This window comes from Scardinius erythrophthalmus, assembly GCF_964197995.2.
Source record: "Scardinius erythrophthalmus genome assembly, chromosome: 23".
Lineage (NCBI taxonomy): Eukaryota > Metazoa > Chordata > Actinopteri > Cypriniformes > Leuciscidae > Scardinius > Scardinius erythrophthalmus.
The window spans coordinates 11,829,350-11,973,528 of record NC_138243.1 but is presented as its reverse complement, the minus strand read 5'-3'; the positions used below and the strand labels follow the sequence as shown (position 1 = coordinate 11,973,528).

Genomic DNA, 144,179 nt, shown 5'->3' with positions numbered 1-144,179 from the left:
CATGTGGTATATTTATTTCAATTGAATAAATTGTAAGTGGGACTTTATAATGAATTCACCGTCACTTGTTTCGTTCAAATGACTCAACTTTGTCGAATGAATCGGTTGAATAATGATGCAATCGCTCTAAAGCCATTAGGTGTGTTTGACTTGAAGCGGCACTGCGCAGACCGATCGGTATATGACATCACAGTACAGCGAGAGCAATTCGAAAGCATATAGAACCGTTTGCTCTCTACTCGCTCTCGTAGTACTTTGATGTCATACTGTACACCAATCGTTCTGCGCAGTGCCACTTCAAGTCTAACACACTTAGTCACTTATTTAGTTCCCTGAATTAATTCACATTTTTCAACTAATCGGTTAAATGAACGATTCAATGAGTCACCAAAGGCAGTCAATTGTTTCATTCCTGGATGAGTTTGTGTTTTTAACGATTCTGTTGAAAGAATGGTTTAATGAGTAGCTCATAAAGCCAGTGACTTGTTTCGTTCCTGAATGAATCATCATTACAAATCGGTTGAATGAATGATTCACTCATAAAGACTGTCACTTGTCGCCACCTAATGGTGCAGAAAGACAAGTAGATAGATGCAAACAGTGAAAAGCTGGTGGATATCCATTGGAAAACTGCTCTAGCAGTCAGATTCAAGGAATTCAGAATCAGATATATAATGAACTTCATAATATAGTAACTGGGATTTAGCTAGTGAACTCTCATAATAGTGATATTGAGGTTTGCATTCAAATGTGTCTAGGTCATATTTGAGAGGCCATATTTTTATGGCCCTATGCTATAGACACATTCTTCTGATTTCTGATAATAGCAGACATCCTAAAATATAAATAAGTGTGCAATTTATATATCTCATTTATCTAATTTCTCTTTGACTAGACAGTTTAATTAGAAAGTGGCACAGCTTACCCCATTCCCCCTATTGTTTGTTTAGCATTTTGCCAATCACAGCACATTTCCATTGAATTCCAACGAGAAAAGACACTAGAATGTGTCTTGCTGTAAGAACATTGCTCAGAGTGTTTACACTTTAGGGAAATCACAGTCTTTGCATCTACTGCCTCAGCAAGCAGCGGGAAATGTTTATTAATGTTGTCCGCATGATTTAAGGACGCAGAGCATTTAACGTGAGTAATAACTTTGGGTTCCTAAATGTCTTGGCCACAGCTGTATTCATTAGAGTGAACCCAGATTGATTACTTTTAATGAATGAGCAAACACTGTACACATCAGGTAAAGCTTTTGGATGGGATATTGATATCAAAGGAAATGTTTGTTTCATGTTTCCATTTCTTACTTGCAACAGACTTTGCTCATGCATACGGCTATAACTAATAATCTGTGTTGGGTTATCATAAACAATAGAGCGAAACGGATTCGCAACAAACTGAATATAAATCTGCATAGTAAGATGTTGTTTTTCTGGAAGGCTGAGAATTCAAATAACTTAAAATCTTCTCATACAACAACAAAACCCAGATTGATTTTTGGTTAGTGTCATGTGTAAGAGAGGGCAACATTTTCATATCAAGATAAAACCTAAAGAGACAAAGGGAAAATTTAAATCAATGGCTCACCACAAAATGTAATAATTTGCTCACCTTCATGTTCTTAATCCTTACAATGAAAGTGAATGGGGTCCAAAACAACACTAAACCCCAGTGGCTTGTATTTATACAAAAATAAATAAAGGTTTGAAATGATGTAAGGGCGGATAGAACATGACAGAACTTATTATTATTATTATTATTATTATTTATGTATTTATTGAGTGAACTGTCCCTTTAGTTGTCCAAACTATTAAATTGGCCTTGGGGTTTCTGGAACCCTAAACATGAGGGTGTGAGGGTGTGGGTGTCGGATTTTTGCATTGCAATAAGTACAGGGTTTTGTATTTTTAATGGTAAAATGGTTTTCATTCTTCTCATGACATGAGTTGCCCACCTCACATATCCCAGTGCCCACCCCAAGATGGCATCCACCCAAAGGTGTGGATCCATTATCCAAGCTCCTTTACAAATCTGACTACACCTACATAAGCAATACAGCCTCCCTTGGCTACATATAATTGATAAGGCTCTTGAGAAAGAAACCGAGGGACAAGATGAAGATCGGGCTGAAGGAAATTGATTGAGCACATAAATCCTGTCCAGAGCAGCACCATATTTTATTAGTGCTACGCTAGAGAAGTGCGCTCCTGCTGCGATTTAAAAAACGGCCATCCGGTCTATGTGTGTGCGTGCGCATGTGTGTCACCTCTGCTTTTGTTTGTGTGCATCTCTAGGGATGCATTTCACACAGATACTAGACATTTGCCTAATTGCATTCACTGATCTTTAATGCAAAAATGCATGATACATATGCATCGTTATCACAAGCAACAAAAGAAACACTTAAAATACAACGGCATGGTTTTATAATCATATTGCCCTCAATCATACTTCAACCAACTTTTGTCTTGCAATCTCACATTTCCCCCCTAACATTATGTTCAAAGATACCTTTTTTTAATCCTGGCATCATCTGTCTGTCTGTAATCTAGCACTTGACTACACACTCCAAGAGATCAGCGTTGTGCGCCAAACAACAACAATAAAAAAAAAACTGAGCAGATGTGGGGTTTTTTGCTGGAGGGATATGCGGCATATAAACAATAGTAACATCGTGAAATAAATAGTCTGTGTTAAAAGCTGTGAGATTTCTGCAAGGATCACCTGAGCCCAAAAATGTGGTTTCCCAATTGAATTAATGACCCATCCCTGGAGCCGAACTCCTGCTCCGAACCCTTTTAGTAGCACTCATGAAATGGATGAGTCTGGTAGGTTTTAATATTTAGGTAACCTCACGGCTCACTGCATTCAATCTTATAAGCATAATGAGATTGCCCAAGCTTGCAGGACACTTAAGTATACACATATTTACCCTGATGGAGAAATATGGAAAGACATGTGTGCACATAGTATTTCAGAATTATTATATATTCTACATTATAATCTACATTATAAGACAAATTCAAATTGCACAGTATATTGCACAGCAGGTTTGATATTGGATTTTTTGCTGTTTATTACAATTTACTGTTATGAAAACATGACTTAAGGATATATTTTCTAGTTGGTTGCAGGTGATATTAGAGGGATTGACATTCACATTCTAGAGAGCATTTGATTGGTCAGAAATCTTTGGTGCAGGGTGATTCATTAATTTTGTTGGTCCATTTTCCTAGAAAAGAAAGCTTAATGTTTTTCTTATGGGTTTTATTATTATTTCATATTTCATATTTACTTTTACCTGTATCATTAACCATCCATAACTTCTCTTGAGACGTGCCTTGTCTTTGTGTGCATGGACTCAACCTAATTTAGATCAGATTAGTGTTGGTTATTGAATTGTTGAGTACAACAATGTACTTTCCCACTAAATCCTTCACCTAAATCTCTCCAGTTGAATGCATAGAGTGGCACAGTGGATATGTGATTTTGCGGTGATGAGAGATGATGCCGTTTCAGGCGCATCCAAGTGTAACAATATTTTGATTCCTAGTGGAATATTTAGATCTTATTAGAGTCATGTAAAGGATTAGATGATGATCCATTTTTATAGCTGAGAAATGTGTAGATACTGCTAGAAACTTGTTTGTGTGTTACGAAATTACTCGACTAAATGAGAGTGTTTCCTCCAAGTCTCGCTTGTCCCTTTTGATCAGACCTGAAATGTCATGCATGAATTTGTACCTCAGTTAATAAGAGTTGGATTTTGCAAAAATTACTTCTTGGTAGGCCAGGCAAGCAGCTTCTGAGTGTCAGCTAATGAGTGTCATCAACATGACACATGAGAGCGAAGCACCCATGATGTTCTACAGATCTCATGATTGAAAGACATCAAGACATCACGGTCATGAGTGATGTCGATCTCCAAGATAAAGCACATCAAACTTGGCAAGAAGTGATGTTGATCTCCAAGAAGAAGAACATTAAACTTGGCAAAAAGCCAGGATTTAAATATGAAAAAGCATGTAATGAGCCTCAGAGGAGCTGCTCTCAAGTTCTAAAGAGAGAATGGCAGAAGAACGAGGCAAATACAAAGCAAGTAAAATAATATCCAGGCGGAAAAGGGATCAAGGTCTCCACAGCATCTTCCCTGAGGCTGTACCTCCACTGAGAACGTGTCATGAAGAGCGAGGGTGAGTCACTGGGAAGCAGGGCGGTCTGATGGGCAGAAGGATAAAGGCTGAGCGACTTCATCTACACATGGGATAATCTCACACTCTATGTGTTGAGCCCTAGACACAAGATATTATATCTCCCAAAATACTGGCAGTGAGCTGTTACTGTTCATCTAGATTAGACCTAAACAAGGATCTTGTGTTGAAATACTCACTGTATCAAATACATGTGAATGTGAATAGACAAATCAAGTGCTCTTATAAAAAACTCATCCCTTTAGTGCTTTCAGCTGTCTTAGTTTTGATTTGTTGGCTTATGTCCCAATGTCTCGACTGCTTAATGAATAATACATTATGTTTGATATATTTTAAGGTTATGCTTTAACAATTCAATAACTTGGAGATTAAAAGTATAGATTTGTATCTTCACATCTTTGATCGTTAAATTGCAGTTTTCTTAAGGGATTGTTTTCTCAAATTAAAATCCTATCACTATTTACTTCTTATTTTGGTCCATGAATATTTAAGCAGCAATTTTTCAAATAGATAAAAAAAAAAAAAAGTCTCCAAAAAACACCAGAAGGGGGTAATAAAAGTGGTCAAGTCTTCTGAAGGCATTCAATAGAGTGGTGCAGGAATTACGTATTTTTGTAGGCCAATTCGGAAGTTCGTATCACCCTGGTTCCCTCAACAAACCCATACGTCATCCCTAAAATCAGAGGGAAATGATAGGTGAATAACATGTGATGTAGAAGCACCTAAACCTGGTTTTAAGCCTAAACTTGACATCAATTTTAAACTTGTCCCTCAAATCTGATTGACTGATTGAAATGTTATTCCAGAATCATCAAAGATGTTGATCCAGGAACATGTTGCATTTGGTGAAATCAGGTTCTGCACCGTTTACAAGACAAGTAAAAGCTTTTTTTTTTTTTTTTTTTTTTAATCAAGAGGCATTACTTATGTATTTTATATTGTAGAATAAAATGTGAAAATATCTTGAGCTTATGTTCGCCACAGACTTTATTTAAAAAACAAACAAACAAAAAAAAAACATTGACTTCAGGACACTGAAACCGAAAGTGCTAAAATTTCCGGGTTTTGCAGTTGAAATTTAGACAACTGCAATGATAAATTGAGGGGGAAATTAGCTTCGCTGGGATCTCCTTCTTGCATATGTCACCAAACCTTTGCCTTCCCAGGTTTCTTACCTTTCAACCTCTTTGTTGAAAGGTAAGAAACTCTGTTGCTGGCCTTATTCCTTTCTGCCCGACATGCACACAGACACACATACATCCACGCATGCAACAATGCTATCAGCCATTCCAGGCACGCAGGCCTCAGCACAATGTAAATTATTCAGCTGGGCTTGCTGGAGGCTGCAAGCGAATCATAAATCGAGACAATCTGGGGCCATTTCGAGGGGTGACTATGGTTAAACGAAGCTAAACATCAATACAGAAAACCCTCACAACCCTAATGCTATTAAAAAGGATCAAATCAAGCCATTCACACCAGCTCAAATCTCACAAAAAATGTTTGGCCATCAGTACATTTGGACAAGTGGTGCACCTATCTTTTGTAGATTGCAGGTCTTGGCAGGGCTTCAAAGGTTAACCAACATTTTATGGATGCAATCCAACCCCAAGCCTTGCTAAATTACTTAAATTATGTATGGCTACTGGGCCAGAGGTGCCCACAGTCTACCTAGAGCAGTACCTCATTGTTCAATGTTTTAAAGAGAAATCCCAGTAAAGCTCTTCTTGCACTGTGTAAAATGAATTAGGAACGAGGAAATAAACGCCTCAAAGAGATGGTTGCTCGACACCAAGTTGCCAAAGGTGCTAGAGTATTATGACAATTGTATTAATAAAAACAGAAACCACGGGTCATATTCTGGACATAAATTATACATAAAATGCTGCATTTTTAAGTCGCAGAGCAGGAATCTATTAATGAATTTTTGATCCAGTGTGCTACAGAATAGAAGATTTTTCGAGATATTTTATTTTTTAACAACCAAATAAAAGCCTAAGTGGCATTAGTATTCTGGGCAGCAGTCTCTGTGTGGTCAATATGTAACTATTTCCATTAAATTTTAATATTAAACATTACATTTGCCCCTATCAAACCCTTTGAAGATTATAAATAATTCACTTACGCAAAGTACCACGTACCTCCAAGTTCTTAGCATATATTACTGAACATAAAATATAGACTGTGAACATGTGTGCTAGAGCATACTACACTGGCAGTTTTACCGATCCTGACAGAACTCCGAATCGGACAGAATAATAATCGAGCCAAAGAGAGAGAGAGAGAGAGAGTGTTGCTCGCTTGTTTGTCCAGCTGGTAATAAACTCATAGACGTGCCTGTGTTTTGTTTTTTTCGTGGTGTGTGTATGTGTGTGTGGGATTGTGCTCTGCAGGGCAGCCGCCATGTTTAGTGAGGCAGTTTGCTGCCTAATTATGCACTGCAGGAGTGACCTTCCATAGACCTCCTCCTCACCAGGCTCGCGTACGGGCAAAACAACCCTATCAGGCAATATTTCTTCTTAACAACTACATTCACACTGCAATGATTTTTGATAATGGCAGCTTTGGTTTACCATTAATATATGAAAATAAAGTTGGGTTTAGGAGATGCACTGATGTCCCCTACCATGATTTACTGTTTTTAATGAATTTGAGAGCTTTACCTCTGATTTGATCCCTGCTAAACGACACCAGCATGAATTTCAATGCAGGTCCCAGCTGGTTAATGCTGGTGGACCTGTATTTGCTATATGCCATTGACAAGTACAACTTAAGTTGACCAGCATGGTCTTACTGATGTCAGTGGTACCAAAGAATGGATTGTATGAAAGCCGACTGCCTACGTATTTCTGCTAAAATCTCAGTGCTATGCGAGAATTGTATTCTCCCATAACAAACTTCTTTCTGTAATTTTTCATAAAACATTATGTTTTAGTAATGAGTTCCAAAAAGTTTAAAATACCTTTGGCGTGAAGGAGGATCAGTATTGTTTGGTCCTGTCAGTCACCTCAGTTTGGACTTTGTTTTCATTTGCACCATTTTTCCTTGTCTTGTTTGTTGTCATGGTCATCATTCAGTTCAGATGTGTGTTTCTAATCATCCTTGTTCACACGTGTATTTAAGCTCCCTTGTTTCTGTTCATTGTTGTCGGGTCTTGTTGCTGTTTGGATGTGTGTTACGTTACTCTCTCTCTCTGTGGATTTATTAAAGACTGCATCATACAAAACTGCACGTTCCAAGGCAATTCAATGGGCCTTTAAGTACAGTGTGAGAGCAGGTCAGCGGGGTAGTGGGGAGGGGGTACAATCGTGCCAGGGCACGGTACAAGGCAACCGTGCCTAGTGAGTACACCCTTCTTGAACGTGCTTATTATGATAATAGGGTAATCTGCAATGGACTTTCTGGTGTGTTTTTCAATAAGTTGGTCAACAAGAATTTAGCAAGACTGCCCCTTTTTTTGGAACAGCCTTGTCATCTGGAGCATGTCTTATAATGCTGTGTGTTGGCATAATAATGTTGGCAGCTCACTAGATTTCATAACAGAGCAAGGGAGTGATAAGCAAACTCAATGAGTGTGAAAAGAGCTTAAAGAAACTGCCAAAATGTTTGTTTGGCTCTTAAACCGAACATTCCCCTATCTAGTAACAATTCATCGGTATATAAAAGACCAAAATGAAATGACTCAGCTCTAGATCAGTGTTTACAAGCCAACCACACACAATGATATAAATGAAAGTGGAAACACAAATCGCCTCCTTTACAAAGAACAGATAATGTTGGGCTTGAATTCCCATTTTGTCTGAGTGGAATATGAAACAGTATAATTTAATGACCTTTCATAATTGCTATGACACTGATGGGACAGGGTATTGATTTGAAGGCCTCTTTTACTTTAGCTGTTCCCTCTGATGGTCTCTTCATGTTTTGTTTGCATATCTGGGCATTACGATGAGTGGCGCTTGTTTAACACTGATGGTTTTGACAGGCAGGACTGTATCAGCAGAAACACAGGCCATAAATTGCCCTGGTTTCAGATTTCGCCCCAGGTTCTGTGGGGCTGTAAAGAATCTGCTCAGCCAAGATTAAAACACTGCACACATTGCTAAGAAAATCAAAGAATATGTATCAGTACATCAGTGTTTAAAAACATTATTCTTCTTAGTTTAATTCTTAGTTTGAACAACTATGGTTGTATAAAATCAAATGAACAGAATTAAAACATAGCTGTAAATAAGACTCAAGATGGCACAATGAACACTCTGCTAATATGCGTTAAATATTTTTTTTTCATATTATTTCTCATTCCAAAAGGTTTATCTACTTTGAATGTTTTCTAAAGATGGGTTGCGGTTTTCTTTTGTCTCTAAGACCATGGTGGTTAATGTGTGACTCTGATCCATGCTTTTTGTTCTGCAGTAATTTACAAAAAGATCCATATGTCCTGTTCCTGTAAATCCAATCCCAGCATCCTATGATTCTCTGTTTAGATAACAGCTCTCCAGATTGGGACACAGCATGTGGCAAAGGTTGGTAAGGTCCCAATACAAACTGTATATTCTCTCGCCACTAACCCTACCCATCATAGAACACTTTATGCATTTTTATATTTTTGATAAATGATTGTTTATAATGTTTTTTAAACATATTAATTACGAGGACTCAGGAAATGTCCTCATAAACCACGTTTAAGTTGTAATCCCAGTGTAATATCCATGTCATTATGCAAATTTGTGTCCTTATAAATCATATAAACAACCACACACACATTCTTGTACATCTATTTTTATTTTATTTTTTTACATTTATTGATACAATGCAATCTCTAGCTCCTTACCCATCACAATTAAGTGCCTAATCTGAACCCCTACCCTAAACATACCCTTAACCTAATTATAACCTTATTCATAAAACCAAGTCTTGACCCTTTTACAGGCCTTTAAAGGGGTCCCAGAAAGTGAGGACAGGCCAAAAGGTCTTCTCTCTTTGTCCTTACTCCGATGGTCTAAAACTCACACTGGTCCTCACAAAGATAGTTGTACACACACACACACACACACACACACACACACACACACACACACACACACACACACACACACACACACACACACACACACACACACACACACAAAATGATGCAAACGCTCCAGAACTGAACTGCCACACTTCACAAGTCTTGCCAACAAACCAGCAAAACATCTGTCATTTTATTTGCCTCAGTTTGGCGAGTTTAATGTTTCGACTTTAACTTTATTTCACAGTTTAGTGAAAGTGTAACAATCACCACCTGGTGATTACTCAACCTTTTAAATTTGGAACAGGGATTTGTTAAGAAGACAAATATAAGAAAACCAGCGCTGCATGTCTCCATAGCCTTTCATCAGTACTGAGGCAAGCACAAAAGTACACTTATTTTCTAGGGGGGTCCGGAGGTCCTGGACCCCGTTGAGAAAAAACTGCACCAAAGCAGTTTGGTTCCTTTTGAGAGCAACATTTTTATATTTTCTTGAGAGCTTCTGTGAGAGCTTTCTATTTACAGCATATTTAAAGGTAGGGTAGGCAAAAAAAAATGTCTAAACACTTTTGAAACTCTCTTCACATCCTCATAGCAATCAATAATAGAAGTGGTCTAAATATTAAAACGTAGGCTACATATATCATCAGTGGAAGTCTCAGGACCAAAAAATTTACATGCCTGTCAACATATGTATTTCCATACCTCCGCACCACTAGCGGCACCAGGATTTTGATTGTAGGTGGGCCTCCAGAAAACTGGATGGGACAGTTAAAATAAGCAAAAAAAAAAAAAAAAAAAAACGGGTTCCCCTTCATCTCCGTTTCAGCGCTTTTTTGCAGCACTGAGAACAGCGACTCAGTAGCCTACCTGAATTTAATGCGTAATTATCATAGGTAAAAAATTAAAAAAAAAAAATTAAACAGGATTTTTTTTGTTGCTTTTTTTAATACAATTACAATTTCATTTTATTGTTTAATAAAATTATAGGCCTATTATTTTTAGTTTATTAAGAGCAACAACAGCTGTAAAGATGATCGCAATCTCCGTAGTGAACGCGCCTATAGAGAGAAATGCACATCATGGATTACATAATCAGAGAGTAGCCTATTTCTTTTTGTTTTAAATTGTTAAAAAGACATTTCAAGCTTTCTTAAGATATATTTCATGTCTGTAAGGCATACGCTGAGTTTCGCTAAGTTAGGATGAGATGCGCTCCAGTTCACAAGCAATGCAAGTGACCGCGCTGGCGCCTCCATGATTATATCGTCTGTTATATTTGCTTCTTTATTTATTAAATCCAGGCAATTGGTTGATAAAAAAAAAACATTAAAATTAAGATACAATTTATACAAAACGAAATTCACTTAAAAAGGTTTTCTACAAAACAAAACTTAATTAAGTGGTCAAAATCATGTCTGACACACGCCATGTCTCTCTATATATTGCGCATCCTATCTTACTCGTGCTGTTCACTTTACATAATCAACATAGATGAAAAAATAACATTATAATATTTTATCAAATATGAAACTAAATGAGCTTATTTAATGACTACAACACGGATAGGCCTACAGACTCTCTATTTGTACAAATTGCTGTACATTCATTTACTTCTGAATTTTGCACACATAAGTTGAAAGGCATTTGTTTGTGCATAGTAAAACATATCTGCAACATTTATCAAGTTCACTGATATGCGTCCATTTATTAATTATTATCTTAATGAATGTAACAAGGACGACGCATGTAAACTGCGTTGTTTTAGAATGGAATGGATCTCAAATAGATCTGAATAAAGAAAAGTACAAAACTATAGTAGAAAATGGGTGGGCCCGGACCTAAAACGGGCCCAATGGTAGCGCCGCGGCTGCTCCGCACAGACATCACACATCATCAGCGCGTTCCGAATGCATAGTTGTAGGCTTTAGTGCAACCAGTTCTGTTGAGTTTAAATTGCATATTGAAACATTCACTGTACACAATGCTGCATTCAGTTCCTCCAAAACAGCTGAGAAAATAATGTTGTTGAGATATATCAGTTTGGAAAGGGTTCGAAAACTATTTCAAAGGTTCATGGACTCAATTGAACCACAGTGCGAGTCATTAACTGCAAATAGAACATGCACAGAAAAATCGCCAACCTGCCAAAGTTTCTCCAAGGTCATAACAGCACCTCCTCTGGGAAGTTTAAAAAAAAATTCAAAGAACTGCAGATATCTCTAGCATCAGCTATAAGGTCAGTGTTCATGACTTGAAGAAAGAGAACAAAAAGAAGAGTAGCAAGGTGAAAACAAGTGCTTGCCAAGAAGAACACCAAAGCTCATCTCATGTTTGCACCTGAATGATCCCTGGATGAATTCTAGGAAAATATAGTACATTGAGCACATGTACATTGAGCACATCATTTTACTGCAAGAACTTCATACAGTATCTAGTAAAACATAATAGTGACAGTTTGATTCTATATGGATGTTTTGCTGTTATCACTGTGGGAAACATACGTTTTTCTATACCAGGCAATTCTTAAGGAGAATATCCATCCATCTGTGTGTAAGCTGAAGCTTAAGTGTAACTGGGTGATGCAACCAGACAACAAACCAAAATCCAGAAGCTGTTGCACGTCTGAAAGGAAACAAACATGCAAGTTTTGGAGTGGCCTCGTCAATGTTCTGATCTGAATCCTTTGAGATGATGCGGCAGGGACTAAAAGGAGCAGCTCATATATTAGAAGATCTACCAGTCTATCGAACATAATGCATTTCTGCAGAGAAGAGTTGTTCTTCTTTTTAATTTTTAAATATTAAATATTTAAATTTTATTATTTATTTAAATGGATAGTTCACCCAAAAATTTCAATTCTGTCATTTACTCACCCTCAAATTGTTCCAAACCGAATTTCAAAGAAGAAAGCAAGTTCTTTTCTGTGGTTTATTGCAATTTGTACATTTGCGCTATTTATGTAAACACTAACACTTAAAATAATTAATTGGTTTGAGTAGAGCAACTTAAATTAAACAAATTAGTTCAAACAAATAAACTTTTATGAGTATTTAGAACCTTCTTTATTTTGAGTTAATTTTAAGTAATCTGAATTGTTTCATTGTTTTGAGTTTTATGAGCTTGATTCTTTTAATTTAGACTAACTTTAATTTAACTGAAACTGGGCTGGGATTTCTATTTCCAAGCATGCTTTGCCACGACACTCAAAGGGAGAGTAAATGCTAAAATTAAATGTTATATAATGTTCTGCTTATAAACTTTGAATTTCTTAACTTAAAATAATTGATGGAACTGATTGCCTCAATTTTTTTGAGTTTAAAAAAAATTAAAAATGTAAAAATTCAGGTTTACAGTGTACTTGTTATTGTAGTATGGTTTTCTTGGCTATTAAGTCAATATTTTGAAATGGCAATGCACTCGATTATCGTAAAATCCCCAGATTTAGCTTGATGTTTCCACTCATCCCCGTGATGTAAACCCGGACAGATATCTAAATAATGTCAGCATGTGAAGCAGCAAAAAGAAGGATAGCGCTGTCACCAGAGTGGAAGCTCTACATGGGACAAGGGCAGCTGCCAGCATCATAACTTCACAGGGCATTAATTGTTTCACTGCTGTCAGCAGGACTGTCTCTGCTCGTTGAACCCTGGCCAAGGAGCGGCCCATCAGCCAAATTGAGGTCCAGTAGGTATATAAGTAAGAGTTCCAGGGAATGATGTTTTCGCATTACAGACCGAGGTGTCAAGCTCAATTTCATGAAAAAGTGCTGAGGCCAGGTAGAACTCTCGAAATGTGCACCTGACAATTATACCTACTTACAGAATGACAGCTTGCTCAACAAATGATCAGAGAAAGTTTTTAGTGTTCATAAAAAAAAGTATGCAAATGGATAAAGATTTAGTTTTTGCTTGCTGTGCAAAAAAAAAAAAAAACACTGGCAAAAATACTTCCATTGATTTACATTGAGAGAGCCATAATGTAAATAGACTTGGAGATGGGCTCTTTTGACTTGGGCCTGTAAGCAAACACATAGCAACCATCCAGGGGTGGCTTCCCAAAGCCAACTATGGTCGCAAGTTCTGTCGTTACCAATAGAGTTCAATGGAAATTGCAATCATATTGGCCAACGATGCTTTTGGGAAACACACCCCAGAATGCCCTAACAGTGATGCGAACCACCAAAACCCACAAAAAATATTTGTGGTCCTGAGGTGGATAAACCAACGTAGTCAGGAACAAAGACTTTTCTCCAGCCATGACCTCTTTCTGAACTGTTGTTAAAGACTGCTGCTGTCTGGCCTCGATTTCTAGACAGTTGTACAATTGCTGAGACTCAGTGCACAGGGATAAACTGTTCTCTTTAAAGACAGGGAGGAAATGTTGGAAACACAAGCCTCTTTCATTCTTGGCAACTATACCTTTATCTCATTCAGGCATTCACATAATGTAATGTATATTCTGTAAAATACATATATGGTCAGCTTCTCAGTAATTGTCTTTGCTCAATCAGTTCACTTAGCCTCGAGAGGTTAAATGCTTCTGTTAACTGGCTTGTTAGTTTGAAGGGGACACTTGATGGACAGAAATTGCAGGGTTGTGCTAATGATGAAGCAGGAAATAGCAGTGCCACTCAAACGTTTCCTTTGTAATGAGGACAATCACAGACAATCAGATTCAAGTCCATGTGAAAACCCATAATAATTTATTAGACTGTCATTGTGGAATTCATGACAGCAATGTCAATCAAACCCAGGGCCTTGAGGTCAGTCTATGTCAAATTGAAACCTATCTGAAATAATTATTGACAAATTTATTTAGATAAAACATATATAAGGAAAACAAGGGATATCTTATAAGCAGGACTAAATCATTGTGGTGTTTGTAGTCCTTATTTAGTTACTTAAAGATACACTATGTAACTTGGCACTCTATAGGTTAATATACAAAACTGCATGTGTCCTGTGGAAGAACATTGTAGCCAGAGCTACTTCTCTCTGTAAATGACAAATCACACAGGTGAGCTACTTTGCAGCAGTTGGCATCCCGCTCTGTCTAAAATAGTCAGAATAGCTGCACTGTAGTGATTCAGGATAGGACAAAAACCCGGTTTGGAAGATTGATTCATGTTGTACTCGCTCATTATATAAATTTGGTTTTATAAAAAAAATAGTTTTACTTTAACAATTGATAAACACATATAAATGTAGATTTTCAAATATTGTATATTTATGGTACATGCATTAATGTCTATTTATTGAATATAGCAGTGTTTTATTATAAATTATTTATTTGTGCACATCATTATTTTTATTTTTTAATTCATGAGCCCGCCTAATTTTCAATCAAAAAAACTTCTCCTTCCACTTGCAATGACATCTCTTCTCTTCTCCAATGACGTGTTTACCGGCACGAGGGCGGGGCAACCTAAAACTCACATGAGATGATCCAATCAATTCCTGAAGGACAAAATCAAGTCCTGTCCTAATTTCTTTCAAAAAGAAAATTCTCAAGCCGTTTCACTTAGAGAACAAAAGACTTTCGCAACATCCATTTCACGTCAACTTTAAGTATGTCAATTGTCAATTTTAAATAATTAGTTCACCCAAAAATAAAAAATTCTGTCATCATTTACTTCCCTTCATGTTGTTCCAAACCCGTACAACTTTCGTTCGTCTTCTTTTGAATAAAATCTGAGAGATTTCTGGCCCTAGTTACGCAACCACGTTTCAAAATGTTTATGATAAAGTGATCATAAAATCCATACAAATTGAGCGGTTTAGTCCTAATTTTCTAAAAAGACTCGATCACTTTATATGATGAACAGATGTAATTTAGGCTTTTATTCACATAAACATTGATAAGGGAACATAAACAGAAGCTCAACCGACCTGCTTGACGCATGAGAACAAACCTGGTGAGTTCAAGTCATCTCGTATAGATCGTAATTACGAGTTGAACGCACTTGAACACCACCACAATGTCGTAAATACCAGTGGGGAGCTCGGGATTTTCCCGCCCCGATCTGTACGAGTTGGGGGCGTGTCAGTGAGAAACATGGCGGAATCAATGGATGCAACGTCAATAGGTTGGTTTCACGTGACGTCACGCTGCTGCATCGCGAGAGCGCGAAATTCAGATGGAGGGCAGGAAGTGAAATAGCTGAGGATCTGCAGTCTGAAAAAATGGCAATGTTTTGTATAGTTTATGACTGCTCCAATCGTTCTAATCGAGAAAAGGGAAAGGGTTTATAGAGTACCGAAGATTGTCACTCATGAAGGTGAGAAATGTAAAAAGCTCACAGAACACCACCGTAAAAAGTGGATTTTTAACGTAAGTTACGTCTGCGGTCGGGAGGAGCAGAGTCTGTTAATAGGCTTGTTTGAGATGAGCAAAATCTGCGCAGAATCGATCACCGGTGATCAGCGCGAGATGCATGCCGGTTAGAAATGTGTCCGAGTGCGGCCCGCCTTGCTCTGATGTCATGCTGACGTATGTCAAAAATCTCTCGCGAGCGCAAGGCACACCTGTCGGATTCTGCAGTCGAGCGCAGTTGCTCTCCACCGACTGCGCTGATCAAAAGCATGATGGGAAACGACTTGCTGACGACACAGCTTAATGTTCATTGGTTTAAACAACCGTGATGATCGTTCTCTTTTAAAATGTTTGATTTTAAAACTCTGATATCATGTTTTATGAGTATACGTTATGTGTGAATATTCCCAAACTATCTGACAGTGCGATCTCTTTGGGTTATGCAATGTAATTTAAAAATAAAAAATAAAATAAAAAAGATTGATAAACATGTATTTGGAATGGAATTAAATAAGTAGGCTACTTTGGGTGACTTGTTTATCATATTTATTTTCATATAAAAGCAACAGAACTTAAATTCCATCCAGTTTATTATCAACACTGTGCACGAGCGTGAATCCCGTGAATCCCGCGATATCCGTCTTTGATCTCACAGGTGTCAGATCCACTACGAGAATAGAGAACTGTCCGGCTTGCCTGCGCTTTTTTCACTCCTCCTCTCACTGCAGCCGCCTACTCTCGACTACATTTCAGGCGAGGCAAGGCGCATCTCAAACAAGCCTATTGTCTGTGTCTGCAACGACCACTTCGTCGGAGATATGTTAGCTAGCAGTAGATGTTTTTTTGTGTCTGTGTTTATATAGCATTAGGTTGTCATTAAATGCTCATTTACTTAGGTCTCGTTTACACTGTCAGTGAAATGTCACCCAATTCCGTTTTTTTACTCATGTGACACAGATCCAATGTGTTCTATGACAGTGTAAACAGGAAAAAAACGCATGCATTCGGATATTTCGAGATCGGTTTCAGGCCTCATTCATATGTGGAAATAAATCGGATATGTGCCAATGCGACTGTCATGTAAACAGGCAGATCGGATTTTCTGATGGATTACGTTAGGTAACGTCTCCGCGGTTAAAGCCAATATTTAAACACAATATGCTCCCTCCAGTCCCGATATCTCTCTCACACACAATAACTAAAGCATATGTGCAATGATGGCACTTTTCCTCCTCTCCGCCTCATAATCATGGTGATGTTTGACGAACTTCGCATACATTGTAGAGCTAGGATCAAGCATATTTCGCGTCCGCCCATCTGTGTACTAGAATTTAACCCTTTAAGCATGCGCGATGTTTCAGAAGGTATGGCAAGTGTAAACAGTAACACATGAATCGGATATGGGTCAGAGTTGAAAGAAAGTGTAAACGGACGGTAAAAAAATCGGATAAATGTACAACACGGACACTCCGCAACGGTTTCCTCCATAGACGTATTCTCCGTGTTTACCTCCTGCCCTCCATCTGAAATCGCCCCGCCTTCGCGCGTCATCATAATCACGTGACTGAAACCCAGCTATTGACGGTAAATTTTAATTGAGAGAAAAGTGATAGTAAAATATATATCACTTGCAGGTATTTAGCAGTGACATTGTAAGGCTTTTTCATTTATAACAAAGTAAGCTTTCTGCACAAAATATGATATCATTGTAATATAACAATTATATAATAAATAGCCTATATAATGATACATTTTACATTGGCTTTATAAGTTAATTAAAAACATAAAAAAAGACAAACACACCTGATGGGCATTCTTTGTTCTTCATTTTCTATAAGCAGGAGTTAACAAACCTTGCTGTATTTTCGTGTAATCCATTAAAGGAAGGTAGGCTACACTGCCATCTTGCTCCGACGAAACCGACTTGAACGCACCTCACGTCGAACACGACTTCCCACCTTGTACGAACTTCCCAGGAGGACTTGAACGCACCATTATTGTGGAAGCTCAAACTTGCACAAACTCAGTGTTGCCAGATTGGAAATATCCAAGTATCGTACCAGAAGCTCAAAATTATCGTATTTGAAAGAAAATTATCGTACAAGTCAAACCTGTACAGAATACAGTATGAAAATGACAGACAGTCATGAAATCTCCAAGGGGGGTGGGGGTGGGGTGGGGGTGTTGGGGGGGGGGGCAGGGGCGTAGCAGCCATTCTAAAAGTGGGGGGGACAAAAGCTGTATGTGACTATAGGATGTGACCCAAAGGTGATGTTCAACAGAAAATTTTGTACATTTTAAAGATAAATTCATTAATCCGGTGCACTTTGAGTCACCCGAATCCACTGTTACAAATAAATAATCCACCTGTCATCCGCCCAAAATATGATATTCTTTGATTTAGTTATCTGCATCTGATCATCACATTACAATTATTCAAATTCTCAGTGTTAAGCATGATAATATGGTAACATATCACACTGAAGAAGGCTGATTTAAAATGAACATTTATTTAAAATAAAAGTTCTTTTTTTGGCAAAATTACATTTCCTTAATTAGTAGCATAAACAGAGGCTTTACTCCATTCAAACTTAAATTGTCAATGTTTCATTACATCACTGTTTGAAAACACTCATTTTTTGTACCTTTATGAAGGGCATTTTCCCCCTAGTTTTATACAACATACATTTTATTAAATATATCAATAAAACCTAAATCAATGTATTTACAAAGTTTTAACATTATTTTGGTCACCCGACGTCGCAACCGAAATTTAACCAAATATCAACGTCTTATGACGTTGCGTACCTGATGGGAATAATCGGTTACGTCTCATTTATAAAATTTAGGCATTAGGCAGCAGATGCTTTTTATCCAAAGCGACAAGTAGGAGAGCATTTAACACACACTCGGCACAATCCGGCGCGACGTGACGAGGTCCACGGGTTCTATGTTGTCGTAAACGTCTTACTTATACGCTGATTTCACGCAGCCGCCATTTTGAAATCGAAAGTGAGGCTCCGGTGGGAAAAACCCCGGAAGTAAAGATAAACAACAATGCCTTTGGACTACCAACCTGAAGCTGCTGCCGCGATTTACACTATTGGATGTTAATATCCAATATAGGATATGTATATAGTTCATTCCTGCTTCTTTTTTTACTTTCTGAATTATATAAAAAAAATATTTTATTTATAAATGAATTTCACTGTATATAGTCTAAAGTATAAAATAAATGTATGTACAGTTTTAGAATTGACACAACATCATTAAACACAACAATACGCCATCACATTCACGACTCTCCTGTGATTAAAGGCGACACTTCCGGTTTTCTTCCCACCGGAGCCTCGCTTTCGATTTCAAAATAACGGCTGCGTGAAATCAGCGTACTGAGGCCTCGAATCAGTAAGTTGCTGGCTGCAGTTCACTTTACGGCCACCGGTGTCGCTAATAACAAGGGTTTCTTTCTGTTGGGCTTGTCAGATGGTGACAAGTCAATACACTGAAGAAGAACGATTCAGTGGAATTGGTGTCCGGTGTACGGTCTCATAGACGGTCTTACTGCGTTACAGTTGGTTAAATCAACAAGGAAACTTTACGCGTGATTCATGTCATCGCGACATACATACTTACAGTGCGTGTTTGAAAAAAGGATGTAATGTCCTCTGCTTTTTTCTGGGTTTCATTTTACCCCAGACGGCCAAACAGCAAAGTGACAAAACAGCGAACGAAAATTCGCAAGAGAGGAACAAGAGATTTGAAGCTCATGGCAGACACGCCCAAGAGATGATTCGCGCTGTGATTGGCTGAATGTTAGTTCACTCAAGTCTAAATAACAAATCAGAGAACACGGTCGGAAATATTGGCGCTGGGTCAAAAAAAATGCGGGGGACAGAATCACCTGTTTCTAAAAGTGAGGGGGACGTGTCCCCCCCGTCCCCCCCGGTTGCTACGCCCCTGGGGGGGGGGTTGGGTTGTTCGGTTCGTGAGGCACAAGCACACACGCAAGGTCTCTCGCTCCCTCTCTCTACACGTTCTTCCCCCGGTAGACCTAGAATCCACAGCTAGATCAATGAGAAGCCCTATGATTACAACGACCATCATTTGAAGTGTCACACAGTTCTGAAATTATCGTACATTACAGGATTTTTTCCGTTATTGATCGTACATCGTACAGAGGTCAAAATTATCGTACAAATACGATAATTATCGTACATCTGGCAACACTGCACAAACTTAACACATGAGAATGAACCTCATTGGTTCTTGCAGAAGCTCAAACGTGCTGTGTTACACACGAGCATGAATCTCATTGGTTCTTGCAGAAGCTGTACTTCGTAACAGGAGAATGAACCTCATTGGTTCTCGCACATCTAGGGAACACGCTTGAGCTTCCATTTACCACAAGTGATGTGTGTGTTGATGAATGTTTACTGTATGTGAATGAAAGCCTAATTTAAATATGTTCAGTGTATAAAGCGATCCTGTCTCCTCATATTTTATTAAAATATTCATTTGTGCTCCGAAAATAAACGGAAGTCTGGGTTTGGAATGACATGAGGCTGAGTAAATGATGACAGAATTTTCAGTTTTGGGTGAATATCCCTTTAAGTAGCCTATGTGCAAATACATGTTGAAATAAATAAACGTTTTAAAAAACTACATTTCACACCATCATCTATGGTAGCAGGAGAATGCTAAAATAAATAGCATGATACATAATTAATCATCTAATATGAATAATTTCCTTTTAAAAGTTTGAAGCTGAAAGAAAGAAAGAAACATAAGAAACTATATCGAGTCAATTTTAGGCTATTTCAAATAAAATCGTAGTGACATTAGTTATTTTCAACGCAGCAATCCACACAAAGTCGAAATTCAGTTTTCATTTATTTTCGGATAAAGAATCTAAAACTTCAAAAGGAACATATTTTGATATTTGTGATGATTTCTTGTTGGCTCAAGAAATAGACGTCCCTCTTCAGCTGGATCGTGTGTTCTTCTTTTATGGTAGTCGATTTAATAGACTTGTAGTGTCACCCACTCGTTTTCCTCTGGAAATATCGAGTGAGAGTGAAATGAGAGGAGAAGAGATTGCTGCTGGAGATGACAGTTCGCCAGAAGAGGGCATTCGGATTCTGTCTGACAAAGTTATGGTGCGACAGGCGGTTGTGGTGGTTAACCACTCACAATCCTGCTGCATCTCTGTACTGTCGGGAACTGTACAGGAGAGGAGAAACATTCCCGATGGAGTGGAGTACACTTCTAAACAATATTCTCTGAGTGCAATAATTTTGGACTGGATTGAAATCTCTTAAACATCATAATTCTTATTTGTAACAAAATATCCACGGATTAATCTACGGTACGCATCATCATCTCGCGAAAGACAGTGTTTGCGCATTATGCTGCGATGGAATACACTGAGGTGGAAGGGGATTGCTGGGATTTCCATAAGTTTGACTTGTGGTAGATAACTTGGATTTGGAATCGCGCGTCTCGCGCGTTCTGTTTGTGACTTGATGTAAAAATGTTAGGATTTAAAATGGATTCTTTCTGTTCGAGTGGATGTTTATTATGAACATTTTGTTTTGAGGGGAATTAAAAGATATGGTCAGTGGTCAGTCAGGAGAGACTGAAGATTTCCCGCGTCTGCTCTGCGGTGGAGGACTACAGGCGGGAACGTGCGCGTGTGGAAGAACCGAACCATCTGAAGAGAGCGCGTGCCATGCCGTTTCGGGTCTCGAGCGGTAGAAAGCAGTAAAACCTGTGGCGAGGAGTTGACTGAGACGCGGTGATGGGTAAGTTTGACTATCACTCGGACATAAGTGGACATGGAAACCACGGTAGATGTTTATGGTGATAAATTAGGGGGACATTTCCTGCAGTTGAATTATTTTTTCATTGAGATGTGAATTGTCTTCAAACGGTGTCTATGCATTAAAACAAAAGAGACCGTATGTAGACTCTGAGTCTGATCAGCATAAAAGGTTTATAATGCGTGCATTCATATGGTGTTGTCTTTAAGACAATTTGTATGCATATTTATTTTGCATATGAAAAGCATGCATGTTTCTTGATCAAATCTGACCCTGCATTCACTTCAGTTCACAGTGGTATGATTCTGGTGAGGTACGTACAGCCAAGTGTATCCGTCCATTCATTTATTCGATGTTAATCGATGTTCATTAAGTTTATTCCGATTTTTCGTTTATATTTGTGAAAACCAGAGCTGATCTTTGACTTTTCTTTGTCACAATAATATAAATGATCATTTAGGCTACTAGCCTACAACAAAAACACATTATGTATTATGATGAATATTTTATTTAGTTATGCTGCTACTTGTAATATATCGTCAACATTTTAAATATTTTTAGAAAATGTATGTATTGCTGTTATTTATGGCATTATATTTATGCAAAGCTGTTTGGTGATCTGGCAGCAAATTGATTTCAATCTTTGGTGTGGACTTTAGTGATAAGGTCTAAATGTTAAGCTAGATATTTTTCACTAGAGAATCAATGGTTATATGCAAAGTTTGAGTGAAACATTAAATTGAATAACTAATTGTACCTGTAAACTATGTTGTGCTTTTCAGTTGGGATCCAAACTGTGCCATCCAACCATAGACCAGACAACCAATTAAGTTGGAAAGTGTGAATATCGGTAAAAAAATAAAATAAAATAAATGGTCAACTGATTATCAGCCTATCACTATTTTCTTTTCCATCTCTCACTGATTTAAATAGCAGACTGATGCCAGCTCATTTTTTAACACTGGAATGTTAATTGAACCTCATTTTTGGCAAAAAGGCAATTTCTCAGAGTGTGCCCGTGCATTATTGATAGTGTGGAGATCGTACAGCGATAGTTAATATTCTTTCTTAGATTTATATTGGAAAAGGTGCACATTATGTGCATGCATTGTCATGTGTACACTTGTTTTTGCATACAATGCTTGGAAGGCTTGTAGTTTTGCATTAGGCCTAATTACTTGTTTGAGCAGCTGGAGTTATTTCTTCATCAAAGAAAGGTGAAGCCACATAGATTTTATTTATTGACTGAAAAGCAGATTGACAGTATGCATTGCATCAGTGTTAACACTGATTTTCGACGTTAATTTGCATTTAATTTTGCATTTATTAACAGATGCATTTCGCTTGCTTACAACATGTATAAATATTTACCAGTTATATTTCTTACATGCTTTTCATGATTATTGAAACTAAACTCATCATTATTTAACTAAGCATTGCAATTAACTGTAAGTCACAGACCTTCTCATGGCCACATTAGAGTACTTGATTATGGATGTGCTTTCAATCATTTTACAGGAGCTATTTGACAGATATGTGACCTGCTCTGATTGTTATTCGTTAGCGGCATGCGGCGAGATGGCCTTCCACAGCTCGTAAAATGATGAGCTATGCTTGCTGCTTTGCGGCACTGTAGTGGGAGATCTTGACAGCAAACATAAAATAACCAACCTGGTAAAATTTTGGAGCATCACTGTGAAGGGTATTTTGGCTATACAGAGGCAAAATCAGTTTTACCAAGAGTGTAGATGCATCTAAAATAAGAAAAGTGGCAGAGCAAGTTTGTTACAAATTAATTTTCATTAGACTTCACTTGGATCATTAACTTTATCAGCATCATTTCATTAGCAAATGTCATTAAGCGGATACAGTCTGATTGTCTGGTTAGTGTGAATGGAAGCCAGTGACGTAATTACTTTATTGTACTGCAGCCTGCTTGTGCATCCGTTGTTGGCAAGTGTACGCTCATGGACATCAGCGCATCTGTGCTTTGTTGTTGTGATTGTTATTAATCCCAAAAATTGTTTTTCATTGCGTTTAATAAGAAGATATCAAACAAAGTGACATTTTTAGGTTCGACATGATAACAATCGATATGGTTTTCAAAAATGAAGACAGTTATTCAGACATTTTCTGGTTGTTAACTAGGTTTAACTGACTTAATACAAACACTAATAATCACATCAAGATCAGCAATATTTTTGAGGCCATGGTATATTATAATCAGGAACAGAAGGTGCATTAATAATGTTCTTTACCATTTAAATGTTTGGTCCTGATAAGTCGTTAAATGCAGTGAAGTACCTTATGAATATTTTCTCCTTTTCAACCTTAGAGAACATCTGGTAGAATTACTTTAACATTGTATAGATTCAGATAAACCATTTGGTTCCATGCACGTTGCTAATGGTTTATTTAATTTGGATGGTTTTGCAATAAATTTGCCTTTAAGCTAAATGTTTATTTTGATATTTCATATAACCACTTTCATGATTTCTTGTTATGACAATATTAATGTATCATCACCACATTATTTGTCTCAGACAGACAGATGTTGCCTCAGGAACTTCATTTCAGAATGCTATTTCTAGCCAGCTTTGTAAAAGTTGCATCAGGAATGGAATTGAAACCCTTTTACAGCAACACAATGTGGGTATGAAGGCCGGAAAGACACAGCACAAATGATAAAATCCCATTACTGTAAAATGTCCAGACTTTAGCCAAGACCTTCACATAAAGAACATGTGTATTTTACCCAAAACTCTAACCTCTTGATCCAATTTTTAGTTGTGAATTCACTGCTGATATAAGGCCTCACTTCAACCTCCCATTTGTTTTGACAAGTACAACACCTAGGCTTTCCTTTGTGTAATAAGGAAAGATGGACAAAGGCTGCTAGCAGAGTCACTGAACATCCAGGCAAATATAAATGATTTGGTTGACTGACAATCATTTAGATTATAATTAGCGGCTGATACGATGGCCGAGGCATATCTCTCAGGACATTTCCTTTCATACTGTAGTGGGCTCATGTCCAAGCTTATTGGAAGACAGGCATGTTTGCCATTGCCAGAGAGAAGAATTAAACAACATAGCATGACTGGATTGATTTACACAATCACCACTGTTAATTGGGTCCTGTGTGGTATAATTTTGCTCTATAAATGTAATATTTCAAGGGTTTCTAATCACAGAACAATTACAATATTTCTTCTCTCATTAATCGTATTAATCTCTGCTTTGAAACTGCTCAACAATTAGGGCTGGGTATTGTCAATTACCTCATAATATGATGCACACCACAATACACATTTCATGATTCAACATGTCGCAATATATCACAGCGTCTTAATAGGATCACGATTGAATCTGCGCCAAACAAGTGTGAGAGATACTTTGTCAGGGAAAGTGAATCTGCTGTATCTGTTTTAAACTCTTTTGCACTGTTTGCTTTAGAGGTCAACCGATACCGATTTTACCGATACCGATATTTAGGTTTGACCGTATCAATTCGATAACCGATTATTCAACCGATATTTTTTTTAATGGATACTGGATTAAAAACAAACATAACACTCCAAGGAAAACATTGCTGAACTGGAATGTGCTAAGTTAAACAAATAAATATGAATATATTAAAATGAGAAGTTCTACAGAATGAACTCTACAGAAAATAATTTAAACATTAAAATATTACAGGTCAAATGTATGGTTTCTTTAGCTAGGCTATAACCTAGAAACATAGATTTCATAGGTAATACTTTGCTAGTCCCATTTAGGATGTATTACTGTAGCTAGCTTTCATGAACTATATGCATTATGCAATATACGTTTTTACTCCATGCATTATTATTTGAGCAATACAACTGGACCTTGATCATTCATGTTAGTTCATAGTACATTAACTAAGATAATAACAGATAAAATAAAAATTAAAACTCAATTTATAATGTATTTGTTAACGTTGAAATTAACAAACTAACAATGAATAATACTTCTACAACATTTATTAACCTTAGTCAATGCAAAAATGTAATCTTATTGTAAAGTGTTTACCATTTCATATAAATCAAAAGAGTCGTACTTAAAGAAGGCCAGAGCATTAAAATTTCATAAATGTATTTTGTAGAGTCTATCACTTTATTTGCTTCTACATTAGAACAAGTATCTAATCAAAATAACAATATGTATTGCAGTGATAAAAAATAATAGAATCGAATGCGTTTCTGATTTGTTTATGTTTCTGTCGGCTACATGAACATATCAATGTTGAGTAAAGCAATCACATCACTAGCTTTAAATATGCAACTTCGCCGGGTAATAAATGCATAAAATTGACCAGCTGGATATAAACTAATGCTAACAATTGCGACATTAAACATTTGGGTCAGGTTTGCGTGTGTTTTTCTCACATTGTTTTAACCGCTTGAGGTACTAATGTTAGAGTCCTCACAGCATCGACGGCAAACATACTTCTGTTCTTTCTCTGCTAATGCAGCATCTAATCAACAAATTAATTATGATATGGCAATATGTACTTTAGTGTTCTGTATTCATACCGTTTTGCTGTCAGTGTTTTAAATGCACATCTGAAGTGTCATGCACTCTCCGTGAAGCGTGTTCTCTCTGTGCAGCATGCAGCCTCACGTGTTACAATAAACAACAAGAGGTGCCAGTGATAGTTATTATTCCGCCTCTAGAGGCCGCTCTCGCTCTGTATAACGTAGCAGACTCTTCTCAGCGCTCTTGTACTGTGTAATGACAGCGCACCCTTCTCAGCTGCTCCAGCAGGGGACGCAACCTGGAAAAATTATCGGTGTGGATTTTTGCCGATAACGATAGTTCCACCAATTAACTATCGGGACCGATATATCGGCAAAACCGATGAATCGGTCAACATCTAGTTTGCTTCACTTTTGCCCAGTATTGTGTCTAGTATTGTATGTACACATTAAATATAAGTTGAACTGAATAATCCCGTTTGTAATGGCATGATTTATGTGTTATCAAATTATGTAGTTTTTTGACTGTTTTTTTTTCTTTTCTTTTTGCATTTCAGGCTTTGCCATGAGGCACCGCTGGTTTATGGTGCCACTGCTAATGCAGGCATGGCTCTCCGCCACTCCTTGCTTTGGTGATCGTCCTTGCCCTCGGAGCTGCCGATGTGATGGCAAGATTGTATACTGTGAGTCTAGTGCATTCCGTGATGTTCCCAAGAACCTCTCTGGTGGCTGTCAAGGCCTGTCCCTGCGGTATAACAGCTTGGCAAGCCTAAAGGCTGGACAATTTGTTGGCCTCAACCAACTCATTTGGCTGTACCTGGACCACAACTACATTGCCAATGTGGATGCACGTGCTTTTCAAGGGATACGGAGGCTCAAAGAGCTAATACTGAGCTCCAACAAGATCACAATTCTGCATAACACCACATTTCACCTGGTACCAAACTTGAGAAACCTTGACCTTTCTTACAACAAGCTACAAGCTCTGCAACCAGGGCAGTTCCAGGGTCTACGCAAGCTACTTAGTTTGCACATGCGCTCCAATTCCCTTAAGAATCTTCCCTCTCGCCTTTTTCAGGACTGTCGTAATCTTGAGTTCCTTGACCTTGGCTACAACCGTCTGCGCAGCATTACTCGCAATTCAATGTCTGGCCTGCTGAAGCTAACTGAGCTGCATATTGAGCATAACCAGTTCTCCAAAATCAACTTTTTCAATTTCCCACGCTTCTATAACTTGCGTGCTCTTTACCTACAGTGGAACCGCATTAGGACCATGAGTGAAGGCCTTACGTGGACCTGGACATCATTGCAGAAGCTGGACCTTTCAGGAAATGACCTGCAGGAGATAGATGCAGAAGTGTACCGGGCCATGCCGAATCTGCAGACACTTAACCTGGATTCAAACAAGCTTGTCAATGTGTCTCAAGAAGCTGTGGATGCCTGGATCTCTCTGACTGCAATTAGTCTGGCAGGAAATATGTGGGACTGTGGACCAGTTGTGTGTCCGCTAGTGGCCTGGCTGAGAACCTTCCGTGGAAACAAAGAAATTAATATGATTTGTGCATCACCCAAAGAAGTTCAAGGGGAGAAGGTTATGGATGCAGTTGACGCCAATAGAGTTTGCATGATTGCTCCTGCCATGCCATCAACCGTAATTGCTGCCTCTACCCCTTTTGTCGCCTTTGCACAGACCCCAGCCAGCTCTTTTGTCCCGACTCTTAAATCTGGAGACAGCAGAGGGGGCCTGGGGACATCCTTGGAAGGTACCACCTCTTCAGCGCCTTCTCAGCCAGCTGTCCCACCACCTGAGCAAGACTTCGAACCAGTATCATTCCACAAGATAGTGGCAGGAAGTGTTGCCCTTTTCCTGTCAGTTGCTATGATCCTCCTTGTAATTTATGTCTCGTGGAAGCGCTATCCAAGCAGTGTAAAGCAGCTGCAGGAAAACTCGGCTGCAGCTCGCAAACGTCGGAAAAAGTCACGGGAGACAGAGCGCACACTCAGCACACCATTGCAGGAGTACTATGTGGACTACAAGCCTAATAACACAGAGGGCACAGATGTGCTAGTCAATGGTACAGGACCATGTACCTACACCATCTCTGGCTCCAGAGAATGTGAGGTAAGACTCCATGCCTCGACTTACAATCCATTGGGTTTGGTGGGAAAAGAGGTCAATTCTTTAACTGCTCAAAAAAAAGTCCTTCTGTTGTTGTGCTGTGTTTGATGCCATTTTTAGAAGATTGTTGCGCGGGAGGGATATGTTTTTGGCAGGGATATATTTTAGGAGGGACACATTTTTTAAATGTTTTTGGCACAGTATGCGATTTGTTTAACCTTGGATGAGGTGTTAATTTACAATTACATATTGATTTGTTAGTGCATATTTAAGGAGTGCTGTTAATTCATTTGGTTTTTTTCTTTTAGGAGCAGTTTTATTCTAGGCTGTAACATAATGCATTTATACAAGTGTACCTGAAATACTTTCTTCTACCTGGTAGACATCTACTTGAAGATGATAGGGTGGTTTTAATTATGCTCTCTCAGGCAGGCTCTTGCTTCTTCTTTTATCCCATAAAGATGTGTGATTCTTTGAAAAATTCAGCTATAGTAATCACAGGATAACAAACTCCCTAAAAAAACTGCTGTTTCACAATTATTTATTTGTCCTCATTAAAATGTGTGTGTGTACTTAACTGCTCCCAAGACCAAAATGGAATGGATTTGTCTATGGGGAACTTCAAACACATCCTGTTAGTGAAAAACCTCCTAACCATCCTTCTAATCCTGACTCCTTCATTGGTTCTTTCAACACTGTTTGATCCATGCTCAATGAAACGGCTATTTCTATATTTTCTCTCTTCTTTTTTTCCCATGATCTTCCCGGGGCTATGAGAATGTCTTTAATGACACCCCCACTTTGTCTTCCAAGGGCTCTTTTTGACTTCTTCCATGTGTATCACTTCATACCTATTTTTTAGCCTCTTATCTTTGCTTTACACTCGTCTTTCTCTCTTGAATCATCTCTCCCTCATTTTAGATCACCCCCTTTTATACTTCAGCACAACCTGCAGTTCCAATTTACAAAATACTCATTTTCTCAGTGTGTCATTCAGAACTTCGCTGACATATGTGTTGGCAACTGGTGTCAATTGATGCATTTTAAGGAGCTGGTTTTGTGTGGTGTTTGTATGCTTCACTATATTTACATATGTTCATGCTTTTCCCAAGGCAACTGTTACTCCATTACTCCTTCGGGCTAAGAAACCTGCCAGTATGGTGTCATTAAACCTGCCAGTAAGGTGTCATGACACAGTAAGGTGTCATTAAAGGCAGACCTGCCTCTGGCAGAGCCATGATAGGGCATATGTGCTGTGGCTAGCAAGACAGGCCTGAGTGAAACAAGAAAGGCAGGTAGACATGCTAGCAGGCCGATTGGCATGATGGTAAACAAGCGATGCCAAATCAAGTCGCAGGAAGAGAAGACTATAAAGGTTGGTGAGAGCACAAAGGCACACAGGATGGCATTCTGACAGTGACGTTGACCTCTCCACATGGGCCCGTGTCCGTTCTGTGATCTGTCGCCTCAAAGCGTTTTTGAAGTGATCAGAGGTGCACTTTAGAGTCCAGCAGATTGGCATATTTTTCTCTTGTGATTTCCCCAAGCCAAGGAACAAACTTTTTTATTTATTACGTGCAAATCCCTAAGTCTCTTATAGCATCTTTGCCCTTATGGTGATATTTCTTGGTAACACAAGAAAGAACAACTGAAAGAAGAAAACAGTTTGTCTATAGTACACTACCGTACATGCTTTCCATTATAAAGTAATTATATCAATTTGTTTACTTTTATGCATTCGTTAGCCAACGAAGTTGCACATTTAAAGCTAGTGACATGAGATAGCAAATTGAAATGATCATGCAGCTGACAGAAACAATAAACAAATCAGAATTGCATTTGATTTCAGTTCTTTTTTTTATCATCACTTTAATACATATTTTGTTATGTATTATTATACATTTGTTATACAATAAAAGCAAATAATGTGTGAGAGTCTAATTTTAATGCTATGGCCTTTATTTAGATATTTAAAGATGACCATCTTCAAGCATGACTGTTTGTATTTATATGAAATGGTATCTTTATACAATAAAATTCCATTTCTAACATTAACTAAGGTTAATAAATTCTCTAGAACTTCCTTGTTAGATTGTTAATTTTAACATTTACTAATACATTTTAAAAATGTTTAAGTTCTATTAATTTTAGTTAATGTTCTATGAACTAACATGAAAGTAAAGTTATAATTAATATATTTATAATTAATATTTATATATTTTATATATTTAAATTGTAAAATATTTCAAGTACAGTACATTTTCATGGTTCAGTACAGTTTTTTCTTTCTTTTTTGTAATAAAGTTCAGCCCTATTTACTTAAATTGTTATGTTGGAACCAGTATCGGAACCAGTTATCGGTCAGTGTGGTCCAACCTACCTTATCGTTATCGGTAAAATATCGATATCCAACATTATCGTTATCGGTAAAATCCACTATCGGTCGAACTCTACTCACTTTGAGATGAATGGAACTGGTAATGGTGCTTTCTACAGGTACTAAAGACCTCCTTGCTTAGACCTGGCTAACTATTGCTTAAACTTAGTGTGACCCGTCCATAATCATCCAAAGGCTTCATGTTGAGGTCACTTAGTTGACCTGTTTCCATAATGTTTTCCATTAATAGTCTATAATTCTGAATTGTTTGCCTCCTTTTTTTCCTTCTGCCGTCCTCCATACCACAGCATTGCTACATCAACACTAATGTGGTTTGGCTTCCCTCCCGTGCAGCAAAGCGCACGTCACCCATGATTGATGAGTTCTATTCTCTCTCCTGCGATTTGGTATTCCACACGCACACCTGATTTACGGGCTTTTCACATCAAGCCAAAAGACTAGATTCAAACACACAGTTCAGATTGCTCCTGTCTTGAAAACCAGTGTTCTTCTCATGCCTTACATCACTTCTGTTGCGAATCACAAATGGCATAAAGGTGTGGAAGAGACTGCTAAGAGGGATTGTCCTCTGACCTCACTTTGAGAGAGGTTCTCCGTTAAACTGTCATGCAATTTGGACACCTTTCATCGTAAAATATAAAGCCAAGATCTAATGTCTTCTTTGATCGATTTAGATCAACTGATGGTCTTTATCTTCAGAACTCATAAAGGCTCAACTGTGGATGAAGTACCCATTCTATCCATTTATTTAGGTGATGAACTTTGTTTTACTGAACAGTCATCATGCTATAGCAGACTAGAACGGCACTATTATTTTTCTTGATAATGTAGTTGTGATTTATTCTTTTTGTTTAATACAATTACCATTAAAATACTTGTACAAAAAAACCAAAAAAAAAAAAACCATGGCATTTATAATAGGTAACACGTTCTTCCACTTCCAGTATTTATTATTGTAGTTGTTGGGAGATGTCACCAAACCAATCAGTTATCCTTACATTGCAGCTTTTACCTCATCACATGTTCTCATAAAACATAAAATACTCACATGAGTGCAGGAATAAGGGCTTCACACTGCCAGGCCCATTGGGGCTATTGTACATGTATGTACGTACGTATATCCTTAGGCGCTGAAATCGTCAAGTGTGTTTTTGAAGGCACCTCATTTAATATTAATTATTTTTAGTTGTGAGCAATTAGGCCAGTACCATCACATTTTGTCGTATTGTACATTATGTTGCTGTCGCATTTGTATTAAAAGCTTAACCTGTCAGCCCGTGATGCGTTTCGTGGTTTTAAAAGTGCTCTAATTGCATTTGTAGAAAAAAATAAATAAAAAAAAACAAGAACTTTGCTTCGGTGTAACAGTGGAAGGCCTACAACAAGGGCATTAATCATCATTAGACTCAACAAATTTTAGTTAACAAATTGGTGTTGAACAGTACCTTTGACCCCTGCAAATAATGAAAATGGACTAATCCCCCATTTCCCCCCCTCCACCAAACAGACAAAAGTGCCTGCTGGAGATTAACGTTCAGACCACAAATCTGGTTAGCAGTTCAGAATGGGCTCATGAATTAAAAACTAGGAACTATACTAAACTAGGGAGAGAAAGGTGAAGTAGAAAAAAAATTCACACACACTTAAGTCCATTGTGATCACTGATCAAAAAAGGAAAACTATTTATATTTTTATAAGTCAAATGAGTGAAAGAGTGGTAGGTGTGTGACTCCCTTAATCAAGCAAATTATGCATGTTTTTGGAATGTGATCTAGTATTTAAAAATGGTATATGCATGCATCTCCCTCTGTTAATAAGAAAATTGACTAATTTCTTTGCATGTTAAAATAAACTGCCTACACATTTTCTAAATTAATCTCATGTATATCAAAGCATATGTTTAAAATTCATTATTTTCTTAAAAAAAAAATTTTTTCTCTTAATCTCCATGTTTTTATTTGAAATGGAAATTCGACTTGTACCCCTTGACATGATGCTTTTTATTTTTTGCTAACATGGGGTAAGTTTGGACCACACACTCTCTCTCTCTCTCTCTCTCTCTCTCTCTCTCTCTCTCTCTCTCTCTCTCTTTTAAAGTCAAATTTCTCTGTTTCTATTATAGATGCGTTCTTCTAATTTCAGTTGATACCACACATCCTGAAATATAATCAGGAGTATTAATTGCACCTTTAGCACATTTCTCTTTGAGAAGAGAATGGTTTAAAAGCCGCGTTATTCAGTGTGTTGACGTAATTTCCACTGAAAACGGAAGACAGGGCGGAACATATTGAGCAGATCCTCCCCTTTTTTCAAATAGTCAATAGCATTTTATTTAAATCAGAGCTCTGCCGGAGCTTATGACAGCCACAGTCTAATAGATTCCCTATAGATGAAACTGTTACTAAAGCAAAACAGTGAACAAAATCATGCTGAGGATGTGTAGTTTGAAAAGTGTGCAAGTTATGTTGGGGCATGGCACCGGTGTTATCTCTTCTACTCGCCAGTGCTGTTTCTAATGCTGAGTCTGTCTATCCGTTTCTCCTCCTAATCTCCTTCATTCTGTGCAGAATTCAAATGGGTCCGATACGTTTTGTGGCCGACTCGCGTGCTGTCGATGATCCGCTCTGTGCTGTCGTGTCTCTGAACCAGAGCCTGTGTGCGCACAGCAGTGGTTCATGTGACACTAATACAAATCCAGACTTCATACACCCCAACATAAAGCATATTTACACAGTCTGAATCCTTACCTATCCCCTGTATAGCGCACTTTGTGCCATTAACCTTATAGAAAATAGTACATGTGTAAACAAATTACCGATTTCAGCCACAGCTTCAGCGTCTGTTTAGTGTAGGCTTCAGATTTTAGAGAGCATTTGATTGGGTTACACTTCGTTTTAGGGTGACGTAGTTACATTGTACTTACTCAAATAAGTACAACATGTACCTACTATAGAGTTACGGTTAGGGTTAGGGTTTGGTTTAGGGTTAGTTACTTGTAATTATGCATAGTTTACTGTTATTACTATAGTAAGTAGCTACATAGTAAGTAAGTACATGTAGTAACGTGTAACTACGTCACCTTAAAATAAAATGTTACCTTTGATTGGACAGAAAATCTGATATGAAGCTGAAGCGCAGATTGTTGATCCATATTGATGGAAGTTATAGAGACTGAAAGTTTTCAACGCTTATATCTTCCAAATGCAAATTTTGCTGTGGAGCACACTAGCTGATAAACTTGAGGCTGACATATTCATACTAAAAGCCAAAAACTTCAATTTGGATTTCATGGGGGCTTTAACTATAAAGTTGCACAGCTTACCCCACTTTCTCCTACTGCAAATTAATATTACTGAATGAGTCCAGCAGAAAAGAATATTATCTGATAGTAAAAGAAGTGAGAAGGGATGAGAGTGAGAGGAATCTGTTCTAGATTCTGTGAGTCACAGCCCATTTAATTTAGTACAAATCATGTTTTTTAATGTCTGCGGAGTACATTATAATTTATTGGGATTATCATAAACTTGAGCTTGCAGCCTGGCACAAGGGCATTCCAGCCTCCCCCTCCAGGATGACTTTCTGATAGTGAGCCTGGACGTCAATCATCATGAAACGGCTAACCGCACTTTCTGATTTCAGTCCCAGTATCTTCAGGTTGGCAAAGCTTTGGCACCTGATAAATATTTATGCCCATCATGCCTGTCATTTTTGGCCAAGGATTCTACATAGAGAACAGGACTGAAGGGTCCTCATCGTTTGCTCCAGCGAGCAGGGAGGAGGAACAGAACCAATGAGGGCTCTCGCTGCAAAAGTGGCCCCTCATGTCTGCTCATGAAATCAGTGCCATTGAGAAGAGAGAGTGCTCTTTTTTTTTTTTTTGTAATTGTGGGGGGGTTGGAATTGTGAGAGAGGGTTTTTTTGTGTCCCAGATGGCCTCTTGTAACTCAGTGTTATGAAAAACATAGTTGAAGTGATTTGATGCCTAATTGGATTGTACGGGGGGCTGGTCCAAGTCATCTATTTAAAGAATAGATGTTGTTTTGAGGCTTTTGTAAATGACAGTCTTCTGGAGTGCAGCCGCCCTTGGCTGCAAAGTGGCTGTAATTCAATGGTTTATTCACATCTGAACTCCCATAAATCTTTAGTACTCTTTTACTAGATTGGTGACATGAGCAAAAACCATGGATTGCACCGATACGTAATGTCAACTAAATGTTCAAGAGGACACACTGACAATAAAGTTAAATCTAAATCTAAAAAATGCAAACACAAGGCAGTGAATAATTAATTCTTCTATCATGGTTTGATTCATTTTATATTGGAGTAGAGGTTTTGTATGTTTTGTACTCGACAATGTCGATTGTCGAGTTCTCCACTGTTGCTTAGCTACCTATGATCACGCGCGTGAACTCGACAATCGACTACTATGGACTTCGACCGAAAACAGGAAATAAATACAGGTATGTGCGCTGGCCGAATTAACATTTTTATTCATATCTTTCACATCTACTGCAGTCAGATTCACCCATGATCACTCTGAAGGAATCACTCACATGGCTGGGCACTTATAATGACACATCAAGGATGTTAAGAGGCTAAAAGCAGGTTTAAAACTTGCCCCATTGAAGTCAACAGGGTGCAAATTTTAAAAAGAGGATAACACGGTGTAGGCAACACCGATTTTTGTCGTTGTTCTCTGTACTGACAGCACTCCAAATTTACAAAAAAATGAGCTCAATGTTAAAATTGACCGGAGTTCTTCTTTAATGTATGTATCAAATAAAATTGGACATTTTAATTGTATATGCTCATTATTTTTACATATAGAGTTCTTTGAGTTAAAATGCTATTTTTAGCAAATCTCAAAATGAATATCCATTTTCATTCTGTTCTGAACTTTAAATGACTGATTTTCTTTGTTACTGTCTTATTTTTTCAAAATAATGCAACATTTTCAAAATTGGTAATTTATCAGTTAAAACAATGATCAGCTTCAGCTTGTCAGTATCAGAAAGAACTTTAATATCTCTGCATTTCTATTTTAATTTTTAATTTTTTGTGGGGAAATTGTTGGATGCTTGGGCTGGAATCACTAACTACCTCACGGAGCGATAAAACTTGCTGCCTCAGGCTATAATTTTACGCTTGATGTCAGATTTTTTAATTACGTTGTGGGATAATTTTGTGGTATAAGTGGTATAGCATGTTTTACACATTTCTCCCATCACACATTATATATACCATCATACCGCCCAGCCTTACCTTGTATTTGCCCCCAAAGGTAACCAAGTTACTCTCCCACTGTACATTACAGACTTATGTACATTCCAAAGACCAGAGCCCTAAAAGTCCGTCCAACAACAATGTGGCGTGTTTTATGAGAGGATGGAGGGTGGTGCTGGCAGGAAACACAGTGGGAGAATGAGAGGCAGGCAGACTGAAAGCCTAATTAATCCGGCCTTCTTTAATTAGCCTCTGTCCCCTCCATTATGTGCTTTCCAATGTGTTCACTCCATTTCTCTCTCTCTCTCGCTCTCTATCTCAGCAGTTTTTACTGTGTCCTTTCTCTCTCGCTTTATTTGCTGCTCTTTCTCTATTCATCTTTTTCACAGCCACTATTTGTTCTGTTCTTTCGTTCCCTTTTCTTGTGTCTGTCTCTCTATCTTCCAGTCTCTCTCTTTCTCTCTTCGCCTTGCGAGGACATCGGCAATATGCTTCGGTGTGATAAACAAGCTCTCTCCGTCACAGAGGGCAGCAGAGGCAACGGCGTAGGTGTCTAAGCCTGCGTGGTGCGTCTCTGACGGATGGAGAGAGAGACAAAAGCACAGCTGTGGACTGATATCGAGGGCTTGTTTTCCTGACCGGGCATTGTTTGTAAAGCGCTCGGAGACGCCGGAATGGGAGAGCTGGTCATTGTGTTCAGTGTCTGGCCCACGGCCCTGGGCTTGAGCCCTCCCGTGTGCTCATGTCGATTAGGATCATGTCATGGCTTGAGCAGGCATTTGGCCCAGTGGGCACACATGAAGCTCTTACCTCTCAAGTACACGGCACATGGTGGGCTAGAGCATGTTTCTCGTTCAGAGGCTCAGTTTTGAGCAGAAGAATACCGCTGATTATGATTATAGTGCAGCAACGCAAGGGTAGAATTAGCAGAACCTCAAATGTCAAGACTCCACACAGCACATACGTTTGTAAAGAAAGGGTGTTGTCAGCTTCAACGGCTGTTTATTCCTTTTTCAGGAAGAGGTCCATTGTGCTTGAATGGATTGAACACACACAAATTTAAATCTTGTCATCTTCTAGTCACTTTCATGTCATTCCAAACCTGCATGACTTCTTCTGATGAACAAAGCTAGAACCTCCTTTAAAACGTTTAGGGTACGTCTACATTAATCCGGATACATTTGAAAACGGCGTTTTCGTTTAAAAACGCTCTCCGTCCACGCTAGCATTTTCAGGCAGAAAACAGAAAACACTAAATTCACTTTACTGCGCATGAAAACCTCACAAAAGCGTCCAAAATGGTACAAAATGCGTCACATGACTAAACTTGCGTCATCGTTTTTTAAATACCTCCGTTTTGACAGTCCACACTAAAACGAAAACATATTAGTGCGGACAAGGCCTTAGTCTACCATCAATGGGAAATTTGAAAAATAATTTCTAATAGATGATGATAATTAAATGAAGCAGAACCCATCTACATTCCTGCCAATGGCCCACTGCATGATATATATATATATATATATATATATATATATATATATATTCTCTCTCTTTTAAAGATGGTCTATTTGCGTATCAAGGTCATCTCACCTTCCTCACGACAATGCCAGTCGCCACATTTCTCTTTGGCTCTTTTGTCATGACTTCTTTTTCATCTTTGGAGAGGGCAGATTAAGGAAGGTTGAGGAAATGAAACGAGTACGATAGAGCCTTCATTGTGGAAGGAGAGGTGATGTGGGAAATGACCTTTTAAGTTGTGTCTCAGAAATTTATTTCCCAATGGTTAGAAATTTTTTTGACAGACAGCTTGTCAAGTGGGTATAATTGCCAGAATTCAGTTTTTACAAGAATTCCATCCTAGAATATATTGGATGTTGCCAATGCTGACAACTAAGTTAGAGAATAAAAAGCTTAATGCGCTTAATATGGGCTTTTAACTTCAAACAAAAAATATACATACAAAATACACCAGAGAATATTTTGAAATTGGTCCTCGGTGGTTAACAGATAAGCAAAACAAAATATACACACATTCAGTCTTCTATAACACATTACAATATTAACACCAAGTAAATATTGTCATATAGCAAATATGAACAACAATGCATTAACAGTAGATTCAGAATAGTAGTGCCCATTATAAATCTCTGGTAATATGGTAATATTTTAAATGTTCTAGGGACACCATCAAACTCATGGTTAAAATGAACTCCATAGTCATCAATGTTTATATCTATATTTGATGTAGTTAAAAATGTTATGTATTGATTTTGCCTATATTGTTTCACTAATATAGATATATAGGTTTTTCTTATTTACTACAAGTATATGCAATGTATGCTGTCAGAGAAATATCCTAACAGCATTTTTTACCAATATTTGATTAATACATAAGCTGCTATCACCACTAATTAATCAGCAAAAACGATAACACGTTCAACTATAGATTATACCAGGCACTCTTGACAATCTTCATTTTAATTGGCGTTTGGGGTTCATCATGTATGATTTACTTATCTTAGGAATGATACTCACAAGAGAGCAAGCTCATGTGGAACGCTTATTCTGAGCAAAACTAGGGCGGCTTCGTGTCAAGAGAAGTGCTCAGAGAGCAATCTCAATGGCAATGAGGTCGAAAAACATTGTCCCTGGACAGAGTGGGAGGATGACATGTCTAACCCATCACTGGAAGTGTTGTTTGGCGGCCATATAATCCTTCATGCATCATTTCAATGTCTGCAATGTCTTGTCTGCCGCCAAGGCCTGTTGGGAGCATGCACTTAACTGAGCCCTGGGACTACAGCCTGCCTCCTGTCAGAATGGTGAGATAACCAAGTGTGGTTTTGCAGGTAATGACTATTCCCTGTGACTGGGGCTCAGTGTCTTGAAGGTCTCACGGGTCTCATTGTGAACTATTCGAAGTATAGTGCCAAGCTGATATGCAATTTTGCTGGCACCTGTAATTCTTTGGCCCCAGATTTTCATTAGCTGCAGTTCTCTAAGCCATTATTATCTTCAGCAGGTTTAGCTTTTAACATCTATATTATATTTAGGAGGATGTCTATAAATATTGAGCTTCAGTCAGTGTATTGCTAAATAAAATTAGGTTAATTTAACTGAGGTTATTTCAGGTGTAATTCATCCAAAACATTGCACTTTTTTCCTGAACTCTTCTTATATTCAATAACTTGAGAAAGGCACCATGGCGTGTCCAGATTCAATATTTCACCTTACAACCTGTCTTCTAATATACCTAAATCTGGTCAGTTCTGATTAGTCCTGACCCTGTCTAAAACTAGTAACCTTCTTATAAAATGTTAACACTTTGATTGATCTACCTTTGCTTTCGGACATAACCAGTGCGTCACAACATAAATTAATCTATATTGCAGCACACCTGGAGCTTATAGTGGTTAAGTGCCTTGCTCAAGGGTACCACAGCAGTCATGGACCGAGGACCGATGCACTTATAATTGAGCCTTTCTGTAACCCCCTTTAGCGTTTTCGTGCAGGGTGCAATTATTTTTGCTGTATCTCTTGCTGTAATTTTTAGATTGTGTGGCGAATCTGGCGATCTGCTCTGGCTCTTTTTCTAGTGTACTGGTTGGCGCTTTACAGATGGCCTATTTTTTAAAGTGGGGCTCCTTAATACCTCCATCGAGGGGCTGCAGTGGTAAACACTCGCTTCAACACCGGCGCCTTGCGACCGTCCCAACTGGAATGATCCACTTATGATTTACTTTGCCAATGCCCCTCACATCCTCAAGAGCCCCCTACTTTCCATCTGTAATTCTAACATACTTCTCCTCTATCATAGAGGTACTGTTCCCTTGTATGCTAGCTCCCAAGATCTCTATGTTTACTCATGGGGATTACACATGCAAGATGCTCTCTGTTTGATTTTCATATTGCACTTCTTTGTACATAATCATCGTTGTTTACGCTCAGTACTGTTTTCAAACAAGACCTGTGCTGGGGTGTTTTCTTCTTGAGTAGGTAAGCTTTGTTTTAGTTTAAAGGGAAGGTACTATCAACTCCTACTGTATTGCTTGATTCAAGCTCCAAATTTTTGGATATGCCTCTTTAGCATGGCACCCTCCAGGCTATCTCTGGCTGTGTCAGATAAGTCAGATGCTACCCAAACCACCCACTAATCTGCCTTACTCTCTGAGTGAGGAGTTTTTTGAGAGGAGGAAAAAAGAGGCAACACTAGCTTGTGCTTATGTAAAATTTGTGATGCAGTTGTTTTTGTGAAGGAGTCCTATTTTGTGAGGTTTATGTCTTGTGTATGTTCACTTTTGGCGTCTGAAAAAGCGGGATGTGTAGGTCAAAGAGTAACTGCCGATTTTCAACCCGCTTTGTATTGTTACAATGTTCATAGTATATGTAAATTAAAAATGTTTACTCATTTTCTGAGTGTCCTGGGCCGAGAAATTCACATTTATTTGTCAGCTTAAAGGTGCATTGCGCAAGTCTCTGAGTTTTTGCAGAACTATGCCCCCTTCTGGCGACATGCGAAACTGCAACCAGAGTTGTGCACGCGGTTACGTGGAGTTTGCGTTGGGGTGTGGGATGAACTAGAAGCCGGTCTCTTTGAATCCATCTTCTACTTTTGCCAAAGTCGCTTGAGTTGTCTTCGCTGATGCGTATAATGGAGGCGAATACACAAACCTGCCAGACATAGCCAGGTGAGCGTGAACGCGCATGACGTCACGCCCAGTCGATTCCGTCCCGAATCCCTCTTATTTATTTTACTGTACAGGATTATAGAGGCAACCGCAGAGATCATAGAAGGGCTCATTCAGCCCATCAGGCAATTGTTTAAGCATGTATGGGTTAGAAAAACGGGTATTTTTAACATGAAAAGTTGCTTAATGCACCTTTAAGTCCTCCAGATGACAAAAAAATGCTGCAGACTTTTGACAGCTTTGATCTTGTACTTTTGGGATTTCATGAAAACACTGTGTTCATGGTCATCTAATTTGAAATGTTGACTACAAACACAGATGTTTTTCATATTTTCGGTTGCGCCATTCTCTTGGTATTTACGATTCTTTGCAGCCTTTAGCCACTGCCTACAATGCGCTGGATCCTTCACTGGACACCCTAAAGTAACATTTATTCTTTATGTTCTTGCACCCGGGGACAATACAAGTTGATACCATTATGACTAAAAGTTGTCTAAGAAGTATTTCCTACTCAAGCAAGTAGACTGTTTTTGACAAGGTAATCGTATTCTTAGCAGACTAGTGGGAGTGGCCTTGGACAGCAAGACCAAAGATGCGTACGAAATCGCATACTTCCCTACAGTATGTAACAAAATAAGTATGTCCGAATTCACAGTACTCATAAAAGAGTAGGCAAAAAGTACCCTGATGACGTATTACTTCTGGCTAGATTCTGAAGTGTGCATACGATGGACACTTTACTATCTTTGGTACAATAGAAAAGCCAAATATCTTCAAAATGTTAGAACAAACTGATTTAGAGAGTATTTAATGCCAGTTAATAAAGCATTAAAAGCTAGGAGCTGTGTAACTCTAGGTGTGTGGGATCAAGTTGTACTAAAGATAGTAGAGATTAATTAGAGCAATATAAATAGACGAGAACGCAGAAATAACTAAACGCTTCACTATGTAGGCTGAATGTTTTCAAAACAGTAGTGTTGGTTCTGCTAGCTGTGGCAACACAAACACACAACCATGGCCAATTTTGTCTAGGCAACTTTCTTTCTACAAGCCTATGCATTTTCATCAATTTGGTTTTGTGCCCTGTGTGTCTCTTGTGCATCTTTGTAATTTTATTTATTTCATTTACAGTTGAGATGCCTTATATCTGCCTGAAATCAAGTGGCGGCTATAAATGGCTTAGCAACTTATCTGACATCAAAAAGCCTGAGGGATAATCAAGTCATAATCAGCACTTCACCTCCCCATGAATGCTGAATTTGTTCATTTACAACCAAAGGCACAATCTCCCAACAATCAAAGTTGCAGATGCCCCCAAGCGTTTCATTGCCAAATGTTTTATTAGTATTTTATTTCACAAGAATATAAATCATTTTTCATCACAGTCCCTTGAGCATCTGTCTTTAATGAGCCTCAGGCTTATTTTAAATGTTTCTGCTTTTAAGCGTCTCTGTTGTGCAGTGAAAGACACAACACAAGTTAAAGATGTCTATCTGTTTATTTTTTTTTAAGGAGGGTCCTTTGCAAGAGTGTTTTCACATGGTGGGTCCATCAGGCCCCTTCTGTGCAAAATTCAGAATTTGAGAATTGGCCTCCATTCAATTCATGAATTGGAATTTGAATTGAATTTACTCCGCCCCACAGGACGTTGAATTGAATTTGAATTGGAATGACAGGAAGTGGAATTAAATTCATGGCAATTCAAAGAAATTCCACACAGTAACACAACAGAAAGAATGTGTTGAGTCTCGCATGCATTCAGTGTTAGGAAGATTACTCTGGAAATGTTATTGCTTACTGTTATTAGTTACCCATTATAAATGTGGTTTGGATTACTTTATTTGGATAACTTTATCAATGCAAAGCAATTTCGTTTTAAGTTGATTAGTAACTAATTGAATTAAACATTTTACTCCAGTAATAGAACTAAATACAATTACATTAATTTTGTAATTTAATAACAGAAATTTCATTTCACGTAACTATTTACTCCTGCTTACATTTTGTTCTAAAATAGATATTGATCAAATTCTTGAAATAAATTACCCCCTTAATGTTGTTTAATTAGTTTTGTTTTTAACATTGCTTTTAACATTCATTGCTGTGGGAAAACATATCCTTTTAATGTAATCTGTACAAGTAGTTCAAACTAATATCATTTATAATGCAATCATATCTGACATATACTGTAAAGCTTCATTGTTAAACACTTCACTTAAAATATGTATATGAATTTCTTTGAATGTTTATTGAATTGCAATTCTAAGGAGTCATTCTCAATTCAATTCTGAATTGTGCACAAGCCTGGGGTCCATGGTAATAAGCAGAAGGAAATATGAATCACAGATTGAGTTTGCTCGACTCTGTCACTCAACCTGAAGAATCTGATTGCTGGGAATTTCAGCCTGCGCCATCCTCTCCCACTTTAGATCTGAAGGTGCTCCACTTTGTCGTCTGTCTCATGCCATCTGTAAAATTAAATGGCTGGCTATGTTGGTGAGTCATGCAACACATCAATCGCCTGTGACGATAGCCACTTGTTTGCCCTATAACTCTTATTGAGAGTGACTCACTTACATATTGCAAATTATGTGGTGTACTGATATATGGGATTATATATAGGTGGATATCGTTGTGGCTCAAGGTCATAGTGGCACTGTCACACTTGCTCATCCAAAGTGTCTGCAGACCTAACCACTTTTTTCACACAGTCATTTATTTTTCATATTAGCGATGGAGAACTTTAATCCCTTTATTTATTATTAACTATAACAAATGTTCTTAATTGTTAGTTCATGATGCTTAACATTAAACCTTATTGTAAAGTGTTAAAAATAAAAAAAATATAACGTTTGAAAAATAACACTGAAATAACGTTTCACTATTGAGTGAAATTGGAGAAGGCTTTCTCTCACTAGTGAATGGAAAGAGAGTGAAAAGTGGGAAATGAAAAACCTGGAGTGAAGTGTAGTGGAGTGGAGTGATTACAGAATGCTTTAAGTGTTAAGGGGGAAATTGCTTTTGGTCCAATCCCCCTCACATAGTCTGCTGCTACGTATTTCTAAATATAAGAAACTATTAGGAAACTGTCAGAGAAGCTGTCTGTTTTTTTTTTTTCCCCTCTGGGGCCATAACTAGAAAAACGAAATCATTTGCACTTACATGAAAATTAGCAAAGAGTTCCTTGAATTCTGTTGTAAGTGGTACATTTGAAGCTTTCATTGATTTCCCCATCATTGCTGGCATTTGACTGCCGTCAAAGTCCTCCCCAGTCTCCTTCAATTAGCTCTCTGCCTAGGAGTTCTGTCAATCCCCATCTGCTCCTGTGCCTATCAATGGCTCCCCTCCACTGAGCAAGAGAGATCGAGACAAGCCCTTTATTTGGAGCCTATTTGCTGGAGAACAAATAAGACTGAGACAGTGGAAGCCCAAACTCTCTGTCTCATATACGCGAGTGTCTATAAGCGGAAACACAAGACATTTTGAGACAATTGGTATACAGCTTGGTCATTGGACCCTGAATATAATACAGTCCACTTCAAAAAATGGTTCTGAATTCTGAAAGCGGAGATTTTTTTTTTTTTTCTAGCTGTTAAGTCCCATGAGGGCTTGGCATCTCCAGCAGGCAGGACCATATGTGCAGTCAGAGAAGAGATGATGGCTCCAATTTCCATTGCCATTTAGGTTTAGGAGGGGCTTTGTAGCAGTGTCCGGCTTTTGAATAGTCTGTGGTTCCAATTCCACTGATGGCCGGATAGTTTGAGAAAGCTTATGCTTTCCCCTGAAGATAACATGGAGATACTTATGAGAGACACAATAAGTCTTGAACAGCAGATGATTTTGACTGTGTTACCCTGTTTAGCTGTTTTTGCAAGACTGTGCATTTGTATTCCAGAGTTTGGCTTAGTCTTGATGGGTGGTGTAATTACCAAGCAGTGGGTGAGCAGCGAAATTGGCGACATTGAGATGACATGCTGAGATGTGCCGAAGAAGGCAAATAAGTACATTATGTCACAGATAACTTTACTCCCATAGCCTTATCCTTGTGTGCACACTACTTCCTGTAGTTGCCACATACTGATTTCACAACTGTGTAAATCCACAAATGCGGTTAAAGTGAAAGTGGAATCTTCTGTAGTTTTATTTTATACCCACAGACTCATTTGATCGACGGGCTGCAGTGTCTAGACACATATGGAGTTGTGGGACCAGCAGGTGCTTCCCTTGTGGGTTTGCTAATGCACTGTAGGTGATTCGGAAGAGTCCTGAAATGGCACAGCAGTCTCCTTTATGATGGTCCGGACGTTCAGGGCTAGTCGTAGGAAGCTAATTCACAATGGGGATGATAAATAATGAGCCGCTGAATAGTGGGAAGGCAAAGAAATAAAGCCCCACCATCTAGCATGCAGCAAGGTCAAATCTGACAAGAGGAACCCTTTAGAGAGGTTAAGAGTTTTGGGATATTCTCCAGTGTTTCATAGCTTCATTTTGGTATCGATCTACAGAGGGAGGGGTTCTACTTCATTTTTATTTTCAAATTGTAAGTATGAAAGGAAATGTCAATATTAGAAGCAGTGCTTGCAATAATAACAACAGCAGCACACTGGAAAATAGAACCACCCAGGAATCATAAAGTCTAGCAGAATGACTCATCGAGCAGACGTAATGACCGCTGAATCCCATTACAAAGATGTGAGTCGAGTTGAAGACCCAGGGCACAAAGTTCTGTGGAGGTGTACTGTAACCTCTTTTGACAGGGCTGAAATCTGATGCTTGTCTAACGAGCCTCCCGATAAATCTCTTTCCTGTATTCCCTCACACACACACACACACACACACACACACACACTCTTCATCCTCACGCCTTCTCTGAGTTATAAATACATTTCTGCTGCATTAACATCCTTGTCAAAATAAAGCAGTCTCCAACAAATCCACTCCAGATAACCAAATCACTGTGGAAATTACTTCATTGATGGAGCAACCTCAGTAATTTCATATGGCAGTCTTTACCTAAGGAATATATTAAAGTTTCAATGAGACAAATGACATGTGACAGTCTTTACCTAAGGAGTCCATGTAAGTTAAGATGAGTCAAATGAAAAGGTTTTAAATTGAAAATCCAACTGAGTGGTTAAGAGGCTAGGTCTTTTAGTGCCTAACAATCCGAATATGATTTTGCAATGTATCGCCTGCCAAATAACACTAATACAACCAAACAGTTTTTTTTTTGTCACATGATCAGAGTTTATTTATTTTACCTATTCATGATAAGTAAAATATTTCATTTATTTATTTTAATAGTTTATTTATTTATTAAAGCTTATTTATTTGAATTATTCATGATCACATTTATTTTACTTTTTTTTTTTACCATTTGATCAGTTTACCTCAACACACATTTTCTTTTTTCACTATTTGTTTTTCTATTTTCTTTCCTCCCTTCTTCATCCTATCACCTGCTGCAGTGCCTGGAGGGGTTAGCCCCAACACCACCACTCAAGCTGAGCGATTTTTCCTCAGCTCATTCGGTTTGACTGGAGGGGGAAAAGGCTCAAAGCCTCTCTTGTTGAGTAAGGGTGCTCAGAAATATGGAGAACAGATATGAGGCTTGGGGTATTGACTCTCCTGGTACTTTACCTTTCAGCTCCTCTCACCAAGCCTGTTGAGATTCAGAGCAACATATTCTTTCTTCTAAGTTTTACTTACCCTGTTATTTTCCTGAAAATTGCCCTATGTTTGCATGTTTTTATCTAAGAAAGGTTGTCTTTTATTAATTTGTAAATCTTTTACATCCATTTTGAAGTTTGAAAACTATTGTGCCAATTTATTGTGAAAAGACTGACCAGGACTTAATTCCAGATGTATCTTTCTGTATTACAGTTAATTGCACAGGTTATGATTGTCAGTAAATGATGACTAAATTATGTTGTTGTTTTTTGTTGTCTTTTTTTGGAGGGTCAACTAATAATTTAAGAATGATTGTCCCTTGCACAGTTGAACCCTTCTAAATGAACTTCTTAAGGACTTAATTCATTGATGTACTTTTGCAGTCTTCAACTTCAACTCTCTACGTGGGAATGGACTTTTGGTGTCCTTTACGGTGCATCGAATGTGTGATGGGGCGGCTTGGCTCATGCCAGCAGGGAATTTCACATAACTCATCTCAGTGGGAGATGGACATTCGGTACAGTTGGGTGGTAACATCAGGAGTGGGAGCCCAGAAAATAAGTGAAACGAAGGAGAACTGAGTGTGACTCTGACTTATTTCATGATTTCATATCACAGAGTTGTGGAACAGCTCAGTCCAGTCTAATGCAGCTTCTCCTCTCATTTAAAACTGGTCATGCTGGCGTGGGCCCAGCAGGAGCTTTACGGGCTTTAGGGGCTCAGCCGCCAGCTCTGTGATTGACAGGCATCAGTACTGATGTATGTGACGGGCAGCCACTCGACAGCGCCTGCAGACATCTCAGTGCAGGAGGCTAATTAACTGTCCTTCAATAAATCATTGAATGCAGAGTCTAGCCTGAGGTTAGGAGGAGAGTTTCTAGCCATTGGTTTGTGTTAGCACTAAGCATATATCTTGCCTTGTGAAATCAAATGTAAATGACAATTATTGCTGTTAGGGGCTAGATCAAGCAGAAATGCCTCCATAGCCTAAAATTGACATCACACATGGGTTATTCCTGCTCTAACACTCAGGGATTAACAGTTCATACTTGTTTTTGCTTGGTTGTCACTGTTGCTAATGTGTCTGAATATATAACTGCATCATCACAACCTTGGGCTTCCAAGACTTTTGTCTGCCTTCAAAAACACTAGCACTCAAATTGGGCTAAGCTGTAGTGGTCTGTGAAATAAGACTTTTTTTTGTGGCTAAATTATTGAACAACTAGAGATGTATACCTGCAGGGAGACTGCTACTTTGAGTCGTCTTGTTTGAAGAAGGGCTAGCAATGCACTAAAATGATCTTCTTTTATTTGCCCCATTGAAACTTATCTCCTCTCATCTGCATTATTGAATGTCAAAATTTGGACACTCTTTTCTCAAGTTCAAGTTTAAGCACACAACCAAAGTTGTCAAGGAAGGATAAACACACTAGGTTTTGGAACAGAGCCATAGTGAATGTACTGAACACAAAGCACTGGTAAAATTTAATGTATTCTGCTCAATATGTTGACACACATGAGCAATTAAGAGTCTGATAAGCTGCAACCATAGTGACTGCTATACTCTTACACCCTATTGGTCAGTATAGTGCAAGGTTTGTTGCTATCTCTTATTCAAGAGGAAGCCTGGGGGATCTAGCCCACATCGCAAGCCAAGAAGAAGAGGTGAAAGGTTAATACATAAATAAGTGTGTATATAAATAAATAAATAAATAAAGGGTCTTGAGATTTAGAGACGGCCACTGATATTGCAACCTAATGAAGGGTATGCAGCGTTTCTCTGGAGCCAGGGCCCTGGCCTCGCAATTGACAAGCTGTCCACATCCGAGTGTAATTTAAGACCTTCCCCAGGAGAGCCAGACTGAGTTAGGACATGCCTCTCCCTTTCGTTCTTCCTCATTCCCCATTTCTTCATGCCAGACCTTGACCAACTTCTTTCAACTTATTTCTTAGAGAGTCTTACTGCCAACATAGACAGTTTCCTTCAAGGGCAGCATCATAACTAAAACAGAACCTCAGAAGTTACTGGGTTTGGGATGCTCTGCAACTCAACACATCATACAAATAAATAGTATTCCACATGAAAAGAATGACAGGTGTTCAACTTTCTATAGATTTCAGTATTGTATTAGTTACATTTAGAACCAGTTTGAAACACTCTTCACAACTCGAGTATGCTTATGATGCCTTAATATGCAGCCTGCGGAGGCAGCTCACTAGGTTTTGGAACAGAGTACATCTCTCTCCTATGTGTACACACCAACTAATCCCTCTTTAAATTCACCTGTAAGCATTCTGCCAGCCATTAATTTTCCCTGAACTGACGTCTTTTCATTCTCTTCTGCTTGCCATCCATTTATCCTCCTACTCCTCTATCTTTCTCTCTATCCCTGGCTCTCCTTCCTATTTACTTTTAGTCTCTTCTACCTGTCTCTGCCAGCCCCTGTAGTTCCCCATTACTGCAGTCCTCTATCCATCTCGTTTTCCTCCTTACATAGTCTTTTGTCACTGCTCACTTCTTGGCACCCTCCCTCTGGATCATTGTGATGGGGGCCAACCCATCCGCGGCACAGCTCAAGCAACAGAAGCATTGTGCCCATTCAAACTGAGATATTTGAACAGATTTTTTGCATCTTTAAGGTTTAAGCACATCAGATTAAATATATAACATGTAACAACTTTTTAAAACATTTCATAAGACCCCTGCATTCTGTTTGAGTCCATTGCAGTCCATATTGCTGTTTTTGCCAGAATACATCTTGTGTAAATTGTCCCTAAGAAATACGTCCAATCTGGGTCAGGTGAACTCAAAATCAGTCACACTATACAGGGCTTCCTTAAGACGTACTTTTTGCTGACTAGTCATCTAGGCAACCAACCAAATACTATTTTGCAAATGTTATTTCTGCACTTTTTTTTTCATTCTTATGTTTCCTAGCATCCCAAGTCAGCAAGTACAGCACCTTCTACCCCCTCAAACAAAACAAGTGCGTTATACTCCTGCATGGCACCAATGCAAGAGGATTCCAGTCCATCCAGTGAGAAAAGAGAACTTTCTATTCTCACCACCACGGTTCCCTACAGTAATAGTAAAGAGCAGCTGTGCATCTAAACACTTGTTCTTTATTGAATTGAACATGGGGGTCAGATTGAATTACGTGTTGTTGCGGTCCCATTTTGAGTAAATGGCATTATGACAGTTGAGATTTAAAGTGGTGATTTGTTGAATGCCAAAGGAAATAAATGGCCCTGTAGAGTCCAAAGTTCGGGCCAACGTTAAGCACCCTCACCACACACACACACATGAGAGATCGAGAGAGAGGTTTGAGCTCTCTTCCAACGGCACCATTTATCCACTGAGTTTAACCACCCTGTTTGGCTCATGCTGAGAGCCACAAAAGCCTTCATTACCTTTGTTTTTAATCACTTAATTTCCCCCTTTTAATAAATAAAGAAATCTACAAATGCACAAACGGTGAGGCTGCTCTGTAATAGCTCGTAAATCTTTCAAAACTGGTAATTAGCTACTTTTACTGTCTCTTACCAGGCTTGGCTCCACTTGTACACAAACACGCCAAACATTCCCTTCACTTCTACTCAAATAAGCCGCCATTTAAAGAGCTTTGTTGTTGTTGGTGGGGGTTCATTTGTTTATTTGTTTGCGTAGGAGAGTTGAGTTAATCTATTTACCCATTATGTTTTCCTTACCTCTCATAAATGATTCACTCATTTTGTCTGAAGTTCATTATGGAGCTCTGCATTTTGTAGTGGAGCCTATTTTCCCAACGCATGGGGAATTGTAATAAGACTGAAGTGTTGAGTGTTACCTCTAAATATAATGCCAACTACAAACATTTGTGTGTGTGTGTGTGTTGCTGTTAATTTGCCACACTGAGTTTGCCTAAGAGTCCCCTCTGTACATCTGAGCTCTACTGAATGGTCTTTAAGCTGGGTTAATAGAGTTTACTTTTAAACCGCCACAGCTTGCATGAATACAAATAACCTCAATGCTGTGGACGGTTCAGAAATTAGCTTAAGATAAACACGGTATTTTAAAGGATTGTAGTGTGTGAGGGTAGCATTTGTTGCAAAAAGCATTCTGGTATTACTCTGCTCCAATTTCACTCTGGATTTCTACCACTCTGTGTTCAGAATTCACGCGCCACTGTTCCACTATAAATTTAAGATGTATGTCTGTGCATGAAACGTATTGAGTGAAATCATATTTGCTCAATTTTTAATACAGTTGTGGGGATGATGGAATTTTGAATAGACTATACAGTCTGTGAGGAAAATGACACCTTTAGATTTTATTGACAGGAAATCTTCATGGTATATATTTTATATAATTTTTTTTTTTTTTACATTTACCCTCTCATGTGGTGGACCAGGAAAAAAGTCTCTGCTCCTTGTTATTCAACATATTCTTTCAACATATTGTAGAGTCGGACATTTTCAATGACGGATTCACAATGCTGATCTTAAAGGGGTCATATAATGGTACATGCACTTTTACAAGTTGATTGCACTGAAATGTCTGTTGGCAGTGCCTGTACACAACCATCCTATCATGATAAAAATCCATCCAGTGGTTTTGTTTTAATCTCCTTATATGTTTGACCCTCTCTGAAATCAAGCCGTTCGATATTGTGACGTCATAATATCCAACGCCCCTCCCGCGATTGTGATTGACAGCCGTGTTTCAACACAAGACCCGCCCTGAGCAAGCTGTGACAGCTGTCGTCATAGTAGTCCGCCATTGTTGATATGCTGGAGCAGAATGGCGTCTAAGCGATTGTGGTGTTCAGTTCTTAGATGTAATAAGGAACACAGCAGTCATTTTACTGTTCCGAAATCCGACCCGCTGAAGACGCAGTGGCTGAGTTTTGTTTTTGAAGGAAATATTCCCAACGATCAATCTAAATGCCATTATGTTTGCGCTAATCATTTCTCACCAGACTGCTTTTTAAACGAGTGTCAGTATAGAGCTGGGTTTGCTAAGAGGCTGCTACTGAAAAAACGAATCTGTACCAACTATTCGTGTGCCTGCTGCAATTCCAGAAGAAGTAAGAATAACGTTTTATTAACCTGTAATATTAATCTTTGCAAATCGCTTGCACTTTATGATGAATGTGGCTTAAGTTAATGTTTACACTCATTACTGCATCGTAGGGTACATTATGGCATGTTTTCTATGTAACGACATTCTCAAAACAACTCATAATCCTATACTGTATAATAATGAACAACGCGTTTCGTAATGTTATAAAAACTGTGTACACAGAGATAACGTTACGCAATACGCATCATTGAGAAGCCTAACATTTACAAAAATAGTTTTTCAGCATCAATCTGTCAACGAACTAACCTATACATAAGTAAAGCTAAACACATAACGTTTGTATCTCACTATTCTACCGTGCCAGTACATACAAAAATAGATCAAAATGACATTACGTTAAACGTCCTGTCTGAGCCGTAATGGTCGAACTTCTTCGGGGCGTCATCTTGTTCAGAGTCCGAATCAGGTTCAAATTGGTATGGTTGCAAAGACGATCCCCAGAAACTCCCGTTGCCATTATTGTTCCAAAATATAACCTCAACTGTTGTCAAGGCAACGGCAGTGGCGTACCCAGGCCCCCTCATTTACATGTCCGGCCCCCTCAGATTTCTGATTGCTTAAAATAATAAAAATAAGAAATTGTTGATGTGTTAGTCTAATTGATAGATTGACCAATCAAAATACTGCGCGGTAAAATGCGACTGTTTTCAAACTTAATTTGACGTGTTGTGCGTAACCTACGCTGTCATCTTCGCGTGAGAGTTCATGCGGTGACAATGGCAGCGTTGTGCAAAGTACAATATTACGCACGAAAAGATGAGCGAGAAGGAGAAAATAAGCCATCTACATCTGAGTTTGTTTCAGCTTACTACAAGACGACAGCGAGTGAAGCGGCTAGGAGACAGAAACGCACATATTTCATCACAGGAATAGCGGTGAGACTTCGACTCAGATCGGCACAATGCGCAATGACTTGTTTGCAATTGATGAACCGCCTTCACAACCAGAGATGACCACATTTCCTGTATAGCCTATATCTGTTGTATATGAAGAGTTTGGTTTCAAAACGCGATAAATCCATTATGATTAATTTGAGTAATAATGTGTTTTCTTTACCAAGAGAGTGGAAAGATGAAAACCACTATTTTTTGTTTCAAACTTTCACATAGCATATTTAGGTTATAATAACATAAAAAAATTTTAAAACCAGATTTTGATTTTCAAATATTTATTATAAAAAAGGATTAGTTTCCCCCCAAAATGCAAAAGGCTAAATTCATGACACTTTTTTTTCCAAAATGCAATTAATCCATTGAATCAATATAAAAGTTATTTTTCATATTTTAACTGTTGAAAATACACAACAAAGTAAGTTGATCCACATATGACAGCCTCTGAACTTGGCCAATACTAATCTTATATAACTTACAGGCACTGGACTAAAAATAGCCGACATTAAATCACCATCGCTAAGAAATACCTCCTGAACTTTTTTGACGGCGATCAGCTGTAAAATGGCTGGGTCTTGCTCGGTTTTCGTTGACTTTGAGTAAAACAATTGAAAGTTTTTCAAAAGATCCCCTGGGGTCAAAGTGTCAGCGTGACAGAAGTTTGATGCTGTCGTGTGTCGTGTATATATATATATATATATATATATATATATATATATTAGTTGCCCCCTCATTTTAAGATGGGCCCCCCAAAAATAAAATTCTGGCTACGCCCCTGGGCAACGGTCCACGTGCGTTGTTTCAGAACGCCTCACAGAACAGAGTGGCGGGGTGAGCAAAGCTCATTATCATTTAACCCTCTGGGGTCTGGGGTGTTTTTGGGGTCCTTGAGATGTTCTGACATGCCCTGACATTTGTGCTTTTTTCAGTTGCTTATAAACATATCAATGGCAAAGGTGTAAATTCACTCTATATAGCACAAACAGGACTTCCATAATATGTGAGCCACATGTATGTACATGTTTTCATTTTTGAGAGAATAATGTTTATGCATGGTTATCGAAAAAACTATTAATTAAAGTTTCTGAAATAAGGCCACAAAACATACTAAATATGTGGCAATAAGACTTTTGACTAATGGATGTTTTCGCCTAGATTTTTTTCTTCAAAATGATGTGAAAATCATCCTGCCTAATCATTCACATAAAATGATACATTGATTTTAGTTTTGTGAAACACTTTTAGTTTGGAAAGCCAATATGCGGATGGGGCGTAAACGCTCCAACAGCATCATGCATATTTAGTAGTTCACACCTGGTGAGACTACGTCCCTGCATACTTAATGAGCCATTCATTCAGGTGTGTCACCTATAGCTAACTTAAATATACAAGCTTCATAAAAATGATCATTCTAGGAGAAAATTTCAGATGGCATTCAGAGGCTTTTGCATCTGAACTCTTCATATATACACACACATATATAAATGCATGTACATACATACTTTATAATCTTTTCAAAACAAGTCAACGTCTTTCAAAACTAAAGTATACATTTTATCATACGTATTTCAAAGTAAAGGATTCATTAGTTAGTTGATGACTTTATTTTTGACAAAACATACAATATTCCTCATCTCAGTATAGCAATAGAGTTTGCTAAAAGCTGTTCATTCAATACAGCAGTATTTGAAAATCGATCATATTTTGTAAAATTACATTTATATTTGCATTTATGTCAAAACCTAGACACTTTTAAACATCAAAAGGACATTTATTAATATGTATTCATGTCAAAATGACAAATAACCAGATTTTCCTATTCAATTTTGCATGGAAACGCTTCCAAGATGCTTGCGTGTCGCGTGAAAAATAGGCGTTGGTTCTATTTCTAGAATGCACGCGTTTTCCACACGGCTCGTGCCGCGCCTGAGACGCGCGTCTCACACAGGCAGTGTGCAAGCTCTAAACTGTTAACATGGGAGCCGAAATAAAAACGGACACGCCACGCAGCTGAGACGCTTACGCCACGCATCCAGTATTTCACCGGCCTTATCCAGCGGATGTAGGCGTTTCACAGGTTTGTATGGATCGCCTCACATTTGCGTTTGAATAGCGCGGTCTCCGTAGGCGGAGTCACATTAAAACTTAATTAGCTGAGATGAGAACGACTGACATCTCTCTCTTTACATACATATTATATAAACTGAATATTTGTTTTTTATAAAAATTACTTCATTTAAAAGAAGAGAATTCAAGCTTCATGCCTGTGTGTTTGTATGCCTTTTTGACTGAGTATTCGCTGAGTTACAGTTCATTTTCGGACGCGTTTCAGAATTGACTTCACTGACGGAGAGTAGGCAGAACTCGCAATCATGTTTATTTTTCTTTATTTGGCAAAAAGCACAACACTTTGTTTTTATTATGAGCACACACAAAAAAAATACACACTAAACAGGATCGATTGATGTATAACACAAGCATATAAGATAAAAATTAATATTTTTTTTTTATTTTTTTTTTGCACTCATACGGAAAAAAACGAGCCGGCGCGATAGCCGACCCCAGGGGGTTAAAGACACATGCACTGAAACGGCGTGCTGAAAACAGAGCTGTTTTTGACCAGGTAAAATGAGTGTTTTCTTACAATACTAATGAGAATTTTTAATTAAAGTATATTACAAACTTTTAATGTAGACCCTAAAGGAACATATTAGCTTGTACAAAAATGGCATTATATGACCCCTTTAACACTTAAGTCAAACCCATTTTCTATTTTTAGTCTGAATCAGTTCAAGTAGTTCTTGAGTCATTTGGTGTGAATCGGTTATGGGGTGGAAAATATGTTTAAGTAGAATGTAAACTAAATCAGCATACTGGAAATATGCCTTGATTGTATGACAAATATGCAAAACATATTTAATTTTAAATCAATATAATTTTATTACAAACATCCAATGACTTTTTCATCCCAGAGATGAGTAAATGGTATTTGGAGTATTGCTAATTTCAAAAGAAAATTATGTTTATTTTCTCTATGTATCCATCCCATTTCTAAGGTTGCAGGGATGCTGGAGCCTATCCCAGCATTACTGTATGTTCAGGTTCTGAATAACTTTACTTGTTATTCAGGTATGTTTATGACCTGAATCATAGCTGAACTCGGGAACATGAAATTAGACTAAACACCCTAATTAATAACAAAAGCCTATAACAAACAGCAGTATACCTACATGTGGTTTTAGTGCAATGATTTCAAACAGGTAATATGTCAAACTGGGATGTAAGGGACCAAATCATGAACCTCTGAACCGGTTCCTGGAAACTGTATGAAAGAACTGATTCAGAGAAATGACTCCATCACTACCCACTCTCATTCCTTTCCACAGTGCTCACATACTGTGATGGACGGGGGTGTGCTTTTCTGCCACACTCTTCATGCAAATAGCGTGACACCTCTCTCTTTGCAGGAAAATTTAGCCATACTTGTACATGGCCAATGAGCCATGAGAGCTGGATGGAGTCAGTCACCAGGCAACAGCATAACCACATAGTGCTCCCTCTATTGTTTCTCTCTCTCTCTCTCTCTCTCTCTCTCTCTCTCTCTCTCTCTCTCTCTCTCTCTCTCTCTCTCTCTCTCTCTCTCTCTCTCTCTCTCTCTCTCTCTCTCTCTCTCTCTCTCTCTCTCTTTTATTGAAAAAAGTTCAGATCTCCATAAAGTTCTGCAAAGTAAAATGACCCGATGTTTGTTTGGTTAGGTGATGCTTGGTGAAGATTTACTAAAAAGATGTGCCACTTTAGTGAATGTGGGCAGCGTGTGCCAGTAAATAATGCTATTAGTGACTGAATTTTTTTTTTTTTGAATTCCCCTCTTTGTGTTTCTCCTTGAAGAGTTGTCAGTTGTCTGTCAGTGAGGCGAGTGGCTTCAAGTAATGACGGGGCGTCTGCGCTGGGCCTCTCATGTGACCAACATGTATGATGGGGAGATATATGATGGCAGAGTTCAGCGTCATCTTGTCACCTCCTTTAAGTGCTATAAATCACCAGAAGGAGAAGGGTTGGCAGTGAGCCTGTGTAAGTGCAGGTATGTGTGTTCTTATGACATAACGCCCAGGGCATTATATAAGCTTTGGAGAGTATAGCTTTAGCTAATTTGCATATGCAATAGAACACTCATAAATAATTTACATGTGCCTGGAAGTAATTAATGACTTGAAAACATCTGAGGGTCTCTTTAAAGCTGCAGGGAAAATGCTAAATATTTTCTGTGGTTATATGTACTGTATATGATCTGAGTTTGCCTAATTAAAGATGCAATTTGTTTTATTAAATTTTAATGGAGCACATATTATGGTTTACATTCATTGAGGTCAGTTCATAAATCATGATACTTTTTTTGATGATCCAACAGAACACTTTTCAATATCTTTTGTTACAATTGTTGACAAATGCAAACAAAACAAAAAGAGTCACCACATGGTTTTATATACAGTATACATATATATATATATATCAAAAGTGCCATCTAAAATTTTCTTCTAGAATGATCATTATTATCAAGCTTGTATATTTAAGTTCAGTAATTTCACTTAATAGGTAATCTTCATTGACATTTAAGTGAACTTACTGAACTTAAATATACAAGCTTGATAAAAATGATCATTCTAGAAGAAAATGTCAGATGACACTTAGAGGCTTTTGCATCTGAACTCTTCATACATATATATATATGTGTGTGTGTGTGTGTCTTATCATTTATTCATTAAGTACACACAATGCTACAGGCTTAATTAAGAGTTAATTGTATTATGTATTGTTTTTTAATGAGTTTTTTTTTCTATAGTCAAGGATTTCAAGTAAGCCTTCTATGTGCATGCATTTGTATATAAACATCATGCTAATACAGATATATCATGTATATCTGCCAGAGGAGACCGAGGGCCAGATTTACTAAACAGGGCAAATTAGCGCGAGAACACAATTCCACAAAAGCGCAGATGGGAGTGGAAAGTTCTGCACGTGATCTACTGACGACACGCAAATTAAAGAACACAGATGCAGCCAGATCATTTCCATAATGACCAATGCAATCTACCAAGAGCAGCGCAAATTAGCGTCTGGTTTATGCTTTTTTTTGGGCTGTTAAATAATGCTGCAAATACCAGTAAATTGACTAGCGCAAACCTTAGTAAATCACCTTGTATGATTTATTTAAATACTCTCCTCCCATAATTTTTGCCTCTGAAAGGGAAACTCCTACAAATGCATATGCAATAAGGTCAGCCACACCTTTCACGCCTTCTCAGCTGTAATTTTTCACCGCGTGTCTTTAGTAAATCCCGACAGTATTTTTTTAACGCCAAAAGAGGGTTTCCGCTGGCGCAAGCTATTAGTAAATCTGGCCCCAAGTGTTTTAACATTTAAAATTTTTACACTTCTACCATCATCCCGAGAGACTGGTGGTCATATATGATGGTTTTACTCCACCTTAGCTCTAGTTGGTTAAACTGACAGTGTTACAACTCACCCCATGTTACAACTCTCCCCATTCTCACTTATGCAGCTGAGCTGGGTTAGCATGTTGGGTTAGCATCATTGTCTCTACAACTGTGAACCTGACAGATCTCAAGCTGAGCTCTTGCTGCGCAACCAAAGAGACTTTCCCGAAGATTGACATATAGGTGCAGTCCATTTCCTGTTGATTGGCAGGGAAGAGCCAGAGGCTGGACAGACTCAGGGCAGCACACGGCAGCCCGGCTTCTAATTAAGTGTTTAGCAGAGAGAGCATCTCTTTGCGAGCGTGCCTTTCGACACAACAATGCAAAGCAGTCAGAGCGCTGCAATTTACCTACTTCACTAAGGACTGTCTAAACAAATTGGTTCGCAAAGGTTGCGACTGCAAACACCTCTCGTTTACCACCTTCACTCGCAGGGATATTGAAGGGATTTCTTTTCTAAGTTCAACGGATACTCGCCACTGATGTGTTTATCATTTCTCTATAAAGCATGTTCTCTGTAAATCTTGTTTCATTTCATCCTTTTCAAATAATCAATACACATGGATAAAAATTGGGCTCTGGGGAGAATTACGTCTGACAGAGTGTTTGCTCAAGCACCTTGATTTTTGGTATGGACTGTTTAACATAATACTTCCCACTGCAGAATTTTCCTCCCTGGAAAGCTATCCATCCTGGGCATTCATACCTCTCATTTACTATCATAGCCGGGGAGCTAATTGCTTTTCAGCCCCTCTTGGAACGTGTGCAGGAAATCAAGCAGCAAGAGAGGGCCCCCTTTTCAATTTTCTCTCTAATAAATTTCCTCCCCTTTTTTTTCCCCGAGCTCTTTCGAAAGTACAGGCAAATTAGAATTCATTGAATTCCGACATGTTCATTAAGCTCTGAAGTTCAGACACGCTTTTCTTCGAGTGGCGCGGACAGATGAAGTCGGCGGATGAGATGAGGGGAGACAGTGAGGCTCTGATCTCACTGCACATCGACAAAGGGATTGAAAGTGCGAGAGCACTGCTTAAATCACTTATTCAGATGTAGTCTTAGATCTGCTGGAGATCTTTGGTCTTCCAGGCTTAAGCCACCCGACTTGTAAATTTGTCATGAAGCTCTTGAAAAGCAGCCATTTTGTTGTGACTGATAGGTTAGGACAGGACATTTTCGTGCTCTTCCAATGGATTTTTTTTTATACATTTTGTGACAGCTATGTGGTTTTACCTTCGCTTTCTGGCGGCAAACATTTCCGTCTGTTGTCTGTTTAGCAGGAGTTGAAATTCGGGGGCTTTTGTCTGCAAGATTGAGGCAAGAGGCAGAGTGAAATTCTCAAAGGTTGTATTTTTTTTTAAAAATCTAGACATTAGCACCAAGGGAAGAGGGTTTAGTGAAGGTGTATACAATTGAAGAGACCTCTGGGAACAGGCAATTTAAGGGGCGAACCTCACGGCACTTCGGGATATCTAAGTGGGAAAATGGGGCTCTTTGCTCTCACAGGCTTCAATCAGTTGGGTTGCAGCTCAAAAGGATTGTTGCATAACTGTCTTTTTTTTTTAAATGATTGAGATCATGCAGCAACATGTCCGATTAAATTAAATGAGCATGTAAGTATGACATCTACTGTCCATAATTGACTCTCGTTGGCCTGTGAGTGAATAATTATTGCCTGGGAAAGAATAATACACCATTGAAGGTCATTGGGAATATTTGTAAAGATAAAGATAAAGCTCTCTGGGCAACTCAATATATGTTGATGAAGAAATGTTTAATGCCATGCCCGTGATTCATTAAACTGCACTGATGTGAGTAATATTAAGTGGCCTGATGCCATTTCAGGCCTGGTTTCAAAGTATAGTTTCTTTAAAAAAGAGACAGTAGGGGTGATTACTTTGTGATAATGCTGTAAAGGGTTTTTTGTTATTACTGTTTATGCCTTTAGAGAGGGTTCGATAGGTCTCGGAAAGCCCAGAGGGCAGGAGACTGGAGACAAGGACAGCCAATCCCCCCATTTCCCACCCACCTCGCTCTATCTCCCAGCACTGTTCAACCACGCTAGGACTTGCATCTAAATAAGAGGATCTGAATACTGCTGCTTCATCCCACGAGGCTAACTGGTAAAACAACCACAAACACACACCGACACACGAAAAGACACATTCTCTCCCACAAAATATGTTTATCAGTAATATTAATGCGCACGTTCACCGACCGTTTAGGATGTCCACACACACCCATAAACTCCCTAGCATAAATGCTTTTTAAACATTTCTTAAAGAGACAGTTCACCCAAAAATTCTGTCATTGTTTCTCATCTTTTAATTGCATACTTTCTTCTGTTGAACACAAAAGGAGAGACAATGTGAAGACAGTTTTCCATACTTTCTCCCCCACATGCAATTACAATGAATAAGGACTGAAGATTTCATGTTTCATTAAGAATGCAAAAGCATCATAAAAGAGGTCAATATGAGTTGTAAACCTAATTAGCTTTGTGTACAGATTATTTATTGATTATCTGAGTGAGCTGCAACCAGTCAGTGTGATTTGTGAACTTTTAGACTGGTTGTGTGAACTGATTGAAAAAAATTAAACTTAAAATAATTATTTAAACACACATCATACATCACTACTTCTCTCTAATAAATATGCTAAGGAGAGAAAGTCAAGTGTTCTGTGTATCTGTGAATAACAACATCAATTTTGGATGTGTTTCTCACACAAATCTATCACATGACTTGGATTGAACTTAAATGCTACAGTCCTAAAAAAATGGACTGCAGACTTCAAATTGTCATTTTTTGTGTTCCACAGGAGAATGGAAGTCATACAGGTTTGAAATGACATTCGAGTAAGTAAAAACTGACAAAATTTCCATTTTCGCCTGAACTATCCCTTTAAGGATCTGCACGACACATCCTCTCACATCGCCACACGCACATCGGCGTTGGCAGAAATATTATGCGGGCTACAGATTAAATTACTGCCATGGTGAAACTATAAACGGCAAATTAAGTGGCTGGCAAAGGCTGCTATAAGGAACATCCATTGCCTGAATCCTAATGCTGTTTTTGTCCAAAAAAGAGCAAAAAGATGGGGATAAAGCCTTCAAGGGATAAAACCTTCACTCTTTTCTGTTTCAGGGAAGTTGGTGTGTGATTTTTGTGTGGTAGTAATTGGGATTTCAGGGGGTGTTATGACTCAGTGGGAGTCAGATTATTACTTGTTTTCATTCCCATAATTCATAATCCTGATAAGAGCAAAAATATGGATGTATTGCTCAAGTATACATGGCTGTTTTGCCCTCATAAGTTTACTTGCCCCTTGCAGAATCTATAAGATGTTTAGGATTTTTTGTTTAAATAACACTCTATATTAAGTACTAAGGGTATGTAAAAAAAATACCAGAATCATTTGTGTTATTATTTAGTCGTGTGGAATATGTAAATATCTGTTATTAAATAGCTACAAGGCTGTGCTACATAAACAATGCGTTTTATATGATGCTTATTTTTCTTAAAAATTATAACCATCTTGCAGATTCTGCCAGGAGTATGCAAAATTATGGAGAGAACTGGTAGAGGTCTGCAAAAGGCATTAAGTTGAATCTCGAATCTGCACTGTAAACAAAACCTTTTGACCCGAGATGATCAGCTCAAATTTTAAGTCCGATCCCAAACCAAACTCAAAATTTCACAGCAACAGCTCACTAACCTCTGACTTGAACCGTATTAAAATTATTTTTCCATTATTTACAAATCCAACGCAACCTCTAAGTTATTATACTCAAAGTTACTGATATGAACTTGGCATGAACCCTTGTGTGAGCTAAAAATTAAGCACATTTTATTTGTACCGCACTTTTTATGATTCAAATTGTTTAAAAGTAGCTTTACAGAAATTCGTGATGTTAAAAGTTTATACCTTAATACCTAATTATCCACATTTAGTAGTTAAGAGATAAGCAATAGGATAGTTTTGGTGATGATATAAACAAATCAAGCTGCTTATATATCACTTTATGTGAGTGTACTGTATGTATGCGGGTAAAGCTTAGAGAAGTTGGCATTATTAATTTGCTATGAAAAAGACCTATAATATATGTTCATATCCACTAATATTTTGTCCGGTGTATTACAGATTTATGTTAAAGTAGACGTAGACTTAAACGAGTATACGTTCTGAGCCTTGTCAGATTGTGCTGTTCCTACTAGCCTGTAATTCTCATTTCAGACTTGGTTCCACTTCAGCCGTTGTGTGAAACAGCAGTTTTTAATGTCAAACTAAAGATGGAGATTATTTTCAGCTCATGAATTCATCAAAATACGCATCCAATTATTTTCCATGCTACGTCTCCCCATCAAGTACCTTGGAACGAACAGAGCATTGAAAATGAACAGCATGAATGCAGGGCCCACACTAATACAGTGACCTTTTTAGTTGACAAGTGTGGAATGTGATTGTGTGCATTTCGCAAGTGCGTTGTTGTCGCAGAATGCTCTGTCCTCCACTTTTAACACGGGCTTGTAATAGCTTGAGAGCGGGGCTCATGCCTCACTGTGTCTGATGCCTAACTAAACATTCAACATCCGATAAAGACGGCATTATCGGAACTGTATGACAGCCTAATGTGGACATTTAAAGGTGAAGTATGTAGTTTCTGCAACACTAGTGGCAGCTAGCAGAATTACACCCCTGTAAAAACACCCCTTCCGCGCTTCGCATCGTGCCTCCCCAACTCAAACATCACGAAGAGAGCTCTTACTGTGCGTTCACACCAAACATGAATAGCGCGTCAAATTCGCGCTTGAACATTTTGAATCCATTCACGCGTCCAGAGCGAAATTGACGCGCGTAAAAAGCAAAAGTTTGAAGCGAAATTGACGCGCGTCTGAGGCGAAATCCGCTTGTCTGTTTGTAAGATGGCTGATGTTGATCGAGCATTCATCGAGAGAGTTACCGCATCGGAGCGAGGATCACCCTTCAGGACACCAACTACAGGCGCTCTATCCCAGCTGCATAGCGCCTGTCCATCTGTCTTCGGTTAGAAAATGTATATGAAATTTTAAATACCGTATATTAAATATTGAAAACCAATCAATGTGATACTCACTTTCTAGTGATACTCAGTTAACTGCTATATCGAATATTATATTCTGCTATATTGCTATATTGTTATACTCCATTTTGAATGAGTGACTCCGGGCGGGAGTTTATCCCATCACTTCACCATGTGACAGCAGCAAGCAGGTTCCTGATTGGTTAACGCGGCGCGAACAGACGCCGAAGTTAAGATTTTTCAACTCGGGCGTCAGATTTGAATCCGCGTCAAATCATGAATGCACAAAAAGCACCAAATAAAATAATTTGTGCGCAACACGCATATCGCGCCAGACCGCGAATGAGGCGAATCTGCGTCCGCCGCGCCGCGCTAAACGCCTCATTCACGCCGCAGGAGCTCCAGATGCACGTAAACGCGTCTTTACATTGACTTAACATTGAAATCACTCGCGCCAGACGCTCTATTCGCGTTTGGTGTGAACGCAGCACTATGGATGCTTTTGAAGGCATGTCTCAACAGGTAAAAGTAGGCTACTTTAAATAAAAGGTCCATAACAGTTTGAGGCTGTCTATTGTCTAATTATTTTCATTTATTTTCTTTAATTATATTGATACATGCAATTAATTGTGACTTAAGTATTTGCCATATAATGTTAAGAATTCCATTTAAAATGTTTAATCGACTGACGAATCATGTACCTTCATGGAAAGCTGTATATAGTAAGACATGTATACCTTATGCGTGTGCATACACAGGCACTCCCAGGTTCTTTCACATTACTGGAATTACCCAAAGGGCATTGACAGGGGGGGTTTAATGAATTAAAGTGGACAGAGCTGACTCAGAGCGATCGATTGCTTGTCCCTTATGGACCTGTGTGTGTTTAGTGCCAGCAGTTTCATTCTGGCACAGAGAGCAACTGAAAGAGAGGCGGGTTTGGATGTAGTGCTCTGCAGGGAGGGGAAGGCACAAAGTGTTTTTAACTGGCCAATCATTTTTGATTAATGAGGGTCTCCATTGGTAGGATGTTAACAGAAGGAAAAACATATCTCTAGGACTCACAGGGACAGATACTTTATGATATTGTACGTCTGCATGTTTCCATCTATGACTACGATTCTCAACACATTTTCACATGATCTATTACTGACAACCAACGCAGTTCTCAGCAGTCAGGAGTCACTGTTCAGAGTGGATACCATCTACTACTAAAAATAATGAGGCTATGAGGGTTATACAAGGTCTTAAAGGGATAGTTCACCTAAAAGTGAGAATTAAGTCATTTACTCATCCCAAAACTGAATGATTTTTTTTTTTTTTAATTGCCTTTATTTCTATCGCCCTTTATATAATATAGACTGTTTTCAAAAGCAGCTTTACATAATATACTGGAAAATAACAGAATCAAGGATGTAAATATCATCAAATATGAGGCAGATTTAAATTCTGCTGTAAAGCAGCTCTACGGTAGAGAATTATTCAGGTAAGTTCAATAACAATAACATCAATTATGAAAAGAGTCCAATTCAGCTATATGAGCAGCTGTCATTAATTACATATATGTTGATTCAGTGAAGTTCAATAACAGGATGAATTGTGAAAACAAAGTATAAAGTATAAATCAGCTCTACAGAAGACAGTAGTGTCAAAACTGTGGAACATAAAATAATGAATATTAATATATCATAAAATATTTAGAGATTTTTTTTTTTTTTTTTTTTTTTTGCCAATACAAATGGAAGCCAATAGGCGCCAAAATGGTTTGGTTACCAACATTTTTCAAAATATCTAACATCCAGTATGAAAACTCCAAACATGTCTTCCAAAACCTTTAGTTCTTAGTTTTTTTTTACAAATTGTAGTGTTGACTGCAGTTTTTCAAGCTTAGCCATTCAACCCTGCTACCAAATTTATTGTAAGCATTTTTTTTTCTTTTTCCTTTAAATTTGTATCATTAATTTTTTTAATAATTTATTTAATTTAAAGAAAATATATTGTATACCAGCCGTACTAAGAGACAGCTTGATTTAGGAACAGTTTGAAATTTTATTTATTTGATTTTTATTTATCTTTTGTTAATTTTATTTATTGTTCATCTTTTGAAAATCACACAACTCTTTTTTTATTTTTTTATTTTTTACGTTTTTAATACACATTAGAGACATTGATTAGTCATGTCAAGTCCCATTTATTTATATAGCGCTTTTTACAATTCATACTGTTTCAAAGCAGCTTTACAGTGATCTTTCATTTTTGTTGTAAAAAGTTTTTAATTTAGTTCATGTATATATACAGTAGCCGCTCTGGAGAAAACTGTGATGTCATCGTCCAGTTCAGTTCAGTTCTCATATAATGGTGTCAATGCAGGCAGATCAATAATATTGTTGAATATTATGGGTTTAGGGTTGCTAAAATTGTAAACCTCAGTTTAAAAGAAAAGCAACATACAATACAATAGCATATATATATATATATATATATATATATATATATATATATATATATATATATATATATATATATATATATATATATATAATTTATTAATATATTTATTAATAATTATAATTATTATTCTTTTAAATAATTATTTAAAAAATATATTGTTACATAAAGAAAAATATCTAAACCGGCATAGAGTTTATTCATTTATTTAGTTTGATCTCCTGAAGGATAAGCACCTCCTTTCATTGATAATTTTTGTAAAAAATAAAAATAAAAATAAAACACTTAAAGGCCCAGGCCCTATTTGTTGAAAGTGTCAGGTAGACTTCACACCAGCAAACCAGAGGTCATTGAATCTCCCCATGGAGTGGGGAATGTTATCTGACTTGCTGAAGGTCATAAGTTCTGATGTCCGTTCCCTGTCCAACAGTCCAGCACCCTTAAGCAAGGCACTTAACCTTAGAGTTGATCCTGGGCTTCTACCGCATGTCTGCCCCTGACCTCAGTATAGCTTCAATACAAAAGTGCAGAAGCCATTTTGTAGATCCGCAGTGAATAACTAAAGGCTAAATCTGCACTACATCTATTGTGAAAATAGCCTCTGTGACCCACTGCAGTGCAGATCGTAGAGGGGCATCGAAATGTGTCAGGAACTACTTAAAACACTGTCAGAGAGGGCTGACATTTTATTAGCATATATATCCTACCTCTGCAAATGTCACCCTCAGTTTGTATGACTAGCCTAAAGCCTACTTAGTGTGGGATAGAAGAAAATCATTAATTTTTTTAAAGGACATTCATTACATTTGATTTTTTTTTTTCTTTGGAAATGCCCTGAAGACTTAAGAAAGTCACAGAAACCTCATTTACTGTTGATGACAACTTGGTTTATTTATATCCTCTCAGTGTGTGTTTAGTGTACTTTTTTTTTGTATTTGCTACTTTTACAAATATTTATGTTTATAGTTATTGGACATGGTGTATATGTAGGCACAAAGCCATGGTTGAACCTTGGTTTAAATAGAGAATATATGATGAAGTGTTTTGAAAGTCATTAAAGTTTGTGCCTTTCAGCACACTTTATTGTTATGTTGAACCCAGGGGGTTAAGGAGGATATTTACTTTGAAAAAGAATATGTTTTTGAAGACAGAGGGAGTATTAAATGTCACAGCTTGGAACAATTTTAGTTGTCTTAAAGTGTCACAAAATTTATTTTGTGTAATGTAGAAGTCTTTGACAAGGTGCAGCGTACAAAATTAGACCAACTGACAGTTTCAAGATAGACTATTGCTTCTAATTTTCCTTGCTTCTCTCCTGCTCTCACTCAACATGGCTGTGTTGTCTTTGTTGGAAATAAAAAAAATAATGTTCTGCTCCGTTTGAACGTCTCCTAGCACATCTTGACTGCTTAACCCCCCCTGTCATCGTTTCTCTTTACATCAGGGTTTCATCGCATTGTGGTCTGTCTTGCGTTAACCCTTTTTATTGTCATATGCCCATCTATTTTCTTTCTGGAAAACTCAATTCTGTCTTTTCACATGTACATCTCTTTAGAGGGAAAGGTGAGCTGTGAGTTACCGATAATAGAGAGCAAGTTGTGCATATCTGTCAGATTTGTATGACTGAAAAGTTGGAGGCTCAATTTATAGGGCTGCCACACTTTCGTATACGTTTATTTCCCCAGACGCTTTCATACCAAAATGTCCTGTCAACATCTCAAGATGTGAATACATAGATGAGGCATAATTATTATTTTTTTCACTTTCTGTCGGTCTGATGGATGATAAGGTTATGCAAGCTATTGATTTTCTATATTCCCCTACTCTAGTCCAGTGCTGCTGAAAGCTCAGGGGCCATAACATTTTATCATTTTGTAGTACAGTTATGAAATTATAATTGTTTATTATAATTATTTTATACTAATGAGGAGAGTAGACTTGTGTGGTATGTGACATTACCAACATTTTTTCAGTATTTGGAATTATTAAAAATCGTATATATATTTGAATGCTAGCTATACGGGGGTTTTTTTTATATAAATTTATATTAGAATTTAAACTATTCTATATTTAGATAGGGGAGACCGGGGACAGTTGTAATTCAGTTCAATGGGGTCCATCAACTGTTTGGTTACTGATCTTCTTCAAAATATCTTCTTTTGTGTTCAGCAGAAGAAATAAATTCATACAGGTTTGGAACAACTTGAGGGTGAGTAAATCATGACATAATCCCCCCCAACAAGGTACATATTGGCATACCGCCCAACCCTGCTCTTCGTAGTAAGATGGTCACATGGTAAGAAGACATTCGTCACATAAACCACAAAACGTCGCATGCGGCTTATTCACCCTGTGTTGAGTAGCGCTATGCCCACTCTTTTTCCGCATCTCGTTCTTTTCACTTACCACACCAATCACAATCCATGGTCGCCAATGACAAAGAGCTTAAATTTAGTTATGCTAAAGTGGCACAGGAGAAAAAGAGCAGGTTTGAAAAGGAGGTTGTGCGTAATGGAGGCTTGATTGATTGGCAGAGCCATTCTCTCATGCGCTTGAGTGACAGAGCTGCGGTCGCCATGGTGCAGGAAATGAGAGTGGAATTACAATAAAGCCCTGTCACTTCCTCGGGGACAGAGAAAACACAATCAGGCTTTTTACCTTCACATCAAACACACAACCTAACGCCCACACGCTCCACATCCATAGCACACACACACACTCATACATTCATGGCCTCACACAATAGCACTTGCCACAATGGGCTCCACATCAAAAATACACTCGACAGCCTTGCTTTTACCCGATATTATACCCCTGCCTCTCTTTGCCTTTAATCTGTCACCTCACACAACCCACAAGAGCCATTATGGAAATACAGAAAAGAGCTTCAGTGGCTCCCTCTAAAATACGGCCATGAGTGATTTGCACAAGGTTCTGCCCCACAAATCGGTCTATTAGCTGGGTAATACAGTGATACTGTAATCATGTGCACAGACACTATAATAACAAATTGTTTTCCAATAGGGTTATAGATAGAGAGTTTATTGCTTGTTCTCTGTCTTTCATAGAAGCCCGCATTTTAAGAATTTAAAGAAAATAAGCCTAAATTTAAAGAAAATAAATGGTTTCATGATATATAAATGCTTCTCTATTTAAATAATATGAATAAGGTCACACCTTATACTGGTTCTCTTTAAATACTACTCTCTTTACTACTATATATATTTATATATAAATGTAAAAACATGTATACAATAAGTGCATTGTATCAAATGATTCATTTCAATGTTAGTACATAATATATAAAAGTGGGACCACATTTTTTTTTCACATTATGGTAATGAGAATGAGAAACTGAGAATGGGGGAGGATCTTATTGGACCTAAAGTAAGCTTCATTGTCTTTAAGCAAAATATAAACTTCGCGTCGATATGTTTTGTGACATCCATCCTTTTCAAAGAAAGTGCTTCTTTTATCTGTCTCTGTTTATGCATCTTTGCACTGATTACTCAGGAGGTTTTTTGCCAGCAAATACAAGGTTTTTTTTTTTTTTTTGTTGGTTTTTTTAATTGTTGCATCTCTCTTTCAGCTTCCCAAAGTCCCTTTGTCATTCCCAGCATGCATCAGCTGTACCCCTAAGGCATTTACCACTCTCAATTCCATTTCTTTGGTTCGTTGTTAACTTTTTACTGCACCATTCATCCTCATGTGACAAACATCCTTTAATTATATGCTGGAAATGTGCATTTTTAATTGAAAACATAATCTGTTCGGAGTGCGAATATAAAAGTTGCATGTTTGATGCTCCATACTGCAAAAAGCTTAAGATTATGAGCTCTGGTCATGTTTTATGTCCTTTCTTTATGAGCTCTGAATCTTCTGTAGGTGTTTACGAGCGTACGAAGGGTCTGATGCATCATCTTTAATACAATTCCGACGTGCTGCTTTCTTTCGTCAACAGAGAGAACCGTTAAACCCTGTTAAATGCCTTTAAAGCTTGGCAGCTTGGGGCCCGTTACACGCAACAATAACCTCTAACTGGAAATTCATTTCTGGTGTCATTTAATAGGATGTCGTCCTTTACATCAGCTACAGTTACCAGCCTTAGGGCAGATGAAACCCGAAAAACAGGCCACTTAGGGAGGTTGTGGTGAGAAATAACCTCCTGCACTGATCAAGCAAGTCTCCGAAAATCTCAGATCGCCTGCGCTATTTAAGAAATCCAGTTTCAGACCGGCTTTGAAAGCTCGTTTTTACCAGCGCTACGGTCAGTGGATCATCGTGTGGCTGAGTGTAGGTGGTTGGGAGGGGCGGAGTGAGTGTCGTTTGAGACCGGGGAGCTCTCAGGCAGCCAGTGGCCCATGACCTGACATTTCGGATAGCCGAGGCAGGTGGGTCGAGGTGAGAGAGGAGATGGTGGCACTAGGGGAACAGATACAAGTGTCTTTAAGGTTAAACACTGCCTCAGCTGGGGCTACAGCAAGCTTGATGAGGTACTTTTGAAGCTGGCGGAGGCCAGGTGGCTGAACCACCGCTGGTGGATGAGAGCCAATCTTGTTGCCTTGTGTGAGGCCTGGCTGGATATAAGCTCAGTTAGAGTTGCACAATTAATCAAGATTGCTATATGACCTTGTTCGAGATTTAAATAAATGTATAGAATGTACAGTGCTATGCATAAGTTTAGACACCCATACTAAAGTTGACTAAAAAGAGGAATAAAAAATCATCTTTTGGAAACTGAACTTAATGCCTTAATTTAAAAAAATTAGGAAAAATCCAACCTTTAAGGACACCAATTTTCTTTGTGAATGAATAATGTATCATAAATAAATAAATTTTCTTCCTTAAAATACAGGGTGCATAAGTTTGGACACCCCTATGTTAAATTCCCATAGAGGCAGGCAGATTTTTATTTTTAAAGGCCAGTTACTTCATGGATCCAGGATACTATGCATCCTGATAAAGTTCCCTTGGCCTTTGGAATTAAAATAGCCCCACATCATCACATAGCCTTCACCATACCTAGAGATTGGCATGGTTTTATTTCAGTTAGCCTAATAGCTAGTTTGATTTGCATTGAGAGATGATCTTATGGAAAGTACCCCATGCCAATCTCTAGGTATGGTGAAGGCTATGTGATGATGTGGGGCTATTTTAATTCCAAAGGCCAAGGGAACTTTATCAGGATGCATAGTATCCTACAAATAAAATTTAAAAAAATACTTAAAAATAAAAATCTGCCTGCCTCTATGGGAATTTAACATAGGGGTGTCCAAACTTATGCACCCTGTATTATAAGGAAGAACATTTATTTATTTACGATACATTATTCATTCACAAAGAAAATTGGTGTCCTTAAAGGTTGGATTTTTCCTAATTTTTTAAATTAAGGCATTAAGTTCAATTTCCAAAAGATGATTTTTTATTCCTCTTTTTAGTCAACTTTAGCATGGGTGTCTAAACTTATGCATAGCACTGTATGTGCTGCATGCTTCAGAGAGCAGTATACTCTGTTCTTTCTGTAATATACATAATAATAATAATAATTATTATTATTATTTAAAAATGTTTTGCAGCACATTATTTCAATCACAGTCTATAATGATTTACTATAATTTAAAAATGTTTTTAATAGCTTATTATTAGTAAATTATATTATATTCAAATTATTAATATTATTATTGCTATTATTATTTACTATTTAAAAGATTTATATAACTTACTGTAAATTTAAATGTTTTTAATATTAGATTATTATTATAGTAGTAGTAGTATTTACTAATAGTTTAACTAATAATCTATGTCTGAGTTTGGGTCTTTTAAAGAAGTGTGAAAACCCTCAAAGGTAACTATTGGCATCAGAGCATGGGCTGAGCATAAATTCAATATTTTAATTTAGTGGGAAAAAAAGTGCTTGCATGTTTGTAGTTTTCACACATTCACGAGAGTTTCTCTTTCAATGTCTTGTATGGCTTTTTGATTATTTAGCCTTTATTCAAACAACAGGAATTTGATATATTAAATGTTTTCAGCCAAATAATTCAGACCTACATATATTGCTGGGCTTTGTTTACATAAGGAAAGTGGCTTTTAGTTTGGCTAAGTAAAAGCTTACCTTGTGACTTTGAATGACTTCGCATGTATAACACTTTCAAACACTAATCCTTGTTTTATATCTTGTGCGTAATGCACAAGCTTAATAAATGGTTTTGAATAATTGCTGGTGAGTAAGGGGAGGTGGGGAGGTGGGGGGATGGGGGGATGGGGGGGCTGCAAATTACATAAGCTAATCTTACATTCCGCTCTCATAATCACAGCTTGATGACAATATATGCTTGTATTATCAATCAAAGCATTTAATTAAGTTATTAAGCTCTTCAGAACACCGTGGATATCATTCTCAGTCGACTGTGTAATGGGCAGTAATGACTTTCACCTAGAGAGACCTATTAAGGCGTCCTCCTGTTTGTCACACGCATCTGCCTAAGCTCCAGATGTTAGTAGCCATTAAACACCTCCTTAAGCAGCTCACACCAAAAACAATCCTCAATGTCGGCACCTTCCATTCAGCTGTTTCGAATACCCATTGATTGTCTTCCACTATCATCACAATATCCCTTCGAGTACCTATTAGCGTCAGCACGTGCAGTGCGACAGCCATATCTCAAGCTGTGACGTTTTTCACTGCTAATGCACTTAGTATCAATGGCTAATTAAACCATGAGCTCGCTTTGCCAAAACATCTGTTCTGCTCTAAACAGCACTGGGTTGTCTTGAAGCGATTGCGTTAAGTGTCATTAACTGCTGATCAAATGGTTTGGCCCGGTCAATGGCTGTAAATGCTGCTGACTGCTAAGAAACACTTGTGTGGAGAATGCTCGTGCTTAAGCAATACAAGAGGTGGGGAAGGGCAAGGCTGCGTTCACTAAGTAATTGTTAGGGAGGGAAACTGTGTTTGCTAACAGGTGTGACTCACATACTGTCTGTTTGAATGAAAAAGTTGTACAGTTCCTTGTGAAAAAGAAGTGTGCCTAATTGTACTGAATGTAATACTGTAACACTTTATTTGGTTGCACTTTATTTTACAGTAAGTGCACTTACGTGTACTGTACTGTACTTAAGTACCCAAGAAACCCTTTATTTTAGTGTCCTTGTTACAAGTACTTACTGTAGTAATAGCAGTAAACTATGCATAAATACATGCAACTAACCCTAATCCAAACCCTATTCCTAACCATACAGTAAGTGCATGTTAATATTACTCAGTACTTAAATGTATAATTACACTGTAACAAGGACTTCATGCAACCTAATGCACTTCATAAAAGTATATACAAAATCTCTATTTGCAGTTAAAATAAAATTAAGGAATTAAAAGTCGATTTAAGTGTACTTAAACAGGAAACTTAAGTTCACTTTTAGCACTCTTAAGTACACTTCAAGCTGCATTTGGTTACACTTTATTTTAAGGTGTCATTGTTACAGTGTAATTAAATATTTAAGTACTGAGTAATATTAATTAACTACATGTACTTACTATAGGGTTAGGGTAGTATTAGGGTTTGGTTGAGGGTTAGTTGCATGTAATTATATTACTATGGTAAGTATGTGTAACATATGTAACACTGTAAAATAAATGTTACCCTGCATTTAATAATGTCAAATTAAAAGTTTTACTTTGAAGTACATTTTAAATCATTGTTTTAATAATCTTTTGTCATGCTTTAAAGAAGAACACATATTTTGATGTATTGACTAACATCCCAAAGCACATGTAAAGTACTTTATTATAATTTAAACTGTAGTGTGTTGTTCGATATTGTGCATACTAGTCAATATATTTTAAATGTGCGAAATTCAGACTTTGTTGTGTATTCCTCAAATGTGTTATTACAAAAAATTTGAATACATTACTTACAAGTTGCAATAGAATTGACAAAAACGTATATTAGCTTATACCTTACAGTATATGTTCCTCTTTTGTAAGTCACTTTTAGATAAAATCATCTGCTAAATGCATAAATGGCAATAAATGTTTGTGAGTACATTCGGCTGTACACTTAAACCATCTTTCTAAGACAATTGGAGTAATTATGAAATTACATAATATGAAGATGTAGAGTACTTAAGTCTTACTTAATAATCAAAAAGCCCTCTAGCTATTGCTTTTGCTTTGAATATAAATTTAAACTGTAATTCATTTTCATCCAGTTAACATGCAATTAAGTGTCCAAAAACATTAAATTAATGCCCGGTTTCACAGTCTTAAGTTACTCCCAGACTAAAATGCATGTTTGAGCTGTTTGAACTGAAAGAAACTTGCACTGACATATCTTAAAATACATCAGTGCATTAATTTGTCTCAAGATGCACACCAGTAATGTTTTTTTTTTTTTTTTTTTTTTCTAAGGCACGTTTATAAAAGCTACTTAAGTGTCCTAATTAAACTAAGATAATCCTGGCTTAATCTAAGCCTTTTCTGTGAAACCGGGCCTCAGTTTTTATTTAAGTATATTCTTTTTCATGGTATTATTTCCGTAATAGGTGTTGTATCTTTTTTAAAGCATCAATAAAGCGTGCTGCGACATAGCCATATCAATCTGAACAGGATTGAAAACGGTTTTCTTCTTCTCTGTGAATGTAGCAAAAGAGTAGCAATGCTAAAGCCTATTGGACCAAGAGCAGACTCTCTTGGACTTAGACAAGTAAGCTCTTAAAGGAGAACTGCGGTCAATTTTAACATTGAGCTCATTTTTTTGTACATTTGGAGTGCTGTCAATACAGAGAACAACGACAAAAATCGGTGTTGCCTACACCGAGTTATTCTATTTTTAAAATTTGCACCCTGTTGACTTCAATGGGGCAATGTTTAAACCTGCTTTTAGCCTCTTTAAAGTAGTCGATTGCCGAGTTCACGCGCGTGATCATAGGTAACTAAACCTATGCGCGTGAACTCGGCAATCGACTACTTTGGACTTCAACCGAAAACAGGATGTAAACAGGTATTTGTGCTGGCTTAAATAACATCATTTTTATACATATCTTTCACATCTACTGCAGTCAGATTCACTCGTGTTCACTCTGAAGGAATCACTCACATTTTCTGTGCACTTGTAATGACACATCAAGGATGTTAAGAGGCTAAAAGCAGGTTTAAACATTGCCCCATTGTAGTCAACAGGGTGCAAATTTTAAAAATAGAATAACTCGGTGTAGGCAACACCGATTTTTGTCGCTGTTCTCTGTATTGACAGCACTCCAAATGTATAAAAAAATGAGCTCAATGTTAAAATTGACCGGAGTTCTCATTTAACCTCTCTGGCCCGTCACTAACAGGACTTGCAAGTCTGTGTAAAGTTTGTACTCCTCTGAATCACTCTAGAAAACAAGTTTTATGGATATCTTGGCTAATAAGTTTGCAAGGAGAAGATTCAAACGGCATAGCTCACCCTGGTTTTAATTAGTCATAAAAGGAAAATAGATTGAAGGTATCTTCCTAGACTGTTAAACTTTTGGCTTTGAGGAAAGATGATGAGGGTAGTTAAAGATAAAGCATGCTAGCAGAATTCTTGCTCTGATAAAGAAAGATTTCAAAAGATTCTGAAAGTATGGCAGTTCTATAGTATATCAGGGATATTAAAATTAGCTCAGGGGCCACTTTAAAAATGCCGGGTGACCCAGGGCCAGTGATTCAAATGACCTGGTAATTGTAATGATACTTGATCTTCATTTGGTTTTAAAATGCACAATATCCAACAATCAGCTCAGCCTCTTATTTTTAAGACCTTATTTAACAAAAGGTCATGCATGCTGGTCGGTTTTTAATTTTTCATATTTGCATTCTTAAAATTAATATGCTTCTTGCGTGTTAGCTAATGTTTTGATTTACATGAACATTTTATACTTGGTATTCAAGACAATAATGTCATTATAATATGTAATTAGTATGTAAAATCATGAATAATATTGCAGCACCATTTGTGAATTAAACTGATAACTAACAATTGAATGTAATTTAAATGTATAGCACAGCAAAGCTACTTCAATTTTAAGCACTTGGAGTGGTAATGAAGCGGAACATGCAACTAGTTTTGATGCTGTGCCTCGCGTTTGCAGTATAGACATGTTACAGTCATCAAACTCTCTAGAAGTGTAGACAACTTTGTTCTTTATAACTTGCAGTGCGGAAATGGCAACTGAATTTTCAAAAAGTGTCTGGATTGTGGTAAATTACCACTGATAACCTTATGGTAGGACAGATTTTGTCTCTGGGGCCCATACTGTACCTCCCTGCAGTCCTCTACATTTAATAAGACACTGCCTATATAATGAATTTCATAGCACAACTAGGTCGAATCTACTTATATATGAGGCTGGAATCTAAGTACCACTTCTTATTCAGAAAATTTCTAAATGATTTTCACAAAGCTTAGTTCAGGTAACAGATCTTAAATGTGCAGGCAGAAAGCCTTACTACATGCCCATGCTACAGTGTGACTCTTGTTATCCATTTTTATTGAATCAATAGCAGACTCATGATGCAGTTCTACTGTATTTGCAGCGTTTGGAAGAGCGCCACCTACTGGTCAGGAGATACCAAAAAAATATATATATTTTTGCTTTTAACTTCTAAAACATTTGCCCCAAAATCATAAAACTGATATCTTTTGATTACGTACAGCATGAAGAGTCGGATGATATCCGATTTTTCCATGTTGGCCATTTTGGGAGTCGGCCATGTTGAATTTTTAATTAAAATGCTTTTATTTTACGAATTGAATTGAATTGAATTCCGTTGAAAGCCTATTTTTTTCAATCTCCTCCTAGTCCCTTGGTCCGATTTTCACCGCCTCAGATCATCGTGAGACCATGCTGGCAAAAAGTTATTAAAAGCTTTTTGATTAATCAAGCCATTATCGAATAAAGTATCAAAACATTTGATGGCATACAAAGCTGATTCTGAGGCTGGAACTCTGCAACGCCTTGCCATATTGACACCAAACTTTTTTTATTGTCAGCTCAAACTGACACACCTCATCAATTTGGTAACTAACCTCCTTTTGATCAAAAGCAATTAATCATATTACTAGTGATTGTATTTAAGATTACTCAGGCATTTTGACAAAAATCCTCTAAATATGTCTTTAATTACTCATTGTTGCAGTCTGATAACAGTCTGTTGCATTATGTCTCTTTTGTGCTTGGCCCTGATAATTGATTCTTGCAGATATATATATATATATATATATATATATATATATATATATATATATATATATATATATATATATATATATATATATATATATATTACTGTATGTTTGATAAAATATGCAGCCTTAGTCAATATGAGACTTATTTCAAAAGTATTGAATATTATTACCAACCTCAAACTTTTGAACGGGAGTGCAGTTATAGCCAGTTATTGGATTGCATTTGCATTGAACTGCCTCTGAAAAGTCTGAAATGATCTCATCATGTGTCATCAGACTGCTGAGGGCTGTAAATGTAATAAGAACTGTGTTTCTTATTTCCAAATATTTCTTTTTCAATAGTTCTAAGACAATCGTTATAGAAACTGCAATCTGAATCAGAACCCACATTTTTTAAATTCCTTACAATTCTCATCCCTGCTTATGAATAATTCACTCCTCCACACATCTCAGGATCCTGTTCATTTTGAGGACACTTACAGAGGTTTTGTGTATTTTTTCCACATGTTCTCACGTTGTGGGTTGTTACGGCTTTTATGAGCTGTACCGTTGAAAATGATTTGATGAAGTGTTGAGATTAGACATATAATCCCTGTGAATGCACCAGTAGGTGCTTTACTCTTTTATCTAGGACAGTCATTTACATACTGGGGAAATAGACAGACATAGGAAGAGACAAATGGAAATGATTTCTTCTAAAGTGGGGAAAAAAGAGAAAGACACAGAGCCTCAAGAGAAAGGTGAATTTAGCAAAGTGCTACAAAGGCATTCAGTTTGGGTTATGAAGACCGATAACACAGGCCCTAAGTAGGGCAGAGAGATCGAGAGTAAAGATTCAACTCACCTTTAAATGGAACATTTTGTAAGGTACACCAATATACGTTCACCCTAACATCTACAAGCAGGAAATACTTGTTCTTGCTTTATTGACTACAATTAACATGGTTGACCTTCCTTCTGTGCTTGTTCTTTAATGTTTCGTGGTGTATACATGAAATGGGCAGTTTTTTATGTAAATGTCCTACTCATAGCTTAATATGAAGAGACACCGGTAAGTAAACACTTAATAGGTTTTCAGCTAAAAAGTGTTAACACTGACTCAAACCATGCACATGATGTAACCATCAAGCAAAAAGTAACCTCCTGAATACATGTAAGTGTACACTTCTTTTTTATGTTTTGTTCACGCATCAACTGAAAACCATATCCAAAAGATATATTGTTGGAATTTAAGAACCGATATTCATTCAAATGAGAATCAATCAAAATCGAGAAATCAATATTTTCAACCCAGCTCTAATATGTCCTGTAACTGGTCATCAAACCTTTTTTTGTCCCCCTTTATAATGGTGTGTTGGGCAAACTCCTGTTTGGTGACTGTAGCGTCACAAAAATGACACACTTCACTTTGGATGCAGGCTGTCATGGCTTCTAAAAACAGAAGCACGTTTTAAATACAACATAACCTCCAGCGAGGAATCAATAGTTTTTTACAGGTTCCGATCGTTCATGCGAGAGCACGGATCTGACGAGGTCTCCCGACATCGACAGTGCCGTTTTACTTGACAGTGTATCATAGAGAGCGTGCGCTGGGACAAAAAAAGGGAATTTGACGGTTGTAGCTGCAGGGACTGTGTCCAAAAGATGTCACCCTCACTGCAAAAAACACGCTGACAGATATTTGGAAAGGATCCAGTCGAAGCGTGCCCTTGTCCTTCACAGCCGCAGAACGCTCTGTTGTGACTTACCATTCAAAACACAACCTTTGCCATTTGTTCTGCCACATCCACCTGCACCAGCCGAGCTTCTGAGAAGTCTCCCCGAGGACTGGTAATGTCTCCTTTCTCCTGTCTGTCTCGTTGTCCTGTGTTTGGCGTGCTGACAGCAGATTGACTCAGTCTCTGGCTACATTTCCCCACGCTCCCCTGGAGCAGCCTCCCCAGAGAGCTCCCTCCCCAGGACTCCATCTCACTTCTGAGGCTGTCCGAGACTGGTCCCACAACCCCATGTTTCAGACGGCTAAGCTGAGGAAAAAATTCCTCTGATGGCCTTTTCTTCGCCTCTCCCTGTATAGCTCTGGCAGACATTCAGAAGATAAATCTGAGCTCTGCAGGGGTTTTACCCGCAGCTAGAATGCCGCACTATCTTCGATTCGGTGGCCCCCCGCCAGATTCAGTTAACTGAGACTGAAAATGACAAAGATGAGATTCCATTGCTTTATCTTCGCTCTTTGAACGAAGCAGCGCCCTGCAGAAAGCGCTAGGTGCGATCTGAAGATAAACGCTCTCTTTATATCCAATCCACTATTAGAATTTTGTTTGCTAGATGTAGTCCCCTAACAAGTGTGACAGTCTGGTTTCGTCGGAAACAGAATAATTTATCTCGTACTTGGATCTGAAATATGTCCTTTTATCTGAAAAATGGGTTAGATGTATATTGCAAACTTTTCTCACACCTGAGGTGGTTCTTAGTCAAAATCACAACTCTGGTTTTGAGCAGGCACAACAAAGCGCTATGACTGAAGAAGCATAATTTTTTACTGACAGTTCTGCTGCTACAGGGTTTGTGTCAGGACGTCGTATTTAGAAAATATTCTCAGACATTTACCATTTCACCAATTCATCATTTTTGTATTGGAAGCAACTGTCAACTGTTTTTTTTTTTTTTTTTTACTTGAAGATGCTGTTGCATACAAAATCTGTGGTGCAGATGTCTTAAATCTAAACGATAAATTCCAGCTAATCTTTTGTTCACCAGGTGTCTGACAGAATTTAATAAAGGTCAGTGGAATTTATATGCATATATTATTTTATGGTACTCATAGCCTTAAAGAAACAGGCCTGGCCCTTTGTATCTAATGCATCAGTGGGTAGGTACTGGGGGAAGCCAGTGCAAATGTCACTGCACCACTTAGATTTTTGTTTAATTAATGGAGGCCAAATACAAATAATTGCTAAATATCATTTCTAAACTGAAATTAAAGGTTAAATCTGTAGTTTCTGTGAATATCTAATACCCTTTAATCCTGTTCTTTAGTTGTAGCTGATGGAGGGTTGATGGCTGAAGTGGATGTTCGCCAGATTATATTCCTGTGTCTGTCTTCTGCCGTCTCTGTAAGATCGTTCTCGTTATTTGCCTTAGCTTTGAGTTCCTAATGAATGTGATGTATACAGTACATTCAGGGAGCTTTTATGAGGTACACCTGCTTGCTAATGCAAAAATCTTATCGTATTGCTCAAAAGCATGCAGACTTGAGCAGCAGCTATTACTGGTGAGGATTTTGATTTAGTGAATTAATCAAGTGAATTTGTATTTACATTTACATTTATTCATTTAAGCAGATGCTTTTATCCAAAGCGACTTACAAATGAGAACAATAGAAGCAGTTAAACTAACAGTAAGACAACAAAATGCAAGTGCTATGACCCTTCTCAGTTTAATCTAATGCAGTTCATGTAAAAACTGATTATTATTATTATTATTATTATTATTATTTTAAATAAATAGAATAGAAGAGAAAGTGTTAGTATTTCTGGATCAAGTGCTGCCGTCTTCAGATGCGTCTTCAGACATTTCTTGAAATTTCTTAATCTTTTGAATCAGTTTACCAAAAAAAGTTTTCAGATTTCTTTACTGATTCATTCAGTGACCTGCGGGTTACATTGTTACACCAGTAATATTTTATATTTTTGTGTTATGAGTCAGTCATTAAAATCATTGACTCAAAACGATTTGTTAAAAAAAAAGGACAGTCGTTCATGATTTGAACAAGTCTTGTAATCAGTGATTAAAATGTCATAAATATAAGTTGCAATGCTTTCATATACAGTATCAAGATATGGAAAAGGTATACATGTAAAAATACATGCGATTTTCTAATCAGCCAATCATGTGGCAGCAAGAAGGCAGACTTGAGCTGGAGATAGAAGTGGTGAGGATTTTAATTAAAGGGATAACTCACCCAAAAATTTAAATTAGCCCTTGATTTACTCACCCTGAAGCCATCCTAGGTGTATATGACATTCTTCTTTAAGACGAATACAATCGGGGTTATATTAGAAAATGTCCTGGCTCTTCCAAGCTTTAAAATTAGAGTGAATGGCTGTTTGACTTTGGAAGTCCATTAAAGCGCATCTATTCATGATTAAAGTGCTTGACACAGCTCTGCGGGAGTTAATAAAGGTCTTCTGAAGTGAAGTGTAAGAAAAATATCCATATTTAAAATTTTATCGACTAAAATAACTAGCTTCCGGGAGACGGCCGTACGCATCGATTTACACCAAAAGCTAACGTTTGCTAACCCTTGAACTTGACGCACAACGTAATGACGAACGCAGTTGCCCAGCCCTGTTTGTTTGAACCGCGAGAGGCGTCAATTGCCGTCATTACGATGTGCGTCAAGTTTCTCAGAAAACTGCTGGCCTCCAGGGATTGCTCATGCATGAGATTCTCTATGGGATTGCAGAGAATGTTGCGAACAACAAAAAGCATCCAGTGAGCGGCAGTTATGTGGGCCAAGATGCCTTGGTAATGAGAGAGGTCAGAGGAGAATGGCCAGCCTGGTTCAAGCTGACAGGAAGGCGACAGTTACCAAGCATTACAGCAGTACAATTCATATGAGAATCTCTGAATGTACCTTGAATCAAAGTCAGTTCAGTTAAAATCTGTCAGTTAAAAACAGGAAAATATAGTTTTTTTTTTTTTTTTTATGGTCAGCATTTGGCTTACAACATTGAATCCATGAATCCATCCTGCCCTGTGTCAACTATTCAGGCTTGTAGTGTTGGTGTAATGATGTGGGAAATATTTTCTTGGCACCCATTAGGCCCTTAACACCAGTTGAGCATTGTTTAAATGTCACAGGTAACCTGAGTATTGTTGCTGCCCATGTGCAGCCCTTTATAGCCACATTCTGTCTATCTTGTCATAGCTGCTTCCAGCTGGATAACTCACCAAGCGCAAAGCACTAGACGCATCAGACCTAGTATTAGAAAGGTGAATCTAATGAAGTGGCCAATGAGTGGAGGCCACAAATGTTAGGGGGATAATTCATTTCTGGTATTTTTAGCATAGAATAGGGTCAGAATGGTCAACTGTTTGTCGCGGTGAACTTTTTTTTGTTTCAGTTTTAGTACTATTAGTAGCAGTGCTTTGACGAGGATCAATTCAGACATGTCTCAGAGAGGGATTTTAATGTTCTTTAGAATGCTGACATTAAAGGGGGGGTGAAACACTCATTTTCAGTCAATCTCATGTTAATCTTGAGTACCTATAGAGTAGTATTGCATCCTTCATATCTCCAAAAAGTCTTTAGTTTTATTATATTTATAAAAGAAAGATAGGCTGTACCGAGTCTTTCCGGAAAAAAACGAGCGGCTGGAGGCGTGCCGTGTGAGCGGAGCTAAAGCTGTGCTTATGCGCCGATAGCTAACAACACAAAGACAGAAGCAGATTTACTCACCGCCTGTGGTTCCAACGCACCACCGTGAACCTTTAGTTTATCGGGACTGCTCCATCCTTAAGCATTAGATCTGCAAATCCGGCGTCGAACTGGGCTTAAAACAATCATCGTCGAAATGCAGGTAACAAACAAGAACACTTGTACAACTCCGTTGATGCTCTGGAAAAACAAACTCCATCCACTGGTCCCTTAACGCCGGGTTCTTTGGGAATCTGTGCATGGTTGTCTTGCCCTGGCAACCAAAAACCCACTTCTTTGGTGACATTGACTTCCTTAAAGCCGAGCACAGCGCTTTGATGGGCGTACTGCTTTCGCTCTCTTCTCTCTCTGGTCTACGAGTGCGCGCGCGCCCGCGCTATTCCAGGAGAAATGCCCTTAGGACCCATATAAGGAAATTCCGCCCCATCTGACGTCACACAGGCCCATACTCGAAAAAAACTTTTCGAAACTTGTGACAAACCGGAAGGAGTATTTTTGGTACAGAAATACTCCTTCAAACGTACAATTTAATTTTTGAAACTTTGTCCATGTTTAGCATGGGAATCCAACTCTTTAACAGTGTAAAAAACTCAGTATGCATGAAATAGCATTTCACCCCCCCTTTAAAATCGGGCAGTCTTTGGTTGTTGTTCTCTTGCATTCCATCTAGCTGAATTTGAAAACGTGCAACGTCCCTTAAGAAATGTGTCTAATTGATGTCTGTTTGACATCATCTTAAACCATACAGTACTTCCTTCAGACCGACTGGCCAGTTAGATGTTTAGGACCTAAACAAGGTCAGGGGTTTTCAAACTGCATGAGCTTTCTAAAAATAAAAATAAAACTGATAGGGAGAAAAAAAAATGTCATAGTTTTATTAACAACATATGGTAAACTTTTGAAGAGTAGTGTATGTTGTTTATACATGAAAATATATAGCCCAAGTTCCTTGTAAGTGATCTTTATATTTGCATGCACTTTAAAATTAAAACTTTCGAAAAGCCCTGGTTCAGACAACCCAATGTCTAGTATGTAACTCCTTCAGTGCACCACAGAGGCACATTCAAAATAGTGTTGTATCTATTTCTTTAGTGCCCACAGATCTAAAACTGTGTCATATGTCACAATCATTAACACATTAGATTTATTAATGCAGCTGTCTTGTCAGAAACCCATTGATCTTCTGTCTGTCTGTCACCCCCTGTCTGTTCCTGAATTTTCTTTGCTTGTTTTCCTCCCATGTCTCCCACGCTATTATTTTTCTTCTGCATACTTCTCATTCACCTGTTTATCTACAGGAAGCCCGAGATGGTAGAGTAAATGGTGTGTAGCTCAAACGGAAACTATTGAACTGCAGACATCAAGGTTATGTTGTTTTGATGGAGCGATCCGCTCTGCATCTCATTTTAGTCACAAGTCGCTTTCACGGCTTTGAAAATTGACACATGTCGGCGAGAAAACCATATCTATCAGTGTGTCATTTTTGCTAGCGTATACGTTTGCGCCCTTGAATATCTGAGTGAGCAGCTATCTCCAGTAAAAAAAAAAAAGCGCTACTATTTCTCATCATATACATTGTTGCATTGCCCATCTAATCTTTTAATCCGCAAAATAAATGTCTGGATAAATGTCATTTTATCTGCTTTCTCCCTCCCTCCCCTGAGATGATGCTGGGTGGCCTTGCTGCTTTGTTCAGTATATCAGCCAGCTTGCACCTGTGTTGCTATGGACTGTATAATTTGCCGTCTCTGAGGACTTCCTGCACGGAAATTGAACTGGAAAAATCCAGAGACAGACTGAAGCTGCTAGGTTATCTGATGTAGATAGGTGCATTTGGATAATACTTTGTCTGGTGCCAAAAAAATGTCCCCCTACTGAGCGCAGAGAGTAACATCTCTTTCAGGAAGCCCAGGGAAAACAGACTTTGGAGTCAAAACGCGCAGCTGTCAAATACAGCCTGCTGCACCGCACGCCAAGAGCTCGAATTATCAAACGGAGCTAGCCATTTAGCATTGATTTGTTACAAAAAACATTAAGCATTCATATCTGAAAATGTACTGTAGTTTTCGCACTGCAATCGCATCGATCAATGGGAGATCAGATATTCTTCTATTAAACTATAATAAGCACAAATTTTGAAAACAATGGCTCTGTTTCAAAACCTAGTGAGCTGCCTTGTTTTCTACTACTAATGCAGCATCCTACCTCTCATTAGACCCCATAAGTCAGCACCCTAAAATTGGCAGCAAACGTAGAAAAAAGTGCTCATCAAACATAAAAGTGAACAGGATACTGTTCCCAATTGTTTTTGGTAAAGTTTAGCGGTAACATGTTACTATGCTAATGCCATTATACAATAATAAACGCTAAAACACACAGTACACACAATTCTGCAGTGGGTTAAAATAATGCATTTTTAGTTTGATTTAAAGGTAGGGTATCCGTAATTTTTTTTGGTATTGGCCGATGAGGTAAAATGGTTTTTAATCACCATTTTGCTCATTTGTCGGCTTTTTTTTTGTAGTTTTTTTCTATAAATCTGCTCGTTTTTTTTTACCAGAAGGTCATAGTCAGAGTTCATTTACTAAGTACTTTTTGTAAAGGACTCATGACCTTGGCTTTAACAACAGCAGAACACTTTGTTGACAACATCCCTTATTAAGAGCTTGTTTATTGTCGCTTTTGTTAGCTGCTACTTTACCTTGTCTTTTTTGGAGTGAACTTCATTAACTGGCATAGGTTTTGCCAGGGTAAATAACTCCAGTAAATGTCCCGGCTCTTTTGTTTACAATGCACAAGTCGTCAGTGTTGTCCTCATTTGAGTGTAAATAATTTAGCCCTCTCTGCTCTTCAAGCCTCAGTGATTTGACTAAGCACCGCAGTTTTTAGCCAAAAAATGCAAAAGGAAACCATTAGAGACAGCCTATGTGTGTTCACAATCTTGGGTATGAAACGCTATCTCGGGTGCTACGTTCTTAGGAATACATGGAGAGATACAGTATGTGAGGGTATTTAGTACGAACATTGTGTCTCTAGTGTTACATAACAGTATCACTGTCATGTATGATTTCTTTCTGAGCATAATCCTGTGTTGTTTTTCGACAAGACGCCTTTGTGTTTTAAAACTACGTACTTAAGTCAACCATATGCTAATGAAGTTAATTGCTAAATCAACCTGCAGGCTTTGAAGCTCTTCTCTCTGAATTTCATGTGCTCGGTTTGTTTGTTTCACCTGGTTTTTTTCCTCAATCAGGGGAAATGTTTCCCGAAGCAGTCTTTTTTTCCACTCCCTTGTTCTCTTTCCTCCTCCTCCCTAGACAGTGTTGCTGTAAATAGACTTACCTTTCCTAGTAGCAAAGTCCTTCGTTTCGCCTTTGTATTCCCAATCCTGGCTTTCATCTCTGACCACAGGCCTCCCGACTTTAGACCCTTCCTGCTGTCATTCACACCCCTGTACGGCTGCAGTGTGGGCTAGACCCCCAGACTAGACTAGACTAGACCCCCAGGGCCGTGCTCGGGGTTAAGGGATGATCAAAGCTAAATCCTGGGAGATTAAATCCCACATCGGCTCCCGCTGTCCTAATTAGCCACAGGTTAAAGAATCTCATTAGCGGGTTTAGCTAGGTGTTAATGGAGAAAAGGATGTAGCAGTGCTAAATTTGAAAATTTCAGAAAACACCTCAAGAGATTTTGATTGATCGCTTGAGCAAATGTACATCACGGAGAAGAGCAAAGTAACTTTGGAAACTTTTTTTTTTTTTTTGGTTTAATACATCTCCCCAACGTCCTGTAACGGCAACAAACCATGCATGACTCACTCAATTCGACAAATGTTGTGAGCGGCTCCATGTAGCTAGTCGTGATATTTAATGCATATTTGATAACGTTTCTGTCAGGCTTCATGAATCCTTGTCATGTCGTTTTGTTGACAGTGAGTCTTCAGAAAAAACACTGGATGAACATCTATGCTTGGCGAAGAGGGAAGTGAGTGGGAACTAGAGAGGCATCCATCTCCAAGGCTTAGTGGAACTCGCTCACAAGCCGCAAAGGAACCACGTGGCGTGTCATCCTCCTCAAAGTGCTTCGAATTTAGGTCTCGCTGCAACTGAGTTCCCATTTAGTTTTTTTCACAAGCTTTGAAATGGTAGTTAAAGCCATTCGTCATGTATCTGCACTAATGGATTGGAGGAAAGTACGTTCGTTGGACGATCTGTTCAGTATTTTATGCGAAAAAATATTTATCTAAAGGTTACTGACATTTTAATTGCTACATGCTTATTGGTATCTTTTTTTATTTTGATTTTGGTTTTATTACAGTAGTTTCAACATTCCCTTACATTTTGATGGTACCTGAAATCTTTGATAGTAAAGACAATTAACAATTGAATATTGGCTGAAAAAAATAGGAGAAACAGAGATGACATCCATAATGATAACAAATATTATAAGAAAAAAAAAAAGACAGAAAAGACATCAAGTGTTGTAACAATACAATATGTTGCACAGTAATGTTAGCTATTACAGTAAAACAGCCTTTTTGTAAATCAATAAACAATATAGTTGTATGTATTACTCAGATACTGTAGGTGGGGTACCAAATCCATCTATCAGTTTTGGCTTCTTACACTTTTTTTTTTTTTTTTTTTTTTTCTCAGCTATATACAAAAGGAACCTGAGGGTGGTATATTTGACTCCAGAAGTACGTTCCCAATTTGGGTATTTTTATTCAAATTACTAGCTCTTTCATTTCTTATTTCTTTTGTAACCCTATAATTCTCAAGATTTCTGTCCTCTTCTTAATTATTATAATTTTTATACTAGGTCTGGTCTTAGTCCATTAGTCCACTATCCATTTTCCCCATAACTTGGCAAATTGCTCTGACTGTAAACGAAGATTCATTGTTTTAACCTCTCCATTGTGTAGATTTCGTACACTATTCCCAGCCAATCATTAATTTCCGGTATTTCAGGTTGTAACCATTTTCTGGTTATAGCTTTTTTTGCAGGAATCCTCATCAAATATTTATCAGATTTGGCTGCTAATTTAGGATTTGTAAGACCAAAGTATAGAGTTAAAAATCTAAATTGGATGGGTACCTTGAATATACTAAACTCTGATGGATTTCTTGCCAATATTTCTAGGCTTTAGAGAAGTCCCAGAATATATGGCTATGATTGGCTTCATTCGAGCCACACATTCTCCAGAAGATTGCAGTTTTGCTTTGATATCTCTTCTGCTCAGGTAGATACCAATTCTATAAAAAAAAAAAAAAAATGTTTAATTATATCTTGCCAAATCTTTAATAAGTTACTTGTCCATGGATTGAAATCCTTTATGTATATTTTAATCAAATGGTAATCTGCCATTATTGCTGGTATTGGAGGTCTTTTAAGGTTAGCCTTTTCTATTTCTTTCCATCTGGCTTTAAAATCTGGAGACATAATAAAGGTCGTAATTGGGCCGCACGATAATACTCCTCTAAACATGCCAAGGCAAAGCCACCTTTTTCTTTCTTTAATTGTGGTGTCTTGAATTGTATTCTTGCTGTTTTCCCTTGCCATATAAATCATGATATCATCGTATCCCATTCAGTAAAATGTATAATTATCTCTATCGGAAGATTTAAAAATCGCGGAAGTATATTCATCTTAATCGATTCAATTCTACAATATAATCCTAGATATGGTAGAAGATTCCATCTAGCCAAATCTGATTTCACCGTAGAATGCAGTGGCTTGTAATTTACAATGAATAAGCGTGTGATATCTTTGGTTATATGAACCCCTAAATATTTCAAAGATTCCTCTTCCCATTTAAAATGACATTTTTCCCTCAAATAACTATATGGTTCAAAATGAGATTTAATATAGACAGTATCTCAATATAATGTGTCCTCAGGTGGTCCTAATCAGATTAGCCTGATTTGCAGCGTTTTTTTGTGGATGGTTAGTAGTGACTTTATTCACCGCAATCACAAATTACATAATTGGGCTGTTGAGATCTGTTTAAAGACATTTTAAACCACACAGAAATGTCCCCAGTCATAAGACCACTAAATGTAGAACAGTCTCTTAATGTGCAGTTTTTAAAGTATATTCTTGCCATGTCCTCTTCTGACATCTCCTCTTTCACACCTGGATTCTGTGAAACTATTGATAGCTTCATGCCTCGAGTTACCTGCGATTACTTAGGCCCCTCTCTAGCAACGCTGTAAAAAAACAACTGCGCTCATATTCTGCCTCTGCTTAACCCTATAAAGCCTTCTGTTGATTTTGATACACAAATTTCTCAGAATGATGACCCTTTCCTGAAAAAAGACCTCAAAATTATGACCCTTTCCTGAAAAACCTGTTTTACACAATCTACTATACGCTTTCTGTCGTCTGATTTATACGATGGAATCTGTACTGATTTGAATGAAGCAAACTTAAAAATACTACTTTTATATTGTTCGTAATATTTCAAGAACACTTACTGGACTAAAGCGAATTAGGTCTACTTGATTATCCGTACATAATTCTTTTAAGAAAAAAATCATGTTAAAATGTGAGTATCAAGTATGATACATCAGGTTTTGAGGAACATTTATTCGTTCATCTCTCAGTCATCTTTGTATTGCATTGCATTACATGTTTTGCCTCACACAATGAAAACTACAGAGTTTTAAAAACTGAGCATTTAAATATAATTATACTGATATATTATTGGAAGATACTGAGTGACAACAGATACTTTTATAAACATTTCATTGATTTACATTACAAAACAAATCAGAAACTTTTTGGCCATGTAAATAACAATTGCACCAAATTGTATATTTTTTCTCAGTTGAGACATTTTAATAAATTTTAGGTGTATGAGCTCCATTTATTCCTTTTCTTTATCATACTATATGAGCCTGATGTATCAATTATGCTACTTTTGTTTTTAGATTTAATCTAAAGGTTTAAGAAACAGTTACATCTCAAAAAAAAAAAAGTAAATGTCAAGCTTTACAGGGTTAACCAAAGCACATAATCCCTCGCTTTCCTCATCGGGTCGCTTCCTGCACCAACTGGCAAACACACTTGAGAGAGAGAGCGAGTGCAATTCTCTTTGACGGCAACACTGGCTTGTGATCTTGAAGCAAATACAAGCTGCCAGAAATCACATGAGTGTAATGCATTCCAATGAATGAGAATGGAGGATGAGAGACTGGCATGGACAAACATGGCTCATCTGAATTATTCCATTAGATAATGCTAGATGTTCCTTTTGACTTTAATTAGAGGCTTCCTCACATAGATCTGCCAGGCCTGGGCTGATAGTAAAATTAAAGATTCTTCTCCACCACTCCCATCCTCAAACCCAACTCATGAATAAACCAAAAGAGCAGCCCGAAGGCTCACACTCTGAAACAAGAATCACAATTACAACACACTGGAGGCACGGCTTTCTGATAGTGCAATTGGGCACTTTATCACAGCGGCATGCATGTATGGACATGTTCCCTGATTTCTGAATATATTCGGGGGGAAAGGCTCTCTTGTGAGAATGTTTTCATGGTGACAAAGTCAGCGGAACTGAATGATGCTTTTTTGATTCTGTGAGAAAGTTCAGGCAGTTAGTTGCCTGCTGGGTATGTGTAGAGTGGATGTTTTACCTAAAAGCTCATCTAGGAATAAATCACGATGTTTAAGTCATCAAAGTTCAACAGAGCAATTGATTAATGAGGTAGAGCAGTTCATCTAGTTTCTTTTCTTTTTATTTTAGCAACATACAGTAATGTAATGGCGTACTGTGACACATTGATGGTCTCAGATGGTAAGACTGTGATTCTTTGAAAAATACCATTGTACTTTCAATATTACCATAGTACAGGTCATGGATCGCAGAACGTACCAAAAGAATCCTCCATTATAATTGTCCCAAATCTTTGTTAATGTCTATAGCCTTCATAAAGACTTCCTAGTCTTTAAGATTTTACATTTTAATATTAGTGCTAATTGTATAAATTAGATGCCATGACATATTAGGCCTAAATATTCTTTTAAGCTTAATTTATGACTCTGGATAATCTGTATTTTTTTTAGAGATATAGATAACAGAGATCACTGTTCACCCACGATTCTTAGTGAGATGATAAGGAGAGAAGAGCAATACAGGATTACTGAACTACAAATAACATTATCTTCCAAAGCATCCTAATGCTAGGAATGTGGTTATTTATATTCAACAATGTAAATTTCACAATGGATTCTTTGGTAAATCAGTCGCAATTTTGGCGCAGACTTTGCAAACAGACTTTTATGATATAGCCCCGACAGTAATGCGATAACATGTAAGTAACCGTGTAAATTCTAATGCCTGATCCATGACCAGTGATTTCTGATATGTAATGATTCATGAACAGTCAGATGTTATTTATCTTTGTCATTCTGGAAAGCCTAGTCAGTTTTTGAACATGATTTTGCACATTCCAATGTCTGCAGACATGGGAAATGTGTTTGTGTGGTTTTCAGAGCAGATCAAATGAAAGATAACTGAATTTAAGACTCTGGGAAAGTCCCGTGAGGACTCTGGAGTGGGCATGTGTTTATGTTTACATGAGAATGAGCCCATGCACGTAGAATTGGCTGAGAGCGTAATTCTCTGCGGTTGCTGTACGTGACATCAGGGAGAAGGAAGTACGCCTGTAGTAATGACTTAATTTGAGTCCCATCACACAATTCCAGATGACAGCGGTACAGGTGCAACATGTGTCTTTTGCCTTAGGGCATTGTTGCAAGAAATGTGTGGAGACAAACACATATGTATGATATAAGATTTTGTATTTTTCTTTTTTGGTTTTGAAAGATTTTGGTAAATGGGTAAACTGCCATTTATGCTGTTAAAAAGCAAATATAAATTTTACTTTCTATTATTTTTGTATTTATATTTGACTGTATTTTTGAGTGAATGTTTAGATGTATAAACGTGAAGAGAAATTTGATTCTAATACGGCTGTCAATTCCGTTTTTAGAAAGTAGAATGAAACTATACTATAACTATAATGTCAAATTCTATCTTATTTTATTATTTATTTATTTTTCTCTGTACTTTACCTTGGACCCATTAGCACCCTCTTGCAGCCCCATGTTAAAGTAGCCTCTTGGAGCCCCTATAGTCATAGTAGTTCCATGTGGAAAATGGTGACTGGGTCTAAAACCTTTGAGTGACACAGCCCATCTCTCCATCTCAGGGAAAAAAGTTGAGGAGTCACTTCAGTTCTAGAATGCAGTCATCACTCTTGCTTATAACTGAATTGCTTTAATGTAGTCATATTTTGCACTTTAACCCTCTGGTGCTGTTCAATTAATCTTGTCTGAAAAAGTAAAAAAAAAAAAAAAAAAAAATATATATATATATATATATATATATATATATATATATATATATATATATATATATATATATATATATATATATATATATATATATATTAATGAGAGATGAATTTCATCTAGTGGAAGCGTTAGGTACTGCGCCTAAACAAAATCTAAAACTAAAAGCAAATTTTTTTGAGATACCAACCTCAAATTTGGAACACAACTTATTGGAAATTTCATTTTCAGGTCTATGCTCAAAAAGTTAATAAAAGTATTATATTATACTAAAATATACATTTTATTGAGGAAAACAAATCAGTCAATTTTGACCGACATGTGAACAGTACCAGAGGATTTAAACATGACTGACAATCGTATTCTGCTGTTTTGTAAACAGCTATTGTTCCTGAAAATGTGAATCATATAAAGAAAGAATTAGACAGAACTTATAAGAGAACTGAGATCAGAGTCAGAACATTAGGTTAAGGGATCACAATGACTCTTTCGTCTTGTGCTGGTGCTTAATTTTACATGACTTCCTCTACTATCGCTCCATTAAATCCTCATCCAAAACCTTCTTTACAAACCCCTTAGGACTTTTCAGTGCACATACAGTTCTTTCTTATTTGTACCACTTTTGGGACCTACGGAAGACAATGCATACTTCTTTTGTCAGACTTTATAGTTAGACACTAATATTGTTTGATACTATTTAAAGGCCAGGTTGCATGCAAATTGCCTCAAACTTATCAATTACTTCTTAGTCTAATGCAGACAACTGCATTGCATGCCCTTATGCTATTTAACTTTCAGGCATATTTTATAAAGGTGTTGAGGCAATGTGGGGCAATGATGCCAGACAGTAACTTCAGGACAGCTCCATTTCTCCTTCCATTTGGCCACATTTTTGTAAATTTGGAGGAGACCAGAACATTTGGATGATTAAAAGGATTGGATGATCACAGTGTCATGTTTTTCTAATCCCACAGATAAGGATTAGGGCTTGTGCAGTGTCACTCTGCCTATAATCCGGTCGCATGACGTCTCAACATAGTGCGTCTGCCGCCCGTGTTCTCTTTGTTCTCTGTTTTGTTGTGCCAACCTACTGACACTGATTCTCGTATCAGCCGGCCGAGTTCAGACAGCTGGCTAGAATGGTGGGCACATGTGTAGTGTACTTATTTTCAGGACCCTGGACAGTTACCTCTTGTGTTTGGTTCAGTACAGCTCAATTGAACTGCAGTGGTTTCAGGACCCATGACAGCTACATATTCTGCACTCTGGTTCTGCCAAGTGGTTAAAGTTTGGCTGGTTTGTATTGCCCAGTTAACCCCTATTGTCAGCCTCCCTATAACTCAAACAGTAGAGTATGGCGCCCGCAATGCCAAGATCATGGATTCGATTCCTAGGGAATGCATGAATTGATAAAATGTATTGTACCCCTCAGGGGTGTACATTCCTGCTCCTGGAGGGCCACCTTCCTCTGCAGTTTAGCTCTAGCCCTAGAAATATCCAGGCAGGTGTGTTGGATTGGACACCTTTGGTTGCTTTGGATATAAAGTTTGCCTAATGCATAAATGTAAATAGTAGATGCTAAATGGTAACTGCATCATCACAGCATTGAACTGTGGGAGTTGCTCAAAAAGTTATGTCGTCGCATTCCAGTTGGGCAACTACCATTTAGATCAATGTGAATTCTAACAAACAGCTTTTACCAAATACTATTGACCTTGTTGGTTTCAGCAGCATGCAGTAATCAAGTCGATTTCAGTTGGTTTCACCTCAGAAAAGTAACAGTATGTAAACGTCGAACCTTGATGTGTCCCTTTGGGAGAAGCATGCACATTTGTGTTAACTGGCAAATCTGCTAATGACCAGACATTTTGTGATAAGCCGGAAACGTCTGGGGATCATGCCTAGCTCTTTATTTCACAGTTAATTTGGAAGGTGTCTATGTCTATTTCCCCAGATAGAGCAGAGTTTATTTTGCGAAGCATGTGAAATTGTGTCGGATGGGGGTGGGTAGATTCCTACCAACTCCCATGTGGCCACCATCGCAAGCTGAGTGTGAGAAATGATGATGTGGTTGATGAAGAGATTGGTACAGAGCGAGGCAGGATCCCTCTGTCTTCAGACATTCCAAACCCTCGCAGGGATTCATCATCCACATTTTCATGTATCTTGCAAATATCACGGACAGCTGTGAGATGTCAGGGAGGTAATTAAGATGAACGTTCACCTTATTCCCCAAAACACGTCATGATCTACAACCTCTTTATCTGCCGATCCCAAAACAGCCTCTCACGAGAGTCCATTTGAGTGCCTACATTGCTTCCCTCTCCACCCTGCTGTTTTGAGGCAAGCTACGGCATTCGAAAAGCTGCCCTCTTGTTGTGATGTACAACAGATAGCGCAGAGGGAGTGGGGCCTGTGTTTCCTGGCCTGACAATGCCCCTGTCATCTCCCTCCAAAGAGCAGGCGGCCAGCTCCTCTGTGTGACACCTCCATAGAGAATGTCAAGGGAGAACAAATTCCCCCGTCCAATTTGTGAGGAGGCTGAACTTTACACCCACTCGCGATGACATGGGGGGATTGAAAATCACCACTAGTGGAGATTTTTCTTTCTACCCCCCTCCCCTTTCTCAGTCTATCTATCGATGTCTCTCTGCATCTCTCTGGCTTCTTGACATGATATTTTTATTCACTGGCTTTTCATCTTGTGCACACTACAAGCCTCTGAAACGCCATCGCAGTCTATTCAAATGTCAATGAGAATTTCTGTCTCTCTTTTATTTCTTTCCTGCCTCCGCCTCATCTTCTATTTCCCCCCTCTCAATCCCAGTTTCTTGCTTTTTCTGATTGCTGCCTCACCTATACGGAAGGATCCATTACCGAAGCTATAGCCTAAGCTCTCGAAGATGCCGGGAATAAAAAATGCACCATTTCTTACCTCGCTGAGTAAACAACCAGAACACCTCTCTCATATTCAACATTCTCCTAGAGGCCAACACTTGCCAAGCTCACAAGGCAGAGGGCATTGAGACAGTGCCACGACTGAGATTAAAACCACTGTGGCAGGAGTATCATCTCTGAGCCCATTTGAAAAGCTTTAAATCCATCACACGGCAAAAGCAAAGCTCTCAGCAGATGGCCTTAAACAAACTGCAGAGCATTGGCATCTCAACTTAGACTTTGTTTACAGTTTAAAGGGAGCACACTTTGGGTATGCACATTTGTATAATCATAAATTCTCAAAGTAGGTTGATGCCTAAAGTCCATTTAACCCCAACCAACCCTATAGTGCCATAGCAGATTATTATTATTATTTATTTATTTATTTATTATCCAAATGTAATGTGCAGAGACAAATATAAGTAAGCTATTTCATCCTGGCCTATACCCAACTCTATAACATTGGCTCAACATTGTCCTGAGTTTGGGGCACGACTACCTGCTTGGCTGAACAATGGAAGAGTTTTTGGGAAACCTTTTTTTGAAAACTTAAGGCATATTATTTTCTTCTAGACAAAACATTTTGGCACACAACTTTACCCATATATGATACTTCAAATCATACAGCTTGTTGTGCTATTAAATTTCTAGGCCCTCCACATTACATTTTTTGCCTGGCGAATGAAAGATTCCATGAATTTACGTTGAAATGAAAGATCATATCTCAGGAACAGAATGCCATAGAGAGTTTATGGTCAGGTAGCCATTCAATAACACATTACATTTACGCATTTGGCAGTACACATTACTTCAGTTCTTGCTTTCCCTGGGAATCAAACCCATGACCTTGGCGTTGCAAGCACCAACGCTTTACTGTTTGTGCTACATGAAAGCTCACACCCTAGCATAGAGACATGCAATTGAGGCAGTGTACTGGGGATCCACCAATTAGCAGTTTCTCAGCAGGTGAAAAAACTCATGACATGTCTCTGTAGGAATGGCCTCGCACATGCAATTTAAGATATAAGGGATGCAGTGCATACGTGAGCCATCAATGTTTTATATTACTTATGTGATATGAAGTCATTAAAACTCTTGAGAAAGATGGAAGAGGATGGTTGAAACCAGCTGTGGCAATTATTCAGTCATGGATAAAACAGAAGAGAAAATCTTACAGGGATTCTGAATCTCTCCAGTCTTTTGCATTTATTGATGTCATGGTATGTGTGAGTGTGTGTTTGAATGGGGAGAAAGAGATAGACTGACTCATAATATGAAATGATCATTACAATAGTCTATTTAACACTGCATTGGAAGCAGTTTTGCTTGGCTATTTATTTTGTGTGTTATCTTGAATTGCATTATGGACAACTACCATGCCAGAATTGCATTTCATTTTTCTGTATTTTATTCCCTCATGTAAGGGTTCAGATATTCATAGGTTTCTCCAAAATACCTTTAGAAAGCCATTTAAGAAGTCTATTATGCTATTTTCAAATATTTCTTACCAAACAAGACCGACCAATCCTCGGTCCACAGCACACCGCTGTCATTCAAGAGGACCACAGTGAGACCTAGCGGCCCTTACTGTCTGTTTTTGCCATTTCCATGAAATATGCATGATCTCCAGTGCCGTGGGGCACATGGCTAAGTCTTGATGGCTCTCCCCTGTCTCATATGCTGAACATTATTCTCTAGAGATTACGTCCCCGAAGGGACCGAACTAGCAGCATGCACATTCTGGTATGCGGATTGCATCGCAGCGGTTGCTTGCTGGGCCACAGTTCTTGCCCCATGCTAGTGTTTTCAAAGCAACTTTTAAACTCGAGTTGCAGAAAATAGTGTTACTGCCAAGTTGACAAGTACCAAGGACATAGCCCATTCTCTTCCATCGAATGGCAATTCCCATTTGTAACTATATTACCACAACTGCGTTGGCCTCAGGAAGCGGATTACAATGCATTTAAAAAAAGAAGAGTCCACAGCTCATTGTATAAACACAAGGTCTGATCCCTCAATGGAGGTGGCAGAATAACTATGCACATACTGTATGATAATCTCTTTCTCACAGTGTGATGCTGTTCGACTGGAGGAGTCTGGGGAGTCTGGACTCGCAGGGCCACCCAAAAAAAAATATTTGCCATTATAAAAAACCCTCCACTTAATAGCAGTTTAAACAGTTACAAATAATTGTAATGAAAATAAATTTCATTATTGTCGATATTGTTTTTAATCATTTTGATTTATTGATTGGTTGGTTGATTGGTTGGTAGATTGATTGATTGATTGATTGATTGATTGATTGTGCCTTTGATTGTCACATGGCCACCCCTGTCAAAAAACTGCAGACATATCACTGTGTTCTTGATAAAAATGAGGTTGCAGGGCCCAGCTAAAGAACAGAATGTAGAGGTGTTGGAGCACATTTTAAAAAGTTGAACTATTTTTAACCTGACTGCATCTTAAAAATGCAACACTCATGCTGCAAGTTAACTACTAAAGTTGTCCATCTGAATCCTAGAGAACTTTTGCAGTTAATTACTCGAGGAGTCAAAGTATGCATTTATGTTGATGCAGTATTCAGTGAACATGGGCTTGTATAATGCTTGTGTTGTGGTATTAGACTACTCTCACTTCCCTACAGTTCTGCGCCAGTAGATTCTAAAGGCAAGGTCACTTATGCTGAAAAAAATAATAATCCGCATACTAATGTTTGCTGCCCACACACCAACACTGTTGTTTGGATGTTTGCATGGTTACTGGCAGGGGGGAAAAAAAACAAGCTTTTTGCTAGAGGCATTGCTTTCAGCTGTTCCAGATGTGATTTTGCATGCATAGACACTCATTTTAATTGCTATTATTGAGTGTCGATGCAATCCCTCAAGCCTCTCATAGTTGTTTAGTGTCATTGTTTATATGCAGTGTTGGTCTTGCACAGGGAGGCTGGGAGGTTGTATGTGGCGCCTAATGAAGGGCCAGAAGGTCATGGTTCTTGCCCCTATTATTCATCGTCTGTGAGTCGTATATGATTTTGCCGACGCCCATTCTTGCGTTGTAATGTCATAATCGAGGGACAGCTGGCATCCTCGTTTCCTGTCGGCACATATTTTCTGCCACATCAGTAACGAGTGCCTACATGCTGCTACACAGGCCACGGCTCAATGCTCTTCTGCATTCGTCCCCCCCTCCACCTTCTTCCTCTAGATCGGTCTTGCTTTAGCTCTTCATCACTGCAAGCCTCCCCCTCTGTTTTCAGGGCAAAAAAAAAACTATTTTCTTCTGCTTAGCAGATGTAGCAGCCTCTGTTTTCTCTCCCCTGTTCACTTTCTCACTGTTTCTGTCTCATTCGGTCAGGTTTCTTCCAAGAAATCTCCCCTACGTCTCTTAAAGGGGTAGTTCACACACAAATGTCAAAGAACAACATAAAACATCGCCCATATGACCTGCCCGCTTTATTAAAAATCATACTAAAATCATACAATGTATTTTTGTAAGAATATTAACATATTAAAATCATTATTCACTAAAAATGTTCCTTAAAAGTTGTGGTTACCATTCACTTTCATTGTATGGAAAAAAATGCAGAATTCACTTGTCTCCTTTGATGTTCCAGGTTTTTAAAGAAGTAAGAGTGAGTAAAATTTTCTATTTCTTTTAAACAGGTTTGTTTTTACCACTTTGTTTTGATGTGACTAACCTAGACAAGGGACATGCTGACATTATACACCCTTCTACAGACACCATGTGCACTTTGCATTTTCTGACGCTGTCATGTTCTATATAGACTGTTCTTAAAAGGTGAGCTTGCATCAATGTGACAAAGAAAAGAAAAAGGCAGAGAAAAATTAGAGGGGTTCCTGCCAGTCCCTGCAGGCTCTTTGAAAGATACTTAGTCATTATGGGCACAAGCAAACATCACTATGGAAACAGTGAAACAGGAAGGATGGAGGTGATGGAAAGGGGCAGTAGAGGTGGCACCTGAGAATGATGGATGGTATGATGGTGAAACAAAGAGATGCAGAGAGATATTTCAAAGGAATCTACCCTGACCCAGCAATCACTCATCAGCGGTGCGGCTGCTGTCTGAGTACGAAAATGACACAAGTTCTGGTCTTCCATTGTCTATCGAAACAAATCCAGAGGGTAACAGTCAATCAATGCCAAAGGCCATCAAATAATATGTAAGGAAAGTATATTTAGTACGTTTTCTTTCTTTTTTTCTTTTTTTTTATGTGCTGGGGTTTTATCTTGCTAACTGATCAAATTTCAGTCTAAAATCATTTTTCTTAATGGAAAAATATTATTTTAGATTTTTTTTTAAATGCATTTTTCATGATATCTTTCATGAGCAATAACAGATAATCCCCCGACATTCTCATTACCGAAATGCAGAAACAAATGGGTAACACTTTACAATATGGTTTCAGTTGTTAAAATTAGTTAACTAGTTATCATGAACTAAAAATAAAACAATTTCTACAGCATTTATTAATCTTAGCTACAGTCAGTGGATTTAAAATGTCTACACATCCCTATTTTTCCCCCTATGTTTTGTGATGTAAAACAAAGATAAATAATTTCAGAACTTGTGCACCTTTAACCCTTAAATGTATACCTCAGGTTTTAGTGACCCGGGACGTCATTCACTACCCTCCTCCTCATTTATTTTTTAAAGTTAGACATCAACCTTCTTAGTATTCCTCAATCAGTTCATTATAAACAATGTAACAATATTTTTTTTTTTGCTGCAGAGCAAGTACTGAACACAATCAAATATTAGTGCCACTGTCACTTGATGGTGGATCTAGTGAAGAAGCTGTCAGCAATCAAAATATTGCTTTTGATGATGTTGAAAATTATAGTTTTGTGAATATGTTTGAGATCACAAATATGAGCCAGATGTTAAATGTACTGGGAAATGAGCTCTGACAAGGACAGTGATGGTATAAAACATCTGCTCAAACTGAACCCTTCCAAGCTCCAAAAGGTAACAAATAATGCTTTATTTTTTTCTTCTGTTATTGTAACTCTAATATGAGGAGAGTTTTATATTATCACGACAGGTAGTGATCCATATGTAGATATAGATTCGGGTCGCTAAAGACCCAAATATGTAATAATGATTGGTGAAACATTCACACATTTAATGTAAAAATTACTAAACTAAGATCAATGAATACTGTAGAAGTACCTTGTATTGTTATTTCATGTTAACTAGTTAACAAATGAAACCCTATTGTAAACTTTCATTGAAATCATTTTAATTTTGTACAAAACACACAACTCTGATTAACAGAAAAGATACATATAATTGCATGTCAACCCAATGCATCTGGTCAGGACACAGTGTGGCATAACTTCAAAAACTAAACTATACTGGACCTTTAAAAGTGCATACTTACTCTATCACACTCCTTTTTAGACTGTAACTTTTCCAGTCGCCATTGAGAACCCAAAGTGGGTTCCTATTATTAGACGAGTACTCCAGATGTAAATTTAAATCTCTGCAGCATAATTTAATTTCCCTTTTTGACTTTAGAAACCAACTCTCTTATATTAAACACCATTCAGCCACACTGGCTCTGGTGTGTAAATCTCACAGGGCACAGATTCTTCTGATTAGCCAAGAACCCTGAATTACATTGCAAAATTAAAATGATCAGAGCCAGAGCCTTGAGAAATGTCCGGAAAAGACACTCAATTATACACCAATCAGCCGGAGGCACCTCGCTTTTAACTGCTGATTTATACCCTTCACCAGGCCTCTGACTGGGCAGGAGTGGTGAAAAGACCACTCGTCTCCTCTCTGCACACAGCCGGAGCTTCTCGCTCGCCCGTAATACCACGCTTCAATCCTCAGTCTGGTGATGTTGCCTGATTTCCATCCATTGACATTTTTGGGAAGGGTGATCATTGGGATTCTGAACAAGTGCCAGACCTTTTCAGCTGCTGTTTGTGGGCGTAATGGAGAGAGAAATTGGGGGGAAGGAAACTAAGAAAGAATGAGAAATGGATGCAGGAGAAGGGGGAAATGATGATATAGCACATAAATATATGGTTGACACATTCATGAAAAACCTGAAAATATCAGGGAATTTTTTACACTGTTCTAAAATATTCAATTGATATTTAATCATTTCACGTGTACTTTTAAAATACTCTAATTGATCCCCTGTGTGAGTAACACGAATTCACAAATATGTTTAAGTAGATGTATTTATATCAACTCTCAGGTAGATTTTTAGCATGATAATAGATATGACACTAGGCACGTTTCCATTACAGATTTGCGCAAAACTTTTGCGAGTTTTTCTAAATGTCGACAAAAAACTATTGCGAAAAGACGGCGTTTCCATTAACCGATGTTATGCGACTAAAACCTATTTTTTTTTCCTCTCGCAATAAATAAAATCATTCCAAAAACCATGGCAACGGACGTTGGTAGGTTTATGTACTAAATACATAAATATGTACTCCCAGCCACTGCACTAACCATTATTATTAATCGAAGGAGATGTATGTGTGTTTTCCAAGCATTAATGGTAAGGAACGACCCTTATTATACTTGTGAGTGGCATATATGAGGTGTTTCTGGGTGTTTCTCCCTCATATCTGCTTCGAGGTCTTGATTGTGGCATTTATTTGAGGTTTAGAATCCATTATTCCTGGAATTATTTTGTCTTATATGAATTTAATAAAGAACTCTGTCTCGTATTATGTCCGTCATCTACGTCAGGTGACCTGTAAATGCGCAAAAACTGTTTCAATTGCAGTTTTGCAAAATATTTCTTTTTCGAATTGCCTGAAAATGTAAAACGTAAAAAACTTTTTTGCGATAAATGTTTTTTTGCGAAATTGACGTGTTTCCAGTGTCTGTATTTTCAATTCGCAATTTTATTATCGCAAAAAAAGTTTTTACGTTTGCATGAGGTGGTTTTTCGATTTGCCTGAAAAACCACCTCATGCAAACGTAAAAACTTTTTTTGCGATAAATGTTTTTTTTTTGCGAAATTGACGTGTTTCCATTGGCCGTATTTTCAATTCGCAATTTCAATTTGCGCTTCATTTGAAGTGTAATGGAAACGCAGCTAATGTTAATGTGTTTGATCTTGGTGGAATAGATCTGCTACGCTTCTGCTGCTGTTGATTTTTGCTGTTGTTGTAGATTATTGCTGTTGTTCTAGATTATTGCCGTTGCTGTAGATTATTGCTTCTGCTGCTGCAAAGCAAGTACAGGAACTTGCTACTGCCAATACATATTCCGTTAATCTGCTGTGAGCATGTTAGACATACTGTTGCTGCACAAATAGCACCGATTACCCATAGCAGATCTGGTGGAGCTGGGGAAGAACGAGGGTTTTAGGCAAACTCTGAAAGTGCGCTGCAAACTGCTATAGTGAATGGTAACCAGCCATTTAAATGTTGATTAGCAAGCTCATTAGCTGCAGATGTGACATGAACCAATCAGTTTTTGCTAGTTTCATGACAGAACTAAGCATTTTGTGTTTTAAATCATTTTATAAGGCAAGTTGATCTCTAACTTGTAACGCTATGCCGTTCTGTATGTTTATACACAATACGGTTGGGTGTCAGTTCATTTTTTTTGTAAAAGAAATGAATGCTTTTATTTAGCGAGGTTGCATAAAATTGATCAAAAGGGACAGTAAATGTTTTTTTAGAAACAATGTTAAAGCATAATGTCAAATAGATGCTTTGTATTTATCAAAGAATCCTGAAAAAAAAAGCATCACAATTTGCACAAAAATATTAAGCAGCATAACTGTTTTCAACATTGACAATTGTAAGAAATGTTTCTGAACCCTATAATCAGCATGATGATTTCTGTGACACTTAAGACTGGAGTAATGATGCTAAAAATTACATATAAATTACAATTGAAATAGTAGAGTTATTTTAAGTTGTATAATTTATATATTATAGTCTTTAACTTATTTTTTATAAAATAAATGCTGCTTTGTTGAGCATAAAAGACATCTTTCAAAATAAAAAAAAATTAAAAAAATGGTACTGACCCTAAAAAAAAAAAAAAAAAAAAAAAAACGTCAAATTAGTCAAAAAGTGTGAGAATCATGTAGCGCATAAACTTTATGTTTTGGCTAAAGCTTTTCCTCAACTCGCTGCAACTGTGCCATTAGCCTTAACAAAATCTGATGTTCAGCTCTGAGTAAATCTCACAACCTAAACCTGCCATCTGTATTGTGATGGTATATCTGGCCGGTTTAATCTGAGCCTAGGCCCAATATTTACCCATCGCACTCCAAGCACATCCACCAAGATCAGGAAGAGATTTGACGTGGCAGGAGGGCTAGCCAGGGCACGCTGTTCTGAAATCAGAACACCTCTGTAGAGACTCATACTTTCAGCACAGAGGGCCAAAGAGCAACTCTGAGGCTGAGAACGAAGCGGTGGGAGTATCATTCAGCGTTCTGCTCTGGAACAGTCGAGCACACCATCAAAGTCAGCACCATAATCTCCAACATTTCAAGTGAAGAACTATTTCTCGCAGCCAGATGAAGCGCTGTCTTGGAACAAAAGTGTTTTTCTATAGGAAATTATTTCTTCAGACTGGGATAAAGCCTCATTTTGTGGTCAATGGTTTTTGCTAGAAGAAAGTCACCAAAGGACAACCCAGCTGGATGTCTTTGGAGCAATCAAACAAGCAGTTATCAATGGTGGTTTTTAAAGTTTGATTAGAGCCTGCTGATGTTCTTTGTTTTTGCAGGCGTGGATAAGACTGCTCACGCTCTCTATGAAGAGTCACAATGAGGTTAAAGGGAAAAAGACCACTTAGTGTTTTGGGGTAATTGCAGCTTTAGGGGTTACTCAACCTTCCATTCATCTTCCAACGGAGCTGCACCCCTGCTGTGCTTGCGTGCCACATTTCAGATAACCACGGAGGAACGACGGATCAGCAGCAGGAACCGCTGAAAGAGAGTCATTTTCTCTCAATATGTGGTCGAAGTCGAAGGCATTTCTTAAAGAGTTTCACTCTTGTTCTTGGGAGGGCGAAAAGAGAATTAACACTCTGAGAGTGTTATGAAACTACACTCTGAAATTAACTTTTCTTGCCTGGCAATGTGCAAAATGTAGAAAATTTTAGAATTATTGAGCTTGTATATTTGTGATCATTGTATCACATCATATATTGGCATGGTTTATGGGTAACACTTTACAATAAGGTCTCATTTTCATTGTTAACAATGCATTAGCGGTAACGCTTTACAATAAGGTTCATTAGTTAACATTAGTTAACTAACATGAACTAACAATGATCAATACATTTGTTACTGTATTATTTAATCTTTGTTAATGTTAGTTAATAAAAATACAGCTATGCATTGTTCATGTCAGTTAAAAGTGCATTAACTAATGTTAACAAATGCAACCTTTGATTTTAATAATGTATTAGTAATTGTTGATATTTACATGTATTACTCTGTTAGTTAATGAAATTAAAGTTGTTCATTGCTTATACATGTTAGTTGCATTAACTAATGTCAACCACTCAAAATAACTTTGATTTTAAAAATGTATATATTAGTAAATGTTCAAATTACTACAATCAATTAATTTTGTAAAGGTATCCTCATTTGTTAGTTCATGTTAACTAATTTAAGTAATGTTAACAAAAATAACCTAATTGTAAAGTGCCATATTTTTAACCATACCCCACTTAAATTTGACTTTAATTAGATTTTTTTTTTTTTTTTTTTTTTACCATAATCATTTTTTTTATTTAATTTTGAATGTTTATTTGTGTCGCTGCCTCTTCATCTTCCATTGAGGTTGAATTTCATCTCTGACCTTGTAACATTGTTAGCAGGATGTGAACCACCAGTCATACAATAGAAAAACACATTCTGCAGGCCCCTGAGGTGAGAAACAAGTTTTACATTTAGATTTGACAAGATTTTCTACTTTCTAGCACTTTGCTGACTCAGAGATTTTTTTGTTGACCATGTGCAGAACTGCAGTCGCAAATAGATACCCATAAGCCATTGCTTTAGTGAACATCTCACTATACTTGTTTCATGACCTTTTTTTAATAAAAAAAATAATGCCAATGGACGAATGTTGTTGGAGTAAATACAGTAAGATGTAAGCGAGATAAAAACACACCCTCTCGTGGTTGCTCAGGTGAAACTCGGATCATCGGTTTGAAGCGTAAACATACATAATACATTCTTAAAACACTTCTACATACTTAATACTCGAGCATGCATTCTTAATGCTCCTCTCTGGATTTGTTGGTGCTGTTCTGGAAGTGTCACATCTTTCCCTCTGGACTGGAGCTTTAAAAAATGCAGTTGTCTGTCTGTCCAAAGCTATTTATCTCAGAAAGCTTCTAATCCATAATGTATCGTGTTATGCTGTTAAGGCACATACGTTTCAGACGGTAATGAAGGAATTCAGACTACTTTAATCAGAATGGATACAATTAACTCTTTTCCCGACAGCATTTTTGAAAAAAAGTTGCCAGCCACCGCCAGCATTTTTGATAATTTTCACAAAAATTTCATGGCCCCCAGAATATTTAGTTGTATGAATATCTGAACATGCATTATATCAAAAGAAAGAACAGACCCTTTGCTTTAAGCTTCATGCATTCTTTTTTTTTTTTATCATATCAACACTTTAATACTATAAAAAAAAAAAAGCATTATGAGCAAGAAGCTGATTCCAGATCAGATTACGAACGATGATCAAAACATAGATGCAGTAGATCGAGTCCATCAACAAAAGTCAAAAAGCTCGTCCTGGGTCGACATTAATATTAATAGGCCGTTTAATATTAATGTTTGCGTTATTTTACATATGCATCTGCTTCCATATGAAATTGCTTGTTTCTGCTTTTTCACCTGTGTTTTGATCAGGAAATTCTTTACTTTTTCATAAGATGTGTCATAGCGCCCCCTACCATATAACAGTGAAAACACAGAAAGCCAGAAATTTCTGTCAATGGCGGGTAAAGAGTTAAGATCACTTGTTGAATATGTTCAGTCAGGCATCTGAAGGTGAGATAAAGTTGAAGTGTTTGTTTCATTGTCCCTCCCTCGTTAAAACAAGTTCAAGTAAGAACATTAGTATATTAGTATTTAGTAGGCTATATATTAGTAAATGTATATGATTATTTTAATGGCCCACAAAGTATGTAAATACATCGATGTGCTACTATGCAGATGCTACGCTAGACAGTAAACACTTTTAAATTACATCACTTCATATCGGCTTATCAGCAGTCACGCCTCAAAAGATAGCAGTTCTCAAGCAAAAAAGGATGAAAAGCGAAATAAGAGGCAATCCACTCAAAATCCACTTCCTCGACCTGATCTTGAGAAAATAGATGTGACATTTCATTGGCAACTGCCTAACAGCTTGAAGAATCACTAGCATTTTAAGAGGTGTTGAGCCAGAAATCAGAAAATGATGATTAGAAGATTGCAAACGAAAATTAGAGTTCACTTCATTGAATTGTTTTAGCTGTCAGTGAATAAACACTATAATCGTGAAATGTTTCCAGTTACAATATGCTCACCATAGGCCTTAGGTCAAGGTCTGGTGCCAGGATGGCCTGTTCTTATCTCTTCCTCGCTGAACATCAGATCAAAGCAACACAGGCTCGGGCTTTGATAAGAAGTTCAGTGTGAGAGGCAGTAGGTTTGTGTGTCTGTATTAGCAGTATTGATCCAAACGTTTAACACAAACTGTACCAGCACCAGACATATGAATCCATATACAGTGATGTGGTTTATCCACACAAATATGACCTCAAATGTCAAAGTTCAGAATTTAAAGGAGAGATTATCTGGTGTAAGGTAGAAATGTCAGTGCTTGTTTACTCTTCATGTACATGAATCTGAAATGTGTAGATTGATATTTTATGACTTTGAATGGTTCATCCGATCAGAATTTCTGAAAACGACCTATTTCTTTGAACCGCTTATCAAATGGATGACATTTTTCACAGGTCGTCTTTGGACATGGCTTTCATAATTTTGCCAAATGTATCTACATTTTGAAATTAAAATTTAAGACTGTCAACACAGATATATTTACTGTAATATTAAATGTGGGTTTTCTAAAAAAAGCTTTTGCTTGAATTGAAATGTTGAAATGGTGTCAGTTGCTGGGTTTCCATCTACAAAATGTTATGCACATTTTGGGATATTGCATAAAAATTCTTGATAGTCACATGACTTGATGGTATTTCTGAGTATTTGCTGTCCAACACACGCACAGCAGTGTTATTTTACTATCATTAATATACAATTATAGTTTTTATTCATATTGTACATGTTTAATTCATTTAAATTTTAAAGATTGTAATTTTATTTTATTTATATATATATATATATATATATATATATATATATATATATATATATATATATATATATATATATATATATATATATATATATATATATACACACATATTGTACCTCAACTTAAACCAAAAGACAATGAGAAGTTATGCCTTTGGCAACTTGCTGAAATAAAATGTGTAATATTTTTTTTTTTTTTTCAAGTAAAAAAAAAAAAATTATGGTTTTAATTTTAGTAGCCGTTTACACTATATCGTTTTCAACTCAAAATGCAAACTTTTGAACACAGGTTTCAAAGTGCTCATTTTAGAAAATGATACTGCAATCATCTCTGTGTAAACAGACACAAAGTTTGTGAAAACGGTGACGCCATGCGCATACGTATCATGTGTGGGCTTGAAAATAATCCAAGATATTTTAAATGAACAAAGATATTTGCTTTACTGTTTCCACCCCCTCTTTCTACCACAAGGACCATTTGGAGTTCCTAAAGGCACAGAGGTTTCTGATAGTGATTTAGGCCTGTAGGTCAAAATGTTTGTACTTTGGGGGTCGATGAATTGTCACACCTTTAGTATGGTGGGGGAAGTGTAATTATCTGATGGTCAGTTTGAATGTCTCACATCTGGGTTTTAGTCACATGGTCAGGAAAGGATAAAAGAAGATTGAAACGGTTGCTCTGTCTCTTTAGATGCTCTGGCTCTCTTCTTCTCTGGGTCCCTTTCTTGGGTCTCTCTCTCTCTCTCTCTCTCTCTCTCTCTCTCTCTCTCTCTCTCTCTCTCTCTCTCTCTCTCTCTCTCTCTCTCTCTCTCTCTCTCTCTCTCTCTCTCTCTCTCTCTCTCTCTCTCTCTCTCTCTCTCTCTCTCTCTCTCTCTCTCTCTAGTAACATTTTTCATATATGCTGGATACAATTAATAATATAAGTTATCATCATCTCATACATCTATTTTGTGACTATTTTAAGTGTAACCATAACCATATTTTGTCATTAAACCCTTTCAATTGCAACTAATGTGCTAACTAGTTTTGATTTTGTTTTGACTTTGAATGCTACCTATTGCAATACAATATTGCCACTCTCAATAGCAACACTCTCCCACATATTAAGCTATTGTAACTGCCCTTTTTTCCGTCGTTGGTATAAGTGGCAGTGGGTGGAACAGACAAGAAATGTGCAGTTTTCTACCATCTTGCTAATAACGTTTCTTTAGTCATTCGGCAGTCTTGCAGCTTGAACCACTGCAGGAAATCCCAACGCATTCTCATCCTAGGGCGTCATATACTGACACTTTTGACATTTCGTGTACATCGAACGCACATGGCACCCTTTAGCGTCAATATGACACGCACAGAGCTTTGTTCGGTTATGGGTAGGTTTAGGTCTGGGGTAGGGTTAGGGTTAGACCGCTAGGAGGCGCCTTCTGGCCCATTTCTATCTGCGTCTCATATTGACGCTAAAGGGTGCCATGTGCGTTCAATGTAGACGAAATGTCAAAAGAAGAGCCCGACCGATATATCGGCATTTTCCAAACTATCGGTATCGGCATTTATAACGGCCGATAAATGAATATTTAAAAAATAAAATAAAAGCGGACGAAACACCCTGCAACCATGTTATGAGTGTTGGTGCTGCATTAGCATAGTTTATCCACCAGAGGGCACTCTACAAGGAAGACTGCTAACATCAATGAGCTTGGAAATCACAACGAACTTATTCTGCCTAAATAAAGTAATGATTACTGTATTTATAACTAGCATATCTGTTGTTCCAGTCCCTGCATTGTAAAACGTAAGTTAGGCACACGAGGAGTGAACATTTAGACATAGAGAAAAAGTATCAAACATAGCAGCTAGCCTGTGCATAAAAGTTAGCTTTTCTTTTACATGTGTGTGAAATCCAAGTGTGCGTTACTGTAGGGGTAATTAACATATGGTTACCGAGTCGATCGTTCCCTGGGATGCGTTTTCATGAAAATCGAATGTAAAGAGTTTTATCTCTAAAAACAGATTAGCTATATGGGGCACAGAGTAAGTACAGTAAAAGTAAATCGCTAGTTAATACCACTAACAAGGCTCAAAATAGCCCCACACTAACACGGTAGCATAATGAGGGTCCCTACATGCAAACCGAAGCATTGAGAACTTTGTAATTGTACAGACAGTTTAATAAGAAGATACTTTATAAAGACAGTACATTACGCGTTTACAGCCATTCGTCATCTTGGAAAACAGTCTCGACTAATCGAGTCACGAACGCCGCTCTAAGTGAGCTGGTCGATAGGAATTACGTTTGTGAAATCTAACGTAGCACGGCGTTCGTGACTCGATTAGTCGAGACTGTTTTCCTAGATGATGCCTGTAAACGCGTAATGTACTGTCTTTATAAAGTATCTTCGGTTTGCATGTAGGGACCCTCATTATGCTACCGTGTTAGTGTGAGGCTATTTTGAGCCTTGTTAGTGGTATTAACTAGCGATTTACTTTTACTTACTCTGTGCCCCATACACTAGCGTTATAAGCTAATCTGTTTTTAGAGATAAAACTCTTTACATTCGATTTTCATGAAAACGCATCCCAGGGAACGATCGACTCGGTAACCATGTGTTAATTACCTCACATAATGTATTTAGTGCATCACTAAGTAGTAGATTTTAGAAGGCAGGCAGCAAATGATGATTGAAAATGGTTTGTTGTAGCTTGATGGAATAGATGGATAGAATTAGGAGTGTTTAATAATAATACAAATGATGATGATGATAATAATAATATCATCATCATTGATTTTTTTAATTATTACTGTCAATATTAATAATAATAGTTGATTTTTTTTGTTCAAAGGACTTTAAGTTTTATATCTTAAGTTTGTATTTTTAATATACATTATATTTATCAGAACTTTAATATATTCTGTTCTGTTGTGACAATAAAGTTAATTTTTAAAAAAATAAATTTATTTTTAAACTGCATTATATTATTTTAGTAAGGCTGAGTCTAAGGCTTTTTTTTAACATAATCCCTTCTGGAAAATGGTTTATACAGCCCAAATACATAGAACAGGCAGATATTTTGCTATTGAATGTTGTGTAAGTGCAGTTTATAAGAAATGGGTCTAATATCCAGTTTATTTTCAAAATCAAAATATCGGCTTATAAATCGGCTCTTTTCGAGTTAATATCGGCATCGGCATCGGCCCCCAAAAATCCATATCGGTCGGGCTCTAGTCAAAAGCGTCAGTATATGACGCCTTGGGATGAGAACGGGCTGGAAATCCACCCTTACACATGTGTTCAGTCTATAGACACGTACTGTAGTGTTTATTTACAAGGTGACTTCGCCAACTACTGGCCTGGCATGAATAACAGCCTTTTAAGTCGTTTTCAAATATCCCAGAGATCGTTTTGACAACGTTGTCCTCTGTACGAAAAAAAAAAAAAAAAACGCAAAGGAAAAACTCTTCCGTTTTTAGTACATTGTTGTCACGTAAACAAAAATGACATAAAATGCTCATACCGTCATCATCACCAAGTGTACCAATATGACATTTCACTGCTTCCATGCACGGGCCCTGTAAGGTGTTTTTCCCCTCATTCCTGCCTCCTGTTAATTATTTCTGCAGATGAAAACATACGCCCCTTCATTCATTTTATACTATACAATCTATCTTAATTACTGCCAAATAAGTTGTTGTTATCGTTTTAATTTAGATTAGTGGTCTAGACCCACCATGAACGAGAAACACACACACACACACACGTTGAAGTTAACAACCCCAACAACACAGCAGGCAGAGCAGAACAGAACAGTACTGCAGCTCGCTGCTAATGCAATCACACACCATGCAAGGGGAGTGGGAGAGATATTACACCAGAATATAATTACATATCAGTTCTACACCTCCCCAACCCTTTTGCAGCTTTGTAATCTGTAAATGAAAGTGTGCTGATTTAGAAAATTGAAGGTGTGTATGTGTGTGTGCCTGTGGTGAGGATGATATTGTGTATGGTATCTGTCTTTTTTTTTCTAATGGTTGTGATATAACTTGATGGTAAATTACATTACTTCTGTACAAAAATGTATAAAGTACAGTATTGTCAAATTAGACCTGGAGTCCAGGTCTACATTTAAGTAGTGAAAACTATGCTTTGATGTTTTTGTGTGGTATACTTATACAATTCACTGCAGTTCCTAACACTTGTGGCAGTAAAACGCTAAAAACTTTGATTCCTTTTCACTTAAATTATGATTACCCAGCAGATTATCGATAAATACAGACTTATTTTTGCAGGGTTCCTTGCACAATGCTAACCTCAAAACACTTTTACCATAGTGCATGGTGGTGTTATTATATATCTGTATATTGATTTCTATAAATTTAATATTCTGACATTTGCTTCAGATAACCAGCACCATATGTGTGGCTATTCTGGCAGAGTCAGGGTCGCATTAATGCACGGGCTTATCTGGGCTTAAGATAATGTTAATGCAACATTGCTTTTCATTTATTACATAAAGATCACTTGAAGTTCTTCGATACATCAAAAACTACTAGCCTAACTGATAAAGTTCTAGCATTATTAAAAACAAGTGAACAGTCAGTATTAAAATAAGAACAAATCAAGCAGAGATGAATACTAAATAACAACGTTACAAAGTCTAACAGTAGTATTCAGGTACAGAAATGAATAATTAAGCCTAAATTTGATCACTGTGGAAATTAAATACAGTTTCATCTTTGTTAAAGCTGTATTTTGTTGTTTTATTAACATTAATAACACAGACAACAGTAGGAATATTAAGTGTGTGCACTTTAAGACCAACCGACTGCATGGACCGAAAAAACTGACAAACATCTGGTTTCTTTTTCAACTGTTCATAGCCGAGAGAATACTTGTCGAGATGGATATTTAGACATATTTTGTCCATTCAAGGGCATGGAAACGCGAAAGAGGTTTGATGATGGTTAAATTTAGCACTTAATCCACAAATTTGTGGGGCCTGGTCCGTATGGATCACGGATCAATTGCAAACCGTTCCACACCTACTAGCAACTCACAGGTATCGCACACCGGACACGCCACTTTCAGTTCAAGACAGCAGTCTAAAACAGTTAAATCTAATCACTAAACAGACAAAAGTTCACTTTAAGAATGAACAGAGTGACGTCGATGAGTTTGAGTTTGAATTTCGTTGTTTGAAAAAACTGAGCAAACGGAAAGAGGAAGTGTCATCTATATCATTATAGCTATCTGTACAAAGCATAGGCTTCTTTATTTAAAATGGCGGTATGAGGACACTCATAGAAAACAATGTCACGCAGCTATAGGACAACTCACAGGTATCGCAACTCACAGTATTCAAGACAGAATCTAATCACAAAACATGCAAAAGTTTATTTCAAGAAGTGGCGTGGATAAGTTTGGTGTTGAAAAAAACCCAAAACAAACGGAAAGAGAAAGCGTGATCTAGGCAAATATTCTTATCGCTCTATATGAAGCATAATTTCATTCAAGCCACAGAAAGACAAACATTTTTCTAGAAGGTACTCAATACAAAACACAATATTCTTTGCAGGGTAGTCTGATTACATTTTCAGCATTATACAATTTTCTTTTAGAAAGAAATATTTTTTTTGTAGGCTATATTTTTATATGAAATTATAAATGAAAATAAATGGCATTTGGTATATACAGTTTTATTGCATTAATTTCTGCAAAAACAAAAGTCTGATTTGATGGAAGCAGGAAGATGGAGCTCTGTAGGCCGTAGTTCTAAGTAGCCTGTGCAAATAGTTCGGACTATGTGCCAATATGTAGTTCATGCAGTAATATTTGTGTATATTTAATGTGACAGACCTATAGTTCGGATGTTTAGTCAATGGCATTTATTCCTGCAAAATAAAAGGCTTTGTGATTAAGAAGATTGAGTGAATGTAGACAATAGTTCTGGTGGATGAAGGGCCCCTCAAGAGATAAAGCCCAGGGGCCCCTTTTAGTCTTAATGCGGCCCTGGGCATAGTAAATATACTCAATAACTCATCTGGTACAGCATTGCACTTGTGATGTGGAGAGCTATACGAGTCCTGTGAAACACTAGTCACAATAAAAGAGCTCAAAGACTTGTAGAAGCAAGCTAAAATGGCATGGATGCTTCAGCAAAAAGCAAAAATCTCACGTTTGCTTCTGTTAAACGTATCGGTTAGGTTTACTGTATAGGGTTCAGTGTAGGTGGTACGTTATTTTCAAATGCAACAGAGCATTAACCTTTTAGACATTTCATTTCCAAACTGCTGCAATACGTACAACAACCAATGAAATAATATGTTGCCAGATTCAAGGTTCAAGATTTAAGAAACATGTTTCCCTTTCAAGGGAACTCCCGTTGCGTCGAGAATGACGCTATGGGGAACGCTTTGCGTGATGACGTCTTGAAGCACATGTAAAATCAGTCCAATGGTGTAGCGGGACGTCAGAGGCGGGTGACGTCACGTACCAGGAAGCTATAAAAGCCGGCCCGAAACAGAAAACGAAAGCTTTCTGAGTCTTCAGTTGCGCTCTGTGTTGAAATCTGTCTGTCTTATTTGGTGTTGTCTGTATATATTTATATTATATTCAGGCAGAATTATTGGGGGATTTAGAGGAGGGCGGGGGAATCGGTCCCGACACTGTGTGTTCGGGCCAGCAGTCCAATCCCTTGCAAAAGTTAGTTACTCGTGCCGTAGAACGTTGTATCAGGGTATAAAAAACTCCACAGGACTCCAATGTCAAAGGATAACAAAAATGACCGTTTATTCAGGTCCCACAGTGAAATCTTCTTACAGGAGTAATAAAATAAATATTTCTTAAACCAAAACTAATGCTGTCTGATATTTCTAAGACAATGTAACGTCCATAGGCTACGGTAAGAAAACTATATCGCTCAGGTCCTATTTCACAGCTGGCTCCGAGCGTCCAAAGTCAGTTATAACGCTTCAACGGTATCGCGGGAAACCCAGCACAATTCTCTTAAAGGGGCGGTAGCCCTAAATTCAACATAAACCCTGAGCTAAACAGAAAATGTTTTTCATTGTTTCCAAATCACAAAAACAGCATTTATAATTCAAAATATATCAATGATCGTTTTCTGTAAACCTCCTTAACATTACTAAGAAACATAACTGAGAAATAATAATCTTTTAATAAAGTTATGTTCGACTACTATTAGCAATAAGCTATTAATGTAGTAATATAACCCTTATAAATCAAATATAAGGTTATTCCATATCCCAAATAGTATGTACAGTGTTTTGGCTCCTATATTCCGGCCCCTAATTTTTCTTATTTCAGAAACAATTACCTTACAAAACAACAAGGAGCCAACAAACTTAAACTAATAACTAATAACTGTCGAGTGTCTCTGTAGCTGTCTTCAGCACCGCCTCATGCAGCTTCTTGGAGAAGACAGACCTTGGTAATGGGTCTATCTAATGTGGTTGTCTTCGTCTTAATGCGGACCCGGCGCACGAGCCCGTGCGCGTCTGGAACCACCTCGATGATCTTACCTAGGACCCAGGAGTTGCGGGGCGCAGAATCATCGACGATCAAGACGATGTCCCCCTCAGCGAAGTTCCGGGAAGCACGAGTCCACTTCTGCCTTTCCTGTAACTGTGGGAGGTATTCTCTTGTCCATCGCTTCCAGAATATGTCGGCTATATACTGGACCTGTTTCCACCTCCTGCGGGCGTAGACATCCTCCTTCATAAAGAGGCCTGGTGGCAGAGAAGGCTTTGATTGAAGAAGCAAGAGGTGATTGGGGGTAAGAGCTTCCAGGTCTGATGGGTCATTAGAGGATTTGGTTATTGGTCGACTGTTGATGATGGCTTCTGCCTCACACAAGACGGTGTACAGGCCTTCCTCATCCAGAGTCTGAAGTCTTACAATGCTACTGAGGATCTTCCTGACCGACCGAATCATCCGTTCCCAGACGCCGCCATGGTGGGAACCAGTCGGGGGGTTGAATATCCACTGGATCCCCCTCTGACACAGACTGCTTTCAATCTTGGAGACATTCCATTCCTCCATAGCTCTCCTTAGCTCCTTCTCCGCCCCCACAAAATTAGTCCCATTATCTGAACGAAGGATTTTCACTTGGCCTCGTCTTGCTAGAAATCGACGAAGAGCGTCAATGAAGGAGTCCGTGCCCAACGATGAAGCCACCTCCAGATGGACAGCACGGATAGCCAGGCAGGTGAAGATAACGCCCCACCTCTTTACTAAGCTTCTGCCCCGTTTGACTTCGAACGGACCGAAGTAGTCAACTCCAGTGTAGGTGAAAGGGGGTTCATCTGGAAGTACCCTGTCCTGGGGCAAATCTGCCATCTGCTGTTGTCCAGCTGCACCATGCGAGCGTTGACATGTCACACACCTTGATAGGACTCTTCTTATAGCTGAGTGAGCACCAGGAACCCAATACTTCAGTCGCAACTTGGACAGTACATGGTTGCGACCACTGTGACCCACGCACTCATGTATATCTCTGAGTATAAGCTCCGTCACATGGAAGTCCTTAGGTAGGATGACAGGGTGCTTCACCTCTTCAGGCATCGCTGATCTGCTGAGTCTTCCTCCTACTCTAAGGATTCCCTCCTGTAGTTTGGGTTTGAGCTTGTAGATGTGACTGCTCATCTTAACGTCTTCACCTTTCCGAAGTACAGAGATCTCCTTAGAGTACTTTCGCCGCTGACAGAAACGAATGATCTCAAGCTCCGCTTCCTTGAGGTTCTCCACAGTGAGGTTGGTCTTTGGAAGACTCTCCTTGAAGATCTTCATCTTTTTCTGGACCTCAGACAGTGGAAGTAACGCATTCATCTCCTCCCTCTTACGACACAGAGTCAGCAGCGTGCTTCTCAGCTTCAGCATCCAGCTGACTGCCTTCTTCAGACGATTCCAGGAGGAGTAATACTCAAGGAACCGCTGCACTGTGTCCAACTGCTCCTCGACTGCAGTAGTGTTAACCACGGCTTTCCTTACCTCTGGGTCCTCCGTGGTTAGATCCCCATGGTTGTCTGGGTTCTGTGGCCATTCCTCCTCTGGCTTTGTGAGAAAGTCCGGCCCCTTTATCCATGACTCATTGCGCAGGAAGGATCTCACGTCGAGTCCTCTTGACGCAATGTCAGCAGGATTCTTGGCTGTATTTACATATCGCCACTGTCTTACTTCTGACAGCTTCAAAATCATTTCCACTCGATTAGCGACGAAGGTGCGAAATCGGCTGGTTCTATTTCCGATGTACTTGAGCACCGTGGTGCTGTCTGACCAGAACACCGATTCGTACAAGTGGAGTTCCATTTCTGACCTCAGGGCTTTGTCCATGCGCGCTGCCATGGTAGCTGCCGCTAGTTCCATGCGTGGGATGGTGAGGGGCTTGAGGGGTGCCACCCTGGCCTTTGCCATGACGAAGGCAACGTGAAGCTTGTTTTCTTCGTTCTCCTGCAGCAAGTAGCTCACCGTTCTGTAGCCTTCTTGGCTAGCATCTGCAAAGTGATGCAGCTGATTGAATATTACCTTGCCAAAGTCCCTGGGCTTGAAGCATCTAGACACTCCAAAATCCTTCAGCAAGTGAAGATCCTCCAACCAGCTGTTCCATTCTTTAGCGAGGTGCTCTGGAATGTCATCGTCCCATCCCAGCTTGAGTCGGCAGAGCTCCTGGAGGATTAGCTTTGCTGTCAAGACCACCGGTGCTAGAATACCCAGCGGGTCGTAGATAGAGCCAACTACGGAGAGAATGCCTCTTCTTGTGGGTGGCCTCTCTTGGATGATGATCCTAAATTTGAAGTTGTCGCTCTCAATACACCATCGGACCCCCAATGCTCGTTCGACAGGTAGCATATCCAAGTCAAGATTGAGGTCTCTTAGTTCTTCCGCTCTCTCCTCCACAGGGATTGCAGACAGCACGGCTCTGCTGTTACTCACCCACTTTGTAAGGCGGAATCCTCCTGAATGAAGGATGGCCCTCAAGTCGCTGTACATAGATACTGCTTCCTCTTCTGAGCAGACAGACTTGAGGCAGTCGTCAACATAGAAGTTGCGTAGTACTGTGTCAACACTTGCAGCATTGTACTGACCTCTGCTGTCGTGTGCACACTTCTGTAGGGCAAACGTGGCACAACTCGGAGATGAGGTGGCACCGAATATGTGCACTCTCATTCGGTACTCTGCGATGTCTTGTCTGATGTCACCAGAGGGCCACCAGAGAAACCGCAGAAGGTCAGCATCTTCAGCCGGAACCCGTACCTGGTGGAACATGGCTTCCACATCTGCCATTACAGCCACAACCTCCTGCCGAAACCTTGTGATGACACCAAGCAGAGTACTCGTCAGATCCGGCCCCTGTAGAAGCTGATCATTCAATGTGGTGCCTTGGAAGGATGCCCCACAATCGAACACCACTCGGATCTTCAGCTTTTTAGCATGATATACGCCATGATGTGGCAAGTACCACACCTTTCCATCACTACGGCTGATCTCTTCATTGGGAACCTTGACAGCGTAATCCTTCACGATCCAGTCTTCCACAAACGCAGAGTATTCAGCATGGAACTGAGGATTCTTTGTGAACTTCTTCTTTAAGTTGAGAGCTCGCTGTTCAGCTACTTTCCTGTTGTTTGGCATCTTGAAAGCTGTGTTCCTCAGTGGTAAACCGATGCTGTAGTGACCCTCTATAAGTTTTGCTGACTGCGAGACCATTTCCAGAAACTGGATGTCTTCCCTTGACATCTCTACACGGTCGTTTTGACACTCTGGAAAGTCGATCTTGAACTGTTGATGGTTCCACAGCTCATCTAGCGTAGCCACTGATATGCGATTGGAAGTGACCTGTATGAGTCCACTGGTCGTGTCATGGCTGTTAACTCCACGGAGAGGACCATTGACAATCCAGCCCAGTCGTGTTTTTACCGCGTATGGCCCATCTTCCACGCTGGGTATCACCTGCCACGGCTCCATGGCCTTGGGTACGTCAGTCCCGATGAGAAGATCTACCTCTGCCTGAATCTTTGGGATCTTCACTTGACTGAGATGAGGCCACTTGTCTACTTCCTCCTGCAGAGGGATGTTCTGTTCACGTGCCGGAATCACCCTCTGAGAATAGATGTTGGGCAACTCCAGGAAGCTGTTGCCATCCATGCCGCTGACTTCCAGACCAGAAACCACTTGGCTGCTCACCAGCCGCTCGCCTCCCATGGTCTTCAGCAGAATACTTGTTTTCCTCCCTGTGACATTAAGTGAGGCCATTAACTTCTCTGTGCAGAAGGTGACATTGCTGCCTGGGTCGAGAAACGCATAAGTAGTCACAATATTATTACCTTTCTTGGCCTTGACATGTACTGGAACGATCGCCAGAACACTATTAACATTGCCGGCCCCAGTAGCTTTGCAGGTCCTCATCTCTGCATTGATGCATCCACTTACTACTGAACTGGATTCTCCATCTGCTCGTTCCACCTCTGCTTTGTGTTTTTGGACGTGTCAGTCAATGGCTCCTTCTGCCTTGCTTCATCAGTAGCATCCTTATTCTTCTTATGGAGAACTGTCGGGTGAGTAAGCTGGCACACCTGGCAGGCCATCTTCTCACCGCAGGCCTTGCTCATGTGTCCTTGTTTCAGGCAACTGAAGCATAGTCCTTTACTCTTAAGAAAGTCGATCTTCTCCTTGTGAAGAGACCTTTTCATCCTTTTGCAGTGTTCCAAGGTGTGCTGTTCTCCTTGGCAGAAGAGACAAGGGGTCGAGAAAGCACACAGTGATTCTCCCTTGGGCTTTAAATTAGTCTCTGCCGGATTCTTGACTGCTGTGGCTGCAGTAGTGAAGCTTCTCTGAGCACCACTCGTTCTGGCTGATTTCTCTGGCTTGTGAGCCTTTACATGGCTCTTGTTTCCATCCTTAATGTCGCCGAAGAGTGGGTGGAGGGCTTCTTCCGCTTGCTGAATCACAAAGCCGACAAGGTCCCTGAATTTAGCGCTGCGTTGCTCCTTCTCTAGGAGAGCACATGCTTTGCTTCTCCACCTCTCCCTCTGCTTGTATGGAAGCTTGGCAGCAATAGCTCGCATATTGGACACACTGTCAAGCTCTTGCATGTACTCTACATCCGACATTGCGTTGAGGCATCCTGTGAGGTAAAGACCAAAGGAGTGAAGTGCTTCTCCGTCATCTGACTTGATTGTCGGCCAGGCCAGTGCTTTGTCGATGTACGCCATTGAAATCTTATATCCATTACCAAAGTGCTCCTTTAATAGCCTCTTGGCTTCACGATAGCCAGCTTGATGTTCCATGTGAAAACAACTTCGTATAAGCTCTCTCGGCTGCCCGTCCGTGTACTGCTCCATGTAGTACAGCCGGTCCCTGTCACTATCCGTCTTATCCTCTACTCCATGTTCAAAGGCCCTGATGAATAGCCTGTATTCCATAGGGTCCCCCTTGAATATTGGAATCTTCTGAGGTGGCAGGGTAGTGAGGTTCTGTTGTTTCATTAGGAAGTCAATAATGGATAATGGCGAAGATTCTTGTAGCAAAGTCTCCTGTTCCGTCCTCACATCCCTAGTAGGGGCTCCATGGCTACCTCTGCGAGCAGGTTCTATTCTGACTTCTGCTTGGGGAGTAGTCGTAGCTTGCCTAGGAGCTTGTGGTACCGTGTGCTTTGCCTTCTCTATGTAAGAGTTCATACCATCTTGCTGGCTAACTCTAGACCAGGCTCTGATACCTTCAAACTCCTCTAGTACTCTGCACTTAGCATCGGAGGCGGCAAGCGCGATCTGCATTTGCAACTCCTCTCTCTCAGCTTTTATCTTAGCTTCCTGTTCATCAAGTAGTTGTTTTTGTTTTAGAGTGAAAGCTCGAGCTTGTAGCTCAGCTCTCTCTAATTCAGCCTTCAGACGGGCCGCTGATGCAGAGGATGCTTTGGAATATATTGAGGATGGTGCTTTAGACCCTTTCCTTGACTTTCTCGAAGCAATAGACACTGATGCACTATCTTCAGGAGAAATCTCCTCATTCGTCTTTTTAGCCTCGGCTATGCGCTGATGCACATCTTTTATCCATTTCTCAGCCTTAGTAGCAAAGTTATGAAACATATCGGCCTTCGGCTTAAACCATCCTTCCTGATCTGCATTCTTTTCTGATGTTTCATCCAGTAACACTTTGACTGATGTATTTAGTTCACAAAACTCTCCAAACAGTTTATTGAACTCTACTGTTAACATTTTCTCTACAGCTGGCAGGTTACTGTCGTCACCTTCATCCATTGACTCAGATATCTGCTTCATTTTGCTGGTTAGCTGACCTAGCTTGTTTTTCCTTTTATTAATGGCATGACGGACTTTTTCTTCATAAGCCTTGGCTGTGACTTTAACCTGTCTAGCTTCAGTAGGTTCAGGTTGTGGGGTTGAATAGTCTGCTTGGCTCATCTTGATGAATTTAAGTTACAGTGAGAACCAAAAAAATCAATTTGCCTATTTGCCTGGTGAAGACGTTTCTCTATCACTCTCACAAGAGGCTGTCAGTGCTATAAATTGTAGCTAAAGTTGCACCAACTTAGCTAATTAGCAACAAGCATGTTAAATTTTGAGTCTCCACTCAACAGAAAAAGCACAAATAGCATCCACATTCTCTTTTCTTCAGTACTCACTGCCCACCAATCTGCTTCTTTTCCTTCCTTGCAGAGCTCCAGCAGTTCGTGATTCTTGAATCCTTTTTCCTCCTAGAGCACAGTTTTCTTACTATGTTCGGGCCAGCAGTCCAATCCCTTGCAAAAGTTAGTTACTCGTGCCGTAGAACGTTGTATCAGGGTATAAAAAACTCCACAGGACTCCAATGTCAAAGGATAACAAAAATGACCGTTTATTCAGGTCCCACAGTGAAATCTTCTTACAGGAGTAATAAAATAAATATTTCTTAAACCAAAACTAATGCTGTCTGATATTTCTAAGACAATGTAACGTCCATAGGCTACGGTAAGAAAACTATATCGCTCAGGTCCTATTTCACAGCTGGCTCCGAGCGTCCAAAGTCAGTTATAACGCTTCAACGGTATCGCGGGAAACCCAGCACAATTCTCTTAAAGGGGCGGTAGCCCTAAATTCAACATAAACCCTGAGCTAAACAGAAAATGTTTTTCATTGTTTCCAAATCACAAAAACAGCATTTATAATTCAAAATATATCAATGATCGTTTTCTGTAAACCTCCTTAACATTACTAAGAAACATAACTGAGAAATAATAATCTTTTAATAAAGTTATGTTCGACTACTATTAGCAATAAGCTATTAATGTAGTAATATAACCCTTATAAATCAAATATAAGGTTATTCCATATCCCAAATAGTATGTACAGTGTTTTGGCTCCTATACTGTGGCTGAACTGCGCAGAGCCACGGATGTTTCTCTCAGAGCCACCAAGGAGACCGCTAAATCTATCGGGCGGTCTATGGCAGCCCTGGTGGCCACTGAGAGGCATCTGTGGCTCAACCTGAGCGATATTAAGGACAAAGAGAAGCATGTTCTGTTAGACGCTCCGGTTTCCACTGCCGGGTTATTTGGGGATGCAGTAAATATTGCGGTTGCAAAATCACAAGAAGCCGCTAAACAAGCATCTGCTCTTCAAAAGCTTCTTCCCCGCCGTTCTTTCTATGAGGCTGCTGAGCGGGAGCAGCCTCACTCCTCTAAAAAGGGTGCTGAGCATCGTGCCACTCAGAAGCAGAGCGTGTCCTCTCGTGCTCCCCCACAAAAATCTCGGGGACACGGAGGGCGCGCTCAAACCCAGCAGTCTTCGAGGGGTAGAACGGATCTGCGGACCGTTATTACCGCCAAGAAGGCTGCTGGGAAGAAATCCTGATGTCCGAGGGCTCAGGATTAATGAGGGTAGTCCCCCCCGAAGCAGAGCGGTTAACACCTCTTTTTACGGTGCCCGTCTCTCTTCGGTACCCTCAGGGGACCGTTCTGCCAACCCTGCCGCCATCGGTGTTACAGGGCGCAGCGGTCTCCGGCGAGCACATATCTCAAGGACCACCCGGAAACGTAGTGGCCTCGGGATGCCCGCCCCCTCCGAGGAGGGTGTTAGAGCAGTCTGTTCGGTCGCTCCCTGCCGGTGCGCCGTTACAGGGCGTCGAATTGACTGCTCAACAACAACAAAATCCAGAAACCAGTCTCGAGAGGCTGGTACCTCTAGTAGAATCTTTGACAGCGTGGAAGCTACTGTCAAATGTTTCTCGTTGGGTCCTGCAGACCGTAGAAAAAGGGTATCAGATACAATTCAAGAAACGCCCACCTCGGTTTATGGGGGTCCTGCCCACAGTGGTGGGCCCCGAGCAGGTTCTGGTTATGGAACAGGAAGTAAACACTTTGTTAGAGAAAGGGGCCATAGAATATGTACCTCCCTCCGACAGGGAAACCGGGTTTTACAGCCGGTACTTCATAGTTCCAAAAAAGGACGGGGGATTGCGTCCCATTTTGGATCTTCGAGTTCTGAACGAGTCAGTCATGCAGCTCAAGTTCAAAATGTTGACATTGAGACTAGGGCTGAACGATATATCGTTATCGTATCTATATCGAGATATGAACTTTCAAGATATTAATATCGAAAAACCAACGATATAGACGATATAGATTTCCCCTCTCCGCGCTCGCCCTGCATACAACTCTGGCAGTCACAACAAACATCAGTTTTACGAGTGCCCTTGAATGCACCGCTAAAGCCAGCGCGCGCACACTACCGGGGGGGGGGGGGCGGCGGCGTTTCCATGGTGACGCGTCATTGCTTGTCACGTGACACACCGCAACAGCGCTGAATGAATGATGATCTGCTTTTATGTCATTTTTCCTTTTTTATTCAGAATATTCACAAATGTGTTAGCTATGGCATGAAATATCTGATATTCCGATTGTCAAATATATGCAAGTGGAAGTATATTGTTGTTTAAACACCTTTATAACGATCGCGTTAGTTGAGCTGTATGCGCGATGGGCGCCGCCGTGTTAGTTTGTGCCGCAGACGCAGTTCAGAGAATCGGATCTGTTGGATTTACAACCTCTATGTTTACAACACGTGAATTCATCCACTTCTCCCGAAATACTGAAAAGTAAGTGGCTGGTGAACTGGGGAATAGAGTAAACATTGAAGTTACTTACACAATGTGTATCTGATATGAATAAAACGTGTCGAATTATAATGGAAAGGATTATTATTACCTCTTCCATAGACATCAGTGTGTATTTTACAAACTCTAAATGTATTGTTTTTTTAGTACTTACGTAGTCATATCGTATTGTATCGATATCGAGATATCTGGCATGAAAATCGAGATATGAAATTTTGTCCATATCGTTCAGCCCTAATTGAGACAGATCGTGCCACAGATCAGGTCCGAGGACTGGTTTGTCACGATAGATCTCAAGGACGCATATTTCCATATTTCCATCCGTCCATGTCATTGGAAGTTCCTGAGGTTTGCTTTCGGGGGCAAAGCATACCAATATCGTGTTCTTCCATTCGGCCTAGCTTTATCACCCCGCACTTTCACCAAATGCATGGATGCAGCTCTGGCGCCACTGCGCCTCCAGGGCATTCGCATTATGAACTACATCGACGATTGGTTGATTTTAGCTCAGTCGCAGCAGATGGCGGTTCAACATCGAGATGTTGTTCTCGCCCATATGAAAGAGCTGGGGTTACGGCTGAACGCCAAGAAGAGTGTGCTTTCTCCACTATAGAGGACCACTTTTTTAGGCGTGGTGTGGGATTCAGTGTCGATGCAGGCGCGCCTGTCACCGCCACGTATAGAGTCCATTCTTGCAGCTGTGAAAAGTGTAAAGCTAGGCCAGCTACTCACTGTCAAACAGTTCCAGAGACTGTTGGGTCTCATGGCAGCAGCTTCCAACGTGATACCTTTTGGACTGCTGCACATGAGGCCCCTGCAGTGGTGGCTCAGGACCAGGGGGTTTTCCCCGAGGGGCAACCCATTTCGCACAATCAGGGTCACGCGGCGATGCTTACGTGCCCTGGTTATGTGGAAGAAACCTTGGTTCCTGTCCCAGGGCCCAGTGTTGGGAGCTCCTTGTCGTCGCAAACTGCTAACGACGGATGCTTCCCTCACGGGTTGGGGAGCGATCCTGGAGGGTCGCTCATCTCAAGGTCTGTGGGAAGACCATCATCGTTCCTGGCATATCAATCGCCTAGAGATGTTAGCTGTCTTCCGGGCTCTGAGGAGCTTTATCACAGATCTCAGGGGACACCATGTGCTAGTACATACGGACAACACTTCGGTAGTCGCCTATATCAACCACCAAGGGGGTTTGCGCTCGCGCCCGTTATCCAACTTGGCACGCCATATCCTCTTGTGGTCCCAGGGGAAGTTACTGTCACTCAGGGCAGCTTACATCCCCGGGGTCCAGAATATAGGAGCAGACACTCTGTCGAGGCAGGGGCCGAGGCCCGGGGAATGGAGGCTCCACCCCGAGGTGGTGGAGCTGATATGGAGGGAGTTTCGGCCAAGCACAAGTGGATCTGTTTGCGTCTCGAGAGACTTCTCACTGTCCACTTTGGTTCTCCCTCACGCATCCAGCTCCTCTGGGACTGGATGCTATGGTTCAGACGTGGCCGAGGCTACGTCTGTACGCCTTTCCCCCAGTTGCTCTGCTCCCGGGAGTTCTGGAGAGAGTTCGCAGGGACCGGGTTTGCCTGCTTCTTATAGCCCCGCGTTGGCCGGGCAGAGTATGGTTTCCCGATCTGGTCTCCCTCCTCGACGGGCATCCTCTGGAGTTACCCGTCAGGAGAGACCTTCTGTCCCAGGCAGGGGGCTCAATATTTCACCCCCGCCCAGAACTGTGGAACCTGTGGGCTTGGCCTCTGAGGGGGCCCAGCTCATAGAGTCAGGTCTCTCAACTGAGGTTGTTGAGACCATTCTACAGTCCAGAGCTCCCTCCACGAGGAAACTTTATGCCCTGAAGTGGAGAGTATTCACTTCTTGGTGTAGTGACCGTCGGTTGGACCCAGTCCACTGCCCAATTGGTACAGTGCTGGAGTTCCTGCAGGACCGGTTCACTGCAGGTCTGACCCCGTCCACTTTAAAGGTCTATGTGGCGGCCATAGGTGCTTACCACATTCCTTTGGGTGGAATGTCTGTGGGGAAGGACCCTCTAGTATCTCGTTTCCTTCGTGGCACTTGGAGGCTGAGGCCTGCAGTCCGCTCTAGGGTGCCGCCATGGGACTTGTCCATTGCTCTACAAGGCCTGTCCCTGGCCCCCTTTGAGCCCATTGAGGAGGTTTCGGAAAAGTTTCTGACTTTGAAAGCTATTTTCCTTCTTGCTATTTCTTCTCTTAAGAGAATTGGGGATATTCAAGCATTGTCGGTTGCTCCGTCCTGCTTAGAGTTTGCTCCGGGTATGGTGAAAGCTTTTCTCCATCCCAGACCGGGTTATGTCCCCAAGGTCCCCACTAATGTGGCCAGACCTATTGTTCTGCAGGCCTTCTGTCCTCCTCCCTTCCAGAATGCGGACCAGGAGGCTAATAATTTGCTTTGCCCAGTTCGGGCGTTAGACGCCTACGTCCACAGAGCTGCCCTGTGGCGCAGAAGTGATCAGTTGTTTGTTTGCTTTGGCTCCCCTAACAAGGGAGGGCCGGTGTCTAAGCAAAGAATGAGCAAGTGGGTGGTCGAGGCTATCTCACTTGCTTATGAGGCGGCTGGGCAGCCTTCTCCTTTGGCTGTCCGGTCGCACTCTACAAGGAGTATGGCGGCCTCTAAGGCCCTTATTTCAGGAGTTTCACTACAGGATGTCTGTGATGCGGCAGGCTGGTCCTCACCGCACACTTTCGTCAGGTTTTACTCTTTGGATCTAGACTCTGCTCCAGGGTCTCATGTTTTGTCATCCTAGTGCTGCTCTATTAGATTACACACAGGACAGACATTCGTAGCTATGGAGGCGTTGGTATAGACGTTCCCCATAGCGTCATTCTCGACGCAACGGGAGTTCCCTTGAAAGGGAACGCCTCGGTTACGACTGTAACCTCGGTTCCCTGAAGAGGGAACGAGCGTTGCGTCGCCTTGCCATATCTCCTTCATGCCTGTCAGCTCGACTTCAGACTTTTACGAAGCTTTCGTTTTCTGTTTCGGGCCGGCTTTTATAGCTTCCTGGTACGTGACGTCACCCGCCTCTGACGTCCCGCTACACCATTGGACTGATTTTACATGTGCTTCAAGACGTCATCACGCAAAGCGTTCCCCATAGCGTCATTCTCGACGCAACGCTCGTACCCTCTTCAGGGAACCGAGGTTACAGTCGTAACCGAGGCGGTTTTTTTTTTGTTTGTTTTTTGCACCACTTACTGAAATGTCCAGTAGGTGGTGCAAAACGTGGAAGAAGTATTGTAATATCCTTTTGCAGAAAGTTCGCCACAGGCATGTTTTTCCAATGAGTAATTACATTTTTTATATAAAATTAATTTAAAACTACCTGTATAGGTGAAGATTGCAATTTCTTGCACCACTAGTGGCACCAAATTGTATACAAACACACAGAGGCTATACAATAAGTTCTGAAATTGACCTAATTTGGCTTCTGCATGTTTGGAAACACTTTTTGTGCCATTTGGTGCACGAAATTACAAACCATCTCTTTAAGAGGTGTGTAGCAACAGCCAATCAGATCCCAATTAGTGGTTTCATGTCATTTTTGTGTGCAATTTGCATCAGACAGTCAGCGAACGTTTTGTGGGCGTACCGTCTGAGGCTGACACTATAGTTGAGGTGGAGAGAGGCATACTAAACAGACAAGAAGATTTGCCAACAGAACATAACCTGTTGTCTAAAGCTCCATTTATTAGAATTGGGGATTTGTCCATTTACCAAAGAACAGTAAATTATCTCTAGTTCTTTCTCAAGAGCACCTTAAAGCAGAAAGCCAGGACTAAGATGCACAGGAGGGAGAGACAATCCGCATCGATCCTTTTCAAACAGAAGCATCTTCACTTAAAGGCTTATCCTGAGTGCCTTTTTCCAGATAGAATGCCTCATTTCAGATAATCTGCCTCTCTGAAATGAAATCAGACGGGAGAGAGAAAGTAGTAGGGAAAGAAACAAAGGCAGAGACGGAGCGAGTTCTTCAAACAGGCCTGGCTTCGGTCCAGTTCACGGAGGCATGTCTGATTAGCCCCAGCTTAAAAAGGCCCGTTCACACACTCCTTTTCAATATCCCTGATTAAAAGTTGACAGGGGCAGCTGCCACAGAGCCAAAAACCCTTTTTACTTTTTGGAAATGTTCATCAGCTAGACAGAGTGAAAATGAAAGTAGATTGGGACGGATGGACACAGCAGTTTTGGGCGGGCAGACGAAGCTTACCTCTTCAAAGGATGACGGGAGATGGCGCATTGTCACAAAGAGGAACGGAGACATGCATGATGGCGCTAGACAGAGATGAGTCAAATCTTGTATTTTCATTGTGGTCATCAACACAAACTAGATTAATTAAGTTTTTGTCCAATCAACTGAGACTTATCTGTTCTGCAGAGAATTCATTATTTTGTTAGATGCATTTCTTAAAATCTGTATTTTTGTCTTGTTTTTGCGTCCTTAAAGGTGACCTTGAATGTCCAGAGCATTTAACAGCAGCATTCAAGTAAGAAATGTATTCTTAATAATGCTACTAAAGTTATTCAATCAAGAGCAGTACGTGATTTTCTGTTTTTCTTTTGTTTTTTGATTCATATTAACAGCATATTTAGTAGCAGTAGGTACTGTATATTACTCTGCTTTCACTTTAATACACAGATCTAATAGACACATGCAATTTCTTTCCCAGCTATTTATGTTCACAGGCATAATAGATGTGTATGTGAACTTTGTTTGACATATCATTGTGTATATTTGACAGCTTAAATGTAACAAGACGTGAAAGAGAACTTAGTTTAATACTCACGGGACGCACCGTCTGACATCCAGCTCTCTGTGCACGTGCTTCAGATGTGTGCGCTCAGAAATCCATATATCAGAAGTTTAGATTTATATGGCTTTAAAATGTATCAACTTTCATGATGAGGAAGAACTGCAATGCCACGTGAGCGTGACCGGGATAGAAATTATAATCAAAACCAAACATAATGTTTTAGTTGTTGGCAGAGTATCTGAGGTACGAGCTGTACAGGCTCCGCCCTCTTCTGGAAAGGGGGCGGGGAGCAGCAGCTCATTTGCATTTAAAGATACATGCACAAAAACAGCACGTTTTTCCTTCCATTAAAAAAAATGGCATTTACAACATGGTATAATAAATGATCTGTGGGGTATTTTGAGCAGAAACTTCTGGAGACACCTGAGACTTTTGACTGAGAGATATTGTAAAAAAGGGCATAATAATTCCCCTTTAAAGAAAAATTGTTCCCACCAATTAACAGTTTTATTTCAGAGTGTCTTTTCTCTCTTAAACATGTTCTTCCCCTCCCGCTTGTTTAAATTTCATGCTGCTCAGTCGAACTCGCCCTCAGACATGTGTTTTACTTCATTGAAAGCGTGTCTGGTGTCTTTAGTGTCACACGGGCTCCCCGTGCAACATCTGTGTCATCTTCCTCTTCTCAGAACAGCTGCATTAAATTTTCACGCACCCTGATGCAACACTAACACGCACATGCATGCAAACACTTTTAAGCCCTATCAGGGACGATTTAAACTCTCTCGACAGTGACAAAAATACTTCTGCCAAACCATTGTGAAGATAATTTGTAACTGCGCGTCCTGCCCTGGTGCCAGTTTGCTGCTTTTGTAAACAAACCAAAAGGGATAGTTCAGCCAAAAATGACAATTCTGTTATTATTCTCTATCCCACATTGTTTTTCATGGAACATAAAAGTAGAAATATCTAAAGAATCATTATGCAACTCTTGCCTTACAGTAGTTCATTGTGAATAGGGGCTGCCAACTTAAAGAATTATATATAAAAAAAAAAATCTCTTTAATTTCTCACAAATGTCATACTTCTACATATATCTTCATTTGTATTTTATTTCTTATAATTGTGACTGTTTTTCACAATTGCGACTTTATTTCTCACAATTGTGACCATCTCACAACTGCAATATATTGTTTCTCATAATTCTGACAGATGGAATTGTTATCTTTAGTGTGAATATACAGTATATATCATATTGTGGCTTTATATATCATAACTGTGAATTTATATCTTACAACTGCACCTTTATTTCTCATTACAACTTTATACCTTGGAATTGCAACTTCATATCTCACAATGTCTCTTATTAAAAACTACCTCACAATAACCTGTTTTCTACTCACAATTGTACTGCTTTATACCACTTAATAACACTTCAATTACTTGTGTTTATTTATTTAAGTGTTTTTATAAATTGTACGGTGAGATCTGTGTAATAAAACAATCGAAAATATGCACCTTTCTCGTAATTGGAACTTCATTTCTCAGAATTGCAACTTCATATATCTCACAATCTCTCTTAACAATATTTCTTATTAACTACCTCACAATTATTTGTTTTAGTCACAATTATTTATTTATTTCACACTTTGATTTTAGTCCTTTTGTCATTGTATGGTGAGATCTTTAACTCTTTTATCGAGTTCCACAGAAACAAGTAGTAAAAACTCGGTGAGTGTTTTAGCGCAATTTTCTCACCTCATGGGATCACAACACTAAGAGATAGTAAATCTTTTCCTGGATTTTTTTTGTGCATTCCCGAGATTAGACCTTCCTTAACATAATGCCGAAAACCCGAAGTCTCTAGGTGGTCTGGTTGAGGAGTAGATAGAAGTGCAAGATTGGTGCGCACAGACGCACAGAACAGAAATCATGAGTTAACAATCGCAATTTGTCCGGTGGAAAATTGCGCTAAAAAATAACAGCATACATAAGAGTAAACAATGACAGAATATTATGTTTGGAGTAAACCGGCCCTTGTATTCTAACTGCAACACAATCGCATTTGCACAATGTGTCCGTTTAAGGCTGAAACATCTTCTTGCGTGTAGATTTCCCTATTACACGCAGACTGTGCTGGTAAACCTGAGTGATTTAATATTGCTTATCGTACTTGTCACCTTATTAACTAAAGATCTAGCAGATTCCATACTGTGCATGCTTAGCTATAGAAGGATGACTCATGCATACAGATGGTGAATGTCTTGCGCCTTGTTTAGCCTCTTAGACATGGTAAATACATTGTTGCACCGAATTTCCTCTTGCATGAATGCACTGCACATGCACAGCAGTAATGGTTCTTGTAATAAAAAGGTTTTGGCCTGACTGTTGGGAATGAATCCTACAGATTCCTTACGGTGCTCGGCAAGGCAATCTATTAGCCTTCGCTGTCAGCTAGTTGGCATGCTTCTAAGACCAGCAGCGTGCAACAAATCAAAGTGTTAGCTTGACTGTACGGCTTTAATATGCTACGTGAGCATGCTTATTTGCATAACTAGTGGCCAGGGCACAAGAATACCCTGTTAAGCTCTGAATAAACAGGAATGGCAGAGACACCATGTCCCTCACATACTGATGAGTCCCTGCTTTCATAGTCACCCGTAATGGACAAATAGCCCAGCGATTTGACTATAGTTGGCCATGGTGTTGTCATCTGGGTAATGGGGCAAGAGACAGGGAGTTAAGGAACATCACAATATGTACTATTCCAAATGAAGGCACCCAGGACCGGGAACAAAACAGGAGATTCGTTACAGATGCTTTATAGAAAGCATTTAAACCTCACCTGTGGGTGAGACCAAAGGCATTATGGGATAGTATTCAGGCATACATGACCAACAATAAAAAGTTTTACTTGCTGTGTGCTATAAATAAGCCAAAAAATAATTCAATCTAGCATGAGGATAAATGACTAATACGAATGTCCAAGATAAAGAAAAGGAAAAAAAAAAAACATTTAAAAATCCTACCACCTCATAAACTTTAGAATAGTGGTAAACTTCATTCATTCATTCATTCATTCATTCATTCATTCATTCAAATATCATGATTTATTTTATTTTATTATTATTATTTTTTTTATATAATATTAGGTTTTGGGTGAATCGCACAATGTGACATGTTACACCGTAAACTAGGCTTGCCTTGTCATAAAAAAAGTCAAATTAGCTGATATTTTCAGAGACTTTATAACCTTGAGGGTCTGTGTCCTTTCTGTGAGCTGGACAATGCCATCACTGTTTTCTACTGAGCTGCTTTATATGAATTAAGCTCATTTAATATTTTAATGATCTTTACACAGTTATTGAACAGAACTGAATCAACACTGAATGATTTCAGCTGAACGATGACACTGTTTTCTTTTTAGAGCTGCTTTACAGCAGAATTGTACGGAGCCCCTAAAGGGACGTGGTGGTGGAATTTTTTTTAGGTTGGGAGAATTTTATTTTTTTTCAAATATTTTGCGTTCCCCCGAGAAACTTTGCGTTCCCACGCAAAACTTTTGCGTTCCCTCGCAAAGATATTTGCGTTCCCACGCAAAGTTTTGCGTTCCCTCGCATAGATATTTGCGTTCCCACGCAAAACCTGTTTTGAGCTCGGACAGATCACTTCCTGTTTAATGTCCCGCTGGCAGTGTTTCAGAGCTCCGTACGTTAATGGAGCGTTTCATAGTGTTTGAACTTGGACTCAAAAATAAAGATGCGGTCAGTGCTTAACTCAAGGAGTTCAGTGAAGCTGGCAATATTCACATAGGCTATTCGAACGTCCATATTCTTGAGCTAAACGTTGTTAAAGCACAAACGACACCTATTTACAATCACAGTAACCTAGACAACGAGCTACAACCCAATTCTCATCAAAACGAGCTTTATAATATTAATTTGTCTCTAACCAGACGAATGAGAGACAAGTTCAAATAAGGGGCCGTCTGTAAAGTGCAAATCCCCAAACCTTCTTTTTTATATTATATTATTGAACATATTCAATAGCTTCATTGTGTGATCACACTGTACTGTCACCAAATTCAGTTCACACATCACTGCTCTCCTGCTGGTTATACTACATAGTTTGATTAAAAAAATTTTTTTATAATTATTTATTATGAAATAAAATCAATAACTTCACCCTTTTTAGAAAATATATTATAAATAACTTCACACTGTTATACAGTGATGCCATCAAATTCACTGAGCAAATATAATGCAAAAGCTGCGTACAGTACCAATATAATTTGTGTAAAGAATAGGCCTACTTATTTTTTATGTGCAATTATACTTCCCAAACTAAGTGTTGTAGGCCTATAACCAACATTAGAGCGGTGATGTGTGAACTAAATTTGGTGTGTTACAGTGAAGTTATTGAATATTTTTCATAATATAAAATGTGCAAAAGCAGTGTAGTATGACCAGTGGGTCGCCATTGATGTGTAAACTGAATTGGGTGGCACTACAGTTTGTAACATTGAAGTCAATGACTATTTTTGTTGATGCTGTAGTTGTTTTTTGGGATATATTGCACTTTGTCGACGGTCCCTTTGAAGTTGAACTTGTATCTCAGCCGCCTGCTCATAGAGATCCATTTAGCCTATATTATAAAGCTTGTTTTGATGATAATTGGGTTGTAGCTCGTTGTCTAGGTTACTGTGATTGTAAATAGGTGTCGTTTGTGCTTTAACAACGTTTAGCTCAAGAATATGGACGTTCGAATAGCCTATGTGAATATTGCCAGCTTCACTGAACTCCTTGAGTTAAGCACTGACCGCATCTTTAAACTTGAGTCCAAGTTCAAACACTATGAAACGCTCCATTAACGTACGGAGCTCTGAAACACTGCCAGCGGGACATTAAACAGGAAGTGATCTGTCCGAGCTCAAAACAGGTTTTGCGTGGGAACGCAAATATCTTTGCGAGGGAACGCAAAAGTTTTGCGAGGAAACGCAAAGTTTCTCGGGGGAACGCAAAAGTTTTGCGAGGGAACGCAAAAGATTTGAAAAAAAAAAAATTTCTCCCATCCTAAAAATTTTTCCACCACCACGTCCCTTTAGGGGCTCTGTAGAATTGAACTCTGTTTGCATCAATGAATCATTATTTTCCTGTTTATCCCTGTAAAGTGGCTTTGAAGCAAAACAACAAAAAAGAATTCCTTTTTTTTTCTACATGTTTCTAAATTTTGGCTCCTACGTGATTTGGTGGACAAATGCTTTTCAATTTTTTATTTGCAGTTTTCACTTATAAAGAATCAATAATAAAATATGATGTTCACCAGCTTAATAAGGTTTCCAAGAATGTAATCTTTTAATGAGGCTTTTCTTTTTCTTCATTGTAATATCAGGACAATTGTGTCACCCTGATATTTTTCACCCTGAAGACTTTTTAAATTAATTTTAATGAAGTAATTAAAACATGCTCATCAAGATGTGTACTTAACTCAATGTATTTATGAATTTATACATTTTTTAATAAATGAGCATCATGTCATTGACCCATAAGTCAGTTCATGGCATCCACTCTGGGCAAACTGTTCCTGTAAGACAGTGAAACCCATTGAACGTCTGTCTGTCTCTCACGGACATTTTTCATTTGTGTTAAATTAAATATAGTGTCTACCCTGACTAAGGTCCACGTCTGTCACTTTGCCGTGCTGAAAGGTGTAGTTATGACTTGTCACACACCCTTTCTGTCCCTCACACACACATTAGTCTAGATTTATGTACATGCACTGTTCAGAATTCGTAGTTAGTATATTATAATTAATCAATGCCACCTCACTGCAGATCTGTTGGGAGTGGCCGAAGGAAGGAATAGCTGTGAGAGAGAGAGAGAGAGAGAGAGAGAGAGAGAGAGAGAGAGAGAGAGAGAGAGAGAGAGAGAGAGAGAGAGAGAGAGAGAGAGAGAGAGAGAGAGAGAATGAGAGAAGAGAGCGTGTGTGTGGGACTAACCCACTGAGCTGGAGAGAGTACTGCTATGGTACCACTGAGTGCTCATTGGAAAGGTTTGACTCACTGCAAATGTCTGCCTTATTGTACAGGATTCACCCTGTTCATCATTTATATGTCTTTTCATTTGGATATTCCACTGCATTCCACTAGCATAAACATTCTGGACTAGATATTTATCTCTCAGATGACCGCTATTTACCTCTGACACACATTATAACTTGTACAATGTGACACTTCTCTTCATCAGAGAAGTCACTTTCATTCGATAGCAAATCAAAATGGACCATTTACATTCTTAAAGGGATAGTTCACCCAAAAATGAATGAAATGAAAACGAAAATGTCTGTCCCATAAGGCTTTCATCTTTAGAACACAAATGAGGATCTGAGAGCACAAGAGTGAACGCAAGAATGAACCTCATTGGTTCTTGCTGAAGCTCAAATGTACTGCGTAACAGGAGAATGAACCTCATTGGTTCTCGCACGTCAAACGTACACGCTTGAGCTTCCGTTAACCGCAACTGATGTTTGAGTTGAAGAATGTTTATATGTGAATAAAAGCCTAAATTAAATCTGTTCATCCTATAAAGCTATCGAGTCTCTTCAGAAAATGTGGACTAAACCGCTCAATTCATTTGGATTAGTTTTATGATCTCTTCATGAACTTTTTGAAGCATTAAAGTGGTAGTTGCATAGCTAATACTCTATGGAGGGACAGAAAGTTATCAAATTTCATAAAAAAAAAAATAATTTGTGTTCTGAAGATGAACGAAAGTCTTATGGGTTTGGAACGACTTGAGGGTGAGTAATTAATGAAAGAATTTTAATTTTAACTAACTCTTTAATAAATATTAATTCATTTGTTTATGTTATTCCAAATATTTCAAAGTTCTTATTAATCAAAATGAATAACTTGCTTTTAACCACTCCACTCCAACCACCTAACGGAGAAGGAATGTAGAGAAAAATCAATGTATTATTGCATTATACATCAAACATTATACATCTTTTTGGCAACAATGGGCCCTATCTTGCACCCAGCGCAATTAACTTTGTACACTGACGCATGCATCATTCCTATTTTGCACCCATGCACAGCGGACTTTTCCCTCCACAGACGCACGTCGGTTAACTAAGAAATAAACTTGCGCTCCCGGGGGGCGGTTCAGCGCAAAGAGGAGGCGTGTTCCAGCGCAAACGTTCCTTCATGCTATTTTGTAGGTTTAGAAAACAATTCCGCCACTAACCGAAAAAAAAACAGTTTAAAGTCAGTGGCGCGTTGCGCATGTTATTTATATGCTATTTTAAGGGCGCATGCTTGGCCATAATCAATGTAGGGCATGCACAACACACATACACTTTGATTCTCTCATCTACACAGAATCAGCAGTTTTCATTTTTGCAAATCATACATTATTACAATAGATAGATAGATAGTTTATTATAAAAGTATACATCTAGCTTACACAATTACCCAAATTATTATATGCCTGTTTAACCGAAGCTAATTTGGGTGTGTTTCTCCATCCCCAATGTCACTTTTCTCTCTTTTACGGCTGTGACGAGAACGTCGCTCTCCTCGGCTGTGAACCGCTCCTGGCTAATTTGGGTGGCAAATCCGCCGTTATAATAGCAATCCGCTATGGAAAAAGTGCGTCTGCTCTTAAAGGGAATGTGAGATGACGCTCTGATTGGTTTATTTCACGTTACGACCAAACCACACCTATGAATAATGAAGCTACTTCAGACCAACCCCTTTTAGATTTGCGTCGGGCGCAAGAGTCATTTATCACGCCGGTATAATAGCAACAGCGCCCAAGACCCGCCCACATAGTTACGTGCGTTTCAGATCGTTAAAATAGGGCCCAATGTCTGTTTGGTTAAAATGGCAAGTCATTTAACAGTAAATACATATTTATCTCATATATATATATATATAAGATATATATATATGAGAATATCATATATATATTGAATATCATATATATATTGAAGATATATATATATTGAATATCATGACAAATAGCCATCAGACAATATGTGTCAGATTGTATAAGAAACAGTTTCAAAAGGTCTTTCATTTCGACAACAATGTTCCAACCTCTTTCTCATTCATTTTCTATTTTTCAAGCCACCTGGGGCAGTGGTTTGGATTTTGGCAAGCGCTCCTCTCTTTTTACCCTGGTACCTTTTAATGTTTCTGAGGGTCCTCATAGACTAAAGGTCCAACCCACTTGTCTCCAAAACACACAGAGTAGTAAAATGCAATAACCATTATTTAATAGATCAGCTCACAGTCTCTTCCTGTGCTTTTGCAAGATAGCTTCTTCTTTGTGATTGATGTTGCCAAAAGGACCGATATACTGTATCAGAGAGGTCAATTAATATTGATATTTGCCATCACCATCAGCTGATAACCAATAATAAAAATGTTTTGCTTATTAATAGAATCAATTATATGCAGCAGAATAAATTCTTAAACTTAATAAATAAGTTCTTGAAGTTTTATGTTAAAGCAGCATCATGTCTTGAAGTAGTCAAATGTAAAATAAACTACTTAAATTATAGGCACAGTCTTCACTGCATGATAATACGACATAATGTATTAATATTTGATGCTGTTGGAGAAGCAGGCCTGCAATTTAAATGAGTAAATTAGTTATTTTGTTTTCTTTAAAGGGGACCTATTATGCCCCTTTTTACAAGATGTAATATAAGTCTCAGATGTCCTCAGAATGTGTCTGTGAAGTTTCCATTTTTGAGTGGAGGAAAAAACATCCTGTATTTTCCTGCATGTATCTTTAAATGCAAATGAGCTGCTGCATGGCCATGTTAAATGGAATTTTGATGAGCAAGTGCTCTTCACATACACATGAACACAAATACACATGTATTCGTACAAAATCGCTTTCCGTATATTAGTGTTGGCTTTACTGCTTTTAACATTCCTTGTACTGGCCCTAGATGACTATCCATTTCTTCTTAACAAATCCCATGACACTTTAAGTAAAGTAGTTTTTTTAAGTAGCTGTGCATTCTGCTTGTGCCCATGCAAAAGCCATTCGCTCTGCTCAGGGGAATATGGGGAAGTGGATTAATTGTGGCATACAAAGAGCTTTAAACCCGATCCGCTGACACAACACATCTCATTTGCACTTGCGAGCCGGGCCTGCATTTGACGTTGTTTATTTATTTTGCTTCCTGTCAGGAGTCTCTTTGTAAAATCTCTTCGTGTGCCACACCGGCAGAGCTCTCTTGTCACTAATGTTCACTTAGTGCTCAGTGACGGTAATCGCGCTTGGTCGCTCTTCACTATCTCTAAGCGTTCACTAATTCGCCCCTTTAAAAGCAATGAACTCTGGTCGTTCAGTGGAAATACATGGAAACTTGCTTCAGCATGATTTGTCATTGTGTGTGACAGTACGAGATAAGAGAACACTGCAAAAATAGTTTTTTAATCAGTATTTTTGTCATGTTTTCCAGAAATAATGTGTGAAAATCCTGAAAACAAGATCAGCTACTTTAGAAGCAAAACTGTGTTGGATAGTAAGATTTCAAAGAATATATCTTGAATTAAAGGGGAAATATGAAGTACTTTTTCTTTGAAAAGTCTTTATATTTTGTTTTTGGGGTCTACTAGAATAGGCTTTCAATGAATGTTCAAAAAATACATTATTTTCCACATATTTTACATTGTTGCAGCACCTCTCTTCTCAGTCTGTCAGTAACGCTCAGGGGTGCGTTTCCCGAAAGCATCATTAGCAAACTATGGTCGCAAGTTCCGTCGCTATCAGCATAGTTAAACGAGTCGGTGTTTCCAGAAACCATCGTTTGCAAACAGCATCGCACAGTTGTGTAGTTGGAAACGACAGCCATCAAGCTGTGGTTAGAAGCATAGTTTCTAGATTGCACGACATGTGGACTTAAAGGGATAGTTCACCCAAAAATTTAAATTCTGTCAGTAATTACTGAAATTTGTGAAAAACACAAATTAAGATATTTTTGATTAAATCTTAGAGTTGTCTCACTCCTCCATAGGCTTCTAATCATGATACCTATCTCCATAGGTATCACACATGACCAGAGTCGCCCAATAGTGAGCCTACGTGGTGACGTGCAACACAGACGCGCTACGCTTAAACACTACGTGAAAAGACCCGAGGCCCAGAGAGAAGGAAATGAAAAGTGAAATAAAGTCGTAATTTTTGTTTGTTTTTGCGCACAAAAAGTATTCTCATCGCTTTATAAACTTAAGATTGAGCCACTGGAGTCACTTGGACTATATTAACGATGTCTTTAATACATTTTCTGGGCCAGCAAGTTTCAGTCCCTTAGAAGCCTATGGATGAGTGAGACAACTCTCAGATTTAATCAAAAATATCTTAATTTGTGTTCCGAAGATGAACGAAGGTCTTACGGGGTTGGAACAACATGAGGGTGAGTAATTACTGACAGAATTTTCATTTTTGGGTGAACTATCCCTTTAATAAATCCTTATCTTGAGCAAAATAAGCAAGCTGACATTCAGTACAACCTGTGTCTTTTATTTAGAATAAATACAAATGTCATATACGTCTTGTAGTTTGGCAAGAGATTTAAAGAGTTGAACGTGCTCTAGTACGTAAGAATGAGCCTATGATTAAAGCAAAATAACTGAGAAAAATTAGATAGTCTTCATATGTCATGTCGGTAATTTATATCAAAACATCTATAGCGTTAATTCGATCTCAGACATTAAATTTCATTAAAATAAGTTTTTACTCCACCACGTGCATGACGTCATAAACCAACGTGGTTGAACGACCACTTTGCGACAATATGGTTTCGGGAAACAGTCGTGACTAGCTAGTTGATTTCTTCAACGATGCATCGTACTATGGTAGTTAAGCAGCGAGTTACGTCGTAAAAAATCATATTCTGTATAATGCTGTTGTTCCAAATCTATTCCAAAAAGACTTTCTTCCTCATCTGGAACTAAATTTGAGATATTTCGAAGATTCTTTTCCATATGAAGACACTTTATAGTGACCATAGCTGTTATAAGCTCCAAAAATGATGATAGAATCACCATAAATGTAGAATGTATGACTCATTCGCTATGTGATAGTTGTGTGTGAGAAACAGAACCAAATTAAGTTGTCAGTGAGTTGAGCTCAATATGAACTGGATAAACTGGTTCATTGAAAAGATCCAGCTCTAAATAATTATTCATTCACTGATTCCTTAAGTGTAAACTGCACTAAGTTTTGTTCAAAACATGCAAGGAAATAATTTGTCGATGAGTTTGGGAAAAATAAACTCATAGTTCATGGAGTTCTCTGAATTTTTTTTTTTTTTTTTTTTTATAATTTATGCATTTTTATTTAAATAATGTAAATGTATCTTGTTTTAAGGACATTTACCAGTCAGTGTTTTATCAGTTATATCTGTTGTCATATTTTCCAGTAAAATTAAAATATTTTTTGCAGTGCGCATAAGGCAGCCACATGTGGCATGTTTCTCCTCAACGCCTCTCCGAGAGTCACGGCATGAAATGGAAAGGCATATTTGCTTGTGTCACTTATCATAGGAATAGCTGCAGAAGCCTATGCGGGGGTTTGTGTGTGTGTGCGTGTGTGTTCTGCCTCTTGTGTATACACAGAGTGAGTCACCAGCGAGCACAGCACACACACTGGGAAGCAAGACAGATGCTGGGTTTGCACTCGGTGTAAAAAGCTATTACCCCAACCAGCGCGGTTCCTCTTTGAAAACGAGGCGCCACGAGGCAGCTTCTAAATGCAGACGGAAGCAGAGCTTAAAGAGGAAGTCGCGAGTGGGCTGGGAACGATGGGGGAATGAGGGATGTTGGAATGTGTGCATGTCTCTTGGTGGTGGAATCATTATCTGAGATATTTTATGACTATTTAATGACTCTTGTGGTGAGGGGGTGGTTTAATTACTCTAATTAAAGGGAGAGTTCACCCAAAAATGAAAAATGTCATTATTTACCTACCTTCATGTCGTTCCAAACCTGTATGTCTTTCATTTGTCCTTGGAACACTACAGGCTCAATAGATAGACATCAATAGATATTGATGAATATCCTGGTTGTTTTTTGTTTGTTTGTTTGTTTGTTTCATAAAATAAATTGAATGAAGACAGGAACTCTCAAGCAACATAAAGCACCATAAAAGCGGTCTGTCAAAAGTGGTACTGTATGACTCATGTGCAATATTCAGAGTCATACAATAGCTTTTTGTGATCAAAAAAGACCAAAATGTAAGTTGTTTGAAAATTGAAAATTCTTCATGGGAGAAGTACTATATGTCAGATTTGTGAATGATTCATTGTTTCAAATCTGAACTTTTAAATGAATCGCTATTGCAGCCTGAGTGATTGATTTTATTCATATGCTTCACGAGAGAACTAGCATAGCAATGTTGTAAACAAATCATTCTTTTGATTCAGATCTTCTTAATGAAACTTTAATTCAGTTCCAGTTTGAATGATTGTTAGCACTTTACAATAGGGTTTACCTATTAGTTAGCATTAGTTAAATAATTAAATAACAATGAGCAATACATTTGTTGAAGTATTTATTCATGTTTATTAATATTAGTTAATACAAAATAGAACTGTTCATTGTTAGTACATGTTAAGTCAGGTTCATTAAATAACATGGTCACACTTTAGTTTAAGGCTCCAGTTCTCACTACATATTATTACTTTTGCCTCAATAAACTCCTAATTACTGGTTATTAATAGTTGTAAAGTAAGTATTGGGTAGGATTAAGGGATGTAGACGATGGTCATGCAGAATAAGCCATTAATATGTGCTTTATAAGTACTAGTAAACAGCCAATATCCTAGTGATATGCATGATAGTTAATAATGCAAATTTGACCTAAACTAAAGTGTTATCAATAATAATTACAGATTAAACTTTTGATTTTAATAATGCATTAGTAAATGTTGAAATTAACATTAAGATTAAGAAATGCTATTTTTCATCATTAGTTCATGATAACTAATGTGGTTAACTAATGTTAAATAATGGAACCTTATTGTAAAGCAATGACTGATATGTGAATATATTTTTTTGAATCAGACCTTTTCAATGAATTATTAATTCAGTTTGAGTCTGAATGATTCATTCACACATCAGACTGATTCTGTTTTTTTGAGTTCAACTTTGACTCCGGTTGTAGCGGTTAATGTTATCAGTGGATAACAACTTACATTTTCTTGTCACAAAAAGCTTCAAAAAACTTCATAGCACTTTGTGGCCTATTCAAATGGTCAAATGGACCACTTTTTGATATTTCATGGTGCTTTTGAATATTTTTTGTAAAGCTTGAATTCTCTAGTCCCCTTTCATTATATTTGCATGGAAAAGAGCAACCAGTACAATCTTCAAAATTACTCATTTTGTGTCCTGCTGAGGAAAGTAAGTCATACGGGTCTAAAATGACTTGAGGCTGAGTGAATAATGGCAAAATTTTCATTTTTGAACGACTACCCCTTTAATGACGATTTAATGACTGTTGATGGTTTAATTATTCTAATTAAGATTCTTCAACTTGTCTCATTCTTGCTCTCTCTCTACTTTACCCCCCACAGGTCCCTCACCAGATGAGCACTCTGGCCTTCTACAGGTACGAGCAGCCCATAGTGGACTACTGCCAGGCGCATCAGCCCCTGCGGCTCAACATGAGCTACGATGGTCCCCCCCAAAGCCTGGAGGGGCTGGAGGAGCTTCCCCCCCGCGAGAGGAGCACCATCCAGACTGTGGCCCTTCCGGCAGTGCCCACCATCAACACGGGCACCACGGGACCCTGCTCCCCACCCAGCCAGAGAGCGCCCATGGAGGGGCCCAGCATCCCCTACCCCACCACAGAACGCTCCATTAACTATCCAACAACAGAACGTTCCACCAGCACCCTCACTTTTAGACGCTAACAGCCCCGCTCGCATAGCAAGGCATGATGGGTAATTTCAAAAGAGGCTGTGCCTGGGTGGTGATCCACATTCTGCCGGCATTAACGCAGCTGAGCGTCTGAAAACTGTGCATACTGCTGCGCGCTAACTGTTTCTCGCGAATATAGAGAAGTGAAAATCATTCCCAACGACGTCGCTGGAGGACACGAGGATCTGGCATACGGTACACTTCTATTGTGGAGTGTAGTGTATTCTGGAAAATGGGATTCCATTTGTCTCTTTCCATCTTTTCTTTGTTCCGAATCAAAGGCCAGTACATGTTTTGTTGTCCCCGTTCTGCTCAATGGCAAATTGAAAACCAATGCAACATGCATGAGACGTTAAACGTGGCTTTGGTTTCATTCAGCCCTCGCTCTGCACCGACGCTAGGACGCATTCTCTGAGGAGTAGATAATGGTGATCCTCCCATGCTGAGTGAAGAATGAATAGGAATGTGCAATAAACAAGGTTTTTTTTTTTTTTTTTTTTTTTGAAGAGGGAGAGAGTGTGAGAAAGAGAGAATGAAAAGAAGCAAATTAATGTTCACCAGAGCTCAAAGGCCTCTCGCTGTTATTTTCATTTAGTTGCCAGGGAGTGCTCATAAATGCTGTCATTATTTGATTCAAAAGACAGATTTGTCCAGACATGAGAATGTCAGATGGAAGATCTGTTTGAGTATAAGAAAACTCATTCATTAAATTCGAAAATTATATCTCACATGGCAAGGTCTTTCAGTGTGCACATGTACCAAAGATCAAGCTTCTTAGATGTACATAAAGCTTGTGTTTCCTTTCAAAATGTAATCAAATGAATCAGTGTGTCTAACGGATACTGTAATGTGTAGGCCGGCTGCGTTCACGGCTGACGACATGTTGCCTGATTTTTATTCCTGCAGAATTTAGTACTGAAATGCAGAGTAAAAAACGTCAAGCTTTGTGTTTGAAGGCTACCTGTTAACTAGATCGTGTATGTGTTTGCTTGTGAGTGTGTATGTGTTTTTTAAGTTTAAAAGCTGAAGTGTGTAATTTCTGCAACCACTAGTGTAAGAAATAATGACTGTTTTCCAAAAGGTTTCCTAAACACTCTCTTTATCTGCCATTGGTCAGGCAAACAGAAAACCACGCCCCCAAACTTACATCATTGGTTGAGCTGGTGTTGCTATGTTGGCTGGTCGGAACTATGTTTTGATGTTTCTGCTAAATCAGCCGCTTGTTCATACTTTTTGCTAAATACTCTCTGCATTTAGCTAGTTAAACAGAAAAATTACACACTTCAGCTTCAAGAAGGTAGAATTCTAAGGGGGAGGAGCAGACATCCCTAACTCGGATAGCATGCTGGAGTTACCATACAGTGGCAGAAACGCCTTCTTCACAAGTATGCGTTGTATCTCAAGCGCACTGTCCTGTTGTACACGCCGTTGTAACAAACTTCCAGGGGGTGGCGTTAAACTGGATGTGTTACTATTGAGGTAGCCAGCTGTCATTGAAGAGTGTCGTCTTCAAAACTGTTGCTACGCTATGACAGTAATTGACCTTAATGGAAAAGCTGATGGTGGAAATGCTGGCAATCCACCACATACTTGAATTTATTTTTTGGCACACAACAATGTGTGAATTGGAGCTCAGCTAGAAGCGTTTACATTCATATACTTGTGTAAAACATGTTTCTGACCAAAACGATCTTTCTAAACCATTTTCAAATGGATTTTTAATTATCTAAGGGAATGATCTGACAAATAACAAAGCTAGAACCTCTAATAAGAGCCTCCAGTTGTATTGAAGAGCTGAATAAACCAAGTTTCAGTTCAGAAAGAGGTGGTCAGTCACCTCAGGTCATGGAATGTTAACCAAGAGATTTTCTGACTCTAGATGTCACTCAACAACGCAGCTACACGGATGAAATTGCTATAATTGGATAAAACAGCAAGACATATGGGAGACCGGGGACAACTGTAACTGAAATTTCCTTTATAACCCAAACTTCTACTACAAATCTACATGCCATGTTTTGAAGCAAGAAGCGTATATATCTGCCAAAAGTAATAGTATCATTATGTTGAATTTAATACAAGCTGTCAGAGTGTTATGGGTTTGTGACAATGACTTGGGGCAATCATAACACATAACACACATTTTTTTATTAACCCAAGCCAACTGTATCTCTGATAAGAGCACACATCAAAATAATAGTATTATTGATCTAACATGTAGTGCTATTACTGAAGCATTTTCACCTTTAGATGATATATCTTTTAGATGTCAGGAATTATGTTTAAAACAAAGAGCGGGGAAATGCTTTTTACAAAAATGTATTATTCGTGTAATTTATTATTTAATATGGAAAAATATACACACAATTACAAAGATTTGTTTTATTCCAAGATCAAATTTTAGAATACAGGACATCCCCCCCGAGAAATCAACGTTATTTCTCACGAAGTGAAACGATTACACTTTTCCTCAGGCAGAAAGTGATCTCTACTAAACATGTGCTGAATATGTGTTGCAATAACCTCCGGTCTCCCATAGTCATCGAGGGCCTGTTCATTTTTTAGTTTGAGTTCAGCTCCCGTGTGGCTTTTCTTTGAACATTACACTATTACTAGTCTAATGGACTATGATGGTCATCCAGTAGTAACATTACATTGATTCTGCATCACTCGGTTTGCAGGTTCACACACTGTAGTTCAGCAGAGCATTTTGGTCAAGAAACTCTCTGGCATTACAAGCCATTGTGTAGAAGTTCTGTTTGGTTTTTCTTTCTTTTAACCCTCAAAGGACTTTTGAATAACATGAGAATATGGAATTATTGCCTGTAAACTGTTTGTTTTTTTCGTTCACCCTGTGTGCCTGTGCGTTTGGACTTCACACAATGAATGTGGACATGGTACCTCACCAACGGTTATTGTGGATATTGCAAATTTCAACCTGTTCAAAGCCTCCGGAACAACGGCGGGTGGTGACATCATCACCCGTCTTCTTAGGGGCCACGGTAACCACTTTGGCCCCTTCAGAACTCTACTTTGGCATGTTTGTAACG

At 38.7% G+C, this 144,179-nt stretch overlaps 1 protein-coding gene across 1 annotated transcript; it reads left to right on the top strand.

Moving 5' to 3' along the window:
* Nucleotides 1-26,432: 26,432 nt before the first annotated feature.
* LOC308683586 (leucine-rich repeat transmembrane neuronal protein 4) lies at nt 26,433-141,122 on the top strand (the record flags this gene model as incomplete). The annotated part of the gene is made up of 2 exons (XM_081354087.1): nt 26,433-27,992; nt 140,784-141,122. Exons 1-2 carry the CDS (start codon nt 26,436-26,438, stop codon nt 141,120-141,122), a joined length of 1,896 nt encoding a protein of 631 aa, XP_081210213.1. The 5' UTR covers nt 26,433-26,435.
* Nucleotides 141,123-144,179: the final 3,057 nt, after the last annotated feature.